The sequence below is a fragment of the Typha angustifolia genome, chromosome 14 (genome assembly GCF_048772165.1).
Source record: "Typha angustifolia cultivar Huaian chromosome 14, ASM4877216v1, whole genome shotgun sequence".
Lineage (NCBI taxonomy): Eukaryota > Viridiplantae > Streptophyta > Magnoliopsida > Poales > Typhaceae > Typha > Typha angustifolia.
In genome coordinates, this window is record NC_133252.1 from 11,716,263 (window position 1) to 11,836,702 (window position 120,440).

The 120,440-nt window shown below is 36.8% G+C and overlaps 20 protein-coding genes and 1 non-coding gene across 32 annotated transcripts; 14 read left to right on the forward strand and 7 right to left on the reverse strand.

Annotated features, from left to right (window-relative positions):
- The first annotated feature begins 1,998 nt into the window (after positions 1-1,998).
- On the forward strand, positions 1,999-6,190 carry LOC140775550 (histone-lysine N-methyltransferase, H3 lysine-9 specific SUVH1-like). Of its 2 annotated transcripts, none has more exons than XM_073118921.1 (3): positions 1,999-2,155; positions 2,804-5,018; positions 5,804-6,190. In XM_073118921.1, exon 2 carries the CDS (start codon positions 2,819-2,821, stop codon positions 4,943-4,945), a length of 2,127 nt encoding a protein of 708 aa, XP_072975022.1. In that variant the 5' UTR covers positions 1,999-2,155; positions 2,804-2,818; the 3' UTR covers positions 4,946-5,018; positions 5,804-6,190. The 2 variants fall into 2 exon arrangements, with proteins under 2 accessions (XP_072975022.1, XP_072975020.1); XM_073118919.1 differs by having other exon boundaries at positions 2,804-4,998.
- Positions 6,191-6,900: 710 nt separating this feature from the next.
- On the reverse strand, positions 6,901-8,694 carry LOC140775739 (pentatricopeptide repeat-containing protein At5g43790-like). The gene has a single exon (XM_073119147.1). The coding sequence runs from the start codon at positions 8,692-8,694 to the stop codon at positions 6,901-6,903; it is 1,794 nt and encodes a 597-aa protein (XP_072975248.1).
- Positions 8,695-11,768: 3,074 nt separating this feature from the next.
- LOC140776086 (UDP-rhamnose/UDP-galactose transporter 6-like) lies at positions 11,769-16,101 on the forward strand. Of its 2 annotated transcripts, none has more exons than XM_073119652.1 (6): positions 11,769-11,900; positions 12,853-13,061; positions 13,244-13,428; positions 13,526-13,726; positions 14,272-14,433; positions 15,420-16,101. In XM_073119652.1, the coding sequence occupies exons 2-6, from the start codon at positions 12,932-12,934 to the stop codon at positions 15,738-15,740; spliced, it is 999 nt and encodes a 332-aa protein (XP_072975753.1). In that variant the 5' UTR covers positions 11,769-11,900; positions 12,853-12,931; the 3' UTR covers positions 15,741-16,101. The 2 variants fall into 2 exon arrangements, with proteins under 2 accessions (XP_072975753.1, XP_072975754.1); XM_073119653.1 differs by lacking the exon at positions 11,769-11,900 and adding an exon at positions 11,910-12,101.
- Positions 16,102-20,038: 3,937 nt separating this feature from the next.
- LOC140776774 (transcription factor GAMYB-like) lies at positions 20,039-24,672 on the forward strand. Of its 3 annotated transcripts, none has more exons than XM_073120627.1 (4): positions 20,039-20,136; positions 20,613-20,985; positions 22,848-23,847; positions 23,916-24,672. In XM_073120627.1, exons 2-4 carry the CDS (start codon positions 20,623-20,625, stop codon positions 24,236-24,238), a joined length of 1,686 nt encoding a protein of 561 aa, XP_072976728.1. In that variant the 5' UTR covers positions 20,039-20,136; positions 20,613-20,622; the 3' UTR covers positions 24,239-24,672. The 3 variants fall into 3 exon arrangements, with proteins under 3 accessions (XP_072976728.1, XP_072976727.1, XP_072976729.1); XM_073120626.1 differs by lacking the exon at positions 20,039-20,136 and adding an exon at positions 20,143-20,365; XM_073120628.1 differs by lacking the exon at positions 20,039-20,136 and adding an exon at positions 20,143-20,365 and having other exon boundaries at positions 23,925-24,672.
- Positions 24,673-25,266: 594 nt separating this feature from the next.
- On the forward strand, positions 25,267-28,421 carry LOC140776701 (protein sym-1). Of its 2 annotated transcripts, none has more exons than XM_073120513.1 (8): positions 25,267-25,758; positions 26,550-26,637; positions 26,959-27,053; positions 27,200-27,272; positions 27,449-27,541; positions 27,610-27,696; positions 27,975-28,055; positions 28,220-28,421. In XM_073120513.1, exons 1-7 carry the CDS (start codon positions 25,406-25,408, stop codon positions 28,053-28,055), a joined length of 870 nt encoding a protein of 289 aa, XP_072976614.1. In that variant the 5' UTR covers positions 25,267-25,405; the 3' UTR covers positions 28,220-28,421. The 2 variants fall into 2 exon arrangements, with proteins under 2 accessions (XP_072976614.1, XP_072976613.1); XM_073120512.1 differs by having other exon boundaries at positions 25,268-25,758; positions 28,206-28,421.
- Positions 28,422-28,523: 102 nt separating this feature from the next.
- On the reverse strand, positions 28,524-29,567 carry LOC140776702 (calmodulin-binding protein 25-like). Its single transcript, XM_073120514.1, has one exon. It carries the CDS (start codon positions 29,446-29,448, stop codon positions 28,966-28,968), a length of 483 nt encoding a protein of 160 aa, XP_072976615.1. The 5' UTR covers positions 29,449-29,567; the 3' UTR covers positions 28,524-28,965.
- Positions 29,568-32,767: 3,200 nt separating this feature from the next.
- LOC140776529 (sphinganine C4-monooxygenase 1-like) lies at positions 32,768-34,855 on the reverse strand. The gene is made up of 2 exons (XM_073120261.1): positions 34,580-34,855; positions 32,768-33,456 (listed from the first exon to the last, which is right to left on the reverse strand). Exons 1-2 carry the CDS (start codon positions 34,805-34,807, stop codon positions 32,917-32,919), a joined length of 768 nt encoding a protein of 255 aa, XP_072976362.1. The 5' UTR covers positions 34,808-34,855; the 3' UTR covers positions 32,768-32,916.
- Positions 34,856-36,137: 1,282 nt separating this feature from the next.
- Positions 36,138-39,100, forward strand: LOC140776690 (SUN domain-containing protein 1-like). The gene is made up of 3 exons (XM_073120498.1): positions 36,138-36,298; positions 36,532-37,656; positions 38,487-39,100. Exons 2-3 carry the CDS (start codon positions 36,589-36,591, stop codon positions 38,766-38,768), a joined length of 1,350 nt encoding a protein of 449 aa, XP_072976599.1. The 5' UTR covers positions 36,138-36,298; positions 36,532-36,588; the 3' UTR covers positions 38,769-39,100.
- A 777-nt stretch (positions 39,101-39,877) lies between these two features.
- On the forward strand, positions 39,878-44,695 carry LOC140776085 (uncharacterized). Of its 4 annotated transcripts, XM_073119651.1 has the most exons (5): positions 39,878-40,228; positions 40,806-42,937; positions 43,024-43,220; positions 43,299-43,383; positions 43,576-44,695. In XM_073119651.1, exons 2-5 carry the CDS (start codon positions 40,840-40,842, stop codon positions 44,136-44,138), a joined length of 2,943 nt encoding a protein of 980 aa, XP_072975752.1. In that variant the 5' UTR covers positions 39,878-40,228; positions 40,806-40,839; the 3' UTR covers positions 44,139-44,695. The 4 variants fall into 4 exon arrangements, with proteins under 4 accessions (XP_072975752.1, XP_072975750.1, XP_072975751.1 ...); XM_073119649.1 differs by having other exon boundaries at positions 43,299-44,695; XM_073119650.1 differs by having other exon boundaries at positions 39,879-40,228; positions 43,024-43,383.
- Positions 44,696-46,753: 2,058 nt separating this feature from the next.
- On the forward strand, positions 46,754-47,820 carry LOC140776068 (NDR1/HIN1-like protein 13). The gene has a single exon (XM_073119627.1). It carries the CDS (start codon positions 46,865-46,867, stop codon positions 47,672-47,674), a length of 810 nt encoding a protein of 269 aa, XP_072975728.1. The 5' UTR covers positions 46,754-46,864; the 3' UTR covers positions 47,675-47,820.
- A 3,778-nt stretch (positions 47,821-51,598) lies between these two features.
- Positions 51,599-54,462, forward strand: LOC140776465 (F-box protein At4g18380-like). Its single transcript, XM_073120181.1, has 3 exons — positions 51,599-51,996; positions 52,438-53,885; positions 53,983-54,462. The coding sequence occupies exon 2, from the start codon at positions 52,591-52,593 to the stop codon at positions 53,653-53,655; it is 1,065 nt and encodes a 354-aa protein (XP_072976282.1). The 5' UTR covers positions 51,599-51,996; positions 52,438-52,590; the 3' UTR covers positions 53,656-53,885; positions 53,983-54,462.
- An 820-nt stretch (positions 54,463-55,282) lies between these two features.
- On the reverse strand, positions 55,283-60,271 carry LOC140775325 (uncharacterized). Its single transcript, XM_073118550.1, has 6 exons — positions 60,038-60,271; positions 59,247-59,417; positions 58,307-58,534; positions 57,178-57,267; positions 56,126-56,245; positions 55,283-55,611 (listed from the first exon to the last, which is right to left on the reverse strand). The coding sequence occupies exons 1-6, from the start codon at positions 60,215-60,217 to the stop codon at positions 55,567-55,569; spliced, it is 834 nt and encodes a 277-aa protein (XP_072974651.1). The 5' UTR covers positions 60,218-60,271; the 3' UTR covers positions 55,283-55,566.
- A 2,198-nt stretch (positions 60,272-62,469) lies between these two features.
- Positions 62,470-68,434, reverse strand: LOC140776213 (ABSCISIC ACID-INSENSITIVE 5-like protein 2). Of its 3 annotated transcripts, none has more exons than XM_073119840.1 (5): positions 68,279-68,434; positions 66,710-67,708; positions 66,382-66,453; positions 62,907-62,970; positions 62,470-62,779 (listed from the first exon to the last, which is right to left on the reverse strand). In XM_073119840.1, the coding sequence occupies exons 2-5, from the start codon at positions 67,565-67,567 to the stop codon at positions 62,730-62,732; spliced, it is 1,044 nt and encodes a 347-aa protein (XP_072975941.1). In that variant the 5' UTR covers positions 67,568-67,708; positions 68,279-68,434; the 3' UTR covers positions 62,470-62,729. The 3 variants fall into 3 exon arrangements, with proteins under 3 accessions (XP_072975941.1, XP_072975942.1, XP_072975943.1); XM_073119841.1 differs by lacking the exon at positions 68,279-68,434 and adding an exon at positions 68,049-68,063; XM_073119842.1 differs by having other exon boundaries at positions 62,470-62,970.
- Positions 68,435-70,434: 2,000 nt separating this feature from the next.
- TRNAA-UGC (transfer RNA alanine (anticodon UGC)) lies at positions 70,435-70,507 on the forward strand. The gene has a single exon. It is a non-coding gene; the product is annotated as a tRNA-Ala (tRNA).
- Positions 70,508-71,538: 1,031 nt separating this feature from the next.
- Positions 71,539-74,325, forward strand: LOC140776255 (uncharacterized). The gene is made up of 7 exons (XM_073119898.1): positions 71,539-72,278; positions 72,374-72,550; positions 72,847-72,948; positions 73,384-73,512; positions 73,600-73,737; positions 73,851-74,082; positions 74,186-74,325. Exons 1-6 carry the CDS (start codon positions 71,859-71,861, stop codon positions 74,070-74,072), a joined length of 1,188 nt encoding a protein of 395 aa, XP_072975999.1. The 5' UTR covers positions 71,539-71,858; the 3' UTR covers positions 74,073-74,082; positions 74,186-74,325.
- Positions 74,326-75,647: 1,322 nt separating this feature from the next.
- On the forward strand, positions 75,648-78,956 carry LOC140776256 (ethylene-responsive transcription factor WRI1-like). Its single transcript, XM_073119899.1, has 7 exons — positions 75,648-76,151; positions 76,242-76,324; positions 76,462-76,470; positions 76,570-76,658; positions 76,739-76,863; positions 76,962-77,038; positions 77,956-78,956. Exons 1-7 carry the CDS (start codon positions 75,985-75,987, stop codon positions 78,432-78,434), a joined length of 1,029 nt encoding a protein of 342 aa, XP_072976000.1. The 5' UTR covers positions 75,648-75,984; the 3' UTR covers positions 78,435-78,956.
- A 683-nt stretch (positions 78,957-79,639) lies between these two features.
- LOC140776040 (uncharacterized) lies at positions 79,640-84,717 on the reverse strand. 2 transcript variants are annotated; one of them, XM_073119586.1, is made up of 12 exons: positions 84,595-84,685; positions 84,145-84,284; positions 83,833-84,011; positions 83,645-83,753; positions 82,866-82,978; positions 81,764-81,832; positions 81,471-81,586; positions 81,316-81,370; positions 81,082-81,202; positions 80,859-81,001; positions 80,658-80,755; positions 79,640-80,458 (listed from the first exon to the last, which is right to left on the reverse strand). In XM_073119586.1, exons 3-12 carry the CDS (start codon positions 83,974-83,976, stop codon positions 80,443-80,445), a joined length of 984 nt encoding a protein of 327 aa, XP_072975687.1. In that variant the 5' UTR covers positions 83,977-84,011; positions 84,145-84,284; positions 84,595-84,685; the 3' UTR covers positions 79,640-80,442. The 2 variants fall into 2 exon arrangements, with proteins under 2 accessions (XP_072975687.1, XP_072975686.1); XM_073119585.1 differs by lacking the exon at positions 84,145-84,284 and having other exon boundaries at positions 79,641-80,458; positions 84,595-84,717.
- Positions 84,718-85,563: 846 nt separating this feature from the next.
- LOC140776373 (GDSL esterase/lipase At1g71250-like) lies at positions 85,564-87,761 on the forward strand. Its single transcript, XM_073120052.1, has 4 exons — positions 85,564-85,819; positions 85,924-86,318; positions 86,472-86,733; positions 86,901-87,761. Exons 1-4 carry the CDS (start codon positions 85,564-85,566, stop codon positions 87,146-87,148), a joined length of 1,161 nt encoding a protein of 386 aa, XP_072976153.1. The 3' UTR covers positions 87,149-87,761.
- A 5,833-nt stretch (positions 87,762-93,594) lies between these two features.
- On the forward strand, positions 93,595-96,723 carry LOC140776182 (protein DETOXIFICATION 21-like). Its single transcript, XM_073119800.1, has 8 exons — positions 93,595-93,896; positions 94,403-94,944; positions 95,039-95,125; positions 95,201-95,257; positions 95,365-95,603; positions 95,697-95,815; positions 95,938-96,024; positions 96,149-96,723. The coding sequence occupies exons 1-8, from the start codon at positions 93,615-93,617 to the stop codon at positions 96,227-96,229; spliced, it is 1,494 nt and encodes a 497-aa protein (XP_072975901.1). The 5' UTR covers positions 93,595-93,614; the 3' UTR covers positions 96,230-96,723.
- Positions 96,724-97,471: 748 nt separating this feature from the next.
- Positions 97,472-103,257, forward strand: LOC140776596 (ADP-ribosylation factor 1). The gene is made up of 7 exons (XM_073120341.1): positions 97,472-97,626; positions 97,983-98,137; positions 99,642-99,712; positions 100,083-100,202; positions 101,657-101,775; positions 102,590-102,671; positions 103,003-103,257. Exons 2-7 carry the CDS (start codon positions 97,990-97,992, stop codon positions 103,006-103,008), a joined length of 546 nt encoding a protein of 181 aa, XP_072976442.1. The 5' UTR covers positions 97,472-97,626; positions 97,983-97,989; the 3' UTR covers positions 103,009-103,257.
- Positions 103,258-103,625: 368 nt separating this feature from the next.
- LOC140776594 (DNA gyrase subunit A, chloroplastic/mitochondrial) lies at positions 103,626-119,121 on the reverse strand. Its single transcript, XM_073120340.1, has 27 exons — positions 118,546-119,121; positions 117,835-117,904; positions 116,893-116,958; positions 116,407-116,508; positions 114,540-114,584; positions 114,359-114,457; positions 114,138-114,224; positions 113,966-114,036; positions 113,768-113,876; positions 113,591-113,653; positions 113,011-113,076; positions 112,783-112,871; positions 112,611-112,659; positions 112,049-112,135; positions 111,883-111,976; positions 110,539-110,609; positions 110,346-110,435; positions 108,218-108,343; positions 107,927-108,084; positions 106,886-106,967; positions 106,606-106,770; positions 106,420-106,521; positions 105,804-105,940; positions 105,391-105,511; positions 104,512-104,566; positions 104,318-104,417; positions 103,626-104,059 (listed from the first exon to the last, which is right to left on the reverse strand). The coding sequence occupies exons 1-27, from the start codon at positions 118,956-118,958 to the stop codon at positions 103,966-103,968; spliced, it is 2,811 nt and encodes a 936-aa protein (XP_072976441.1). The 5' UTR covers positions 118,959-119,121; the 3' UTR covers positions 103,626-103,965.
- Positions 119,122-120,440: the final 1,319 nt, after the last annotated feature.

The following is a 120,440-nucleotide window of genomic DNA, read 5'->3' on the forward strand; positions in this document are numbered from 1 at the left end:
AACTGAGCAGACATAACATAGAATCTTTGATGTGGAATGAGTGCTTTAATTCGACACTTTAATGCATTTGTGTAGATGGAAGTCATGTCTCTGTAGCAACTTTAGTGTCTTCCTCAGTTGAGTGTGCTGATATCTTTGGAGAGCTCACTTACAGATAAAAAGCTTTGACAATTTGTACACATATTGCCCAGATTGGATTTCCATATTTCTGAACATCCAAGATTCTTCTTAGCCTAGAACATTATTTCCAGATTTCTGAAGTAAGTCATATAAAATAGAAGTTGAGACTCCTAAAGTGGGCGAGAAGCCGTACTACCATAGATACCATTAGTACAAGAAATTAGTATTATGGAGGTTCTTTTCTTTATTTTATAGTTCAGTGTTTTCTTTTAAATTCCTTTTCTTAAGCTTTCAATATTTTATGTGGTGGGATTTCTTAGGAGTTCTCACTTGGTTTCTGTGTCTTTCTTATGACACCTTAGTGCTATTTAAATTTCATTTTGATCATTTCTATTCCTGAACTTGTGCTACTGAAACCTAATCTTCAATTTCCAGGAGGAGAAAAGGAAGGCCATGGCAAATGAAATGGTTGCAAAGATAACTAATATATGCTGGGATAAGTGTATCACCGGAAGCATCGGAAACAGCTTTAGCAACAGCGAAACTGCATGCCTCTCTAACTGTGCAAAACGCTTTGTCGAATTGAGCATGCTAACTGTCCAACGCTTTCAAAGCAACCGGTGATTCTTATCTGTGCGGATAAATGTATCAATTGGAAGCTTCAGCCTCTTCTGAAGTCTGAACTTATTTCGGTCAGCAGTTTAATGCATTTCCTTTGCCATCCATAATACTTCTTTGCTGATACTTTGCTAATCTAAGATCCTCTTGCAATTGCAAGAAGAAAATTTTTCGAGAATAATATTCATGAAACTTAGATCTAGAAATCTTCTATGATGTGCTTATAACTAGCTAATCAACAGCAAAGCTAGCATCTGTGATCATCCTGAATGAATTGGGCATTTACCCTGTCTAGGGCTCCAAAGTTCACCTCTGTCATGGTTTTGAGCGGTAATTTTAATGCATATCTCTAAGTTTACAGTTAATGCAGTGGGGTCAAGATTTGTCCAAATTTTTCTCCGGACAAAAACAAAAACACGGAGACTTGTCCAAGTAAGTTAAAATTTATGTGTTAATGCACATCTAATCAATGAAATTTGCAACTAATTTTGTTCTCGTGGTTTGCAACTTTTACATAATTTGGTTTTTATGTTTTTATTTAGAGAAATGTCTAAATAACGTCCTGTCTTTTTGTTATTATTTATTTTAACATTTCGTCTTTAAACAGATCATTGATCCTAACTCTATTAATTACATTATTAGAATATTTTTTAAAATAAAATTATAAACCTCTTTTTTTATTTAACCACTTTATTCTATATAATTAAAAAGTAGTTTAGAAATTACTTTTCATATTCTAATAAATATATCTTAGTATTATAGAGAAAAAATAAATAAGAGTTAGGATTATAAAAATGCTAATCAGAAAATAATAAAAGTGTAGGATCTAATTTAAATTTTTTATCTTATTTATTTTATAAGATGGGGTAGTTATTAAACTAGTAAAATCTCAAAGCTTCTTTTCTCATACTAAACTATAATAAAATAAAATGTAGGAACTAATTTAATTTATAATTTAGTAATTTCTTTTTTTTTCAATTTTTTTCCTTTTTTTTTAATGAACAAGGAGGGACCACCAGGTTCAAAGATATTGGTCAATTCTCATTAATACCCCCACTCCAATTATCCAATTATCTTTACGTCATATATGAGTAATGAGGGTGTTTTCGTCACTTCGCCTTCCTTTCTGACGATCCACTAACCCGCACATAGACACTTCTGACACGAAGACGCGCATTTGTGGGTGGTGTCAATCTCGAGGTCCATCTAACGGTGCGTAATACATCAAGCCGCTTTAACTTCGTCCTAGAGAAAATATTAATTATAAATATGCGAAGAACGAAAGAAGTGAAAAAAAATAACAAAAGCGAGAGGTATGATCAGGGGAAAGCGAACCTAACGAGGAGTTTACTATGCTGCAGATTTTGCCGAGTTAGGGCAAACTATCTTACTCCCCGAAGCTTGCTGAGTTCTTCAGGTAGTCTCTTTGCTTATTTCTCCAATTCGTCATGTCTTTGCTCATTTGATGTATGAATCAATTAATTGAAGCTGTTTTCGAGATTTAATTGCTGAAATCTCTACGACCCACTTCAAAAAATCCTTTTTTTGTTTTTGTTACCACGTTGTGGAGATCTCGATCTGTATATTTGTGATATTTGGAACTCTCCGAGGGTTTTTGAGGTGTTCTTTTGTGGGTTTTGAGTGTACTTTTCAACTTCAGCTGCTCTCTAGGGCTTTTCACTTCAGTTCGTAACTCTTATTCATCTGTACAGCTAATATTTTCATGGCTTCACTTGACTATGTAAACTTTGTTCAATACTTCAATATAAGCTAGTTTAATTTTCATTCTTTTTTCTCATTTCTTTCTTCACCGGTTAGCTGTTAGATTAAGAAGTTCCTTCGTTTCCTTTTGATTTATATTTACTTATATGGTCCCTTTCATCTTTCCATTTCTGCAGTTAAAATGGATTTATCAGGTTCCTTTGATACTTTGTTCTTCAACGTTTTGTTATTTGTATGTTAACATTTTGCCACTTAAGTTTCTCCTATTGTAGTCAGCTTTTCCTATAATAGTCAATCTGATATATGAACTTAAGTAAGGTTATTTGGGCTTTTTCTTCTGCAGTTGCTCTGATTTGCAATGGAAAGGAATCTAAACTCCACAACGGGGTCAGGTCAGGAAGCTTTGGATGTGAAGCCATTGCGATCTTTGGCTCCAATGTTCCCTTCACCTTTGGGCTTAAACACATTTACTCAATCAACCACCCCGCCATTCATTTGTGTCACACCATTCGGTCCATTCCCAGCAGAGCCGGACTCAGGGAACTCTTCTGGCTTTTGTCCACCATTTCCTCCTTTTGCTTCTCCGGATGCACATGGACAGAGACCAGTAAATCCAGGTTCTCGGACCACTGACAATGGGGTTACCCATTTTGGGGCAGTACGATCTGCTAATGGCCCAATAAATGCCACCCCAATCTCATCATACCAGACGCCACCGTCGAGCATGGATGGAGATGAGGAGCCTCTATTCACTACGCAAATCTCAGCATCTGGCAGGAAAATTAAGAGGCCTGCTCACTTGAGCAGCTACCGCACGAGTGGTAGTGGTGGCATTGGTGGCTCTGATGGAAGTAAAGCCAAGCGTGTTAAGGCTGTTAGAAAGATTCTTGATAAGGATCTAGTCTTGCTGTCCCCTATATCAGATGACCCCAGGGAGTCGGTGGAGATGGTACTGATGACCTTTGATGCACTCCGGCGGAGGCTTCTGCAGTTGGATGAGGTACAGGATGTAAATAGGCGCCCAGATTTAAAAGCTGGGGCCATGATGTTGAGCAATAATATCAGGGCTAATGTGGGGAAGAGGATAGGAGTTGTTCCAGGTGTTGAAATTGGGGATCTTTTCTATTTTAGGATGGAGATGTGTATTGCTGGATTGCACGCTCCGAGCATGGCCGGTATTGATTACATGACTGCTAAGTTTGATAATCAAGATGAACCTGCTGCTATCTGTATCGTATCTGCTGGAGGTTATGAGAATGATGATGATGATGTGGATGTTTTGATTTACGTTGGCCAGGGAGGTAGCAACAAAAATGAGGAGAAGCACGACCAGAAACTTGAAAGGGGTAACCTTGCCTTGGAAAGAAGCACCTATAGAAAGAATGAGATTAGGGTTGTCCGTAGTGCAAAAGATCCTACCTGTCAAACTGGCAAGATTTATATCTATGATGGGCTCTATAAGATTCAGGATTCATGGAAGGAGAAAGCAAAGACTGGTTTTAATGTCTTCAAGTACAAGTTACTGCGAGAGCCAGAGCAACCTGATGGAATTGCAGTCTGGAAGATGACCCAGAAATGGAAAGAGAACCCGTCATCCAGGGGCAGAGTTATACTACCTGATTTATCCTCCGGTATTGAGAATATACCTGTTTGCCTTGTTAATGATGTTGATGATGAGAAGGGACCTAGTCATTTCACTTATGTCACTAGAGTCAAGTATTTGAGACCTCTTAGCATGATGAAATCATTGCAAGGTTGCAGGTGCCTTAGTGTGTGTCTTCCTGGTGACACTGGTTGCTCTTGTGCTCAACAAAATGGAGGTGATCTTCCTTATAGTTCAGCTGGGCTGCTTGTGAGCCGCAAGCCTATGATATATGAGTGTAGTGCTTCTTGTCAGTGTTCTCAAAATTGCCGAGACAGAGTAACGCAGAAAGGTATTAGACTTCACTTTGAGGTTTTTAGAACCAGAAACCGTGGTTGGGGCCTCCGTTCCTGGGACCCTATCAGGGCAGGTACATTTATTTGTGAATATACAGGTGAAGTTATTGATGAGGTTAGAGTAGATATGGATGATGACGAAGACGATTATATATTTCAGACAACATGTCCTGGTGAGAAGACTTTAAGGTGGAATTATGGACCTGAGTTACTAGGCGAACCAAGTAGAAATGTCTCACCCGAGAGTTATAAGTCATTGCCTGTTACCATAAGTGCAAAGAATATGGGAAATGTTGCCCGTTTTATGAACCATAGCTGCTCCCCTAATATCTTTTGGCAGCCAGTGCAACATGATCACAATGATGATGAGCACCCACATATCATGTTCTTTGCAATGAAACATATCCCTCCCATGACAGAATTGACATATGATTATGGTATAAGTGGAGCAGATGCTTGCAAAGAGGAAAAGAGAACAGTGGTGGGGTCCCGTAGAGCTAAGAGGTGCTTATGTGGCTCACCGAATTGTCGAGGTTCTTTCGGTTAATACTTATGTAAGATATGCATGGAGTGAAGTTAATATATTAACTCATCTTCAAGGTCAGAGTCACTTCTTATAGGTGCTTGTGCTCTCCTTTCTCTGATATTTATTATACATGCTGTGTAAATCATTTTTTGCGAAACTAAATATATAAAATGATGATTGTTCTTGCCTCTCATAAACTATCTAGATGTACATAATATTTTCCCCCCTCTCCAAGAGTTTTGGTTGTTCTCTTATGACAATTTCTTTCATTCCTAAAAAGTGAAAAGCCATCGATTTCAGTGGTATGGACTGTTACTTAACATTCATGGCTAAATGCATAATATAGAAGCTTTGTTTTCACAAGGTTTGGTTGGCTTTGTAATTCCATGTTATTTACTCATTTGTTAACACTTAACAGTTAATGCATTCTCACTGACATCTTTTCGGAGCAATTAATCAAAGCTCTGATTTATTTCATTAGGTCTTCTCCTGTTATTTGGCATTTTGATATAATACCTGAGTCTCAGTTGGCACTTTATTTCCTGGTTGCACTAACAACTTGCGACCAGTATTGTGACATTTTGACATCTATGCAACACTTCATGCTCTTCATGAGCAATCTACCCGAAAGTATTTATAACTAATCAATAACATTTTCTATTACAACAAATAATGGATGCCTTTCAACCCTCGTTTTTTTTCCCCCCTCGCTCACAAGTTACTACTTAAGCTAATGGAATATGATAATTCTTGACTCATCTTCTGAGTGTCTGTCACAAAAAGGGCCACATGTTTGGGTTCAATGCTTCAGAGTTCATACTCAACATGTTTCCTGGTGACATGATACTCGTCATAATCTTGTATGGTTTGCTTTTGCAGCGTCCCTTCTCTGTACCTGTAACTGAGGCTGTAACTTATGTTGGAAAGATAATTTTGGGATGGTGTTGCATTGTCACGTCTTTGGATATCAATGGCTTGTCTTGTAAACACAATGAACAAATCATCCTGGCAAGAACCATGCAGGTATGCCTTCTCTGTAGTCAAGTTTTGTGACATATGGGGCATGTTTTGTTCTTAAACACCTTTAGTCTGCCCCGTTGTTCTATATACTTGTACCACATGCAAGGTGTAAAATTCTCACCATTTAGCAAGGTGTGGTTTGAGGTTCCTAAACTATGTCTACTTGATTAGAATAATAACTGTTAGAAGATTGCTTTAAATTTCTACTGCAGCGGCGGGCTTGTTAGACCATCAATGAGCCTTTTTTATTTGGGGTGGGGGGTGGGGGGGGTGGTCTCTTTGTTTCTAGTCTTGTTCCTTATCGAGGGACAACATTGATTGGAGAATCTTTTTGATCTAAGGAAAAAGTATGTGCCCGAGCAGTTAAGAAAGTTCTAACAAACAGTTGATCGAGATCAGACTTATGAGATTCTTCAACAACGAAATCTTCTTGCCTTTTTGTCTGGATATATTTAATATTAGATATGGAGATGGCATTCAGAAAAGAGAAGAAATTGCTCTCTTGTGATTACTATTAATTGCTGAACACCTGTGAGCCCAATCGTCCCTCTATATCTGAGATATAAGTCCAAATGTACTAGGATGCAGAGTATTAACCAATTGTTTGAATGGATAAAATATGAACCAAAAAAAAAAAAAATTAAGAGAGTCGAAGAGAAAATTTAATTTCTCTAATTATAGATAGAAGCCCACTTTTGGTATTGAGTAGTAGTTCCTGGATGTGGAAGTAACAGCAGCATCTTTCTTTCATCTTCATGTTCATCGAAGAACAAAAATTTTAAAAATATATATATATTCAACGTCCACTCCACACAACTATCACTTCATCATTCTAAGTTTAATCCATAATATATAACAACAATATAGAGAGCAAAAGGTCATAACATCATCTAGTATAAAGAGGATTGTTTCAATCAAACTATGGAGAATTCGAAGAACATCCTGGCTATCAACTTTTACCAGTAATCTGAACAAGAGCACACCCCATCTCTAAAATGATGGAACCGGCTCCGATCTCTCATAATTATTTCCCTTCTGTAAATCCGAGAAATAAGCTTTGCGCTCGCATGACAATCACTGCACACCCTAAGGTTCTTTATGATTCTGATAGGCATACCCAAATCCGACACGAGAAGAGCAAAGGCGATCGCTAGCCTCTCGCTATGGTAAGTCAATGCATCTTCCTTGTCCTCCTCTTCGACGTCGAACAGCACATTTTTGGTGCTCGGCTTGTGCCCACATTCATGCAATCTCTTATCAATCTCTTGAAGCATAGCATAGATCTCATCTGAAACTGGGTGTGACTTGTCTCCTGTCAAGAACTCATGCATGATGCCATCCATCTCAACCAAGCTAGAACCAGGGGTTTTATCAATACCCCTCTCCTTCATCGCCTTCCTCGCCTTCCTTGCATCATCCCATCGGTTAATGTTGGAGTAAATGTTTGATAGCAGCACATAGTTTCCTCCATGCCATGGTTCTAATTGTATCAGTTCTTTGATAAGTCTCTCCCCAATGTCTACCTTATTGTGAACTCTGCAAGCCCCTATCAAGGACCTGTACATCACTGCATTTGGCTTGATGCTCATTCTGCAAATCACTTCCTCGGCCTCCTCAATCTGCCCTGCCCTGCCCAAAAGATCCACCAAACAACCAAAATGCTCAACCTTGGGCGTAATTCCGAAATCCTCTTCCATTTTGTCGAAAAAATGGCGGCCCTCCATGACCAATCCAGCATGAGCGCATGCAGACATTACGACCACCATCGTCACGCCGTCGACTCTGGCCCCCTCAATCCGCATCCTATCAAGCAATCCAAGAGCGCGGCGTCCATGTCCATGGATCGCGAGCCCGCGAATCATTGCATTGTAACAGAGAGTATCTCTCTGTGGCAAGCCATCAAAAACCTGCTCCGCAAGATCCAATCTCCCACATTTCGAGTACATCTCGATCAAAGCTGTGGCCACAAATAGATTCATCGCCAGACCACTCCTTCTGGCAAACGCGTGTGCCCACATCCCTTGCCCGAGAGCTTCCAAATCACCACAAGTGCTGATCACCGCCACAACCGAGATCTCATTCGGCTTAATCGAGCTAAGCTGGCATCTTTCAAACAAAACCAATGTCTCCACTCCAGAATCATAACAACCAACCTCGCCAGCACGCCGGGCGTAAGCAGACAAGATGGAATTCCAAGTTGGTATGTCCGGATTTGACACCTGATCAAATATTTTCCGGCAAGTTTCGATTTTTCCGCATCGGGAGTACAATCCGACCAGCGCAGCATGGACGAAGCGGTCGACGGCGTCGCCTGCGACGAACTTTACCAACTGGGCATGGAGTGCGAGGCCGTAGGCGATCCACGGCGGCGAGGCGCAGGCCTTGAGGAGGGAAGGGTAGGTGTGGGAGTTTGGTTTGGGCGAGAAGGGTTCAAGGAGGGAGGAGTAGAGATGGAGAGATAGGCGGGTTTCGCCATGGGAAGCGAGGGAGGAAGTGAGGGTGTTAAAGAGGAAGGTGGAGGGGTGAGGCGCAAGGCGGAGGAGGGTGGTCGAGTAGGAGAAACCGAGCAAGGAGGCGATGGGTGGAGACGAGGAGAAGAGGAGGAGGCGGCTTAAGGGGTAGGTGTGGTTTGCGAGGCCGGAGGTGACGAAGTGGGCGTGGAGTTGCTTGAAGGTTGAGGGGGTTTTGGGAGGGGTTTCTAGGAGGCGGAAGAGAGGTGTTTGATGAAATGCCGGACTTGGAGGTTTCATATGTCGATATGCATTAATGCGGGTATTAGAGTTTATATACAGGGAGTCGATATGTCTTAGTTGCTATCTGATACACAATGTGGAACAATGTTCGTCGATAGATAGATAGATACTGGCAAATTTTGAGGAGAGAACTCAAATTCTTTAAATAGATTTGAGTTTAGTATAATATGATTTGGTTCATAAACGGTTTAACTTGCTTAACTCGATTAATTTGTCTATGACTTAATAATCAGATTAATAATTTAAATAATTCGGTCTATAAATTAATTATAACTCAAATAAACTGGTCTATAAATCAATTTATAACTCTAAAAATCATATGAACCTGAACAATGTGTGTCAACAAATTATCTATGTAAACTTATTTAATAAATAAAATCGTATATATACATTACTATGTCTATTTACACTTTTGACTAAGTTATGATTATTAAATTCTTTGTCCAAAATTAATAACTTAAACAAATATATATATATATATTACCCCCCAATTTTTAATTATTATTTTTATACTATACTAAGTCATTTTGAATTCTTTCATAATATATCTATATTTAGAAAATTTTGCATATAACACTAATTTTTAACAAAGTTATAATTTGTTTTTTACTATTTATAAATTGAGCCATATAATTTAGTGAATATGTGCAGAAAATGAGTTAAATTTAAACTAATGGAATAAACCTAAAAAGACACGGTACTAAGTAGACTTGATGAGAATATTTTTTAAATAGAAATTAAAATGTAACTTGGTTGAATGTACTTTTATAAAAAAAATTACTATACTTAATTTAAACAACATGATAATTTTTTACATATATTTATTAAATTATAGGGTCGATTTATAAATATTAAAAATGTAAGATATAAAATATTATTTTGTTTAAAAAAATAGTATTATATAGATAAAATAATTTTAGTTTTAAAGTAGGGGGGTAAAATATACTTACCCCCAAAAATCACGTTATAATTTAGTCAACAACAAGAAGGAAGAGAGATTTAGTGATACAAAAGAAATATTAATAGGTAAAGTGTATTTTGTCTCAATGTACCTAAATTTTAGTGCACCTGTTGACTGCTGTGAGTCACATGAGAGAGTTTCCGTGTATGAGTGAAAAGTTAGTAGTAGTAGTAGTTATGAAGCATTATGGACGACTAGAAATATTAGCCCCATCTGATGTCCCTTAAGAACAAAACAGCTAATTGACGTGTTAATCAAGTAACATCACTTTTGGCTCCTTAGACTTTTTAGGTCAAAATGTTGGTAATAGAGAAGAATCAAGAATCGGTTGGCAAAATGATATAATTGTCATATCTACCTACCGTGTTTTTCAAAAAACTTTTCTATTAAAAGATACAATATATATATATATAAAGAGGTGAGCGTAAAACTGAGTCTTACTATTATCAAAATTTAAGAGTCAGCTGCGAAGCTTATTATTCATGAGTTGTCACCTTATCTCTCTATATTTGTTTTTGAAAACAAAAGCTTGATAACATCCATCCAAATAGATGAATACAAGCTTTATACATTGAAAAAAAAAAATAGAAAAGCCCTCGCAATTTGGCAAAAAATAATAGCACATTAGAAAATATACTATAACAAGCTCAAAAGGCACATAGAAATAATTTAAATATGTCGAAGACATTGCGTTAGCAAAATAGGTCTAGGCTTCCAGCAATTTCATTATTGCTACTATAGATCTGACTAGCTTAGAAGCATACTTACAGAGCCATCGGGGAAAAAAAAAGTGAAAAAAATCTAGCACCGATAGGTCGTGTCCATAGCAAATCCAATAATGATAGTGGCAAAGGAAAAATGTGCTATGACGATGAACTCAATAATAGAGTGTAAGAGCCGAGAGAACAATTACAAAGAAACTCAAAATGGAGGAAATACCTACCTCTACGAGAGTTATAGAGAAGGTTACAAACACATCAAACTTGAAGAGAGTGAATTATGGAGATTTGGGGGGATGAGAAGGGGGTTAAGAAAGGTCAGGGGAGGGGGGTAAGGAATAAATGGTGATTGTGGAGGAAAGGGAGAAGAGAAGAGAGAGGAAGACGGAAATAGAAAAGTAAAATCTCAAGGGAGAGGGTAGTAATTAGCAAAGAGTCGCCACCCATCAAATTTGTCTCAATTTTATTGAAATTTTGAGTTTGTTTGCCTATAAATTTTTATCTTAAAAAAAAAGTTAATTAAACTTAGCACTCATAAACTATCGTAGTTTTTCTTATATACATTTGAATTTTTTTCTATTATCCATATAGAACCCCTAAATAAATAAACACATCCACATCCACAAAATTCTATAATCTAGAAGTAATTATATGAACTCCCTCACTTAGAACAAAAAATTTCTTAGTCAGAGGATTTATGCGGTAAAAAATAACTTCTGGGTGTACGTGGAAAGCTACGGTAGTTCGAAAAGGCTAAATATAATTAACCACACACAAAAATTGATACAATTTGATAAAAAAAATATTTTTCTAATTATTTGATAGCAACTTTACCATACTACAATAATGTGTCCAACAGTAACAGCCTAGAAACATATATAAATATATCCTTGAACTCGATGCTAAATTAAAGTCATAATGGTTGAAAAAGATAAATAAGAAAAACAAGATGGAGAAGGAAGAGGTAAAAAACCTCGGTGTTGAAATAACAGAAAAGAGAATCATAAACACTAGCAAAGTAAAGCAGGTGATATCCGATATTAATATTGTGTTAATTTTTTTTAAAATTTTAAAGTTGTTTGCCAAGAACTTTTTTTCTTAAAATAATTACACATAGCGGTTTTAAACTATCATACTTTTTCATATTTATCCCTGAATTTTTTTGTATTATCCACGTATAACCCCTAAATTAAGAAACACATCCACATAAATTAGTAATTATAGAAACTCCCTCACTCAGTCACTCTGAACAACAATTTCTGAGAGCTAAATATAATTAATCACCCACAAAAAAAAATAGATTAAATTTGATTAAAAAATAATAATTTTCCAATAATTTGGTAGCAACTTTACCATAGTACAATAATGTGTCTAGCAGTAGCAGTAACGGCCTAGAAACATATATAAATATATCGCCAGATCCGATGCTAAACGAACGTCACCACCAGAAACTCTTCGGATCGCGGAATCGATGCAAAAAGATCTCCAAATCGGTGCTTCGTCTTCTTCGTTTCTTTCCCAATGTAATCCCTAAACCCAACTTTTTCTCCCTCTCTATCTCTTCTGTGCCTGTTGCCGTGTGGTCGATCTCGATGCGCTGTTTGTGATAGAATTTCGATCTTTTCTTGATGATGCTTTGACTTTGTGATTCTTAGTTTTGTTTCTCAGCTTTCCGGGATGGAGATCACGCGAGGATGACCCACATTTTGGATCGTCTATTATTGGTATCTAAATGGGTTCCTTGAGGAAGGTGTTTATTTGTGATGTTTGGTTGGTAGTTTTATTTGATTTCACCTCTTAGAAAATAGCCCACCTTGTTGCAAAATTCGGAGGATGAGATGTAAGTTGCTTTGGTACCAACAGTTGACATTTTTTGGGACGATTTTGATCTCATTGTAGTCGATCTTTGATGGAAAAGCCCTAAGATTTGACACTTTAGGGGAACCTAGTGGCATGGAGGTGTAGACAATGTGGGTTTGCTCTTTGCAGAGAGCAAGATGTATCTTACTGCATTCTTGTTAAATTTTTACAAATCTGACTCTTTCTCCATATTCCGCATTTGTCATTTTACAACGTTGGCCGAAGATGATAGAAAAAGCGAATTGGCCATAAATCATAATTAACATATGAATTCTTGAAATCACAGAGCTTCATAGTATAATTTCGCGGCGCTTAAAACACGATTTTGTTCCTGTTAAGATGTCAATGGAGAACTCGTAGCTCTGAATTTTACGATGACAGTTCTACTCAAAATTTGCTGAAGTAAATGATATGAGGATTGGTCAAATATTCAAATGGTCTTTGTTATGTCTTTTTGATTTAGTAATTCTGCAATAATTAGCGAACTAGAGGCATATCCTGACTTCATTCTCGTTCTCTATTATTCCTGCTAAGTTAGCTTTACATTTCGGCCACTCTGCATTTTTCAGTTCCGTTGGAATCTAATGAGATTTGATTTTGTGGATTTGACATCAGGAGCTTGAGCTTGGAATGGGAGCTGAATTATTGAGATCTTTAGATAAGAAAAAGTAGACCGAGACCAGTAAAGAAAGAGATGGCTTCACTAAGCAAAGCTGACAGGAAAGCTACACTAGATGTTGCAGCATGGGCATTCAATGTAGTGACTTCTGTTGGCATAATTATGGTCAATAAAGCTCTAATGGCTAAACATGGCTTCAGCTTTGGTAAATCTACTTGGTCTGTTGAGTTTTATCTAATTATTTAATTTGCAGTTGCCTTTTTACACATGGCTACCTTTCTTACTCCCTTTACTCGCACACCTTTTTAAGTTTGATACATCTAACTTGGACGCTCCATTCAGAATGTGAATACTTTTGATGTTATTGATATGATTGTCTTGTTACAGCTACAACGTTAACCGGTCTGCATTTTGGCACCACAACAATCATGACTATAGTTCTTAGGTGCTTAGGACTTGTTCAGTCCTCCCATTTACCTCTACCTGAACTACTAAAATTTGTGATATTTGCAAATCTGTCAATTGTTGGGATGAATGTCAGTTTGATGTGGAACTCAGTGGGGTTCTATCAGGTCAGTTATGGTTGATATCATCGTCTGCCTTTGGCCTTTTATTTATTTTTGTAAACAGTGAGTTTAATTAATTTTTGATGCTGTTGTTTGGTCTCAGATAGCGAAGCTCTGTATGATTCCAGTATCATGTCTTCTAGAAGTTTTGTTCGATAAGATTCATTACTCTCGGGACACAAAGCTCAGTATAGTGGTGGTTCTCATAGGTGTTGCCGTTTGTACAGTTACTGATGTGAGTGTCAATACTAGAGGTCTGATAGCAGCTAGCATAGCAGTTTGGTGCACTGCTTTGCAACAATATGTAAGTACTAAAAAAATTTAATAACTTTGTACCTTTATTTGCATCATAACATGGTCGGTCATTGCATGCTCTACTTTAAAACTTGGGTTTCTTTTTGGTACCACAGTTATATGACCTATAAAAGTGTTTTGAGCTTATCACAAGTTGTAGGAAGCAGAACTTATTCAAACAGTTAGCCTGTTTTTATCGGATATACTATTGTTGCTTCAACAATTCAGTTAGCTAACACTTCTCCCTGGTGAAATTAGCTCCTGGTGCTCTCTGCTTTCACTGAAGTCATTGTTCAAATTTGTGAATGATTTAGCCAATAAATTTGCATATAAAGAGATGGGATAATCAGCTTATAGTGTATTTTCTGTCGAAGAGTTCTTTGTTGCTTTACACTTTGCCACTCTCTATCTTTTGACTGATGCTAGTATTTGTACATCTTTGAAATAAATTTCTGTCTTCTGCTGAATCATGTAGGAATAATCAAGTGTTTTGCAAGAACTCTAATTTTATCGTCGCCCTATATGGTTCTAATCTAACATACCTTTTTCCTGTAGCATATTCATATTCTGCAACGGAAGTATTCGCTTACATCTTTCAACCTCTTGAGCCACACAGCTCCTGGCCAAGCAGCATCTCTCTTGCTATTGGGACCTTTTGTGGATTTCTGGTTGACTAACAAAAGGGTGGATGCATTTGACTATACTATAGCCCCTGTGGTAACTAACTACGGAACTTGTTTTTTATATTTTAGAAGTTTCTTGTTCTTTTCACAGTTGAGCAATAGAAGTAGTAGTACACTCATTCTACATTTCAAGCTTTATTTTATAATTTTTAACAAGCAAAAGCACATGTACTACAGCGTGGCATTCCTGCTCATATAACTTCGTATATCCTGCAATCAGCATCTATGAGATCAGCAAAGAAACTAAGTGCATTCTAGTATGGTATTCTGATCCAAGGATGGCCGTGCCATGGCACGGTCTATGCCAACCACCGAACAGTACATCACTACGCGGCACATGCCGCAAGCAAAGAAGAGAGAAAAAAAAGGAGGGAGACTAACAATGCTTCACTCTTTTGTCATCGCTGCCAACCTCGTCGTCGCCCGCCACGAGCCAGCCCAAGGTCACCGATGCAGATGCCCATCGCAACATCGTGGATGCCCTAGCCTCTGCTGGCTCGAGGAGAAAGATGACTTGAGTAGAACGGGTCGAGTTGATTTCAAATAAAAACTTAAGTTCCGGATCACGTTGCGATGGGTGCCTTCATCGGCAGCCTCGAGCTAGCTCGCGATGGGCAATGACGAGGTTGGCAGCGATGACAAAAAGTGAAGCATCGATAGGAGGGGTGCCGTGCGCCACCCCTCGTGCCATGTGCCAGTGTGCCACCGGCATGGCCATCATTGTTCTGATTAGTGCGGATGCGGTTGTTGCACTAGTAGGAACTAGGAAGTGCTCTCTCTTATCTGTCCATCTATCTAGCTCTATATTTATATAGCTGGACTAGAAACTTTATGTTAAAATTCCAGAAAAGATTTTAACATCTTTTCAGTCATTTACTGTGCCTTGGTTTGTAAAACTGTTCCAACAATTTTGCTACACATGCATTTCATTTCTATTCGATTGCTCTCTTCTCGCATTTCTTTTGCATTGTTCCTATTCTCTTTTTCGTATCTCAGACATTATCTGCTCTCGTTCTGCAGTTCTTCATTCTCCTGTCATGCCTGATAGCCGTCGGGACGAATTTGAGCCAATTCATCTGCATCGGCCGATTCTCTGCTGTATCTTTCCAAGTCTTAGGCCACATGAAGACCATTCTCGTCTTAATCCTGGGATTCCTCTTCTTCGGGAAGGAGGGTCTTAATGCTCATGTAATTCTTGGGATGATCCTAGCTGTTGTAGGAATGATCTGGTACGGAAATGCATCATCCAAGCCTGGGGGAAAGGAACGTCGAAGCTATTTAATTCCCGACAGATCTCAGCGTCACGCCGGATCTTTGGAAGGAACAGTTGGTCAGGTCTAGACATGATTTGCCCACCTCATTTTCTAATTCTCCTCCAAGTTCTCTTCTTGGGAATTTAACGGCAGATGTCGATGGAGCGAGGGATTGCTTATTAAAGTTACAGAATCACAGGTTATAAAGTCATCTCTTTTCTTAGTTTCTGACGTTTGAGGGAATGAGAGGAGTGCTTCTATTTTTCTGAATCATAGAATCCCTTCATGGAAGTTGATTCATCTTACACTATTGTTGATTTACTGTACTCCAGTTCTCCAAAGTCCAAACTTAGAAGGAATTATGATGCATTATTCTGGATTAATTATGAATTATGCATCAGAGTGATGCTTGAATCTATTATTTGACCATTGGATTGTTGGAAGGCCTTCATTTACCTCCTCGTGGTTTTGACCAACTTGGCATATTTTATTATTTTTGATCCACAAATGGAAAATATTTGATGCATGCACTTATAGTCTAACTGATTGCCACTGCATTCTCATGTATTCAGGGGTGAAAATAGATACGATATTGCTCAGTTTTCTGGATTCATATTAAACCTTTACCAAAATTTAAAATTATATTTAGACTAAATCAAATCTAAAACAGATTCGAATACAAATCATGCACCAACTGAATCTTAAACATATAGAAATACAAATAGAAAAAATATATATATATCAAATTTAGAAGATTCAAAAATTAGTTTAATCTTAACTTACACAAATTACAAACAAAAAGAAAGAGTTTACAAAATAAGCTTCTACATCTTTATTCGGATTTAGATCCATGGATATAGTAGATCCAAATATTTTTTTAGATATTAAAAATAAATGTGGGGTCCTGATAAATATCCATATATATATATGAGATATTTTTAATAAATCTTTCTATATTATTTTTTATATCTCTTACTATGGATCTTTACCTCATTATACTCAAAATATTGACAAAGATGGGCTTCCTTTTGTTCCTTTCTCATTACTTCTATCTTTCTTCCATTTGCTATGCATGAAAGCAATTTGTCTCTCCCTCTCTCTCTCTCTCTCTCTCTCTCTCTCTCTCTCTCCTACCACCTTTAATTACACCACCTATGAGACTTCAAGGATAAGAGATTGCTCACATCATGCCTTGCACAAGTTGGGGAAATTTTTAAAGTCTCATTACCTCCCCCCCATTTCTATATCTATCCACAAATGAAAGCAAAGTTATTTCACATCTGCAAGCCATGATCTCAAGGAAATATACCAACAAGACATTATTGTAGAGGAGAACATCAGCAGCAAGGTTCTTTGTCCCCATACTTCCACATGATTGATAGTGAGAGTTGAGGCCAAGAAAAAAGGTGGATCATTTGGGTGCCTAAAAGTTGGTATTGCCCAATGATAGAGTTCTATTCTCAATCTCTTAAATATTAAGATTGATATTTGATAAATTCTTTTATTATAATGTTACGTGCATTTGATAATTAGCTCTTTTGTGTAGTAATTTGATTGGCAAAATTTGTCATTACTATTAATAATTATAGGGTAATTTGTGATGTGAACAAGTTAAATTTCATCAACACCACCTTCTTGTTATGTGACAATGAAGAGATTTAACTCACTCCAAAAGAGGGGGAAGAAAGAAGAGGGTAATATTATTTTATTTTATTGGATGGAAATGGGAGTAGTAGCATGACTTGGTATCACCCAAATAGAGATGATTACATTGCAAGATAAGGACTTGGAAAGGGCACCCGAAAAGTGGACCAGGTGACGTGACCCATTTATGGCATGAGGGGGGGGGGGCCACATGATGACGCACGCAATCCTAATGCGATGGGCCCCACGCAGCCCATGAAGTTTGCAAGGATTTTCGGTGGGCCCCAACGAGGAGTAGCCTCTAAGACTTCCAAAGTGGGTTTCCTCTACAAACCAAGGACCACAAACCTGAGCGACTTCCTCCCTCTCTCTCTCTTACTCTTCTTTGGCTGTATAGGATTTCCTACATCAATCGCTGTAGAGGATCCGAAGGGGAAAAGAGAAAAGGCATGGTGGGCCCCCCTTGTTCTTTGGAATTGGGCCTCATTAAATAGTTGTGTTTGCTAAGAGTGGGCCCACCCACATGACAGGCTAGCTTTTCCTTCTGCAACACTTTCTATTTTTGACCATGGCCTTGCTTTTCCTGGTCTGGACAAATCGGCTGACGGTGGGGTGGGGTGGGATGGGGAGTGCTGCTGGTAGTGTGGAAAATTGAGCAGGGTTTTGTGTACAAAGGATTGTTAGAAGAAATTTTGACTTTTGAATTTGGTGGCCTCCTCAACCAATTTTAATGGAATATGGAATGATTAATTCATACTTCACTTAGACAATTCAAAAATTATCAAGCTAGGTGTAGACCCAGTAACTAGAATATCTTCAAATTCAAATTCTGGCTGAGCTGATATAATTGATATACTATTAAGTTTTTATTTCTCTTATACCCCCCCCACAAAAAAAGGATTGTAATTTAAGCTAATTATATTATTTTGTTGTCGGTGATAGCTCTCCTCTCCTCTCTCCTCTCTCCTCTCCTCAAATATAAGACCTAAATGGCGCTGTATCTTGTGCTTCTTGCAATTTAGGACTTCCTAATACTTATGTCAATCAGTTATCTAATTTTATTTTTTAATAAATCATGAGTATGTAAGTTAATTATAGGTTAGACAAAAAGTTAATCTTCCCTAATATGTAGATTAGACAATTGAGTCAATTCTTTTAGGAAACAAATTACGACGAGCTCAAATTATACTATAAAATCCTGACTAATAATCTCTAATTAGGCCCAATTGGACTATATGTGGTACATTACATCATACTTATGCCAATAATAGTCATGACATCATGCATTCCTCGTATGAGTTATAGTATTAAATTAGTATAAATTTGACTTGTTTATCCATAATCTTTGTCAAAGTGATGCTATAACCAATCCATATGGTCAACTACAAATGCTTCTGCCTTGGTGGCTACTAGATGAATAATGGTCATAAAATTTTATACCTAGGTAACGACTTCTCATATTTGCATGATCTATGAATGGTTAATATCAACTTCATTAATTAGAGACAATATCCCAATCTAAGAGCAACAACTCTACTAGTTCATAAAGTTTGATTAAGACATTGCTAATTAGAGTATGCATGACTTCCATGTGCATGGCCATATGGATTTAAGCACAAGAGAATGAGGTTTTACTCCTTTTAGGGAAGACAGGAGTAGATGGAGGCCTAAAACTTACTAGGAAACAAGTGGAACAAGAGATGGGCATAAGTCTTATCTATCACACATCAAGATGGTGATAGAATTCTAATCCTAATGTTGTATTCTTTTGGATTATTAATTGCACTTGGATTATTAATTGCACTAGCAATCAAATATACAAATATTTTAACAAATTTACAGAAAAAAATATTGGAAAAAAAATAATTCAAAACTATTGCTAATTAAACAAGGATATTACAGTAATTATATATTTAATTTTTTAATAATTGTATATTAAGTGAATTTTTGAGGTAGTAAAAGTTAAAAAAAAAAGCATAGATTGAATGATAAATTATCCAACATATGAGGTAGAATATAATTTAAATTTAATTATCTATCTCTATTTATTATCAAATTTTAGTTTATCAATTTTAAACATGAGAGATATACATAGGTAATTAAAAATAATCCAAGATATAGAAGTTAATTAAACTTTCATCATCAAGTTAATATAAAAAGATATAAATACTTTATTCTGATATATATATATATATATTAAGGGTATATATATGAAATTTACTAACTTAGTTGCCGACTTAGAATATATATATACACATGCAAGATAATGTTTTAGAAATAATATACATAGAAAATGACTAATTTTTTTAAACTACAATTATAATTTAGAAATAATAGTTATACTTATAATTATATCAACCATTAGATATCTCTGTACGTAATAAAATTAAAGTTTATTTAGGAAGTTTTAATAGGTTCCCATCTAATCTAAAAGATTTACACTTCTCGTCACCAATCAGTGGCTGCCAAGTCAAAGATCCAAACTTTGAACTTTGAAAAGATGCAGTGAAAAAAAAAGAAAAAATGGAATTTTTTTTAAAAAAATATGAAAAAAAAGAATATCGCCGCAATACTTTTTGCAATTTCAAACCCAACATAAGGTATTATCTCAGTTTACACCCTGTCGTTAGATCATAAACCGCATTAAATAGAAAATGTAGGGTGTGAAATGAGAAAATCCCTTTTAGTTTAAGATTATTTCGAATTTTGATAAATTATATATTTGAATTTATAAGTAAGATTTTAGAAGCAAAGCTAAAATATCGCGTTAATCCAATTCATTCCCTGAGGCCACGGCCAGGGCATTTGTTTCTCTCTCTATGATCTCCAGCCCGCGTGAGGTAAAATCTCCCCTCTCTCTCTCTCTCTCCCCCTTATTACGCGCAAGTTCCTCGGATCATCCACGAACTAGGGTTTCTAGATATTTTATTCGCTCCTGCCTCCGCAAAACCCCTTCCCCATATACTCTCCCGATTAGCGATTTCGTGATTTAGTTCAAAAAATTGGATCGATTTGGCAGTCTTCTTGGGTTAGTAATGTTTGAAAGCCAATCTGGAAGTTTGTAGAAAGGTGAGTTTTTTTTTTAATGCTTCCATGTTATTAAAGTCGGGATTTTGGAATGTGTTTTATGGGATTCTATTTGTTTTATCGTATAGAAAGACAATCTTTTTGAAATTTTTTAATTACATATTCACTCATTCATATCGAGCAAGCTTCTTATTTGATTTTTTTTTTTTTTTTTTTTGGTTGATCTACTCTGGAACGTATTGTTTAATGAATTTTTGTCGAAAATTTATCACCTTTACTTTTGAATTAGATTCCGAGAAATGAGTAACATCAAGAATGAGATTGAGAATGGTACAGAACCAATGGATCCAAGCAACTCGCCATCGAACGATGACATAAATAATGGAGGAGCTGTTGAAGGAGGTTCTGCTTTAAAGAAGGGGCCTTGGACATCCGCAGAAGACAAAATATTGGTGGAGTATGTTAGGAAGCATGGTGAAGGAAACTGGAATGCTGTCCAGAAGCATTCAGGGCTGTCCAGATGCGGCAAAAGTTGCAGGCTTCGATGGGCAAATCACCTGAGGCCAGACTTAAAGAAAGGGGCTTTCACAGTTGAAGAAGAGAAATTGATCATTGAACTTCATGCTAAATTTGGAAACAAATGGGCTAGGATGGCTACTTATGTAAGTGTAGTTTGCTACTTTACTCTCTGTTTTGGAGTTCTGTTTTTTATTATAATCTCTTAATTGATTGTTTTTCTTTTCCCCATTCAGTATGATTGGAGAAAGTTTTTTACCTTATATATGCTAGTAGTTTGAGTTTACAGAACTAATTGGCTGAAATAAGGCATCAAATATTACAAGCCTGGATATGGAAAAAAAAATTTCTTGTAAAAGTTTTGTTTTCCCTTTGTCTTTAAAGGGAACCACAATTAAAAGATTTGAGACTAGTTTTTGTTTATCATTCATTCTGATGCAAATGCTTGGTCCTTATTACTATATGCAAAAGTCTCAATGTCTAAAACGAATTTCTGCAAGAAAATACCCATTTTTCTTATTGTTTTTATATAACTGCAGCATCTAGAGGTTCCTTTCCTTTTGCTCTGTTTACTGTTTGTAGTCTAGCAAGTACTTTTGGATTATGTAGCTAGCATTTTTCGTCATTAAAGTGGTGTTAAAATGAAGAAGTAATCGTTTTTTTTTTCTTGTTTGGTACTCTTAGTAAATTCAGAATAAATCTAGGTTGATTCAATAGAACTACGAGTAATCCTCATATTTATATTATTGTATGTGATTCACACACTCAGTTGATGACTTGCACTCTACTTTGCTTCTTCCTCTCTCTCTCTTTCATTCATATCTTCTGGGTTCTATATTTTCTTTTGGACATAGTAGTTTTGTAAGCTTGCAACTTTTTTCTTTCACCATGAGCTACTAAAGGAGCATGTACAACCGTTCTTCTCAAATTAAGTAGTTTTAAAATTTGAAAGCACAAGTGCTGCTTTCATCATTTTGAAAGGAATCTGTTGAAACTAAACCCTCTCCCAAATTTGTGATATCCTGGTAGGAGCTAGACACATTCCCATTTTGTTCTTTTACTTGAAGTTTTAAGAAGAATGGTCCCTCATAGTGATGAGGATTTTGAGAGATTCATACAAGTCCAATATATAACAATTAAATTTGATTATTTTACTTGCAGTGTCTTATTAAGATGTGCCGTCATGTTGTACTTTTTGATATTCAATGTGACCACAGGAAGTGCTTGCCATCCTCATTTTTTTACAGAACTGCAGAAACCTATTGAAATATAAATTTACAAACTATATAGTATAATTTTGTAAGGCATCTTAAAGCAAAGTCAGGTGAGCTTTATTCTTATGTAAGATGTATGATATTTTTTTTTTTTACTCAAATTTGATTCTTATTAAGTTTGTTTTTACAAGACTTTTATCTATTCTCTTCCTGCTACATTTTCTTTTTAATTTAACAGAAGAGTTATCACGACTACTATCATCTAACGTGTGGATTACAATTTCTTAGTACTTGTAGTTTTTTTTAAATTTTGTGATCCAATTACAATTTTTAGTACCCATAGTTTTTTTTTTTTCATTTTGTGATGCAATCCGTAAAGCTATTTCTGCCAATACTGTTTCCTAAAATTATGCCTTTTACTTTTTGTGCATGACACAAATTTATCTTATGTGAATTCTTCTGTTGTTTGCTGAATATATTGTTCATCGTTATTGGTGAACAATAGAGAAGGTTTATTGTTGTGCATGTTTTGTATATTCAAGGTAAATAACATATTTATAAGAGACTAGGAACTATATTCTAAAATGTTGACTTGGTCTGGGATTGATTGATTGGATATCACAGCTTTTTGGCTAATTAAAAAGTTCAAAGAATCTTTTACTCTTATGCACAATTGATGTCCGCAATTCTAAATCAATCTTTTAGTTATCTATTCCTTATCTCTAGTAATTTCTATGTAGTTTCTTCTGTTTCTTTTGGCATTGGAAAATTGACCTCAAATATCTGTTTCCCAGTTACCAGGGCGCACAGATAATGAGATAAAGAACTTTTGGAATACTCGAATAAAGAGGCGTCAACGTGCTGGTTTACCCCTTTATCCTGATAATGTGTGCTTTCCAGTGTCAAATGAAAATCAGACAAGCCACAATACAAGTGTATTTACCTCCGGTGACAAACGACCCAATGAGCTCTTGCAGGGAAATGTTTTTGATATTCCTCCTTTTGTTATGGGCAATGATACTAACCAAGGGAGTTTATCGTATAGACCTCCTTTTCTAGATTTTTCTCCAAATAAATTGCTTTGTCAAGGCTTTGGAATTCAGAATTCTGTCTACATGAATCCAAGCACAAGGCATATCAGAGAATCTGAAGACTTAATTTCTGAATTTAATGGCTCCTTCCCTGATGAGCTTCCTTCATTTGAGCATTTCCCCATTAATGGGCCTGAGCAGCATCCCTTGGGTTTTAGTTATCCCTTTGATCCTAACCCCAACAGTAAGAACTTGGCACCTTTTGGTGGTGCCATCTCTGGTAGCCATACCCTTCCAGATGGCAACTTCTCTGCTTCCAGGCCTCTTCTTGGGTCTGTGAAGACGGAGCTCCCTTCACTCCAATATACCCAAACAGATCCTGGTGATAGCTGGTTGGAATGTAGCCCCATACCTCCACTAGGATCAGTTGATACTTATATTCAATCTCCTGCAGCAACTGCATCAGTGCAATCTGATTTGTTTTCAGTACGAGAGACTGGAATTTTGGACGAAATGTATGGTAAATCACACACATTGAGCAGTGCAAAAAGTCAATTTCTTGCCAATAACTCGTCTCCTTTAATCGCACTGAATGACATGGTGGAAACTTCAGGGGTTGATCTTTGTGCAGAAAGCCCGCAAGGATATGATGACCCAGTATCCCCCTTGGGCCGATCGGCTGCTTTTGTGTTCAGTGAGTGCACTCCTCCCATTAGTGGCAGTTCGCCACCAGATGAGCTCCAGCCAGCCAAGTCAACTTCTGGTAAGAATCCTAGTGCTTCATTTCTCACCGCTTTTTATAATGGGAGCATAAATAAATCATAAATATAGATTTGGCAGGTTTGAACACTATGACGGCTGCTGATGAAATTGATCCAAGCTCAAAATTGTACGAGGGATATTATTCACCTGGCCCATATGTCTCAAGTATGGATGCTTTATTAGGGCCAGATTTCTTCGGGAAAGGCAATCAAATACCAAAAGTTGAGTCCATGTTTGATGAGAATTTTCCAATGCTTTGGGCTGAAAATTTGTCCGATGAGGACAAACTAATGCCAATGGGAACATCACCCACGTTCAGTCACGGGCTGGGGCTCGAGTCTTTTCCATGGAAGAACATGCCTCAAGCCTGTCAGACGGCCGAGTTTCCTTAAAATCCTCAATGGCACTTCTATGAGATTTATTCAGCTCATGGTTGAGGAAATGTTGGTTTATCATGTTGTTCTGTTTGTTTTATAGACTAGTGGGGAAGTACTTGATACTTTGGATTGTGCATTGCTAGTTAGTTTGTCTTGTCAGCATTAGAGGAATCAGTAGCATTTGCAATCGTTCTTTAGGCGATTGTTGAATAATCTCTAGGAAAGAACTCTTATACTCCCAATATTGGTATTTCAAATTAGGAGTTATTTTTCTTTTACATTTGCTTCCATAGTTTGAAGATCTTTGTGCTTCTGAAAGAAAGTGCTCATGGAATTGTGACTTCTTTCACTTTTCCTGTGACTCTGTTTTCTTGCTACTTCAAAAATCTGTATGTGTGTATGACACTAGTTTATTATATTGATATTAACATTGTTGATCTTTGTGAAAAGTGTATGTTAGGTTCAAATCCTTCAACGTCGGATCCAAGGATCAGACTATGTCCAATTTGATCCAATTTGGTTCCATATGGAAGATATAGATTGTGAGATTTTTCTATCTATCTATCTATCTATCTATCTATCTATCTATCTAGATAAGATATATGAATTGAAAAATAGTATTCGAATAATTACTTGTATATCCACATAGTTTGAAATATTATGAAAATACTGATCTACTTTTTTGTACATATTTCCTTCAGTAATATCATAATTTGTTAGATTGATTCCAATCTGTACCTATAGTTAGCGGATAAGATAATTAAGTTCGCTATCCATATCTATATCTAAATTTAAAAATAAATATAAATATGAATATAATTTTATCAGTATCCAGTCTGTCATCTTATTAGTTTTCACCCCCATAATATACCCTAAAAAGGTACAAAAATGCACTTCCTTATGCAGCAACTAAACATGCCGTGCCTGCCAAGGGGTCGGATAAATAAAACCTCGAATAACTTCCCATTGATTGGGAACAATCGAGCTCGATAAGGGTTCTTATCCGTGGATAGGACCTCAGCGTCGCCTTTAAGCGGCGGGTGACTTTTTAAACCCTACTGCTTCGCGTTGAGCGTTTCTGCGACCCGTGAGCACTTCTATCCGAAAAATTATATATAAAATGTTTTTAGACAGCTTCTATCTTTGAACTCGTCGCAAAACCCTTCCAGTTTGCTAAAAAAAATGGCGGCAATCTTCCACAAATATCCCCTCGCCGCCACCAAAGCAATCTCGTTTCCTCCAAATCCCGTCTCTTCCCGTCCAAATGTGGGAAGTATCTCTCCAAATTTGGGGCAGAATCGTGTCCTGTGTCTTCCATGTCATTCTATCCGAGCTTTCTGGAATTCCACCTCTGGTTTTGGGTTTGGGATAAAAGGTCCTGAATTTGGCCCGTATCGAGCGATTCCGGGCGGTGGATCCGGCGGCGAGGGCGGGGGCGGGAGGTCAGGTGATGGGAGCTCCGGCGGTGGTGGAGGAGGAGGAGGTGATGGTGGTGGAAGTGAGAGTGGTGGGAACGATAATTTCTTGTTCTCGTGGTAAAAGTGCCATCTTTCTGTTTCCTTTTGCGTTGTTATGGGAAATTTTGTTATAACCGTCTTTCTATTGGGAAATTTCTTGACAGTTTTGTTCAGCTGGTGTCAATGCTCAGGAATCTGAGTGACAAATTTGTATACGTTGATGCTTTGTTTGCTTTTCTTTTTCCAAGTACGAATTCGTTAAATTGTTTCTGATATGGATTGTCTTGTTATCACGCAATACGTGGGTGTTCATCAGGACTTAAGAGTTTGCCCATTTCTTTTTTCTCTTCAGAAAGCTCAATTTGATACTTTATTTGAGGAATTGTAGAATACTGTTTAATTGATTATTTAAATTATCACTAGAGATCTTATGGCTGTTCAAGAACATTTCTACATGATCTTCTAATATATTTTTCTATCTTTCTGTACATAAAGCGGTATTAATGTTCAAAGCATCACTATTGAAGCATCGGCATGCAGTTTATTGAGTCTTGTAGCATGGGTTTGAGTAAACAACCTTCCAACTCCTCCTTAACAAGGATAAGGTGGCACATATATATTACTACTGTGGCATCCTAGTGCACTAGGAAGCCTCTTTTTGGGTACACTAAATCATTTAATATATGTATAATCACAAAATATTAATTTCAGCAGCACACACCCTTTTCTTTAACAGTACTTGACAAATGCAATAGAGCTTGGCTGTTCTGTTGCACTTTTATTTTTTGCTTATGCTGATGGTTCTATTTCCATCTTGTAACGTATAGAGAAACAGTAGGTCCATTAACAACCTTATTACATCTTACCAGGTACCTTATGGCTCTTGATAAGCATCCGGTGATAACTAAAGCTATAACATCATCTATACTAAACCTCATTGGAGATTTAATATGCCAGGTTGATTTCCACCTCTACTGATTCTTTTGACATGTTGTTATTTTGTCCGATTTCATAAATCTTCTCTTTATGAGACCAATGTACTATTTCTTACCTTTGATAACTGATATTTCACTTTGATAAAAAGGGCACAATTATTTATGCTGTTGGTACAATATTCTTTATCAGGTCATTGACCAAGAAATATTGTGATACTTCATATCATGACTGTTTGACAAGGGTCTATATGTCATGATGGGTTGTGATATCACTGAACCTCTTTTATCACTTTTTACTACATCTAATTTTCTTGGAGTTGCCCTCCATATTTGCATCTTGCAGCTTCTGATTAATAAGGTGTCAAAGCTGGATGTGAGGCGAACAATTGTGTCCGCTTTCTTGGGACTTGTCTTGGTTGGCCCCACATTGCATATTTGGTATGATAACATGACTATCTAAATGGTTGTATTTCTTGTGGTTTAATTTTATGTTCTGATCTCTTTTTGAACATCTACTCTTGTGCTTACAAAGACCAGTTGATTATCTTGAAAGCTTGCTTGTTAATGTGAAACTTGATTTGCAGGTATTTGTATTTGAGTAAATTAGTGACTATTAGTGGTGCATCAGGGGCATTCGTGCGCCTTTTGCTTGATCAGGTAGGCATTTATCTTTCATTCCCTTTAAGGTTTTAAATCTTGATTTATCATGTCTGGTGAACTGGATGTATATTTGTAGGTTTTGTTTCATCAGATTATATACGTCAAGCATTGCTACTTATGGTATCTCATTCACTATCTGACTTAAAATATGTAAACTATGTCTCCTTTTACAGTCCATCTTCTCTCCTATATTCATTGGAGTTTTCATGGCTTCACTTGTCACCTTAGAGGGAAGGCCTTCTCATGTTGTGCCAAAGCTTCGGCAGGTGAATTACACCTCATTTCTCTGCCTAAGCGATAGTACAATAACAACTCCGGCATATACTTTTTGCAGGAGTGGTTTTCAGCAGTGATAGCAAATTGGCAATTGTGGATCCCATTTCAATTTCTGAACTTCCGCTTTGTTCCACAGCAATTTCAGGTCTCAATATCATACTCTTCTCACCAATATAATCTTAAGATAATGGAAAAATGAGAGGTGAACCTGTGAACCTGTCATAAGATACACATAACTTAGCTTTCAAACTTAATCGCTGGATGCCCTTTTGTCATTATTGTATTCCAAAATTATGTATTGTGGAATAATATACACTACTTGAAATACTTACTCTTTCCCTCTAGAGGACTAGAACTGTGTTCTGCTTGGGAAATTTTGTGATTTTTCTCGCTGATGTTACTTTTTATTGATTTGAATATCAGGTTCTTGTGGCAAACATTGTAGCTCTGGCATGGAATGTGATTCTGTCATTTAAAGCTCATAAAGAAGTTGTTCTGAAATAGGTAGCTCCTTCTTCATTATGTATTTGGTGAACATAACGTTCTATGATGACTCTTTTTATCCTTAAGTAGGAGAGCAAGCTCTTGTCTTCATAACTTTGTATTCAATGCTTGAGCTTTTTTGCTTGTTGATGACATCTTTATGTCTTGCAGTTTCCTTTTCTCAGGTATAAATCTCCAGGAACAACTGGCCAACCATGAAGAATTGCTGGGCAGCAATTCATCCAACAATGTGGTAAATGTTTCATAGCAAAGAAGCATTTGAGGAAACCTTTTTTGATATCCTTCTTAGTCTGTTGAGCTTTATGCTAAATTATGAAATTTTCTATCAGCTTCTTCTCACTGGATGCATGCAGTTGATGTGCTTCTCTCTTTTTCTTTGGATGAAATCGAAATTTTCTTCTTCAGTATTTTGATATTTCTTTCTCTTTTTCTTTTTTTTTGAAAAAAAAAATTCATAGGTTAATTGACTGGAGAGGAAATCAAATCACTATCCCTTTCATTTAAACCATCGTTGACATATACAACCTAATTATTGACCTAAATATTATGCCATAATACCAAACTCTTTGCAAACGGTATCTATTCTCCTTATTCCCGACAGCATCAAGTTCAGCCACGTGGCCCACATACGAGTCTGTTAGTCAGCGAGCAGAACAATTGTGGGTCCCACCTCTGACCAGGATTCCTCGTCGATGACTCGTATGATTTGAGTGTGCTGGAAAACTATTTAGCGAAAGAGTTCCCTCAACGCACCTATATTAGCTTTAAGAAGACAGTAAGTAGCAATAATTATATTAATACTTTAATGCGTGGTAAAATAAGTATATAAAACTAATAAAACTACAATTATCATCACTTAATCTAAGAAAAGCTAAGAAAAAAGTAGTTATAGTAAACCACATAATTTCTCCTACATGGCCCCCCAAGTCTCCAGAGTAGGGTAGCTCAGGCTCACAAATGGATCGAGCTCGAACCGATCGGGTTCAACCGAAGCGGACCCAACTACCTCCGGTCCGGCCACCTCGTCCCGGTCGAGCAACAGAGCCGATGTGTCGAGCGTGGGCACGAAGCAGCTCTCCGCCGTCTCGACCCGCTTCGCCTCCGGTTCGACCGCCGGCTCCACAGGCGCCTCCGGGTCGTCGACCCGGACCCCGGTCACGTGCTGCACCATCTCCCGGAAGTTGGCCGGGTCGGCGACGATGTAGGTCGTGGGGAGCCTCTTCGACGGGCGGGGCTTCCGCTTCGAGACCCTCCCGGTCGCCCGCGGGGGGAAGAACGGCCGCCGAGGCGGCGGCGAAGCGCCGGCGAGGTGGAGGAGGAGGGCGGACGAGGAGAGCAGGTCGGGGTCGCGCGCGAAGGACTGGGAGATCCAGTAGGGGTCGAGGATCGACATGGATTCTCTCGATTAGGGTTTTCGAATTTAGCGCATTCCAATTCGTGGATTTAGGGGAGAAGAGTGAGTGCAACGGTGAGTGCGGGATGGAGGGAGAGAGAAGGGGTGGGGTGATTTGGTTATGTAGAGGGGTTTGGGTGCATTTAATGAGGCAGTTGGGTGGGGGTGGGGGTGGGGGTGGGGGTGGGGGTGGGGCGGGGGGGGGGGGGGGGGGGAAGGCAGCAACGCGGGCGGGGGAGCCACGTGTCTTTTAATATTCCCGCCCTGCTTTAATTACAGTGTGTATCGGAGATCGAGGCGTGAGGGTTGGATAAAAAAGAAATTATTATTCGCGGTGTATATCGGTTAATGGGGGAGAGCCGGAGGAGCTCAAATAATTGATGTCCACCTTGTTCGTCCTTGTTTGTTCTTCTAGAAAGATTACTTTATAATTATTATTTAAAATCCGATCAGTATTATTTGAGATTAGATAAGTTTATCTAATTTGTATCTAATAAATATCTTTAAATTTCACGTATAAAATTATAAGAGAATAAAGTAATAGAAATAAAATTGGAGAATAGTAAAAGTGAATTTAATAATTCCACGAGGAAGACGCGCCGTCTCAGGATGACGTCCTTCTACGTCACGGTGACCTCACTGTCGTACTATATATCTATTTTGGTCCTCGTAATCTTTCACTTTTCTCTTTTGGTCCCTCCCCATATGCTTGAGTGGTGGGTGATTGCTATATATCTTGCAACTAATCCACTCGCAAAAAAGTGGAAGCACTGGTGTTCATAAAAAGCCTTCGCTTTACCCATTTGCATACAAACTAATCCTCTTATGCAAACTCTAATGCATGGATATGCATGAAAATTTCTATTGTTGCTAACTTTGCAACCAAGAAAAGTTATTAGACCTAATCTTGCAACTTATTATAAGGAGATTTAAACCTAATGAGTAAGACTTCAAAATTTTCAATTATTTTTCACAATTTGATGTGATCCAAACCAGATTAGCAGCACGTTATTAGACCTAATCAATGATTAACATAGTTGGCTAACATATAATAACAAAGATGGTCTTTATTGCCATGCTTCTTTTAGACTTTTGCAAGTAAGCACACAAAACGATAACCACTTGTTGGTAGACTAATGGTTGCACCTCAAGCTTTTCTCTACCAAACCCAATAATCTAAGTGAGGTCTCTGAAAGAAATTTCCTCTTTTCTTACCCTATGTACTTATAATATAACTATCTTTAGCAGTTGCCTGTGTAAGCTGTTATCTTGTGGAATTAAATTAATCACCATCCCTGATGTTCTTAGTTACTTTAATCACTGCCAATCTTGGAGTTGGTGAGAAGTGAGGGGGCTTTGTCTCAAAACTTTTACAAAGTCAAACTAGGTCTTTTGCCTTCCAAGTCCACTCGATTTAATCTAATATTTATCTCATCTCTAATAGAGATTGCTCCATGTTGTGAAGCTGACTCTGTCAATAGAATTAGATCAACTTGTAAGTTTGGCATTATAAAAAATTGAAGCTCTGAAGTCTATTCAACTGTTGTTCTTGTCAGACAAATATTTCAATGTTAATTAAGCCCATTTTTAAAGCTAAGTTGCAGATTCTTGGCCTAAACTGCTTAATCCTATGATTTATTCTCATAACAAATCATATTTATTATTCATGATTTTAATGAGATCATTACATTGGTGTACTCAGAAGTTGTGCAAGATTTTTTCTTTTTTTGCTTAGATGTCTCCATCGACTGCTAATAACCATGTGTACCTACCTACTCATATTTTCTTGGCTTGGTTTATATAATTAGCATATGCATCTCGCCTTGTCAGAGACCTATTAGTCTCTTGGATTGTCTGCGCACCAACCGGCCAATCCATGAATCCCTCTTCAAGCTTTGTGAGACAATGGAAAGGTCTGAATAATACTTTTGCATTGAGTTCAGCCATTCATTTTAGTTTACTTGGTGATCTTTAGCCCTTAACATGTCAGTCTCTGAGGTAGATTCTATTTGATTTTGAACAATTTTATGTTTGACCGTATTCTGAAACTATGACTCGATTTTCGTCGGTCGTCGGAGAAGAGAGGCGGTCTCTGTTGCATATTTAAGCTTCAAGAAAGAATAATTCTGATTGAAGAGTTAAGGCTAGGAATAGTTTGGCAGCTGAATTGGGTTGCTTTAGTCAAGATTGTAGCTATCAGAGGATCTTTTCATGCTTTAATTGGCACAGCTTTGTGAAAGAGATGTTGCAACCAATTAAGGGCTCAGTGGGGCAAAATCAGGTGGAGTCTGGTGCTTGAGTTTGACTTGGGTCAGGAGAAGAGTTGAGGTGGTGACCTGGTAGGTAGTATGGAAAGTGATAGGGTTCTACTGCTTCAAAAGGGTACTGGAAGAGGTCAAGATTAAGCTACCTAATGTGCCGTCCATCTTCTCAGCGATAACTGATGAGATATGATAGCATCATCTGCATTTTATCTTGGCTCTCTGTTTGGCCCATCAAGTATCTCGTCCTAATTCAATCAATACAAACTTAATAATATATCTCTGATGTTTTATTTTTTGTTAAAAGGAAATTTTCATTAATCGCCAAAAAATTAGCGCAAAAATATATCAAGTATTTAAGACGAAACTTAGTGTATCACCATGCAAGATTTCGCAGTTTTAATAAGCTGGAGGAATACACCAAAAGAAACTGGACAATAAACATGAGACAGAGATTAAACTTCTTACTTTATATATGTAACTTATATCCATTTAAGAACAGAGCAGCTCTGCTGATCACTTGACACAGGTATTTTTGAACTAAATAAGATAGCAATTGTAGTAGGATTGAGACCCATTAAAGATGCAACGCAGATCGCCTTCTATTTTAAATTAACACAACATCAGAAACCAATATAGTGTCCAATAATCCTAGCACAGGCTTCCAGCAACTCGCTAATACATCAGTAGTTGAAGAACTTGAGAACTCTAATCGATTAACAAACAAAAACATAGACAGGCCAACAAAACTTTGCTATAGAGTGAGACCAGACACACTTCCAATCAGATAAATAAAGCAAAAAATTGGCACTTAAGTACTACTTCCATGTAATTTTGTGAAAATAACAGTCATATGGACAAATTCGTAAGCTCCACTATACTATGACACAAGTGAAGTACATACTAAGTCATACATGAAACCCTCAGTAGATGAAACCAAGAATGGAGCATTCCCTCGTGAATTTTGAAAAAAAAATAATTCTGATCAACTTTGGTTGCAATGCCATATTTGATTTAACTCTGGATTCAAAGTAGCAACAATACATCGTGGCAAAATAAGTACTGTTAGTAAAGCAACTGCCAGGTGTTTGTAATCTTTGCAGTGGGAAGTAGCTTCATTAATTGGAAATAAGATACATGGATGAGAAGATGCAAGAATCCTTAGTGCGTCCATCAGGCTTGGCTTACCAAATCTCTAAGGCAGCTCTCATATTGGTCTTGCTACAAGGCCTCCATCCACTCTTCTCTCAATGGAGTATGGCATGTAAGTACCAAGAATCCTGTCCCACATGACAAAGAAGGGCTGCGAGAAGTTGTACTTGCTGCCATAGAGCTGGTGATGGATATCATGGTAAGCAGTATTGTTCTGAAAGAGCAAATGAAATGGGTTTCCTGGTAGCCAGAGTCCACAATGGTCATCGACCGTCTTGATAGTTGCAAAGGAGAAGAAAAGAATAGCTGTCCTTGGAGACATGCCAGAGATAAGGAAGGACAAGGCCCCTCCTACTGTGTCAAGAAGGAGCCCCTCAATAGGATGGTTGTAGAGTGCTCCAAATGAGTATGGTACAACCAGCCGGTGGTGCTGTGAATGGATATGACGGTAGAGGAACTTGTTGTGGTGCATGTATCTATGCATGAAGTACTGCCATGTGTCCATTACCAGCATCGCGAACAAGAACTGCTTAGCATACAAAAAAAGGGAGCCTTGAGATTCTGGCAAGCTCACAGCAGTGTTGTCACCTGCAACCTACAGAGTGTTATCAGGTAAGAGTTCATCTAGAACCTAGCATCACTTTTAATCATATTATTGCTCAGCAGAAATGGACATTAAAGTGTATGCGTGCGGAACATTAATAAACATCAAGGTCCTAATTTTCTTCTATTCAAGTTACCCATCTACATGATATAAATGAGTAAGAGTAGAAGCAAAATCAAGTTTGCATATGCTTGTATGTATTTACTTGTCCATGTTTTTTCTGTAAGAAAATTTCAATAATCGCAATTATATAACAGTAATGCAGTAATGGATCAGCTAGCAGTGAAGTGCAGAGTAGAAATTTCAAGGATCATTCACACAATCAATGCCAGAATATGCTTTTCAAAATTAAGCAGCAGACTAAGTGTTGATGCACCAAATGACCAGTAGGTCACTGTTCTACTAATGAAGTGCAGTGGTATCAAATAAACCATGTTAGGAAGTATTCAGAGCATCTGAATATTGAAACATAAATGTTCAAAGTTAATTAAAACAACAAGAAGGAAAAATTATATATCATCTTAATATCCCACCATTCATTTTAAAAACAAAGTACAAATTGTCAACCATCATCTATGAAAAAGAAGAATATCCATGAAAAAGGGAGTGTTTTCTCTGGTATTTGTATTGGATAAGGATCAAAAAGATTGTTGTGTTTATGCATGCAAGCAAGTAGAAGATTCATTAAACAGATTAAGTGCAAGGAAAACTTACACAGCTAGGCAACAACATATGGATAAATTGAATGTTGGGTTATCGTCATATATATATATATATATATATATATATCCCATGACAAAAAGTAGAATGTCAGGATAAGATAAAAGTTTGCCTCTTATAAAGCATGGAGAAGGAACAAATCAAGAGATGAAAGGGGGGGAAGAAGAAGAAAAGAAACGGATTCAAAAGATAATTGCTCCATGTATTTCCTACTCCCATCTCTCATTCTCGCCATACTGGAAACTGGCGAGAATGAGAGCCATTCTAATCCTCCCGTGCACTTTCACATTACCAATATGAATTCAAATAAATCCCACTCATTGTAAATTACTCATAACTATTCGAACATAGAATGACAAGAAGAAAGGAAGACGCGAACACGAGAGCATCTCACGGTGAAGAGGAGAATGGAGACGGCGGCCTGGACCGATTGCTGGAGGAGGACGCCCTTGACGACGGTGGCCTTGGAAATCGCGTTCTTGGCGTCCTCCTCCTTACGCGAGTGCATCCGGAACCGGTCGAGGCCTTGGAGGAGGCAGTAGAGGCCGGAGTAGAGCCAGTACACAGCGATCGGGACGATGGTCCCGAGGAGCTCGTCGGAAACCCAAGGGACCCGTCCCATCGAGCCCCCCCCCAGTCCGAAACCCTAGGAGATAGAAGAAGGAGACGAGAGAGGTGGAGGAGGGAGGAGAACAAAAAAAAAGAGCGCTCAAAGGCGACGCCTTTTTGGGAGGTTTTCGTTTCCTTTGGTACGTACGAGTGGAGGGGATCCGAGTTGTATGCAGTTGGAATTCTTCGGTTAGGGAGGTCTCAGCCAATAGAAGGAAAGCTTCTCCTCAATTCTTGGACGTTATAGGCAAAAAAGAAACATAATTTAAAATTAAATTAAGCTCCTCCTTTTATTCGTTATTCATCTATGTACCTATAGTTTATTCGTTGTCATTAATATATAAAAAATCAATTAATTAACCAATACTTTTTGTTCTTTCTCTAAGAGACGTGGTAACTAATGGTGCCCTAATTAAACATCTCATTACAACTATGGTTTAATTATAATTAGATGTGAACTATTATCTAATTTTATATAGCCTTATTTTTATCCATTCAAATGAATACTTTTTTCTATTTCTTAAACTTGTTTTTCTCTAAAATAAAAATAAAATAGTTCATAAAGTGTCTAAAATTGATAATCTAATAGTTAGATGATATTCTTTAACAAGTAGATATAATGATTAAACACGTTACATATACTATTATCTTTTTTTTTTAACAGTAATATCGCTGTTCAGCCAAGTGAGAGGTTTGTTTTCAGGACTATCGTCCTACCTCGTCTGTCTTTTATTATATGCAATTATTTGTTATCGTTGTTATTTACTTAATTTTATATTTTATCATTGTTTAGTCTATTTTTAATTAAAAGTGATACTTGTGTCTAAAATTCAATTGCAACTTAATACACCGTGTATTAGCCTTCTAATTATATAAAATTTCTAAAATATTTTTTTAAATTAATTATTCATTACTAAGTGATTAATCTTAGACGAAGAAAATTGAAAGTAAAATTAGATTTGTAAGAGGGTCAAATAGTTTTTTAAGAAAATAGAGTTACATAAATGTGATATAGTTCACAAGTTGTAATGAATAATTACTATTTCTATATATATACTTTCTAAATTCTTTTTACCATATAGAACCTTGGATTTTAGAAAATTTATAGTTTAAAAAGTTGGTATACTTAAATTTTTTAGTTGAGAAGTCTATGAATAATTTTTGTAGTTCAAAATTTTATATAGATAATAAAAAAGTTGAGGATTTATATGAAAAATTGTGATAGTTTAGAGCAAATAATCTCTAAATGTAACTAATCCTTAAGTAATCCTTAATTAATTATTCTTAATAAACCCACTCACCTTTGTCCGGTTAGAAGCAGGATAATAACTACCCGAGAAACTCAATTACATGGCCAAAAAGGGGGACGAATAAATCTTTCGGCCTCTCTTTCTCTCTCGATCGATCGATATCGAGCGATCGTTCTGGCTTCCTCCTCCTTTCCCACCCTAAAAGATATTACAATTCTATATTTAAGTCGATACGGAGGGCTGAAGCAACAAAGGTAATAATATTAGCAAGTCTTTTTATGCATTTTGGTGATCTCTTGAGTTAGTTCTTCGATATTTGAGAAAAGCGAGAATTAGGTCAAAAAAAATGATCGCTTTTGGGGCGTTGTATTTGAACGAATGATCGCTTTTTTCTTATTTTTCTGTTTAATCTTTGATTTTTCTCTTCAATTCGGTCCCTTTGATAGTTGATAGTGTTAATTTAGCTATTAATTGTTGTTTTTTCTAGGTAATTCTTCTGTTGGAGAGTCGAATTGATTTCATTTAAAAGGTTTAGGGCATAATCATGTCGGCTTCGACGGCGGCGATTCCGAGTTCGGCTGCCAACGCCAACCCTTCTTTGAGCTTGGATTCGAATTCTAGACAAGATATAAGAAGGAGAACAATCCCTGTGGTAAAGAAGAAATCTGATGCAGAGATGCTCATGGAAAACCGGATAAATGGGGTCTGTGATGATAAAGTCGTTGTTAGTGGGAAGGATCTGAGCCTTGAGAGGCCGAAAGATTCTTCCGAAGTGAAGAAAGATTTGGTTGCTTCAGCTGTGGCATCACGGCGGAAGAAGGGCATGCTAAAACCAGAGAAACCCAAGTGGCAAATTGTTCTTAGTGTTCTTGCAAAGACTTGCGTTCTTGTTATGGTTGTTTGGTGGACGAGTCAGTTAATTTGGAGATGGAAGGATGGGAAGGGACCATTTGCCGTCTTGGACACTGAGGGCAGGCTGTCTGATGTGGAGGCATCTTTGAAGAAAACGGCAAAGATGTTGCAAGTTCAGCTGGAAATCGTGGATAAAAAGATTGGGAATGAGATTGCCAAGGTGAAGAACGATTTAGTGAAGCAAGTTGATGACAAAGATGCATTTTTGCAGGTAGAGATGAAGAAACTGGAAGATAGGACTCTCAATTTGGATAAATCATTGGCCGAGTTTGTCGAGATGGGTTTCATCTCAAAGAAAGAGTTCATGGATTTTTTGAATGATTTGAAGAAAAGTAAAGGTTTAGATAATAGTGTTAATGATTTAAGTTTGGATGACATAAAAAGTTTCGCTAAGGAGATAGTTGAGAGGGAGATTGAAAAGCATGCAGCCGATGGGTTAGGGATGGTTGATTATGCATTGGCATCTGGTGGGGCAAAAGTGGTTAGTCATTCGGAGCCATATACTTATGGGAAAGCGAGCAAGTGGTTTTCTAGTGCAAAAGGTCGAAGTGGTGTACATACAAATTCTCAGAAAATGCTGGAGCCAAGTTTTGGTGAGCCTGGACAGTGTTTTGCCATGAAGGGGAGTGAAGGTTTTGTTGAAATCAAGCTAAGAACAGCAATAATCCCTGAGGCGGTCACACTGGAGCATGTCTCGAAGGTGATATTTTGTGCTTCGAATTATTATATCACTTATTCATTTTTTTTCCTTAGATGGCATGGTTCTAGCATCAGAACTTTGAATATTGAGGTTGGCATAGACAGTCCTTTCATTTTCACCACACTGTTACTTATTATCTAGGAGCTGCAGAAGATTTTGATCTTTATAATTATGATTATATTAGTTTATCATCTTCGATGATTCCATAACCACACAGTACTATTATACTATCTCCATTACTAAAACAGTAGGAAAGCTATCATAGTTGCTATTCTAGCTTTTGAGATAAGTCCTTTTATCATTTGTCTGATTACATTAGTCTGTCTTGCTCATTGTTGTTTTTTGTTCCTTACTGAGTTCGCCAAGTGCTTTGTTTTATTTCTGTATGTATACCTGCACTATATCAGATTATTTCATAATAGTTGATACAAATCACAGTTTCAATCAAAAAGTTCCTATGTAATTATGTAGTTTAATAGATTGATTTAAACTTGGGCTAAATGTAGTGCTTCTTTGTTGATACTTGATACATCTTCTACCATCCTTATAAGTGTTTAAGGTGAAGAATCATGATCTAGTTGATTTGGTTGTCATACAGAGCAAAGAGGGCAAAAATATGGAGTTCTTTATTTACAACTCTAATACTGCAGAAGCAATACATTCATAAATCTTAAATACTACAATAACAGCGATACCCATGAAATTTATATATTTATATAATGTTATTGCTGCAGCTGCTGGCATTTTCCAGTTTCTTTTCACTTCACTTTTGTCTATTGTTTGAAGTTTGAACAATCACTGAAACAAATTGTAACATGGCGGTTGTGTAGAGTGTGGCTTATGACCGGTCAAGTGCTCCAAAACATTGCCGAGTCTCTGCATGGCATCAGGGACCTGATGATGCTCCATCCGGCCAACCAGAGAAGATGCACATTTTGACTGAGTTCTTTTACGACCTCGAGAAGAGCAATGCTCAGACCTTCAGTGTCGATGCAACTGATTCACGGATCATCAATATGATCCGCCTCGACTTCTTTTCCAACCATGGAAGCTCTTCGCATACATGCATTTATCGCTTCAGAGTTCACGGTTATGAGCCTAGCTCATTTTAATGCTGTCACAATGCAGGTTTGAGAAGAGTACACAGCTAGGGGTTCCCTGCTTGTAATTTGTTGTGATGCTTATATATACTTTCAGATATCTTCTTCTTTGTTCCTTTTTTATTTTTATTTTGGCTAATCATCTTATAGCCCAAGAAAGCGACCCCAGTTTTAATTTGGGCGCCTTTGCTCCAACTCTTAGCTCTTAAATTTTCTTCACTAGCCAAATTAATCTTAGACTTTGATACTGTGGTTTAATGTGTATCCAATTTTCTGGTTTGATATTTGTTCTCCATCTAGATTTGGAAGGATATATGAACCGAGCTCAATTTTTTTCTTGCCTTAGTATGAAGGGTTTTATGCTATAACCTTTACTATGTTTGCTTTATTCCTAAATGTTGTTCAGAGTCATAGATTCTCTTTAGACCATCATTGATGAATGAGCCAATGAGGTTCAATTACTTTTCTTATAATGCATGAATAAATTGTTCAATTATTCTCGACAGTGATTCTTTCGATAATGGTGGAGATGCTTGTGGGATAATAATAGATCGAGGTTGACCATCATGCACGACTAGATCTACCAAGAATATGCAAAACATGTTAGAATGGTTACTTTTGCAAAATAGCCCTTCCCTTTATTTTTATTTTTATTTTTCGGTTGAGGGAAAGCATCTTGGCTTAGAATTTCATTTAGCGTCGTTCTTATAGCATAATACTATAATATGAAATTAAGATATTTAAGCCATAGGATAACAATAAAATACAACATGAAGTATAGTCCTAGATGATTCCCAGCATCTTTGTCACTAGAAAGATTGGAGAAGAGAATCCTTAACCTTGTGTTTAAATTTTCCTCTTGCTAAGCTTAGGGAGATTTTTGTAAAAATCCATAATATTACCCTTTACCTAATCCACCATTATTATTAGAATAAAGAGAAATTTACAATTCACACCCGATAATTTAATTTAATGTTTTCATATTTATATATATTCTTTATGTAGTTTTGCAAATAACCCCCCACTTATTTTAGTCTGCCTCTTTACGTTTGCGTAAACCCCCTCGGAATTAGGACGAAAGGTTTAGAAACAGGGGTGGATCTAAAAAAGGACCTCACTCGCTTGCTTTTCCTCTTTCCTTTTATTAAGTCTTTCTTCTCCTTTACCTTCACCTTCGCCTTCGGCTAAGCTCCTTTTTCTTTGCCGTCCGAAGCACCGAGGCCACATCCCATTCACCGACAGTGGAATAAGAAATTCCAAAGCGAATTGCGAGAATGTACTCCTTTCTGTGATCTAATTGACTATCCTATCTCTCTCGTTGTATACTTACTTCTTCCACTCCCAGAACGCCTCATCTTTTGCATTCGTCTCGTGCCCATTTTTTTTGCTTTTGAGTTTGAGATCTTCCCGTCATTTGATCATCTGGTCTTCTTCGTTCATGTCGAAGGATCGGAATTTGATAGTTATATGAGGTGGGTGTGTTGCCTTGTCTATGCTTTTACTGCTTAAGTGGTTATTCCATGTTCTTTTTGCCATTTGCTCTCAAAAGTTTGGATTTTGATTGGTTATTTCGGCCATCATATAATTCTTTTTGTTGCATTTTGGAAATTTTTTTTTTTTTGGCAATTGATAATTACTTATGATCTGATGTTTTACTTTTTACTAAGGTTGCCGTTTGATTCATGTAGGTATTTAGACTTGTTTATGGTTTGAAAGATTTAGTTTAATTAGTTGCCTGGCGTGATCCTTTTGTGATTCATGTGGGGAGCTGTTCTGTAAGATCTTGGTCAGGAAGTGAATTAAATGAGTTCTTGTCTTTGTAATTCACTAATTTTCAGCGAGTATTTTGTAGATATAATTCTGCCTAAATTGTTCATTCAAGACACTAGATGGATTGGTTTACTGTCACTGATGAATCTTGCTATAATATCCCGACTGCTTTATTACTATAAATACGAGTTTAATCTGCTTTTACCTGCATTAACTACTGAATTTTATATAATTCAAATGGTGATAAATCAATCTTATCATGTTCTTTCCTACCGACAGATTTATATTGGAAGAGTAAAACCAAAAGTGCAGTATGGTTACTGAAGGAAAGAATGTTATGTTACATATCAGGAAAGTTTTAACTCTCTCTATCAGAACTAGCTATATATCTGCTCGTGATCATCCTGTTGTTTTCACTATGGGCCTTATGCTGATTACATTGTACATATTATTTCCTACAATATCTGCCTTTTTGTTTTCTTCCTGTCCCGTCATTGTTTGCACCACCCTTCTTCTTGGAGCCCTTCTGAGTTATGGGGAACCAAATATCCCAGAAATTGAAGAAAAGGATGCAAACAGTTGGAAAACTTCTTCTCTTAATGCTGGTATTTCTACCAATGGTCTCTGTGTCAAGCCAGATGAAAGTGGTGTGGTTCAAACTTCTATGGAAATCAGGCCGGAGATCCAGGAAATGGTAGCGGGAGAAAGAGTTTTTGGTGAAGGGACGAAGAGTGCTCATTGTAAAGAGGAGGATTATGAACGGGATAAGGATGATTATTCTTTAGCTGCAATCTCTTCTCTTCAGGATAAGATTGAAGAGACTGACATTGCAAACAAAGTAAATGAAGGACAAGCTCATCACCAGGACAAAGTAAATGAAGGACAAGCTGAGAACATTGAGATTTCTCTGAAAAAGGGCACCGACAGAGTACTAGGAGAGGGTAAATTTGATGATGGAGTTTTCACTACTACTAATATAAAAGAAGTTGAAGGCCTGAAGATTGAGAATAACAAGTCTTCTTGGGGCAATCAGTCTGACTTTTTTTCACCTTCTACTTGGCAACAGTCTGATAGTCATGGTACTTCTTCGGAGTCTGAATCTGATCTTGCAGAGTCTTCCTCTCCTGATGCCTCTATGGCTGACATCATGCCAATGCTTGATGAGCTCAACCAACCTGCTCTTATTTGCAATGGCAATTCAGATTTTTCTTCCAAATGTTCCTCTGATGAGCATGATTTAGATGATCATATTGAGCAAGAAGAAACTGAAACCCATAAGGCTAAAGAAGACCGAGGAGAAGAGAAAAAGGATGATGGTAATGAAGATGCAGTTGCATGGACAGCTGAGGATCAGAAGAATGTTATGGATCTTGGGCCTTCTGAACTGGAAAGGAATCGTAGGTTGGAAAGGTTAATCGCTAAGCGCAGAGCAAAGAAGAGTCTAAGTTTCCGATATGAAAAGAATTTAATAGATATGGATAGTGACGATTCTGTATCATGCATTCACATTCAAGTTCCACCAATTTCAGCACCAAGAAGGAATCCTTTCGATCTTCTGTATGATCCAGAGGAAGCAGTGGGTTTACCACCAATTCCTTGTTCGGCTCCTTCCATTATGCTTCCTAGAAGGGACCCTTTTGATCTTCCTTATGATCAACTAAATGAAAGTAGCAGCTTTGCACAAGAAACTTGGAGTCCTTGTGAGCTTATGCCAGTTGAACAACAGGATATGTTTTTCAGAAGGCAAGAGAAACATGCCTCAAAGTTGAAACCCGACTTCGTAACTGAAAAGATGGATTCAGAGGAAGTTAATTTTGCTACTTTCTGGAGACAGTTTAGTGGCAAGAGTGATCCCAAGATGACTTATGTTACAGAATCCGATACTGTTTCTTCAGTCACTAATGAGGACTACCACAAAGACCTTATAGAGGGACATCATCTGAAAGGTGACTTGCCATCTTCAAAAGATGGTGCTGAACTTGCCAAACATGAAAAGAACACCTTGCTTGTAGCTGAATCATTGAGTTCAGAAACAGAGAAGAGGGGTAAAATTGCTATTGACCATCATGAAAGTCTTATAAATGGTAGCATGGTTGTTCAGGAGGCTCAGCAGATTTTTCAACTGTTTGAATCATTGGAAGAAAGAAACAACAAAGAAATATCTGCAACTTCGACCATATCAGATGATGAGGAATTACACGTGATCGAAAAGGAATGTCATGATCAGGTAGCTAATGCGGAAATATTAGGGAATTGCACACCATTGGCTGATGCACATTATGACCTTCTTAGCTTGTCTGACAGATTTAATGATAATCAACTTGCTGAAGTTATTTATGACTCTCGCCCACCAGAAATTGATATATCTCTCTCTAACATATCAGCACTTGATGCACTTTCTTTTAATGCAGGTGAGAAATTTAATTTTTTTACTTCCAGCAGCATTCATATAATTCATGCTTTTAAGCTTTCTGCCAATAAAGTTTATATTATGCAGGTGCAGGAAGTCTTGATGCCAGCTCCACTTTGGATTCAAGTAATGAAGTGAGTTTCTCAGATGCATACATGTTTTCAGGACTTGTTCAGGAGAATACATCTTCAGGGATTCCTTTGAAGTTGCAACCACCATCTGAAGCCAGTATTGAAATATCTCAAGTCAGTATTATGGGCTTGCATTCACTACATGAGGAGAAGGTAGAAGATTTTAATCTTCGAGAGGATCATGAAAGCATGCCATATTCTGATTCAGTAGTTGGTTTGACTGGGCTGCAGATAATTGGAGAAGAGAATATTGCTACTTCTGATACTGAAGAAGACATAATTAATGTAGTCCAAGGCAAGCAGGATGGTGATTCTGGTAAGTACCTAAATGATTCAGATGAGGAATGTAACAATTTCCACCCTGCTCTCATAACGAAAGAAATTGATGAAAAATTTCTATTGGAATTAGATGCAGTAGGAGACTTTCATGTAGAAGAATTAAGATCAGGTCAAGAAAATTCTGATCTTAAGCTGCAAACTGATGTTCCATCTAATGGTTTTGTCTCAGATTTTTGTTATGCTGCAGTTCATGATATCCCTTCTGAATTGTATTTAAACAACTATGAGATGCTGAACTCCTCTTTCAACCAGCAAAAGACTTCAGGATCAGAAATCAGAACTTTATTTGGGCCACTTGCTAGAGACTCTGAGCAGACTCTGTATAATCCTAAGCTTCATGTGCTGGAAACAAGCTCTATTGGAGGGATAAACTTGTTTTTTGAACAACTCCATGAAGAAGAGCATGTGCCTTATGTTTCAAAGTCCATTTTTGGCAAGTCGTCAACAGCAAAGCCTGAAGGTAGCCCAAGTGAATTGGGCCCAGAGCTAAGAGAAACTGGTCTGGAGATGATAGTTCTTGAGGTGAAGTCCACCGAAGAGATAGATTCAGTTTTCAAGCAATTAAGTGAAGGTCTTGATACAAGCGACATTTCAGAAGTAGTGAGTTCCCAAGCTACACCAGGTGGAATGGATTTGGAGTCCTTGGAAAGTAGATCAAACATGCAGATATCTAGTGTTGAGGACCTCTCCAAAGATGGGTCAGGAAGAATTGAGGGAAATGAAGGCACCTAGAGCTTGATTTTCTGCACGTACAATCGAATAAAATGATTGACCCGGATTCTGAATAATCTGTTACTAGTGAAAATTTAGAACGAACTGATCAAGTATCTGATGGAGTTGCAATCGTGGGTAGTGTTTCTAGCACTATTGCATCAGCCTTGAATAAATTTCAGAACGTATCTGGTAAATCCAGATCAAGCTCAACTTCTAGCTCAAAGTGATTCCGACTGATTCAAAGATGACTATAATGAACAGACTTCCTGTTTACAGACGCAGTTTTCTTGAAGATTTTTGGTAGATTTGGGTACATGGTGTTCATCATTTTCCTCTTCTTTTTCTTTTTTTGCTCATCGGTTCTACCAGGATATAGATTCAACTCAGTTTTGTGTGATACAAACTTTTTTGCTTGTTTTTGTGCATCTAAAGTTTTCTACATCACCCAACAGATGGTTGAGGATTTGTTCCATCTTGTAATTTACATCATCTAATGTACCAGTCAAGATAGTTTCTGTCAATTGCTCTCTCAGACTCTTGACTGTTATTTGCTTTTATTCTATGCTTTCCTTACTCCTGCAGTCGGCTTTGTTGTCGTGTGAATGTGAATGCTCTCTACTTTGCTTATTCCCTACGGTTTGCAAATTGATTTCTTTTGTTTTGTGCTTATTCTCGTGTTGGATCTTCTGCATCTCTTTTTAACTCGGTCATCAACACGAGCTGCAAAATTTCTACTTCAACTTTTAGTGTTTTTGGTGGCACGTTAGTGTCATCGCCCCTTGCAGACGTCTAGTAAATCATTACGACCTTGTCCATATATGATGAAAGATCCATAGCATCATCTAAGAGTCGCATACTTAAGTATTTGTTTAGAAATTAGTCATTTGTTAATTATACTATCCTATTTAAAATAGGAAATCGATTTAAGGTCGAGCTTTCACATGTTTTCTACTAAGAGGTTGAGATTTCGAACAGCCTAAAAACTTTAATTTGAATCGAAAGTAGCGAATCAAAAGTCTAATACGATCTCATTCCATTGTATTGATAGCGACACTAGTGAAAGAGGAAGATTGAAGAAAGCTCAAGTTGGTGCAAATTTCTTTGGCCGTAACTCATCTTAAAGACCATCATCTACATCAGGGGAACAGGAATGGATCAACGGTTGACTTGGGCAACATTAATGTGTTCCTCTTAAGTTTTGGTGGTGGGTTTCAATCCATGAAGCCCAATTTGGCAAATGTGACAATTAGTCAAACCAACCAAAGACTTAAAACTAAGAAGTACCAAAATATTGGTCGCTATAAAGCATAATGCAGGCATTTTAAATTAGAATAATTCAACATTTAGCCTTCTTTTATTATAGTGAGGGATTGTGCCATTGATCAATTCATCAACTAACCTAATTGAGATTAAAAATAAAAAAAAGAAACAATGCTAATGATAACTTAAGCTAGAATTAAACCCAACCAACTATTACTCTGGCTTCCTCTTATGCCAGCTCAAAGCCTAAGAAGGAACTCTTAATTAAACAAAAATGAAAAAAAAAATTAAGAGGAACAAATACATACGACATTGACCTCACCAAACGTAGGAGACGAATGGACGGCGGTGATCCTTCGATCATGTGATCCAACCACGCATATGGAAGATTAGACTCGTCTGGTGAGATACAGCTAATCTTCGTAGCTGGGTTGCATTAAATTGCCCAATTTTTTTTAATTTAATTAAACGAGCTGACGTGGCGAGGATATTTTATCGTTTTTTTAATGCCATTTCACCTAAATATTGTTACTTACCTAACTAGGATTCTCTTTTATTATTTTTCTCATTATTTTTCGGAAATAAAAGGTGCAATTTGCAAAAAGAAAATTTAGGGTGTTATTTGAAATATGTATCATGTATGGTATCACTTACACAGTTACACGGTCAGCATAAAATGAAACGAAGGAAAGTATACCAAGTGGCCTCTAATTATCACCTCAAAAGACAAAAGGCTAATTGCCTAATTGGCACTCTACCACCAATGTTTTCGTAATATTGTAAGATACCTTCTATTTTTCATTTAACCCCTCCCTTACGGTAGAATACCCACAGAGAGCCCTGCCACATAGGCAGAGTTGGTTACGAAAATACACTGCAGACGCAGTTCCAGCCGGCGCCCAACTGGAAAGCGCTCCTTCAGCACGCAAGGCTGTGACACGCGTTGACACGTGGCGCGGTTGTGGAACTTAGTCGCAACAGGAAACAGCCATCTCAAAAAACTGATTCATTGGTTCCTTTTTGCCGTAGCGTGTGTTGGGCCTGAGACTTCACGCGGTTTCGTTGCGTTCTAATAGTATACGTCGACTTAGTTTCCAGTGTGCTTAAATCAACGGTCCTGAAATCGACGGCTATCGCGTAATCCGAGGGGTAATCCACCTAATTACCGCCGTAGATTTGCTAGAGCAGCCCATCTAAAGCAAAGGTTAGTCTATGGTTACTGTACGCCATTACCTACATAAAGTTAAACAGGAAAATTTAATCACCAAACTAATCGTGAAAACTCGATATTTCTCCTTTTCGAATCCTCCACAATTTTATTTATTTATTTATTTAATTCCAAGTTTCCAACCCCAAATATGACCGTTTCGCTACACTCCCTCACTCCGACGCGCTCCTTTATATTGCTTACAAATCCTCACCACTAATACCATTCTCCATCTCCATTTCCATTTCCGAATCGAAATCTTATTCTCAGCTCAAAGATGATTCCGGAACGAGTCCACCCCTCCGATCTCGGCACCTCTAGCTCGTCGTCTCCGCCACCGGCGACGGCGAAGGAGACCACCGCCACACATCCCTCCTTCCAAGAGAAGCCCAAACTCCCGCCCGGCACGTACGTCATCCAGGTCCCAAAAGACCAGATCTACCGCGTTCCCCCGCCGGAGAACGCCAAGAAGTTCAAATCCTACACCCGCCGCGCCACCCGCCGCCGCGGCCGCGGCTGCTGCTGCTGCCTCCTCTTCTCCCTCTCCGCCCTCCTCCTCTCCCTCGCCATCGTCGCCGGCGCGCTCTACTTCGCCTTCCGCCCCAAACCCATCTCCTTCTCCCTCGACTCCATCGCCATCCGCAACCTCAACCTCTCCTCCTCCGCCTCCTCTCCCCTAAACCCCGAGTTCAACGCCACGATCCGATCCGATAACCCCAACAAGCGGATCGGGTTCCGCTTCCGCGACGGCGGATCCGTCAACGTCTTCTACGGCGGCGTCGCGCTCGGCAACGGCGCGTGGCCGGCGTTCTACCAGGGGCCGAGGAACGTGACTGTGTTCGCGATGTCGCTGACGGGGTCGGGAATAAGACTGTCTGCGGCGGAGAGGGACGGGATGGTGGCGGCGGAGGGGCGCGGCGGCGTGCCATTGCAGGTGGCGGCGAGGGTTCCGGTTAGGGTTCGGTTTGGGGCTGTGACGACGTGGACGATCACCGTTAAGGTGGGATGCGACGTGACGGTGGATAAGTTGACGACCAACGCGAGGATCCTTTCAAAGAAGTGCAAGGTTAAAGTGCGAATCATCTGACGCAATTGGTTGGGTCTAAAGGGAGATAGAATATTTTTGAGAAGTTTATATATATGGAGTTAAATAGGTAGAATTATAGGGGTACGTTGTGTAACATATATAAATATACAATCAAAAACTTGATCATACGAATTTGAATTCGCAAACATGAATATTTTGAAATTTCCTGTGATTGAGCTCGGTTACCGATAAATATATTTAATAAAGATTGTCTATATGTTAATATGTATGTTCCTATCAGGGAAGGAATTGAAGATTAAACTTAGTTTGGTCACAGGGGGCGAGGTTTTAAGAGCTCATGAGTTTGAGCCCATTAATTAATTATTTTTTATAATATCTAATTTTTATATCTTGTATATTTTTGTTATGGGTAAATTTTAAATTGCCCTCATGTTACAAATTAAATTTGGACTTAAAAAATTTATTAAATCTTTTATCCCATACTTTTAATATGATTGAAAATTTCATTCCATGATAGTTAGATAATAACTAAAATTTGAGATTTGTAATTTTAGATAGGAGAATATACAAAAAAGTTGAACACTCATTTTGCTTTAAATTTGAAGAATAAGATTTAGATAGAAAAGTTAATAGCTTTATATTAATCGATGCAACAGCAAAGCAAAGTGATATAAATGAAAGTCTAAGAGAGTAGTTTAATTTTAAGCAAAAACACAAGCGACAATTCGTAATTTACCCTTTTGTTATGTGCCATCTATTTAGTATGATGTCTCGATTCTCTATGAATCCTAACAAACTAGTTCTTCTACTGTTTAGGATTTTTTTTTTTTTTCTTTCAATACCCCACTCTTGAGAGTTTCCTCTCTTTTAACTAAAGAGGCTAAGAGAAGGAATGGGCTCCTCCACTCACTTATTAATTTTTGTGAGTTTCTTTCTCCTTTGTCATTAATCAGCCTTAGGCGAATTCTCTTTCACCCCGATCCTCTATGACCACACCCTATTCTCCTCTACTTATCTTTTGGCCCTATCATCGTCTTTATCCTTTGCCTCACCCCCTCTGCCCTCTCCTTGCTTACTGCCATCTTCATCTTTGATCATATTGCCTTTTCTTTCTCTGCCTGCTTACTCCTGTCTATTCTCTTATGCCCCCTCGTTGGCCTAGTCGATGTTGGTTGGGATTGCTTTCAGTGGTTGACTTCAGCGATTGTGCTTTCCCTCACTAACTTTCAATGTTGATGATAGTGAAGGTGGCAGGCTAGTAGGGTTTCAAGGTGAGAACGAGAAGAAAGGTTAGGGTGTTGTGGTGGTAGGCATGGGTGTGTGGACTAGGTGGTAGTAATTGTGGTTAGATATAAGTCTTTGTAGGGACCTTATGGAATTGTGTGTATCTTTCCAGTTCCATCACCTCTCTTCTTTTCCATGTAGTTACAATTTGTGTCTTATTAGTATCATGATCTGGCAACCTCCCCCCCCCCCCACTTGTATCTTCCTATTTCTACCGCCGTTATCATTGCATATGCTCATCACTGGATCTACTTTTCCTATTTGCCTTAGCTTTCTTTATATCTTGTTCTCGTGTATTTTGTGAGAGTTTACCTTATTTTTCCTTCCTTGTGGATCATCCAAGGATCTATAGGATCAAGTCTTAGATAATTGGAATATGACAAAACTGCAAGTTGAATCGAGACTCCGTGCTCTTATAAATTTATTGGGTTGTCCTTCATTTGTGTTTATCTATGTGCCATCGGGCTTTATATTATGCTCTATTTGTAGTGTTGTCTAAGTTTAGGCTAAGTATGAAACTTGTGTTAAAAGAGCTTGTCACTTTAACCTAGTTTTTCTATATATCATACTAATTACAAGAATCAATGAAATGTTCCCAGGTACGGACTTTCACTAGTGGGTATATATGTATACATGGCCTAGCCTTTTACTTTCTCAATGGACTAGATTTGCATCAGCCGGCCCAATCAAACTTAATACTTAAGCAAAGCAAACTATTAATAAAAGTGAGGCCCAAATTCAAAGTTAGTGGGCCTTTATAATGGCTAAACTAGACATCATAAAATTCTTCAGTAATATCATAAATGACCATCCTGCCGATCACAGCCGGCCATTCTAAATAGCTAAACCGAATATCCAATATCCATCCGAGTGAGTATTATTTTGCTTATTCAAATAGTAAATATTAATCTTATTATTAATAATATATTTTATATTATTTATAGAGATTGATTTTACTAATTTTATAGATTTTTTTTAAAACTCTCAACGCTTTTATGTTAAACGTAAACGTCATAATTTATTTAAAATTTAATACTCTCCTGTTTAAGATCCAATCTACTATCATAAAATCATCCGTATTTATTTAGTTAGAATATGACTTTAAATTTATTATTATTTTCGATTAATCTATTTATTTGTGCAAAAACTAATATAGTACCGACTGCTGTAAGAAAACAACGCAATGAATTCCCCTCTTACCAAACCGCCAGTTCGCTCGTTTTTCTTTTCAATCCATTGACTGACTGCCTGACTGACTGACATACGCTTTAAAGCATGGCAAATTTGTTCACAAGTAAAATGCGTCCTCTCCCCAAGGTAGATCCATCTCTACTCTCACATTTTACTTGCAAATTATTACTGGGATGTTCATATTGTATGCATGTTTTTGACTTTTGAATTATTATACTTAGATTCTTTATTCGCCAAAACTTAAAGTATCCTTTTCTTTTTTTCTTCAACTATCTCCCAATTGTCATCTTCATTGGTTGTCAATTTAAGCTTCTTTTTTTTTAAAAGAAAGTGTCCCGTGATCAATTTAAGACACTGTATATTATTATTTTACCTTTATTTTAAAGAGAAAATAGTTTGAGTAAGATAGTCGTTTGACTTTGATATTAGATAATTAAAAATATGCTAAATATAAATAATCAAGAAAATCATATACTAGCTAATTTTCTTCTTTTCCTTTCCTTTTTTTTTCAATAAAAAAGACTTTATGTTGCTATCAATTGAGGGACCATAAAATTTGCTCATGTTAGCTAATTAAGTAGATTCTTCAGCTAAAAAAGAATAACATACCAATTATTATATTACACATAGACATATGGATTCAATTCACCATCAAGGTTGAAAATAAAAACTCTAAGTGTTACTTATACCAGCAATCCAACTCTAAATTGATTTCTCTTCCTCCTACTATATTATTATTATTTTTTTAAAAAGTATAGAATAATAAAGATCTAGATCCGAACCGATGCTGATTAGGCCGATGATCGGGAGAGTCGGCGGGGATAAAATATTAAAACCCTAGTGGTCCTATGTGATCTGGCATGTGGTTAAATCCATGTCGGCATTTGATAAAAGTATCCAGAGGAATACATTAAGGAGACCTCCTTGAGTGCAAGGTACGAGATCTACTTAATCCTAATAAATTGTAGCAGATGTAGTCCTCCAACGGATTCAAGAACTATCTACCCATTTCTACCAACCAAATTTCTGAATCTATAGGTTCGAGATCAGGTCCTCCCAAACAAACGTTATGCTTAATTAGTCTGTCCACTATTTTTATTTTTATTTTTATTGTATTAAAAAGAAATACTTTTAAGTTTAAGTTTAATTTAATTTTTCTAATATTTTAATAAAAACACCCTTGTTTTTCTTTCTAATAATTAAATTATAAGTGATATAAATTAGACAATTTATTGGGTGTGCGTGTGCAGCTGCGGAAATGTAATGAAAGTAGGGAGTGAAAATATCACGAGTCATCCTTCGTCTCTGTTTTACGACAGGTGAGAAAAATTAAAAACGGCTACTAACCCAGCAGCCTTTGCCCATCTCTAAACGACGTTAGTTGTTGACCCCGGTTCGGTTTCTCTTGAGCTGACGTGGACTAACGGCGTCATTTACTTCGCCGTTGTTATTTGGTGTAAGGCAATAATAAATTTCCTCCACGAGAAGAGGCACTCTATCCTGAGAAAGAGAGAGAGAGGGAGGAGAGAGAGAGAGAGTACCAAATACCAAATCTCAAATCGATTTACCCGACGAGTGCTCTAAATTAAGCATTAGTTCGCTCGATTTGAGCTAGTTGTGGTTTTAGATCTGTTGCTGGCTTCGGATTGGGAGGGATCGGATTCAAAGCCCGCGTCTTTTGGCCCACAAAAAGTCGCCGAATTTCCTCGGTTATTTAAGATTGCTTAGGGTTTTTGTCCATAAATTTGAGCTCAAGGTGGTCCGATCTGGTAAGGATCCGGAGAAAGGTTGGATATTGTTGCATTTGGTCGGATTCTGAGTGGGGAAGAGGTTTCCCGGCGAGGATTCGAGTGGCTCGGTTGCCAACGTGGAATTTTGATCACCAGGTATTAGTTTTTTCTCAGTTCATCTTCTAGCTACTTAGCTTTATTTAGATCCCAAATGGTGGGCTAAAATTTACTCATTTAATAGTTCTGCGGACTTTCTTCATTGAAAAAAAAAATTAAAATACTTCTGTGGAAAATTTTAGGTTTCCACTTATAGTTTTTTTTAGGCTTTTGATATTTATTTAGTTTTTTGAATAATGCTAGGTTTTCTTATTTGAGAGAATTGTGATGCATTTAGAGATCTCGTTCTCCAAGTTGATTGGAATATTTAGCTCGTAGATTTAAACTGTTCTAGCAAGAAGTCATCGACCTTGCTTGAAGGCTGATTTAATTGGTTGATAGTATTATTTTAGCTGGATTTGTGTAGAATTTGTTCTAATTTAAGTGTGACGTTTACGAGATTCGTTCTAACTATCACATTTCTTCTTCTTGGATGTTCAGATCATTGCATCAATTGAAGGATTCTCTGAGGTTGTAGTTTTCGCCTCACATATCCGGACCAAAAATCTAGTACCCAGCACTGGTTCTTTACTTTTAACTTCAACACTTTGCTACCTTAATTGGTGTGGACAAAGGGAAACTCAGTCCTGCGAAATGCATCCAAAAGCTCGAATCCATGCTGACCCGTCTCTGAATGCAGACCAATTTGACCGTTTACCTGATTCCGTGATCCTTTTCATCTTTAACAAGCTTGCTGATGTCCGATCTCTAGGCCGCTGCTCCACTGTATCAAAGCGGTTTAATTCGCTTGTTCCTCTTGTCCATGACATATATGTTAAGATTGACCGGGTTGTGACAGTTGATGGTGATGCCGAGGATGCACTAAACCCAACCAACCCCAGACCTCGTAACCTCTTTTCTCATTTCTTCAAAATGATGTTCTTCACTCTACTAAAGCCATTCCACAACCTACGCAACAGCAATGGAGGAAACAAACCCCTTTTCCCACAACTCGCTCACCATTCCCCTGCACAAGTGCTGAAAAACTTCACACACGTACGCCACCTCCGGATTGAGCTTCCTGCTGGAGATGTTGGAACAGAGGAGGGTGTTGTGTTGAAATGGAAGGCTGAATTCGGGAGCACTCTCCAGAATTGTGTGATTTTGGGTGGTACTCGCATGGACCGGAAGTACATCACAGAGCAAGAGCAATCTATAGAAGATAATGAGAGCATACCCGAATCATTCTACACAAATGGAGGGCTAAAACTTCGTGTTGTCTGGACAATCAGTTCTTTGATTGCTGCTTCCACAAGGCATTATCTTCTGCGAACAATTATTAAGGACCACCCAACACTTCGGAGCTTGGTCCTAACTGATGCCGACGGGCAGGGGACATTATTAATGGGGGTAGAGCAGCTGAAGGAGTTCAGGGAGAATCAAGTGGCAGCCTCAGAACCATCTTCCAATAGGACACTAATTCCAGCATCCAGCATGAAGCTGAGGTATTCTCCCTATCTGGAACTTCCCGACACCATGGGACTGCAAGGAGCCACCTTGGTAGCTATCAAGCCATCCCATGAGGGAGGTAGTGGTACTTATAGCAGTAAGAAAGAGATTGACACCTTTGTTTCAGGGGCATTTGATGGTCCATTTAAGATCGCAGTGAAGGCACTGATGAAGCGGCGAACTTATCTTCTGGAAATGAATGGTTTCTAAAACTTCTTTCTTGCTGCTCGCGGTGGTTCATTTTGCTAATTACTAGAACCAGCAGAACCACCAAATTCTATTACTTGATGCAATGTGCCATCTCTTTTGAATTGAGTTGTTCCTGTACAGTAATAGTATGTGGTCATCTGAATATTATGTTATATTAGTGAAGCCGTCATTTCCTCGTTATAATTATGGTTGAAGCAAGGTTTAGCAAACTCGTCAAATCATAAGTATTGGTAATTCCATTACCATTTGTTCCTGTTGCTTCTTAATTAACAGGAATCTAGAGTAAAGTTGAAAGAATGAATTTATGTTAATCTGCAAATTGTACAGGTGTTGTACCATTTGGATTAAACGGACTCTAAGTTGCCATGGAGTTGAAAAGAGGATTGACCTAAGCAGAAGCAGGCCTATTAAGTTTCAATGGAAACAGGGGCTAAGCAGGCCTAAAGATCTATATGCTGACACCATGAGCATGTTTCAGAACACTGAAATGTGGTTACTGAGATGAGGCTCTCTTTGAATGCACTACCTTGTTCTTGAGTTGGCTATTAATTAATGGTTATTAGCTAAGCATGCTTGTGTGGAAAAAGAAGTATTTTAATTCAAGGCCTCTTTACATGAAACTTAAGATGCATGCCTAAAGTAGTTCATGTGCTGTTGGTTCTCTTGGGTCATTATATCTTGCCAGCAAGAAACTTATGAATTCCTTGTGGCATTATGATTGATACCAGGATAAAAGAATTATTCATGGCATACATGCTGTCAATTTGCAATGTTTATAGAATTCCTCAATTTTCCCTGCATGCTTGTCTATATTTTAGTGGTTGTAGAGTTTAAATTAGTATTTCTTTTATAAAAAAATTCAAGAAATTTGAACTTCATTTTCCATTTAGATAAACCCCAGTATAGAAGATTTCTTAACAGTGGATGTTACTTGTCTTCAAAGTTTACCGCGTGATGCATTCTTAGTGTTGCTGCACCAGTTGTTCCTTATCCATCTCTAGCAAGTTTGTTATTTCTGGGAAGCTTTCATATTCTTGAAGTTTGTTGATGTACTCTAGAAATTAGAAAGCATTATAAATGGGTTGGTTGTGACTTGCAGAAGGGGAAGCTACCAAAATTAAGTTTGGATTAAATCTTTGTCTTGCTAATGTGTGAGAATTTAGTTATAGACTTCTACGTTATTCTTGGTCGTTAAAAGGTTTTGACATCTCTACACCGTCCTTAACCACTTTTAAGGTAGTTTAGATTAGTTGTACCAGTCCTCTGAACCAGAAAAAAGATTAAAAACATAGTTGGGAAATTTACCCATGAAGGAACTGGAAACTTCCTTGGCTATTATTCTAACTTCTTCTCTACTCCTATCTTTTCGTTGCTGGAATTAGCTTTAGAAATATGAGTAAAATAACCGAGTTAGTCAATTAACAATGGGGATGTGAAAAACTTAATTACCCTCATAGAAATACATTATGTATCTATAGGGGTAATATGGTTCTTTAACATGTTATGTATGATGGAAAATATTGGTGCGTAGATATATTTTGGTTATTTGTACCCTTAGTTTTGGTGAAAAATCTAACCTAGGGATTAAATGCTTTAGTTTAAAATATATAAAAATAAACAATGCTCGTAGAAAGGAAAATTTATATATAAATATTTCGTGAACAAAAGATAGTGGAAATTTTTCCACAACCAGAGTCAAAACAAAAAGGCATAAACAACTGTAGCTCAACATAACCACTGCCTCTAGTTCAGCAACCTTGCTTACCAAATAAAGCACTCTTAAGCTACAATTTTATCTATACAAAAACACTGCAGCTGGAGATCTATGCATGCCAATGTGGTGTGATGGATGTTCTTCAATCTAGCATAGAGATCCAGAGTTGACACGGAGCAGCAGCAGCCTGGACACCATCACTGTTTCTGCTTCTTTGCCGGTTGTTCCACAGATGGTGCAGCCTATCAAGATTCCAAAGTCATAAAGAATTTCTAAATCCTATAATACACGGGGAAAATAAGTTGCTTCTTGCAAATTTTATAATATTTTGTCTCTCGTTATCTGATAATAGAAAATTTGCCCATGCATTATAAGCATCTTCTAATTGATGTGAGCTGATTACCGAAGAAGGGGAAACTGTATTTAACAGCATATATTTTTAGTTTGTTATGTTCCATTTGCTACAATTTCCACCTGTCTACTTTGAGGCCCATATTTTTATTCCATCTACCGAAAGACACCACGCCATTAGTTGATCTCACGGAGTCTAACAATAGCCTCAGATTATTGTAACCATGGAAAAATTGCAATCTATGAAACTTTAAGTTCTCCTTAGTAGGTGATGTACAGAAGTGGAAACATAAGATGGAATTTTGCTACTGTTTACCTAGTACCCATAAACTAACTTATAGCAACAAAATATTTCCTGATAGACCTGAAAAGACATTAGAAGTAAGATTGAGGTAAAGGTCTTACAGAATCTGAAAGATGTTCACTGAGGTGGACCATCGAACTCAGCATAGCATCTAGTGTGTCTTTTGAAACCTGAAACTTCACTTCAATCTCCCCAGAAGCAGACTTTGCATAATCTTGGAGCTGCAAGCATGAAGAGAGGGGGAAATTGTGTGTCAGATACTGCCCTGGATAGCATTCCTTATTCAACAAAGGCGGAAGCAATTGGAGATAATTGCTTGTAAATTATTAAACTTAATGAAAATGTAAAGAAGTTTTTGACATACAAAGCCAGACACAAAATCAAAAGAATAAGTCATAGAATTTTAAGTATCATGTAGTATAGCCAGATGAATCGATACTGTGAGGAAAACTGGTCTAAATTTCAATTAGTGCCGGGTTATGTTAACTAAAATCAACATTCTTATCACAACCTTGACAAGCTTGGTACAACTACTGTAAAGGTCAACGTCTTGTAAGCACTACAACTCACTTTTGGATGATAAAATAATATGTCCATTTCAAGCTCTGAATGTAAGATTTCAGATGCCAAATATAAAGAGATACAAAAACATTGCCGTGATGCAGAAAAAAAGAAGATGAAATAAATTGACCTATTATGCATAAAGCTTCTCATCAATAGCACTAGCTTTTGTTAGCTAACATCATTCCCCTACCAAAAGTTTCCAAGAATCTTTAGTTGCATCCAAGAACTATCTGAACTTTTTCATACTTCCCAGAAACAGTCTCATTTAAAAAGAAGTATAGACATATTTATGTGAGTGTCATACCAGTAAGAGTCTAAAACCAAATGTAGATTCAGATAATTCTTCAAAGGATAGGTAGCGCCCAACCTAGAGTCTATAGTACCTTCCAGTCCCACAACAACTACATTACTAAGAATAAGTGAATAACAGTTAAAACTTTAATCATTAAATAGTAACTATAGCCTAAACATAATATGCAGATTTGTTTGGGCTGCCACTTCCTCACATGAAAATGCCACCAGCTCCGCCTATGAATACAAGGATATAAATGCTTATTACAGCATAGTTCAAGGTAACAGAAAATAGAACCTTTAATGTAATGATAGCCAGGCGATTTGCTGGTGTTGAGCCTTTTTTCTCCATAGTCCATGTCATTGACTTGAGTCGTGGAAGATTTGCCTACATTATACACATAAACTCTATATAAATGTTTGCATCCTTAGGCTCATTTTCTTAAGGCATAGCATCAACATCCATCAAGACAACTAATCAAAGTTTAAGAGATGCATATTGAAAGAAACCAAGAGAAGAAAGACTTGTGTTAAAACTGGAACAACTAGAACAAGTTCTTAATATAGCTCTACAAAATTATGAATATACAGACGCTCAAGCATGTACAATGTTGGAGTTCAAAGAATGGACATTGGACCGGCAAGATTATCCTTAATACTAATGTGGAGCATCCTGCTTACATCATAAATAGTTTTTGTACTTGGAATTGTTTTATTGAACTACCTTACCAAAGAATACTTTTCAGGGTTTTCAGCATATCTTCCCCTCAAAATTTCCTAACCATTTACACCCTTAAAAAGTTAAAAGCTGCATATACAAATACCCCAAACCCAACACAAGAAATGGAAAAGAGAACTCAGACCAATACACTAAAAATCCAAACTATATATACCTCTAAAATATCAAATTTTGTATGAAGCATTATACTATTGATATACATGACACTTATCAAGGTACATAGGACACAATTATATAAAATAATAACACTTAATTATTTACTATATGATAGCTCCACAGTACTAAACTGCTTCTTTTCCTCTACTTCACAAATAAGAATGGGTATGATCTTATATAGCAAGAAAGGAAATCATTCAACAATTGATCTAATATTGTAGTCATTAACTATTTATACATTTTCTACTTCTATTTTAGTTTTAAGAACTCCTTCTGTAAAAAAGTATTCCCCCAGATCTAGATTTCCGTAAGATGAAGCCAAGAAATTAGTGGCACCCACAATGCAACAGCAATATCAAGAGTCAAGATAATGATGCAAATCAAAATTAACTCTGCTAACATCAAAGCTAAGCACATCATTCCTAGCAACAACATATAATATAGGAGCCACCATGATCTTTCTCATGAATAACAGAATCCCATGAGCTATCATCAAGTATTTATGTGATCAAAAAGATAACTGCCAACATACCAGATTATCAAGAGAACCATGATCCTGATGAAGTGGCATCACAACCATGCTTGGAAGATTTGAATCAACACTGCCCTGAATATGAGCATTCTGATTGTTTCTATAGCCATTTGCACAATCTTGCCGCGGCCAGGGTGATGATGATAGTTCTGATGTTTGGAAGGATGCAAGAGCAGCTGGGGTGTTGATTTTGACCTGATATGACACCCTTGTCCGTCGCCAAAAAGGCTAAGAAGACAATAATCCACAAGCAGCATCAAAGACTCAAAAATCAAAATGAACAAGTGCTAATTAATAGAAAACAAACATATACATGAGAAATTTATTGTGTAAGTTTACTGTAAACACTTCATAATGACATTATATATTCATGGTTTGGAAACCAATAAGCAAATACATAAATGAATATCAGATTATGAACCATACACTAGCCATTTGAAAAATCCACAGATCACAGGTAATGCAATCCTTTTGATAATGGTGTAAAAATTCCAAGGGGAGAGTTGACTTTAAATGTATGCTTTTCTGAAAAAGGATATTCCACAAATCTAGATACAAGTTAGCCTGATACTACAGAACAATCCACTGTAAATATGCAGGAAATGATTTAACCTTTGGCATTATGACCATCCACACAGATTGATAGGGCTCCTATCTTAGTTCAATGATGGAACTTTTTCACACTCATTTCGTTAGTTTTTCTGTGCTTTGCAAACTGCAAGCATATGCTTTCACCAGAGAGCACATCATAAATGTAAAAACTAATGGATATACTACAGTACATAGAAAAACTATTATAGTAGAAACCCCATCAGGTGATGTGTACACGCACAATAAACCTAGTAGTTGCCAGATTAATATTAACTTGGTGCATCAGGGACCATATGCTTTCACCGCCTAAGGTTGTCTGACAAAAATGTACAATGTTTGAATATAGTACCTGGTCGCTTGATGCCTCCTCCATCCATTGGCTCTGAAACTTTTTAATTGCCTCCACAAGAGCATTTCTAAGTTCTACAGAAATAGCACTAGAAAATAAATTTTGGATATCCTCTCCTGCAAGCTTTTCATTTACACACTTTCTGATGACACGTCGAAGGCATACTAAAACCTAGAATCAGAATTCATTTGTCAGTCTATAGGAAAGAACAATGAGTTTCTTAAGAGAGCACATTATATACATTACAAATATTCTTAACATGAGAATCACCATACACCTGGGGAAAAAAACAGAGTACTCTACTAAAGACTAATGGAAACAATCTAAAAGCAAACTCTCCACAATAGAACATACAAGTTAAAAACATGTAATGACCTTATTTTTCTACTTGTGTACAAAGAATATTATGGAAATTGTGGTTAATGAAATCCTACAAGGATTTCAGGCAAAATTACAACTTTTTATCACATTCATCGTCACTGATTGAGAAACGTCCTCAAGTTTGATACTTGATTGACTTATACTTTATGATTCAAAATACATCTTGCAGCTACTTACTCTTATTGCCGTTAAATCAAAAAATTAGTTCTCCAACGAACAATTAGTCAGAGAATAAACAACAAAAAGTACACAAATTTATTAACAACTGACACTATGAGCATTTTCTTGAAAGGAAGAAAGCGCGAGACAACCATTCAACACAAATACAACAGCACCCCAAAAGAATTAGTGAAAATAGTGCATTGGCGAACCAAAGAAACAATCCAACCAAGGGTTGGTGAGGGGCTTACGGGGTTTAAGTCTTGGAGAGTAGGGAGGTTGAGGAGGGATTGGAGATGGGGCTTCTCGGAGGGAGCGACCCCAGTCCTCCTGGTCTTCCACAGAGACTCGAGGACTTGGTCGATGGATTCCTCCGAGGGCGTTGGAGAAATCTTTCGGAGGTGGTGGAGGAAGAGAGGGTCCTCCTCCATGCTTCTCTTTCTCTCTCTCTCTCTCTCTCTCTCTCACTCACTTTTCCTTGTATATTTATTCAATCTTCCGAGTTCTCTGCCGATAAAGGGAGTTTATCGGGCATAAACCCCCCCGATAGGAGCTAACCCTGTCCTTTTACGAATTGGCAATTCACACCCTACATTATATTATTTACATTTCAGAGCCCTGTCATCTTCCTTTCTGAGCCAATAATAATTAGTTTACCCTTCTGCTTAAAATGAATGGTGCCATTTTCCAACATATAATTATCTATTTATTATTTCTATTACTACTTTTATAATTCATGAGCTCATAGGTTATAAATACGTCAGTTACTAATAATTTTTTTTAGTACATAATGACTCTCTAAATTATTAAATAGATATAGATATAATAATTCAAAGGCATTAAAAATAATGCATTATAAATATAGGGGACTGTGTGATATTCTATGTCAACACATAAGCCTCACAAATAAGGGAAAAAGGTCTCTATCCCACTCTCTCCCTTGAGTCGGACCCAACCGAATGACTCCAATACTTCTCTCATTTCGTGCATAACACATTGAACTCGTGGAAGTAGAAAGGACACCTAACACCACACCCTCTTCAACTTATAAAACTCGTACTAACAACAATATCTGATATACATACTCATCAATGGCTTCACCTCTTCTCTCTCACTTCCTCCACTGTCTCACCATCTCCCTCCTCCCTCTCAGGTCCATCTCTCGAAGCTTCATGCACATCTTTCTTGCTTCCTCTTTTGATCATCTAGTGGAGTGCTCCATTTGCCTGTGCCAGATTAGAGGACATGAAAGGAGTAAAGAGCTCAGATGCAAGCATATCTTCCACAGTTACTGCTTAGAGAGATGGTTAAAGCATCAGGGGAGGAGGAGTGCTACTTGCCCATTGTGCAGGGATTGCTTGGGATCAAGTAAGAAGAAGACTACAGCTGAGAGCTCATTGGGGCTTAGTAATGGCGGAGAGGAGCAGACTACAATTTTCTTCTCACCCTTTAAACTTGATGGTAAGGATCGATCAACATGGTGGTTAAGGTAAAGAATTGTTCTAGAATGGTCATGGAGCAATGGATGCAAGCCTTGTAACCTTTAAGATTAGAGTGATGGAATAAGCTTCCGGTAGTTTATAGTAATCGTATCTTTTACTCTATCTAAACTTCAGAGTAGAGATATTTACATTCTGTTTTGGTTACCATTAGATCCCTACCATATAATCAGCCATTACTATATAGATGAATTAAATGAAGTATGTAAACGTAATGACCATAATACTCCTGTCTATTGTTGTTCCTCTGGTAGACAACTTTACTTTGATTTTTTTTTAAAATTATTTTTAGAAATAATAGAAAATTTTGCATTTTGTCAGTAGCTATTAAGATGATAAAAGAAGAACAGGAAAGAACAATAAGTAGCTATATATGATTGGATGTCAATGAAAATAAAAACAAAGCATGGAGTGGTTTTATAAATTTCCTTAGTTTTTTTTTTTTCTTTTCCTGTACAAAATATCTTGAAGGAAAGAATATTGCAACTATGAACTATCCAAGAAAGTTACACTTCACCATAAGGTCTTTGTAGTACTGCAGCCTGTTCTGTAGTAAATGCTAATTTGATCAATGAGAAATGCCAATGCTGCCTTAGATTCCAGGAAGTTTCTTTGTCTGTAAATACACAATCCATGACTCTTCTTGCAAGCAATAGTCACGAATTAATATCAACTCAAGCTGTTAATCTGAAAGATAAAAGAAGGCTAAGGCTCACCAAGAAATGCAGGATGATGGGAGGGCAAGATGTATTAATATTTATCCCTATTATTGAAAGGTTAATTCCATGAACAATCTGAGAATAGTAACTCAAAGATATATTTCTGAAAAGAGAATAAAGCAGACCTTTATTTTACGCAGAACACAACGACGTGAAGAAAATCTTCGGTAATCAGAAGCAACAACTTCATAACAATATTCAGCAAATCATCAGTTCTACCCCAAAAGAGGCATGAAATTTACAAATGCTATTAAAGAAAGGATACTTTCTTCCATCACAAGCTCAAAGTAAATGACCAGATGAATTCATCCTATGTCAACCCAAATACTCCTGATGGAATAGATGTTCGCATTGCAGAAGGGAGTAGTTTAACATAAAAAATAAATGTCAGAAGTGATGATCAACATGCCTTACATTGAAAACAAGAAAAGCAATCGACAGGAAAAGGATACAAAACCATAAAGATGTTGATAACTCCAAAAGATATGCATCTGAAATGCTTTCACTGTTATTATGGTAAAATAATGATTACAGTATAGGAACAGCACATAAACTACAAGTCAGTAAACCTTGCAGACACAACTGAGCCTCCTCTTGGCATCGAATTCTCAATAGTATAAAGTGACTCCAAGACCAGGGAGAGAGAATTTACTGTGAGAATGAAACTCTAGAGAGTGCTGAAAGTTTCAAGTATCTGGATAGTAGATTTACATCGGCACAGCAACTCAGTGAAAGCAAGCGACAGCAACAGCAGATTGTTGGGCTCCTCCTACATCTTTGAAACCCCAAAGTAGGACAGAAAAGAAACTGATAACTACCAATGTTCTAAACCAAGAAGCAAAAGATAATACCCCATGTAATCTACAAAAAAATTTATGAACACAGTTAAAAGGGAGCTGAACTTGTTCTCCGAAGTTGATATTTCGGTTCTGGAGGAGGTGTAGCATGAAGTATCTTGTCCAACTCCTGCAACCGGAACAAAACAGTAGATCATTTAATTACTTTAGTCACAAAGACAGGTGCCAGGGATTCAATGCAAAAGAGACTTTATCAAGAACTAATAAAGTTTCAATGTGCTATCAAGACTTTGTCCCATCAAAGACTAGGATAAGACAAATTAGAAAAATTATAGGTCAGTTTTATAGGCCTCCCTAGGAAGTAAGCCCACATCCCAAAAGGAACTGCATATGGCATCTTTAATCTGTGTTTCGGTATTGCATTACTATTATGATCTTCCATTTCTATACATGTGTGCAGTTTCCTGCAGTGTGACATAATTAACATCATAATTTCTTATTATGAAAGAGAATGTAAGATTTACCATGTATTGTTGAAAATTATAGATATTGTACAATAAGCTATAAGGTTCGAAAAATCGGGATTGAGATTGGTGTTCCTAAAAAATGATACATATCGGCCGTATCGATCGCCTGGATTGGATCGGCATTTTTTAATTACACAAATTCTATTATTAAAAAAACAAAAAAAATTCTAAAAATTTAGAAAAAATGATAAAAATAAATAAAAAATAAAAAAAGAGAGAAAAACTATAGTGCAGTGAAAACTAAAAAGAAGAAGAGATTAGAGAGAAAGCAAGAGGAAGAATATCAGATTAAAAAAAAAACTATGGTGTATTGAAGAAGAAAAAGAAAAGAGAAAAAAAGAAGATAGAAAGCAGAAGAAATGAAAAAACTGAGAGAGAATTAAAATTAAATTAAATTAAAAAAATTACATACCGGAGTTTGCCGAAGTTAGATCTGCGTCGTCGGAGCTAGATCTCTTCGTAATAAAAACAATGGCTATATGATAAGGAGAGAAAAAGAAAAATAAAGAATAAGAAAAGGAGGAAGAAAGTTTGGATCGGGCCTAGATTGGAATCGGGTTTGGTCGATCCCAATCCGGATCGGAATTGACTGATCCTGCAACCATGACTACAAGATTGTAGTGAATATATGGATATAAAAGTATCTGCCCCATGATTAAACTTCATAGGAATAATATGCAAAATCTTGGCATACTTCAATGTAAGATACCATTTACAAGTTAAAGCAATTTCACAACTTGGCAGGTACTTCAATTGCTCTACTAAAATATAACAGTATATAAGAATCGTTCTATTAGATTCACACTTCTTGGAACACATTATTGTAAGTATGAACTGGGTTTGGTGAAGTCCATCATTTACTTGGATACCTCCTCTAAATTAGTCATCTGTGTATACACCCCTCAAACCCTTGCACATTTTTTTTGTTACCAGAGTTATTTCTTGGTTACCAGAGATGATCATTAAATTATCAAAAGTCATTATTCTTCTTTTTGCACATATACATCTCAACAATTGAATTTCTGCCTTTCTATAGTTAAATGAGTCAGCTTTTAACTATTGGCCATCAAAATATAACCAGACGTGTATGCAAGCAAGTAGTAAACCATTTATCATACCAAAAAAAAAAAAAGAACCTTGATCCCTCTTTTTGCATGTATACATCTCAACTTTAGCATTTTAAAAACTTAACCTAATGTGTATCAAAGCAAAAACAAGTTTTGAGGGTACGAGTGCAAGTATTAGATTTAAATATGTATACACAAATAAGAGACTTTAGAGAGGTAGACATGCACCCTAAAAAAAAAAAACTCCTAAAATTCTACTGCAGCTACATGAATTTCATACAGTTATAACTTGCGGGAGTGTCTCTTACTCATGTCAAAATTACTTCTCCTACTCATACAGACCACCTTTATTTTCTTTTCCTTTTTAATAAGATAGACAACTTATCTTTTCAAAGGAGCCAGATAGAAATAATTTGATTAAAAACAAAAACAAAAACAAAAAAAAACATACGAACCAAACTACCATATAACAAGAACTTCTAGGAAAGTGCTATTTTACAAAAGCAGAGCATCCTTCTTTTTCTTAACAGGAAACCTGGATTTAACAGAACTTACAAACACAGACATAGTCGCAAGCAGAGCATCCTTAAAGCATGGGTAAAACTAAATTAACCAAAACAGACATACTTACAGACAAAGAAAAACAATAATTTAAAATATTTGACATCAGACATTCCGACAAGGCTTTTCTGCTATCTGATAGTAGCCAAATCCACATAGGATCTGTTCTCCTCAGAGGGCATTCAATAAATGTTGTGAAATTGATAATTAATATCCATTAGTTATGACCCTTAACAACTTTGCTACAACATGGTATCTCCAAGCAATAATCAAAAGGCCTAATATTTTCTTTTAAGTACTGCAAGTGTGCAACTTAATAAACATCAATCTTGCCATCATTCTGGCTAGCGTATCTCTTTATAGGCTAGTTGCAGGCTGCTATCCAGCTTCCTGATTTTGTGGAAGGTGAGAGCTCTCCACCATGCTATTAATACCCGTTTACATATGGGTAGGGGAATAGTTTTATTTTATTTTTCTACCATGATGTTCTTTTGGGACAATTATGAACTGATTTTGCTAACATCAATGCAACATATTGGAGAATATCTTGCAGTTAGTAGCGCCATGGCTCGACATACTGTTAAATACTTTCATTAATAGGACTGCATTATGGATGAATCCTAGTTCTCCCTTAATCTTCTCATGAGCTTATTGTAGTACCTGCATTGAAGCTTCCAACACTTACGAAGATTCCCCAGGAGATTTAATCAGAAATAGCAGTTCTGCATCATATCTGATGACTCCATATTTTAACCTAAAGCAAAGTTTGGTTTGATATGGGCAAGAAGTGACACAATATATCTGAGCATAAAGTTGATCTAACAGGGCACAACTCTAGCATAGGAAAAGTCATGGTGTTCCTCTGAACCAAAAGAGAAGAAAAGGAGCCTTATACGGATTTATACAGTCAGAAAAAAGGATATATGACATGAGGTAGCCTTTTGGTGGCATCAAGATAGAAGAATCTCTAGGATAATATAATGTTGGGATTGTTAAAACTTAAAAGAAACCATGTAGCACAGGCATATGTAGATGAACTTCTACCTCTAGTGAATGTCTGAATTATTTTAAATGCCATTTCTGCATTGATAGGACTGTAATAATGATAAAGCAAAGCCAGAAAGCTAATAATGTTAGGTATTAGGTCGCATTAGTAATCTAACAACATGTAATTTTAAATTTTGTTGAAATTATGTTTGAGGATTGGTCTGTTGTATACTTAGAGGCTTGGACAGATAATAGTACTTTCTCAGACTAACCATCATAATGAACAATTGATGATTATACTACCACAGAATTATGATACTAAACAACCTGAAATAAAGAATCGTATAACTATCCTGGTTGATAATCTCAAACCACCAAACAATCAGAAAGAACTGCTGATTTTGACAAACTCCTAAAAGAGAAATATGAAAAATCTACCTTTTGTTTCTTCAGCCTCTCATTCTCTTCTTCCAAACGAGAAACCTTATTTTCGAGCTCATTTGTGTAGGCCTGTCGTAACAATATACATCTTGTTGGATCAAGAAATTTAAAGGGAAGAATATTAATTATATAGAAGTTGGATTGAATTATTTAATGATGTATCCCAAAACACACTGAACTGAGTGAAAGTGAACTGAAATGAGCCCTACAAACGCACACGGAGAGGAAAAAAGATAAAGAAAGAAAAATAGATAGTGAGAGAGAGAGAGAGAGAGAGAGAGAGAGAGAGAGAGAGAGAGAGAAGAGAGAAAAGAGAGATCTTCACCTGCTTCCTAGCTCTTGAACGCGCAGCAGACTCCCGGTTCTTAATCATCCTTTTCTGCCTCTTCTCAACTACCTTGTCTGGCATGTCCCCTGATGGTGCTCGCTTACGACCAGGAGTCTGAGGATCAGACAGCGCCCCCATCATTGGGGATGAAATATTCATCTGTCCCTCAGGGTAAACCACATCCAGAATAGGCCCCCCACCGACACCCAGTGACTGTGGGCCTGGCCGGTTCGGCATGTAAGCACCCATCAAATTCTGCTGCCCCTGCTGCTGCGGATCCATAGCTGAGATCTGCTGATACTGCTGGAACCACTGTGCCCCTTGTACAAAATCCTGTGCCCCTGCCATTGCATCAGCACTGACCACAGGATCCACTTCGCCAATCAGGTCATTGGTATCCTTTGCATAGCTCTCAGTGACCACCCCAGCCTTGACTAGGAAATCCTCAAGTGTCATCTCCCCTAGCGTCAACTGCCTCCCCTGGCCCATTCTTTGCTCCTCATCACCCTTTCTCTTCCCCTGCTGGATGTCTCTCCAGACTTCATCCACCGTCTTCTTGCTCAGGGCCCGCGGCATGGTTATGCTCCCCTGGAGCTGGAGGCCGAAGCCAGATGTATATTGATTGGAGGCATGGTCCAGGTCAGCAGCAGCCAGGGACGTGTTCATGTCCGCTGGAAACACACTCTTTAGGAGTTCATCAAAGTTCATGCTGTGCAAAGGTTCACCCAAGTGATTCTGGACCTCACTGAGGGTAAGATTATAGAGAGACCCCTGCCTTGCCAAGTTCTGAATCTGAGATCGCTGCCCTCTGCCGCCACCGCCACCGCCCTGCGACGCCATCGTCTGGCTCCCCATTAACCAAGTCCACACAACTTCAGTAATTAGGTCTTCAAACTCCACGTGCAGAACTCATGAAAAAATGCAAATCCTCCTTCCCCAAAGTAGCTTTTTGTGATCACACCAACCACAGAAGTCTTCTAGCTCTAAAACCCCAATCTGCAGGTTAAAAGATCATAACTAAGAAATGACACAATAACAGAACAAACCTAATACCAAGAAAGAAAGAAGGAAAAATATTCAAATTTTTTTCTGCTACAATAAGGACACAACTTGTTCATTAAAGAGATGCCCAGGAACAAAAACATGGAGGTGCTGAAAGTTTCACCAGGTACAACACCCCAAGAAAGCCAATTACCAAAGGCCCCAATTTGAGCACCCAATCCCAAAAACTAATAAGTTAACAACTTCGATCATATATTCTCAATAGCAGGATTATTAAAAAAAAAACAACAACAACAAATTCCAAGCAATTGAAACAATGGGTTTTTAGGAGAACCAAGGTAAAAGAGAGTCAAGAGCATCTCAGATAACACCGAATACAAGCATATCCGCGAGACCCATCAACCAAAATGTGAGTTTTGCCCCTCCCACAGAGAACTCTGAGGAATAAGAACCTTTCCCTGTCCTCTTAGATCCTTTTGCACAACTCGTTCAAACAAAGTAATCTCAAATACTCCAATTCCAAGTACCCATATATAACAAAACCCAATTGCCATTTCTACTTACAATGAACTGGATTGGATCAGGTCTGCTCCAATCGTAATTCGTATTGCTCCACCACTGCCCCGATCAAAAGAGGAAGCCCCGAATTCGCAGTGGGGCGAGTGAGGCCGAGTGCCCCAAGGACCAAATGGCCATTAAAAGAGAACCCACGGTTGTAATGTGTGCCTATTGGGAAATTATGTCTTCTTGTGATGGACCCCACCAAATTGCACTCGCCGTAGAGTACCAAATAAAGAACGCGAAGATAGTTATAATTAGAACACAAAAAAACAAAACAAAACAAAAGGTAAACAGTTCTAAGATGGATTCACATGTTAGATACGCCAATTGCCATATAGTTATGTTTTAGGACTTATATACAAATGGTGAACTCCGGGTTGGATTCGTGTCTCACATAAATTTAATCTACCTGGATTAGTTTGAACCTCAAATTGAATATATAGTTAACCAAATAATTCTACTTTATATTCCCGTTAATAAGTATGGGCCACCACCAGCCATGGTACTTGAAAATAAGAGTTATTTTATCCTTACTGTATACTTCTTTATGTATAATATGTATATATTTATATGCAATGCACACAATCTATGTGTAATATACTAATACATACATTTACATTATTATATTATAGTGTGCCCTTGATTTTATAAATTAAAATTAATGCATAATTATACCTAAATTCTCTGAATTATTGGGTAATACATTGAACTCTTAAGTATGTAAAATTTCTATCATACGATTATCCAATCCATTATTATTAAAACTAAAGTAATTTAGCTTCACTCAGCCAACCATAATCTAAATTCATAATTAAATAACCGTATAATTATTTTATACTCTTGTGAAAAATTTATTAAATATCAATCTCAACATCTGACACAGTGATTATCTTAGAATTATTACTATATTAAATTTATACTTGTTATTATTTTTGCAATAAGTTTATTGTAAATGCTATCATCCTAAGTGGTTTGAGACTTCTTTATCTTTAAAATAAAATTTCCATCTGCTATTAATAAACAGGGGGTGACACTTGATGGAATGAACAAGGTGGATGATCTCTACTCATGTTACATATTATAAATACTGAAATTTAATTAAACAAAGTGATCACTAAGGAGAGGCCGGCAAAAACCCAACAAGGGTGCAAATATTTAAATGGAGGGCCTGCATGAAGATCATCATGGCACAGACACATCCAAGTTCCCAAGATTTTGATCAATTCAAAGCAAATTAAAGAGATTAGCTGCATGCATCCTCATCCCATCTTGGCTTTGTTCAATGTCTCCTCCTGCTTGTTTGAGAGAAGCAACCAAGCATGGCTGCAGTGATTGCTGCCTACTTCCCAAGGGACCATTTACAGAGCTTCATCATTATTAGAAAGAAGAAATATAATGAGTGTGTGTGTGTGTGTGTGTTATATAATACTTCTTTATCTTGATTAGATGTAAAGGTAGACCCTGTTTGAATAGAAGAAAAAGGAGAGAAGACAAAATTTATCCTCTGTTTGGATATAATCTGTAAGAAATAATGTTGGAGGTGCTAAAAAATATTAAAAAAATTACTGTTCTTTAACAGTTTAAAAAATAAAAGATAAAAAATATTTCCTATTTTAATAATTTAAACTTTTAGGCCAAGAAATGATATAAGAATGTTTATCGCTCACTTTCTACTTAAAGTTTAAAAGAAAGCTATAGTTTTTTTAATTTAGTTGCGGTACTAGAATATAAGTTCATCTCTTAAGATAACATCGATAAAGTGTGTAAACACTTAGCATTAATTATACTAGATTTAATGGTGTTTAGCTATAAGATATGAATAAGTGATACATAACTTATGGATAAGGGTTATTTATTCTTCAACCAAGGAGGTTTTAGAGTAGTTAGTGAAAGGTACTTAATTTAAGTTCACATGTTAGGACTCATCAAAATATCTCAATCTGAAAGTAAAAATGAAAAGGAATATTAGAACATAAAATAAATAAAAAATCACAGTTTTCTAGCAAGAAACTTATTCTTGGATAGCCAGGTCAAACCACTTTTCTCCCAATTGGGTCAAATGTCTTGATCTAGTGGGCCACATTGGCCTACAAAGTTTAAGCCCAATCAAACCTCGAGTCAAACTTGGCATTGATAATATTTTCCTACCAAACCGAGATGGGGATGTAGCTCAAATGGTAGAGCGCTCGCTTTGCATGCGAGAGGTACAGGGTTCGATCCCCTGCATCTCCATTGTTAATGTAGTAATATTATATTTTTGTTTTTGTTGTTGTTTTAAGAATTCTCAAATAAAAAATGAAAATTAAATGTTGAGTTTTTTACTGCTTTAAATTCATCAAATTCACTTTGAAATCATATTTTAAATATGAGGCTAGATAAGTTATAAAACCGTTTTAACTTAAAAAGTGACTTCCTAAGTTTAAATTTAAAATTGAAGACCCATTCATGTCTTGTACCACTATCTCAAACTATTCAATACTCAATCCAACTCCTTCAGTCATACCATATATAATAGTTGATCTCCAGCAATAATAATAATAATAATAATAATAAAACCTCAGTTCTTAATAATTCCACGTTGGTTGGCGATGAACTAACTCGTGACACCAACCCAGTGGTCCATCTTGGTTGGTGAACAGCATCAAAATAGTAGTTTTACTCATTTGTACTCCTTCACAAAGAACATAGCACCTGTTTAAAATCACTTAATTACAATAACTATGAGAGAGGTAAACAAACTTTCCTATGTTATTATTTGTCTCTCCTTGTTCCAGAAAAAATAGGGAGATAAATTATCTCATATTAAGAAATAAGAATTATTTGGATTAATTTCTATTGTATCAAATCTGCTCACAAATTATTTTGTCATAAACTAGCTATCAAAAACTTGCTTTTTATTAATGAGAAGAAATAAAAGTTTAGTTTATTAAATCAGTTAAAATATTACTAATAGGATGCTAATAATTAAGAAGATTTATGTTGTAGGAGTGCTTTCATATTTAAATCCAGCGATATTAATTGAGACACTGCTAAATGTTTACTTTACTTAATAAAAATTAATTAATTAAAATATTGTTAAAAACTCTAGATTCAATCAAGAAGTACCTTCGGTTACTTTTTGATAAATGAAAACTATATAAATAAATGCCGAACTTGTAGTCCGAATTTTATTAACACAGGATTAATTGGCATTTGTTGTTGAAGGCTATCTTGGTAAAATGAGTACTCTGTTTGTCAACGTTCAACACAAAAGCTTCTAGTAATTGTAACCCTCTCCCCTGGCCTGTTCCTCGTTCAGCTGCTACTAATTTCCTTCCGGATTCTCCTCCAGCAACTCCCAATCCACATCAATCCTTGCCTCAAATCTCTTGACAACTCAATTGGGTTCCTCGGATTCTACTCCGACCTCAAGAATATTTGCTCGAATCGGCTCGAGTCCTTCTCGGGAGCCCGCTCGTCGGCCTCCCCGACCCCTCAAAACCTACACTTTTACGCTTTCTTCTGTTCCATCGATTCCTCCGCCATGAACTCGGATGCCAAATCCCTGTTGGGTCCTCTTCGTCTTGCTTGATTTCGGCGGAAAATGGCGGTTTCGGCCTTCAAATCGACATCCAAGAGAGGTTCTCACGCATCTCCTTCTTCTAGGACGTATTCTTCTTCTTCAAAGCAGCCACCTTTAGATGATTCCGGGAAGAAGATTCCGAGTAGGAGGTCTAGAAGCGTTAGCGCCGCACCGAGGAGTTATGCCGATCGTTTGCCTGCGGAGCCCAATGTTTCGGAGTACTCGACTACGATGGATAATCCTTTGTTTGGACGATCGAGTTCGTCGTCGCCTGAATCCGAGAAAAGGGAAGGAATTATTAGAACGGCTGCTGATACTTCTAGCTGCAGAACAGGGCGGTCGATGTCGAGGAGCTCGGGTTCCGGGAAGGAGAGCTCGGGCAACGGCGCTCGGAGAGTATCCGGCCGGAGTTTATCGCGCGGGCCTCATGGGTGTTCGGAGGTTTCGATTTACTATTGTGTTTCATGATTTTGATTCTCTAGTATGAATTATTTGTGGTTGTTTATTCGTGCTAGTTTAATTGTTGAATTTAACAGAGTGAGGTAGAACGTGGATACATATCAGCTTCAAGTTTAAGAAGTAAAGAAGTTGGTATCTTTGGATCCAATGGTAGGAAAGCTACTGATGAGTTTGATAAATCAGAGCTAACCAGGAACTTGCAGACATGGACAAGTAGGCACCCAGCGTCCGAATTATGGGATACATCTAGTAGTGTAAGTTGATTTTAGATTAGTTGACTCATATTGAATTGTTGGTGGGAGTTTAGATAGTTGACATCGACTTACTCAATTTACTTGCTTTGAACTTGTTATGTCCAAAGCAATGGGAGGACAGGATTTATAAAAGTTTGGAAGACAGGCAAATTTATAGTTCTATATTTCTCAGTTGGTACAATAATGGCCACATCTGGAGCAATATTTGATATGTTACTGTACTGATATTTTCGGGTCCGAATGCTTTCTCACTCTGAGGTTATGATTAAACTTATAATTGATCTTTGGTCTTTCAGATCGACCATCAGTCTACCGATGCTAGAGCAGGAGGAACATATGAAACTGTCCAATCAGAAGTATGCATTGCTACTTCTGAGATTAGAGATGATCTTGAGAATGTAAGGCAAATTTGTTCTCGATAAATTGACTTTTTTTTCTCTTATTATTTTAATCTAGTTTAACTCTAAGATAAATCTAAGTTGTAGTAATTTCAGATTTATATAGCAACCACATTATTTATTTCAGGAACCTACCAAATATAATAGAGAAGGCCTTGGCCTGAGCAATGCAAAATAATAAATATTTGCCCATTAACAGAAAGAAAGTGAAATCTTTAAATATTAAAGGGAGCAGAGATATCATTTCCAGTTTTTACTATGAATCCTTTAGTTTCTCCTTTTAGCATCTCGGTACCTTTCATCAGTAAATTCAAGCTTAATGTCTCATGTTCAACCATGAACTTATCCAAATAATAGATACGGTTTTGTTGATTAATAAACTTTTATCTTTTCTTTTCACCTAGTCTTAAAACTATCTTATATTGTGCCAAGTAGGCCTTCCGGAGAAAGAACCACAAAAACATTGCGGTGGAAAATGTAACTGATGTGCCAATTTATTTGAATCCTGGTGCTATTGAGCTAGTCTCTGATATCAGAAGGGAGTATGCAGAAAAGCTCGAACAGGTTTTACATTTGATAATCCAAAGACAATTTCTTTGAATTGTGACTTCATTTAGCATTCTGATGAACTTGGAAATACTCAATATTCAGTCTCAGGAACGTGCACGAAAACTACGGGCAGATCTGGCTGTTGAGGAGCAGCGGGAGAAAGAACTCAGTAGAATACTGAAGGATATTGTACCAGTTCCAAAAAGTTCAGAGACACGTAAAGGTCGGCCAAGAAGAAAGGTGAAGTGGATCTACTTGCCATTTTTATTGTTTCACATTTACTTGCTCTTCTACTTTTTGCATGTCATCTTGATACTGATTCTTCTTTGATTTTCTTTGAAATATTGTTGCAGACAAGTATAGAACGAGTTAAGATGTCTAGGCGTTTGGAAGAGGAAGCCATTAATTATTTTGAGGAATGTGTGTCAATTTCAACTTTTGATAGTTCTGATCTCTCATCGCTGGAGGAACCACAACTGAGTTCAGTTGTTGGTATCCAACCAATAGGCAGAAATAAAATTTTCCCTAATGAAGGTCCAACATTTTCAGCATCTCACTTCCCCATGATCACTTAACCATCATGAGGTTAGTACCTTTATAAGCTAATTAACTCAAATTCCTGTTCTAACTTTGTTCTAAATTCTCCGACATTTATGCTGTTCAATTTTATACCGCTTTTCATCACTAGGGGTCAGACAATCAAACTCAATGCTCAATTAGCATAGCTGGATCTGATCTACCCGGTGGCAGCATCTGCAGTAGTAGTAATGCTTCAGATCTGATAAATGAGAGCATTTACATTGATAATCTTTCTGCGCTTGAAATACCAAAGGGTGGAAGACCACATTTCTCTTTCACACATCAACCAGCGGAGGATGTTCAAGTTCATGACATTAGACAATATATAAAGAAATTTGAAAAGAACAGAAGCAAAGAACACATGGACGATGTGAAAGTAGGATCAAGCTACAGTGCTGATGACTATATTTTGAGCTCAGCTGAAAGCTTGCTTCTCAATAAGGTGATTTTTAAGAACAGAACAGAGTCAGGAGGTCTGCTTGTTTGCGAAGTTCGAATTTTCTGATATGTTGGTCAGACTATGTATATTGTTCAAGGTAGATCTCACCTCATAATGTTAATATTTGATACCACAAAGTTCTGTTCTTTCGCCAAATCTTTATGAAAGTAAAGTTTTCTTTTCTTCGGCCTATTGTTCCTTTGTACTTCCTTTTTTTAAAAGACTTTTTCAATTTTAATTCAGCACTCAATATTGTTATGCACTACAGAATAAATATCAAAAAGCTAATGTACCTACAACAGTGCCAAATTACACAGAGCAGGACAAAGGTTGAAGGTAAAATTTTCAGATGTTGGAACGTTATGGATTTTGTTATTGCAAATATAAACTTAGTTCTATGGATTAAAACCCGAGAAAAAGACTACAATCTTCTCTTTTTATGCAATCTTCTCTTTTTATGCATCTCTGTGAACTGTTAACAGAAACAGCTGTATGTATGGTTTACAACTTCAAACATGTCTGCAGAATGTTTGTGGGTGGATGTGCATGTGGAGACTTGCAAGAAACTCTTTGGATGCATTTGTGAGAGGTTGGATAGAAGGGTTTGGAAAGCCATCATTTTGCTATCTCTAATTCAGTACTCCAGTGACCTAAACAGAGAATTATATGCAAATGTAGGCCAAAGTAGATGAGAAAGGAGGTTGATTGACAAACCACTTCATCATACTCTGTGAAACTGTTTTGAAGAAGTATATGCTCAAAGGTTATTGGAGTGGAGATAGCCTTCTTCTAAGGTTAGTAGGAAAACACCCACCACTGAGAGGTTGATAGCAATTTGGTACAAAATACTTGATAAAAATGGAGGTTTTTTTTGGTGTGTGTAGAAATTACCACCTTGAATTCAGCCTTATAATTATTTGTAAATTGATTCCTCTTTTATGTGTATTTATATGTATACTCAGAAATTTTCTTCTTTTTTCTTTGACAAAAATTTTCCTTCAGAAGATTTATTTGCAAAGTGGGAAGAAAAAAGAAATCAGATGGCATGCTTAGAATATGGCGGTTTTTTCCATATACATATATATATATATATATATATATGCAAATAAGGAGGAGATGATTGATAGATTTAAAAATTGGAGGTCGGTCTTTACAATAAACTCAAAAATGTAGGCGGCTATTTGCAAACTTCCCAAAATTAAATTCAGAGAGACTCACGTAACGATGGGTTAACAATCCCCCCCTACAAAAGAGTTTTAATCCTAACAACCCCCCATTCTTCTCCTCTTAACTCTCTCTCTCTCTCTCTCTCGCTCTCTAACTAGAATATTTCTCCATACGTTTGGCAAACCCACTTTAAGTTGTTAGGCGACCCAATGGAAGAAGAATAGAGTAATAAATCCCACTTCCTCCCTTGAATCCAAGCTCACAACCCCCCTTCTCCCTCTCTTCTATCACAGCAGACCCGGATGAAGAAATCCCCTCCTCCTCCTTCTTCTCCCTCTTCCTCATCCTCTTCCAACTCCTCCTCTTGTCATCTCCTCCACAAGGTCAATCCTAAGCCCAAGCGCTCCAAGAGGGCCACCGATGGCAATGGCAATGCAAAGAGGAGCTCCATCTACAGAGGAGTAACAAGGTAAGCTCCAAACAAAGAGGAAGTGGGATTTCACTCCGAGCTTCTCTTCTTAAATTTGAAGTGGGTTTCTTGTGCATGTCATGTCACTAGGCATAGATGGACAGGGAGATATGAAGCTCATTTGTGGGACAAACACTGCTGGAACCAAATCCACAACAAGAAAGGAAGACAAGGTTGATACCAAGCTCTAACTTGTACTAAATATTGTTTCTTTCTTGAAGTGGGCTTCTTTTTTTATTGCTGACATTACCTTGGGATTTGTCTGCTGATCTGCATGTGGGTGTCTTTTGATGCTTGTTGTCTCTGCTAGTTTACTTGGGTAACTCACTAATCCCTCATTTAATCCTCTTTTCTTATACTTTATCTTCTTAATTAATCTTTTACCAATATGATTGTTATCATGAATGGGCTTCTATAGGAGCTTATGATAGTGAAGAGGCAGCAGCACATACCTATGATCTTGCAGCACTCAAATACTGGGGTCCTGAAACCATCCTTAATTTCCCAGTAAGTTTAGTAGTAATTGTTTTATATCATGTTGATACTTTACAAGATATGTGTAATTAAAATTTGGTTAATTAATGCAGTTGGAGAGTTATGCAAAAGAGTATGAGGAGATGCAGAGCATGACAAAGGAGGAGTACTTGGCTTCTCTTAGGCGTAGGAGCAGTGGCTTCTCCAGAGGTGTCTCTAAGTACAGGGGAGTGGCAAGGTTGTAATTAATTACTTCACTAATTAACTTTTTTTAATCTAATTATAGTTGTGGATTAGGAGAATAAATCATAGAAAATATTTTATTTTATTTTGCAGGCATCACCATAATGGCAGATGGGAGGCAAGGATTGGTCGAGTATTTGGCAACAAATATTTATACTTGGGAACTTTCAGTATGATTCCTTCTTGCCCTTATTATTAACAATGATCATTATAATTTAACTATTAAGCACTTTGATGAAAAAGAAAAGAAATTTTTTTTAATTATTATTATTGAGTGAAAATTAAATTATTTGCAAAAAAATTGTTCATGTACACGTGAGGTACACGTGGGATATGTTGGCCTCACGTGACTTCCACCACCCTTTGCGCCGCCCAGTGTGCTCCTTTCACGTGCTTTGCTTGGCATAGTTGATAGTTATCTTCTTTCTTTCTTTCTTTCTTTCTTTCTTGTTTTATTTTACAAATTAATCATTTTATTTTTGTTTTTAATTCCCGCATGAGAAAATAATAATAGTAATCATGTCATTGGCAACAAATCATGAGAACAAAAATTAAATTTTTTTCTTTCATTTTTAACATTTAAGTTAGAATTTAACTTTTTCTGATTTAGAGAAAATTTATCGACACCCTACTACTATACTATGTAGATATTTATCATTTGACACCTACGATTTACTTTTAGTGCGTTAAAAATATCCGGTCATGTACATATGAGTTAATTAACTATAGATGCAATTGATCTTAAAACTATTGAGTAATTTTTGAAAGTTAATATAAAAATTAAAAATAAAAGGGAAATCATATTTTAAAATCAAATGAGAAGTATTTTAGGCTTTTTTTTTAATTCTCGAAAGTAATCAAAGATATTGTTAGATTAAAGCTATCCCAAGATATTTTTGAGGCATTAAAAGCAAAATGTACTAATTAAACGATAAATATCCATACGATAGAGTGTGAATGATAACAATAATAAAATTATAGTATTTTTGATAAATTTCTCTACTATTTAATAATTCAACTTTTGCATTAAAATTTCAAATTATTGGCATATTTTATGCAGAACTGGCATCTTCTTTTAACTCTGTAGGTACTCAAGAGGAGGCAGCTCAAGCCTATGACCTTGCAGCTATAGAACACAGAGGTCCTAATGCAGTGACTAACTTTGATATCAGCTGTTACATGAACTACTTACAACCTCTCTCTCAAGCCCAGCAAGAGCCAGAGCTACTCCCAAACTCTAATGAACAGCCACAAATAGAGCAACAAACTCCATTTAAAGATCCTACTGATGCTATGGATTACAACAACAATGACTATGGCATTGGAGAAATCCAGTGGAGCCTTTGCATGGATCACGGATTTGATGTCTATCCAATTACTGATATCGAAGTCGGTATCGGTCATTCGAGCGAGCTGCCTGATTTATTCTTCAGCATAGGCTTTGAGAATGACATCGAGGACCTCTTCGAAGGATGTGAACGCAATGAAGGCGAGAAAGGAGGAGGAGGTGGTGGTGGTGGTTGTGATGGTGTATGTGGGGATAGGGAGGACCATGGTAGCATTTAAGTTGATTTGGTTGGACAGGTGGGAAATTTTGAGGATACAGTAGAAGGGGTTGGAGATAGCTTCACAATTCAAGACAGTTTCCTATCCTCTTCATATCAGTACTTGATTATAAGTTTGATTAATATTTCATCAACCGACCGGCCTGGCGTCGAATGGTTCTGATTGAACTGCATTTGTTTCCTGATGTGGGCTTTGAGAATGACATGGATGAGCTTTGTAGAAGATTAGATTAAATGAATTCAGGAAGATGATTGAGATGTTAGAAGTGAAGCTAAGAACACATTGAAGTTAGTTTGGTGAATACGTTGGAGAAAAAAAAAACCCAAGGGAGGATTGTTTTGGAAGGGGATAGAAAGTTTTCTCAATTGTAGACAGCTTTCTAACCTCTCATATCCCACCATACCTATTGGATGTCAGATTTCTTGAGCATTTTTTTTTCCCTCAGATGAGTTATACAATTTATTAGCAGATTTGTTTCCATCTCGTTTTGTTGCAATTGAAGTATTTTAGTGTGTTAAATAATTTTTCACGTCTTTATAATCCATGAGCTTTCACTTATTAAACAAAAATAATACTGGTTTTCTAAATTTTAAGAGGAGCACTGGGTATTAAAATTTGTATCTTTCTGTTAACATTTCTCTTTATATCTTTTTCTCTTTTAATTTGTTCATTCATACCAAGGAAAGTTGATTTTGTAACAGTAAGGTTTTCATGCTGCAAAAAAAAAAAATATATATATATATATATATATATATATATAGAAAAGTGATAACTTAATGGTATATCAAATATCAATATTGCAAGGATTTAAACTCACCAACTGAACTCTATCCCAGTAGCATTTTCATGCAACAAAAATTAAGTGGGAGATGTGGTACTGAAGTAGCTATTAGCATCTAAGCTTCATTCCGTCCGCTCAATTTCTTTTCCTTTTCAAATTGAAAAGTTAAAAATGAAGAGAAGTTCTTATATATTCAAAATAGGCTCACAGTTTCAAATTCTATAACATACAACACTAGTAATAATTAATTACACCTAAATCAGCACATTTCCATATAAACCCTCTTTTTTTTAATTATTTGTGACACTTTCACCACCAAAGAATTATCTAGTATGTGAATATCTAGTATCTTTCACATCTCAATGAAGTTAACGAGGAATATCAAATAACCATCTGAGCCTCAATTTTTCTCTTTCCATTTCTTCTAAAATAAATGTAAAATGATTCCTAAAGACCTTTAAATTGATCCCATTATAGTTTTCAAAATAAAATTCTAACAAATAACTAATAAAAGAAGTAGTTCAAAGGTCTTACATCGTTAAAGATGCTCAATGTGTTAGAAAAATAAAGGAAAATATCCATGTAAAAATGAGCAATAGTCATGGGATCTAAGTACAATTATCACTGCTTATAATTGACATTATTTACCCTAAGCAAAACATCTTTCTTGATCATTGAAGAGCCTTCACGCTAGATAAGTGCAAAACATCATCCCTATCCAGTTTTTTTTTTTTTTTTTTTTTTTTTTTTTTTTTTTTTTTTTTTTGACTGCAGCATCCCTATCCAGTTTTGAATTGGATTAATAAAAGATGAGGCCACCAATGCCCGGATCTGATACAACCGAATTTGCATGAACTATGGACAAAGAAATCGAGTGTAGAGTGAGCTTGATGTGAAAGCTGTCTGCTTATGTAGCCCTCCTCTATGGGCAGTCTGTTGATGAATAAAAGTAAATTTCCAGAATTTGTCATGCAAAAGTTCTTCACAGCAAAAGTACTCCTCTACTTGAAAATTTTTGGGGCCTATTGCAAGAGGCACAAACAAAAGAAGGGTTGCCTTGAGAAGGCAAGTTATACATATCCACATTACTGAAGAATTTTGCTTTTATGTCTCGAGCCCATAACCACCCGGATGCAGGAGGCAAGTCTTGAACAAAACTAACAACCTCATGTTCTTCTATTCATACAAGGAGAACTTTTACAGGGCTTCCACTTTCTTCGTCCGTGTTCACAAATTGGCAGTTCTAAAAGTAGCAAGTATAAAGCGAGAAAGGAATTAAACTATGCACTCTCTTGATGTATAGTCTAATAAAAGCAGAAAATTAATTGATTCATTAAAGGAAGGACAGGCAGACAGATATGAATCAAAGAACAAAAAAATCAATGACAATTGGACAAACATTTTTGAGTAAACTAGCTTTTAAACAAAGTTGGAAGAGCTACCTGTTTAGCATTCTATATGCTGGCATGTCTTGTATGCAGGAAGTACCTTCCGATACAAGTTCTTGTTCTAACTGTGTTCGTGTGGATTTCATAACCTCCTACAAGAAGAGCAGTCCAACAATTGATTAGGAAAGATAAATTCAGAAGATCCAAAAAGAACCATAGGCAAAGACAACTGGACATGAGATTGAAGCTATTAACATTGAATTCCATGTAAGTCGCTCGTTTCGCAAGCCAATGCGCATCCAGCATCTGAAAGGCCACGCAGTAGAGGTTATCAAATGCCATTTCATCACTTCCAAGAAGTTCAACAAAGCGAGCTCCAGTTCTAGAAGTTATTTTTCCTGTGATCAAGGTCACATTAATTAGCTCTGATCTAGCAAGGCACATCTACAAATTCCTGTTGTACAATATATTGGTGTACCTGTCTGCAGATCCAACATTTGTGTCAACATATACGATATGTTAACCCCAGCTGCAGCAAATGGGTACTCCCATTCAGCCCTCTTTCCATCCTTTTTGTTTAACAGTCTGTGGAAAGAATTCTGCAAGGAAAGATCATAAAGCTCGAAGAATGACCTATGATATCTCCAGTTGTAAGGAAATTCAAGAGGTCAAAAACAAATTAATAAATTATCAACAATGAAAAGGAAGTTACTGGATAATTTTTGGCAAAGAAGATTAAGTTCTCCAAAGATATGAATCCACCGCCTCTGAAAGAAAATAGTTGACAAAAAAGCAGAGTCAACATGCTGGTTGACATGGTATTCACAAAATATTGCCATGACCAAGACTACAGCCAAAGGAGCACACCTAAAATCAGTCGATGGGTCAGATCCTTGCCAACCCATTTCCTTCCATAAATCTGATTTAAGAGGAGGGATTTCTCGATCAGGATAAGCCAACCTCCAAAGTTTTTTCAGAGCATCCTGCGATACCATAATCTCAGTGCCAAGTTAACTTTTATAATCACCTTGGTTTCAGTGAAGACCATAAATATGAAGAAATATGCAAAAGTTGTACTTTGCATGAGTACATCTTATTTCTATATGAGAACAAACACTCATGAACCTTAAATCGTTATTTGGTCTAGAACGAGAGAGGACCTGGTGATCAACAGAAGAGCCATCAAACGTGACCTCCACTCTCCTTCTTAAGTGTTTCAATCTTTCTTCCTAGGAGATAAAGAATAGAAAACTATCAGTCAACAATAGTAATATGTATATGTGATGTGATCAACATACTTCTATCAGCTAACAATAGTAATGTCTAATATGTATTGTGATAAAAACACTTCACATGTTGAATCTTTGTAAAAATATTCAATTTGGAGGACACAAAATGAGAGGCATTTACTATTTAACACAGCATGGTTTTAATAGTCAGAGAAACCAAAAGGACAACGGAGTTGACACAGAATGACTATTCTCCACCTTCTAGGAAACAACATAGAGGGGAAAGAAAAAAGATGAACAGAATAATAATTTATGTTCTTTCATATGCTACACAATGTATACTCCGAGATGAATGGTTTTACCCGTCTCTTGGTTGTGGAGTAAAGGATAGAATAACCACAATAGAGAGAGACATGAAAAGAACAGAGACAGAGTACCATAGCTAAGTCAAATTGATGGAAGTCATAGCACAATTAAAATGCTCCAAAACATCATGTTATGTTAGGCATGCATACTAATGGGCATTTAAATGGTTGTTGATCATCCATTATCAATTACAACAGCCATTTTACAACAGAAATAATACTCATCATATTTAAGGAGAAAGAAGGTTCGCATTTGGTTCATTACAGCTGTATATATAGGTATCCCTAAAAATTTACTTCCAAATATCTCTAAAACATTAAAAATATGTTGTAAAGGATGTAGTAGGTGCAAATAGGAAAGCAAAAAGCTTGAGTAGCATAGCAATGAGAATAGAACAGAGAAAATCTAACTGTAGCTTGTATTGGGCAAAAAATATCGTATTAGCAATACATAATGAACTTACCAAGACCTAGACATTTGACTGAAAGTATCAAATAAGTATTTTCACTTCTATTAATATCAAATAAAGGAGACCAACAAACTCAGCAAAGACACACACAAAAATAAACTTAAAAAACCTATTTAGATTTTAGAGAAACTAGCTGTGACTGGTCAATGAAATTAAAACAGAACTTTGGTTAAAACTGCATCTTCTAGTAATTATTACCTGTATGGGACTAAGATAAATCGGCAATCTCTTTACATCTTGGGCACTACAATTGACATAAGAACTTGAGAAAAACTTTCTTATGAACGACCCAAAGCCAATGAAGATATTAGCTGCAATGATGAAAATGTTATCAATAACATCAAGTTTACAAATACTAAAGGATGATACATACCATTCCTATTTCTAGCCTTTGTTAATAGCAAAAAAAAAAAATTCTTTAATTTACAAGATCGATAATTTTCAAGCGGAAATCCTTTTCCTTATACTGTACAGATAGTTGGCAACTTGATGTAATCTAAGATATAAAATCCTAACACAAAGGAAATTGAATGGAGGAACAAGCCATTAAATATTTTCCTAGTTTAAGCAACGATAGGAAGTTCTTGTTATGTAAATCTAGAGCTTGCAGACAGAAGAACAAAGCATTTCATACTTCAGAATAGGTCACTCCTAGTAAGTCCTGGTGCAGTCAATATTCGCAAATAAAATTATTTTACACTCATCTCTTACCACTCAAAAAGGAAAAGTAAAACATCATACTTTACACTAACAACATCTCGTAAATTATGTGTTTAATGGAACTCAGTGGAGACTGAATGACAACTTGGTTAGTCACTTAACCCTACTAAATACACAACACACATATGACATAGTTTTGCCTAACATAATAGCATTCACAAATAGACATGCCCATGTGCCTTGGAGACAATGCAGTTATCTTAACACAAGATAGTCTTATAAACAGCTTAAGAGTGACGGAAATTCATGATCATTACCTATCTTTCTTGCTGATTGGGCAACATAACTCCATAAAAGATGTGCCCATTGGATGCACTCCCGCTTTTTGCCATCCCATAAATCCGGACGTCTTATAGGATCATATCTCTGTGAACAAAATGACCAATGACATATAACAATGCTGGGATTCCAAGAAAAAGTATACTTTTAAGGATGCTATGCTAACCTTAGAGTGGTTTTCATCAGAATCACTTCTTAGAAGAGGCTCTCTGAGAGCATCAGCTTCTGAAGTAGATGTCCTCATAATCTCTTCTTTTCTTTTGTCAGTGTCAGCATTGTTGGGCCGCTTCTTGATACCTCTAATGGACATGGTTGAAGTCTACTTGACTTCATCAATCATACTCTCTGAGGAAGTAAATAAAAACCCAAAAGCATCGGTAAGATTAAAATCATTGTTATTTTGATAACTAGATAATCAAAACAGTGTAATGGTAGAATATTCAGAACAACCGACTATCTATGTAATTTCTTAGCTTACATCTAAGAGTATAGTTATCTGCAACAGCTACTATATATCCAAAGAAAGAGTGATCTCGAAAGAGGGCGTTCTATTCCATTCCAAAAACACTGAAATTTGCGATCCAACTTCAACAGCATTGTAGTTGCATACAAATTTGTCTACAAACATCATAAAATTTCCTCTTTAGCGATTATTTTAACATTTAAATTCTCTGAAGAGTTTTGAAAACAGATATACAAAAACTACTTCGGATTCGGAATTAACACTAACCAAACTTTATCCCTCCAAACTTTCCCCCACCAATGTTCAGGTAATTCTTAACAATTTAATAAAATACGCTACTAATGTTCTAAATCTGCTCCTAAATCCGTGGATCCAACGCAAGTAGAATAAAAACGGAAAGGAAAAAAAAAATGTAAAATAATAGGCTGCAGAGAGATCGTAGGATTCGGATGTAGCTCCACTTACGCGAGAGCGATCGTTTGGAAATGACAGGCCTTCAGATCCATTGCCGACCTTCGACTCTTCGAGCCATCGCCTCGGTGGTTTCACTTTATAGTCGGTCCGTGCCCGGGTAGAATTAGAGAAAAGATGGGTAGCAATAATAGAGAAAAGGTGGCCTGACTAATAATAGAGAGATAGGTTTCTTTTTCGAAAAGAACAAATTTCTATACAACTTTTATATCGAATAAATTCACCATTTCTTAATTATATAAACTGGTTAATAATTCAGACGTTTGTTTGATAATTATATTGCTATAATTGTTACTATGCAGAAATGATATGTATAGTTTTTGAAACGACTATTCTTTTTAAAAGAAATAATAGGGAGAAAAAATTGGTGAGAATACTTTAATCCTCTCCTTTTCTCCTATCAATAGATTTCTTCTTTCCTTATAATTATAAAGAAATGGGAGCTCTGAGTAATTTGGGCTCTAACTAACCAAACTAAATTGAGCTAAAATTCTAGCCCGTGCTCGGATCGAACTCGATGCGAGCCGAGCACAAGTTCGATCTGAGCACGAAGTGAGCTTATTTTGAGTTCACTCCACGGCCCATGGGCTTGCTAGAGCTTTATTGTCCCAACTCAACTAGCTCAATTTATAATATGTAAAGGAATTAAATTCAAATTAATAGATGTCTATAAACTGTTAAACACTTTTAGCTGGTAGATTTATTCTAAGATGTGACAGAATATATATATATATATATATATATATAATTAACTGAGCTATATGACTGTATCAAGTAGAACAGAAAATGGTGTCTAAAGTTTTTGGCTTATGCCACTATTCTTATAAGTTAATAATTGAGATTATACAAGATCGTGCTAGTAATTATCTATTTCCCTCCACGGCCCAAAATATAGCTCAGCTTATAAATTCAAACAAGTGAATTTCCCTCCAGAACTCGATCGATTGATCGAGAGATATAAAGATGGGGCGAGTACTTCTCCGCCTCCTTCTCCTCTTCCTTCCTCCTCTGGTCCCCGTGGCGGTTTATGTCGGAGAAGCGCCGGCGCCAGCGCCGGATCCAGTGGATTCCCGAATTCCGTCGACTGCCCTCTTCGTTCTCGGTGACTCCTCCGTCAACTGCGGCGACAACACCCTCTTCTATCCCCTCCTCCCCCTCAACTTCTCCTCATCCTTCCTCTGTGACGCTTCCCGTCACCGCCTCCTCCCCGATCTGATCGGTAACCACACCCCCTTTCTCGTTATCTCTCTCTACTTCCCCCAATACTTGGTAACAATCCTATCCCTCTCCACCCCCTGATTCTTGAAATTGGCGCCATCGCAGCGGATCTGATGCGCCTCTCCCGGCCCCCTCCCTTCTACGGCTTGAACGGTTCGGCAGCGGGGGCGTACGGCGGCGTCAACTACGGCTCGGCGCAGGGCACGATCGTCTCCTCCGCCGCAGCCGGATTCAGTTTCGGCGGCGGCGGCTACTTCTTGGTGCAGAGCCTAAACCAGCAGGTGCGCCAGGTGTCGGAGGCGATCCAGCTCATCCAGATCGAGGCGGGCCCCGCCGCCGCTCGACACGTGGCCTCCTCGGCGCTCTTCCTCCTCTCCTTCGGCGCCGACGACTACTTCCGCCTCCTAGCCCGCGGTTCCGAGTCCGACGCCTCCGCCCCCAAGTACGGACGGCGGGGATTCGCTCGATTCCTCGTCGCCCGGATGATCTACGCCATCCGCGTACTGATTTGCCTCATGATCTCTTTTGCATTCATACCCCTCTTAGATCTTTTATTCTCATAGACTCCAAACCTATACCCCTTAAACCTCTTAAACCCATTTTTCATGCATTTATAACCCCGTTAATTCTCTGACTCGTTCTTCCTCGTGCAGCATCTGTACGAGGCGGACGTGAGGAGGGTGGCGGTGATGGGGGTGGGCCCGCTGGGATGCTCGCCACGTGTCCTATGGGAGGGACGTCGCAGGTTGGATGGACTGGATTGCGACGAGGAGGTGAACGAGGTGATCCAAGGGTACAACGCCAAGCTGGCGGCCAGGCTGGCGAAGCTGCGGTCGGAGTTACCGGATTCCGAGTTCGTCTTCTGCGATGTTTATAAAGGGGTGATGAATATCATTTCCAACCCTGGGATCTACGGTGAGATTTTACTCCGGATATCTAAAACCTCGATAACTCTGGCTTGAGCTTGATCTTGATCGGATGTTGTCAACTTGTTATGCACGGATAAGTCCCTACTTATCTAAACAATTGAGCAACTTTACGTTCATTGACTGTGAATTCTTGAATAAAAATTTATACTGCAGGATTCGAGAACGTGAGGAAAGCATGCTGTGGATTAGGCCAGTTTGGGGGGATGATAGGATGCCTCGCCAAGGAAATGGAATGTGATGTGCCCCAGAAGCATGTATGGTGGGATTTTTACAGCACCACAGAGGCCGTCAACGCTCTGCTCGCCAATTGGACGTGGTGGCCACCATCACCGGAGCGCCAGCTCAGCATCTGCGAGCCTATGTTCCTGAAGCAATTGGCTCGCCATGGGATTGCAGGATAGCTCTCAGTGGCCAGAAGGAAACGGTACGTAACGTTTTCCTTCTTTGTTGCTACTTTCCAGATGAATAGGATCACTGGCTTTACATGTGTGCCTCTTCTTCTAGATTTATATTAGAGCTTTTGGATTAGCTACAATACAAGAATCGTCATCGAAAAGTTCAGGAGCGAAAAAAGTACTTCTTTATGAGAATTCTACTTTGATATTGGGTCTAATAAGCCTGCAGTCAAAAGCCCACCATGGAAAATGTTGTTAGTTCCAACTTGAGCGACATGCCTTGTGATGTCTATATAACTCTTTTGACCATGAGAGAGGAGAAAAGACAGTTGTCATTTTGGTCACTAGGCCTTTAGAAATATTGTCAGTGTCATGCGTAGGAAATTATTTCATATGGATAAATCTCAAGTAAGATGAGAGTTGTGGACAATTTATAAGGGTGAGTTAGAAACTTATCTTGATAATCTTGCATCAGTAACAAATCAAAATCAACAATCTATCTCTTATGGTTTACGAGCTAAATAATAATTAATATAACTTTTGTTACGGAAAGATTACTGTGACTTGGAGATAACTAATATGGTCCTTGATGGTGTTAATAAAAGTTATAAAATAATTATTATTCTCCTAAAATATCGACACCCATGATAAATATAATCACTGTGACTGATCATTGCGATTGTAAGGATGAGTTAAAAGGATTATTGAAAGGTTGTTAGCAATAGAATTTGATATTGATGGTGTGATTTATATTTAAGATTAGTGTCTGGGAGAAATAGAAAGAGAATTGTAGGGGTTTGCGATGGTGATGAAATTATATCTAGGTTTAGGATTTGAGAGAGTGAAAAGTTAGAGGAATTAGTGATAATGACTGTAGTTGTGACTTGTGAGATTATATGTGTAGTTAGACTATAGAAGAAACATAAAAAAGAGAAGGAAGAAGATAATGATAAGTTAAAGAGGAGGACATTTTGGCTAATAATAAGATTATGTAACAAGTTTCTGTTAGAAATCATAACAATAAACCAAAAAAAAGTGGCAATTTGATGATTTTAAATAGTTAATGATCAAATTGTAGATAAAAAAGTAACAGATGAAAATGAAAATTAGGGGGATAGAGTGTTGTTAACCTGATATATCTAATAAAAGAGCAATCATTGGAGACTAACTAACTAGTTATTAAAATATAATTAAAAATAATTTTAATCTGTTAGTAAATTAAAAGGTATATAAAATATTTTATATATGTGACTAGATTAATCAATAAAATAATTAGAATTTAAGTATTTTTTATTGTTTATTTTTATAACTATTTTCTTAATAATAGAAGCATTAATTTTTACAAATTTATTATTACTTTTAATTTTTTTTAAAATAGATAACTAAGAGAGAGAAATAAAATATGACTAATTTTATTTTTATAAATAAAAAAACTAATAATTTCGATTGATATGACTAATACTTTCGATTAATTTTATTTAGTATTATTTAATTTTAATAGTAAGATTTGAAGAAAAATATATATTTCTTATTCAATCATTTGTCCTAATAAAATTATATCACGTTGTAGAGATGTCGTACAGGAATGCTTTAACTCTTTAAATTTTTTTCTGTAAATAAGAGAAGTACGGGTGAGGGAAAACTCAATCATGTAAGATGTTTCGTGATAAGTCCCAGAACTTGGTTGAGAGAAAAGACAGCACTAGGCTTCTTTTTTCAGCTCTAGGCTTCTTTGTTTCAACTCTAGGGGTACCTCTGCGTGCCTCGAAAGCTTTCCAAGTTTTTCCACATTTGACTTCAATAAGGAGAGACAAAAATACCAATATAATTAATATACATAAGGGATTTGTTGAGCATTTGGTACGATGAACTGTATGAAGTTTCCGGGAAAAATAGTCTATTTATCGTATATTTGCATTCATTGATTTTTCTCATGTTAATTTTTTTAATATAGAAAAAATGAATTAATTAACTTCTGTTGGGGCAAAATAAATTATTTGATATTAATGATCGTAAAAAATTGTAAAAATTTATGTGAAAGTAACCTCATGAGGTAAGGTTTTAATGGCTCTAATTTTACCTAAATCGAAGGTTGAGATAGGTCAAAGAGGATAGAATGGTAATTTTCGACGTTATGGCGGTGGAGGTAGGAGATGGCTAGGGTTTGGATGCTTAAAAGAGATTTATGATTATAATCTACTCCTATGAAGATAAAAATAATTTAACGGTTAAGATAAAAAGATAATGACGAAAATAATAATCGACTAAATTTAGATTCATTCAATTCAATTATTATTATTATGTTCACTTCTATTTATAAGAGTAAAAATTCTTAGTTGATCGGATCCATATGGAATTATTCGATTTATTCAAAATTTAAAATAATAAGAATAAAGTTAACTAATTAACTAACTAAATCAGTCTTCTTTATCTTTCTCGATTATTCCTTCGTTTTACCGTAGATAGATTTCGAATCCGGAGAAATTATAAATATCAAAGTTATAAATCTAGAGATTAGCTTTTGATATTATTTAAATATTTTATAAATAATTTTTTGAAACTATACATAACTAAATTTAATTAATTAAATAAAATTATAACTTTTTAAAATTAAATAAGTAAATAAGATAACAAGACTTAATTTATTAATATGATTTGATCTGATTCGTACCAAATTTGTAAGTAATTTGCAAAGCGATTGACTTATGTGAAGATATAAAAAATTAGTTTAAAGAAACTAAAATAATATTCTCAATAAGAGCTACTATAGAGAGACGGCATGCACTCACTTTAAAATATTTACCAGTAGCAATGGGTCAGTCTCACCATCCTATCGCAAACAGCACGTACTACCACCGAGGACTTTTCCGTTTATCTTTTATTTGCGTCAAATCACTCGATTATTCCAACAGTAATCAATAATGAATTTAAGCCATCCAGTCTCTTTAATGGCAGGGATTTTATCCTTTTGTTTGTGTGGATCAAATGATAGGATAAATTTGTGTATATCTACCAAAAGCAAAAGCCTCATGCATTGCACTCTTAAATTTATCTTTTGCTGGAAATTAGTTGGTGTTTGGACTAAATGATTATACTTATTCTAGATTTGTGTGTTTGCCTCCTTTCTATGTATGTCATGTTGGGTGTTAGGGTGGCAAACGGGCTGGATTTGATCTAAATCGCTTATACATGTTATTCGATCGTGTATAGATTATTTAAGTTATAGACAGATTTGTTTAGCTTATAAATAAACTAATCAAAATCTAAACCACTTCTTGGCCACAAAATTGTTTCATTTATTTATTTGTTAGAGTTAATTACATCTTCACTCTTAAATTATATTTGATTTTTATGGTCGCTCTAAATTTTTTTTCTTTTTTACAGTGTTTTCTTTAAACTCTGAATACACCTAATAACTATTATACACTTAAGAGCAAAGAATAATAAAAGAAAAGAAAAGGCCTTTCCACCAAGCTCTACTCTTCCTCCCTCAAGATCTTTTTATCTTTCTCGATCGCAAGTCATCTAAAGAAAACCAATGCCTATGATGAGAGATTTAAAGAGATCTACACAACATTGCTAGAGAAGATGGGATGGGATGGGATGGAAAGGGATGGAGATTGAGAGGGGAGTGGAGATGAGGACGGAGAGGTCTCTGGCCAAGATCTAGCGCAAACACTTCTTCGATGAGCCAATCGTTTATTTTAACACCCCTTACTCGTTGGAAGTAGATTGCACATCACATCGTTTATCATATCGTCTCTAGACTAAAGAGCCACTCATACCTTATGATCATACTTTGCTTTTATATGTTTGAAATAAATTTTATTTTAGGTCTTCCAAACCATCCAAATGTTGGTAGAGCTAGACACAGTAGCCATAAATTTGTCTTAGCTCCTAGCAAAGTAGATCCAATTGTAGCTAATCCAATTTTTTTTAACAGAAGACATACATGCCCTGTTCGTTGAGACAAAATAAAGCCCATCACAATCTTTTTTTGGAAAAAAAAAACTGGCTTAGGTATGCCAATACACTAATAACAAAAAATTTCATAATCCCTGTAGAAACAAGACAAAACTAACGTACCACATAATTGAGGGTACTTACTACGTACCAAACCGACTATTTTAATAGTACATCACAAACACAAACCGCAGCTAATCCAATCGCTATCTTAATTAAAGTGGTGCCTAAGTTTTTAGCAATGACATCACTATCTCAATTCACATATGCGATTATAGAAGCGTTGATGCAAACCCTTCCTCTCATCCCACCAAACACAACGAGGTCGTACAGTGGGACCAACTTTTCGTCTTCCAAATCACTTGAATTGGTCAGAAGATGTGGGCCTCCACCACGAGAACCTGCTGTGTTGACTGTGTTAGTACATTTCCCACGTTCCGGGATGAAAGTTCAAAGTCGAGTTTTTAACCGAACCAGCCACATTTTTTATTATTTATTATTAAAATAGATTACCCTTTAAACTTTATTATAAAATAGAATCTGATTCACCATAGTCTTAATAAAAAATATTAAATTTATTAGCATTTTTAAAAAAGCTAATCAGTTCTATAATTTCTTTTCTTAATTACTAAAAAATTAAGTTAAAGATATTTACATATATATATTTATATATTAACGTAGTTCAGTATTTGGATCAATAAAAAAAAATTGCTCTAAAATTTTTGTAAAGCATAGAAATATATCCTTTGTAACAAGAAACCCTCACTACTGGCATGTATTATTCTTACATTTCTACCCGACGAACTTCAAGAAGTGTGAGGTCATACTATTTGTTACTATGATCCTTTGATGAGCATGGCCAATGACTGAGTGGGTGTCTTAGATAGTTCTGTCCGATTCCAAGTAACTTGCAGAGCACCAGCATTCATCTTATTATAATAAATAGAGCCATATGATGGCATTACGTGCTTTAGTTTACACCTATTCTTGTCTGTAACTTATGCTACGTGGCCTTCAGTGAGCCATAAAATTGTGGATCTAGGGTTGGGGTTTCCTAAGTCTCCTTGGGACTAGATAAATCTTTGACTTACTCCATATTAATTTACTTCTCGATCATGATTATTTTGTGTAACTTGATGGATCGTGACATTAATTTTGTACTATTGTATGCAACAAACTCCACTTGCTGCTGAAGTAAAGTACTGTTGTACCACTATAGGAATGATCTCTAATTAATTCTAGTGAAAGACAACTATTTCCAGGATAAATTACCAAAATATATCACTGTAATTTTTTTTTAAACTCATGTTAACAAATTACTATCTCTTATAGAACGATGTACATTATCAATAAATTGTTATCTAAAAGGGTGATTTAAGTTTAAATTATAATGATGGCTTTTACAAGTTTAAATTATAATTACCTCTATTATTACAAGTTTTAATGATGGTTTTTATTTAAACAAGCTCGATTAGGTCGCCGTACTATAAATAATTACACACCCTATTTATTATTTCGTGGATTCCCAGAGTTTTTTTTTATTGAATCATACTCTATATTTATTATTAATATTTTAATCTAATATTATATATATATATATATATATATATATATATAATTCTCATTTAAATACCCAACCACTTACGATTGTCCTGTACAACGGACCTCTCATTCTACGCCTTCTCACGTTCCTCCACGTAGCTCCACTCTTCGTATCTCGCCGTTTTACACTTTACACCCCGACAAAAACTACGCACGTAACTACAAGCCCCACCTCGCACTTTCTATTTCCGATTCTGCCCTTCCTCATGGATATTAGGGGTGTAAATCGAAGACCAGCTTATTATTATTATTATTATTATTATTATTATTATTATTATTATGCTAAATTGGTGGAACATTACCTTTTTATGGCTAGGTTAAATCTCATGACTTACTATTTTTTTTTTTCTATAGGAATGTTATATGATTATAGTAAATGAAAATAGATAGGTTCATTTTAATACTTGGGTTTAAGTTTAAATCTGAATCGAACTTAAATTGAATGTTAGGTAGTTTATAATTTGCAGAAGCAAGTTAAAATTTTATTTGGTATGTATTATATATATATGTGTGTGTGTGTGTGTGTGTATAAATTGAGATGAGTCTGATGATAGCCGCACGAGCCTGATCTTATTAGTCAGGCTTAACTCGTTTAAATAGGCTTGAGTATTTTAATTGCCTTGTTACTTGTTTGGTGGTAGGTATGAAAGGGCATTTTGGTCATTTGGCACTATCCTCCGCAGTAATGCAAACCCGTGCCGCCTTATTAACTCCCCCCCCCCCCCCACTCTCGGCTCTCACAGACCACTAAGAAGAAGAAGACGAAGAAGAAGAAGAAGAAGAAGAAGACGAAGAAGAAGAAGAAGAAGAAGAAGACGAAGAAGAAGAAGAAGAAGAAGAAGAAGAGAGGCATTAGAGCTTAGGGAGGGAGAGAGAGAGAGAGAGGAGAGAGAGAGAGAGAGAGAGAATGGAAGGGGAGTTGAACTCTAAGCTTCTCTCAGAGGAGAGAGTGGATGATTTGGTGGGGAGAGAGGGAGAGGAGGATCCGGAGGAGGAGAAGTTGGAGAGGAGGTTGTGGGAGGAGAACAAGAAGCTGTGGGTGGTCGCCGGTCCGTCGATCTTCACGCGATTTTCCACGTTCGGGGTGACGGTGATCAGCCAGGCGTTCGTGGGCCACATCGGCCCCACCGAGCTCGCCGCCTACGCCATCGTCTCCACCGTTCTCGTCCGCTTCGCCAATGGCATTTTGGTATAACCAATATATACATCTTTCTTCTTTCTTTCGTTTGTAAGCGAGCATCATAGCAAGTAGCTAAGTGGGATTAGTCCAGAAATAATGTGTTTTATGTCCATATCCTCTCCTGCTATTTGTTTATTATATTTATTTATGAATCAAGTCGTAGCTGGTGAATTTTGGTCAACGTGCCTAACGAGTCCTTTTTTTCCTCACTACAAACAAACCATGTGGATCCGAGTTAAAAAGTTGATTTTACCTATTGACTTTTTTACTTTTTATTATACCTTATAGGCTTTTCAGTATCCACCTGAAAAGTGAGAAATAATTAGAGTTCAAAGTTGAATGAGATGTTTTCAGTGGCATACTGGGCTGATGCACGTTTTTCAAAAGTATTTAGCGTGAGTATATCATTTACTATATAATTAACTGCCGTCTCTTGTTTGTAATCGTACAAATTCAGCACTTTGAGGTACATATATATATATAATATACTAAGCTGTATGTATCCTTCTTCTCAGCTGGGGATGGCAAGTGCATTAGAAACACTCTGTGGTCAATCTTATGGAGCAAAGCAATACCACATGCTTGGCATCTACCTCCAAAGATCTTGGATCATCTTGTTCACATGCAGCCTAGTAATCCTCCCCATCTTCATCTTCACAACTCCAATCCTAAGACTACTCGGCCAGGAAGAGTCAATCTCATCAATGGCTGGTGTGATCTCTCTATGGTTCATCCCTGTCATGTTCTCTTACGTGTGGGCATTCACACTCCAAATGTACCTCCAAGCACAGAGCAAGAACGTGATCATCACTTACTTGGCTGTCTTAACTCTCGCCCTCCACCTCTTCCTCTCTTGGTTCATGACCATCAAGCTCGGTTTGGGCCTCGCCGGCGTGATGGGCTCTATGATCTTGGCAATGTGGATCCCGGTGTTAGGCCAGCTCGCTTTCGTGTTCTTCGGCGGATGTCCTGAGACTTGGACAGGCTTCTCATGGACTGCTTTTAAGGATCTTGGTGCTATTATCAAGCTCTCTCTATCTTCTGGTGTCATGCTCTGGTACATATATGTATATATATTTATGCCTCCTCTTTGTTAAGCAATTGGAGAATGGCACAAGAGTTTAGAATGAATTCTAATTCCTTTGTTTCAGTTTGGAGCTCTGGTACAACACCATCTTGGTTCTTCTCACTGGTCACATGAAGAATGCTGAGGTTGCTATAGATGCTCTTTCCATCTGGTATAATTCCATTTCTCTTCTCTTCTTGTCTGTTAAAAGGGTTAAATCGATTACTAACTTTCTTCTGTTCTCTAGCCTTAACATTAACGGATGGGAGATGATGATCTCGGTTGGCTTCTTGGCAGCGGCAGGGTAAATTCTACTACTCCATACTAGTCTTACTTGTAATTAGTGACACATGATTGTTTCTCCTAAAGTTTTTTCTTTTCTTTTCTAATCTTTTTGTCTTCTGATGATAGAGTGCGCGTGGCGAATGAACTTGGAGCAGGGAGTGCAAGAAAGGCGAAGTTCTCCATCATCAATGTCGTGATCACATCCTTTACCATCGGAGCAGTCCTTTTCATGTTGTTTCTGGTGTTCCGCGACAAACTTGCTTACATATTTACGGAGAGTTCTGCAGTGGCCATGGCCGTCAGCGACCTTTCTCCTTTGTTAGCCTTCTCTCTGCTGCTCAACAGTATCCAACCAGTGCTTTCAGGTTTAGTTACTCTTACAATTCTTAGGAAACAAATACAAGTACTTGTGGTGTAGTAATGAAATCAATCTCATTAAATCTTACGACGATGTGCAGGCGTTGCGGTTGGTGCAGGATGGCAGAGTGTGGTAGCTTATGTAAACATAACGTGCTACTATGTAATTGGGATTCCTCTTGGAGCTGCGTTGGGTTATTGGCTGGGCTTCCATGTCAAGGTGAGAAGCAAATTAATTTTCAGTCAACTTATTGCTGACATCTTAAAGGTGCCAGTTAAATAGCAGGAGTTCTTAAATCCCAAATCAGAAAGTCAATTGGTTTTCTTTTATCTTGCTTGCAGGGGATTTGGATTGGAATGCTGATTGGTACACTAGTCCAGACAGTTGTGCTTATATTTATTACAATGAGGACTGACTGGGAGAAGCAGGTACATCAAGCAAAGCATTCCTAGAAACCTCAAAGAAATAGAAGAGTGCATCTCCTATGGAAGTAGTATCTTTTCAGAATTTATCAGGTACTAATTATCCTTCTTTCATGTGAATGCTTTGCAGGTAATTATCTCACAAGAGCGGCTAAAAAAGTGGTATATGGACCAAGCAAGGAGATCAAATGGTGGCAGAGGAAATCCCTAGTTAACACTCTAAGTGAGGCAAAATATGGATATGGGCTTGCAAGTCTGAAGCAAGTATAGAATTCTTTGCTCTCGGCTTCAACGGCAGCTTCCTCTCATCCTACCACACTGCTTACTGCCTAGAGGAAATTTCTGGCCTTTTCTACTATGGCCCCCTTTTCCTGATCTATGAGATAAAAAATTTATGGTTTTTATTTTTATTTTTTTGGGGGTGGTGTGCTCAAATCAAGCTCAAGCAACTGCTGATTCAGGTGGGGGGCTGCAATGTTGTAATTTTTCAGAATTGTTTCAATATTGAGGAGACAAGTATGAAGCATGCCATCTCTCTCCCTTTGTCACTTGGTAAAATTGGATCCATGATCAAGTCTCAGTACCAAGAAAAATATCAGATCACTCACTACAAATGGTATTTCTATCACTCCAAGAATACTATACTGTGTTCATGGATAAAAGATAAAATATACATCTTAACTATGCTGTTGGAGTTGAATGTCGTCTACTGATCATTAAGTATTAAGCACCTTTTAAATACATTAACAAAAAATTTCATCACCTTGGTGTTCTCTTGGCTGACATATATATATTACCCTTTTCCTTTTAGGTTCCTTGGGTTTATGAAGCATAAACTCTTTGTAAGCTGTATTAGAATAAGATAATGATTAAATCCTTAGGGCCTAAGCAAATTTATACATCTGCTTAGATATCTTATAGCAAAATTTCTAGTCAAGAAACAACTACTTCCTTGAGTAAACAAGCTAAAGCTTCTTGCTAGAGAGTAATATATTTTCCTTCCACTTCTTATATTATTATTTTTAATAAAGAAAAATAAAAATTTAACAGTGTCCCAATCCAATTAACATATAAATATAAATTAAGAACCCTAATAAGAATAAAAATACTAGTGAGGTTAGCATTTTATGTTTAAAGAAGTATATTGGTAAAACTCTTCAATGCTGCGTTAAATGCTAAATTTATTAGCGTTCGTCTGAAGCTATGGGGCGAGAGAGAGAGAGAGAGAGAGGACGTCGGTAGATACGAGAGTTTGGAAGGTTCCATTTTCCTGGTCCAGTTCGTTGAACCGGACCGGATTCCCTCCTATCGTTTTGACTCGTTCCATTTCACAGCCACAAAGTCCACAAACACCAACGCGGACCGTTACTCCCCCCTCGAGATTCGTGCTTGGCATGATCTCTCACGTGCCGCGTTGGCTCTCGCATGTGCGTGAGGTTGACGCGGAGCACCCTATTCGATCCCCGTTGCTCTCCTTCCATTCCCTCCCCCACCTTATAAATTCGGGGCACACCCTAAGCCACTCATCTTCTTCTCCGTTTCTTTTCCTCTAATTTCCAAAAAGAGAAGGAAGCGAGAGGCAGAGGAGGAGGAGAAGGTTTATATACGGTAATGAATTCTTCGATCTCTCATTTAGAGATCGGAGATCCATCTCTTTGTTCTCGGGAGGTTGCCGGATCTTTCATCGATCGATCGCTCGCTTCCTTCCCCTGATTTGATCTAATTCGATCCATTTCTTTGTAGATCATAGGGTTTCTTTATCGAGTTCTCGGATCTTTGATAGATCGATAATTTGATCCATTTCTTCTTAGATCTTAGATTATTTTTTCTCTTGAAATCGTAAATATTGGATCGGTCGTCTAGGGTTTCGAGGTTTGGATTGTGGATTGTTTGATTTTTGACTTTGGGTTTGTATGGATCTGTGTAGATCTGAGTTTGATTTGTGCTTTATTTTTTGAGATCAGAGGAAAGATGGGGCTCACGTTTACGAAGCTGTTTAGCCGGCTCTTCGCAAAGAAGGAGATGAGGATCTTGATGGTGGGTCTTGATGCAGCTGGTAAGACGACGATCCTGTACAAACTCAAGCTTGGTGAGATCGTTACCACCATTCCGACGATAGGTGAACCCTTGATTCCTCTTTCGTCTTTTTTGTTCTTGCTCGATGATGTATTGTCATACATTTCTCAGCTTAAGTATAGTTTATCTTCCATTTTTGTGAATTTTTGGTTATATGTATCGATGATCTCTCCTCGGATATTGCTGTTTGATTTGCGATTATTGGTTTTTTGAAACTTTAGAGGCATTAATTTCTTGGGGTCCATTATTAGTATGTCACGAGGTTTAATTATTTACTTTAATTAATGTAAGTCGGTTCAGTTGAATCATTTAATTGCGCATAGAAAATATTTTGTACGGAACGTGGAGGTATCTGTTCCAATACATTGAGATCATTTAGGTGGACTTTTCGTATGGCTTGAGCAAGTATTTTCCTACTGTTTCTGTTTGGGCTGATTCAGCAATCAGTCTCAAGTGGAAGCATCGTTTTGCATGACCTGCTGTGTAGTGCTATTCATTTAGCGGCATCTCTTTTGATATTATAAGTATGGCGGCATACTATCTGGGTTCTAGTGGAATGAAAATTTTTGGTCAGTGGATGATGTCTTTGCTAGGAAAGAAGGATCTATTTTGATGGTAATTATACAAAACTTTTCTTGATAGGCTTTTCTCCTTGCTTATGAACATTTTATAAATTGATAGTTGTTGTTCAATGTTCAGAGATCATATGAAAATTAATAGCACTTTTAAACTGTTTACTCCCTTTTTTGCTATGTCACCATCTTCTTCATCTTTTATCTCTTTCCTCCCTTCCTCCTCCATCCCGCCCAACCAAAACTGTCTCTTCTCTCCCACCTCACCCACCTCTCTCTCTCTCTCTCTCCAAAATGACGCCTGGGTGTCTCCCTCTCTAATCTCATGACAATCATTGTAATAGTAGAGGGTGCAACAATGTGTGACAGTAGAGGAGGAATGGCAGTGGCTGGTAGGTCAAGTGCAATGGAGGATGCAGAGCAGGTGTAGGGTGGGGGTGATGGTGGAATGGGAAGGAGAGGAGGAAAGGAGAGAGATAGGTGTGGAGTAAGGAAAGGACGGGAGAAGAGGATGAAAGGAGAACAAGAGAGGTTGGTGGATTGAGAGAGGGTGGTTTTAGACCTTTTGGTTGGGTGGTTTTGGTTTGGTGAGAAAGAGGGGGAGAAAAGAAAGAGAGATGGAAAGGGGTGGGGAAAGATGATGATGTGGCAGAGATTAATGAGGTAACAAATGATAAGGAAAGACAACTTATTTCTGTGAATAGTTTGAAGGTGCTATTATTTTTCATAAAAAATATTAAACAATATTACATCTAAAAATCAGTTATATTTTGAAGATATGTTGCAGGCTCTTTTGTATTCTGTTAGGATTAAGCTGTCCTTGATATTATCTGGATATTTGAGATAAACTTCCTTGAGATGTCTGTCGGTTGATTTTCTTTACATATTTCTGGACTCGCACATAATCGGAACATACACTAACTTGAATGTCTTGCAAATGTTTTGCTAACGTTTATCTTTTGGGTCCAAATGCAGGGTTCAATGTGGAAACTGTGGAGTACAAGAACATTAGCTTTACCGTTTGGGATGTTGGTGGCCAGGACAAGGTATGTACATCTTATCTTCCTAGATAGTAAGCTTTAGATTGATAAGGTGGATGTTACTGCATGTTCACCAGAAATTTTTTAAATGTTGTCAATTGTTTCAAGTTATCTACCTCCTATTTATTCCCTGTGCTTAAGAAGTTGTATATTGATATTTTTTTGGGCAGAAATTATTGGTTTCTAATTATTGCTTTGCTTCTAAAAATATCAGTTTTTACAACTATATTAAGGAGAAATTGCAGCATCTTTCTTTATGTAGTGATGAGTTTTGTTGTCCATGACTACTACTGAAAATCTTTGTCTCTTCCATGTCATTTAACTGATTATGTCATCCAGCAGTTGATTTTTTGTTGTGTCCTGTTTGGTGAAACAGATCAGACCTCTATGGAGGCACTATTTCCAGAACACTCAGGGCCTTATCTTTGTTGTTGACAGCAATGACAGAGACCGTGTCGTTGAGGCCAGAGATGAACTCCACAGGATGCTAAATGAGGTAATTCATTATCATTGCTGACAAGCTACATATTTTTAAATTGCCTTTTCATCTATACAATATGGTAGACCCTAATAACTTGGGCAGAATCTTTATGACTTTGGCATGTAGAACACAAAGTTATATAAGTATCATGTATAGGGTTAGACTAGAAACTTTACCCTGTTCACTTTTGGAACTTTTTTCTTATTATAGAATACAATTTATTATTCCAGAATAACAACTAAACATCATAATAAATCATATTCTATAATACAAGCATTGTTCATAAAATTACATCTTATACCCACCACGAACCTAATTACTTATTTAATGTTAATATCCATCCCATCATATTTTATATCAAATCAAAGAATATTTATGGTAATTTTATAAAAAAAATAAAATACATTTTTTCTACCTATTTTCTTCACTCTATGTCACATCAAAAGTAATTTTTACTCTTATTCTACAATACAAGTAAACATAATAATAATTATTCCTAGAATAAAGACCTTATTTTGGAAATAATAAAAAGGAATATTTATATTACAATTAAAGTAAACGAGGCCTTAGGTTATGTCTTTGTAAAAGTATTTAACACTTTTGTAGCATTGAATTTTTGTCAAGATGCAAAATCATCTGTCCTGATATTAGAAAATTGCCGCCTTTTCTGTCTCTACCTTGTGATGCATATTCTAGGTGCAGCTAATTGTTAAAACGTTGCTAAATCTTTTAGGAAATATGAAACATAAAATGTTTAGTCCAACTCATGATAATATACAATGTTTATTTCCCTGCACGACAATCATCTAAAAGGAAAATGAACATATTATCAAGTTAGCGACTTAGCGGCATATTTAGCTTTTCTTGGAAGACTAGTTTGTGTATGCAGATCTTGAGTCAACATATATTAGCAAAGATTAATTTTGTGATGGTATCAACTATCAAGTATGGTTTAATGTCTATTTAGCAAAAGGAAAAAAACAAAAGTTATAGATTTTGTGCACACCAATTGCTATATATGGGACCACTTGGTTAGATTCAATTACGATTCACTAATGCATACTAATTGTTGCTGATAATTGGGTAATGATGACTGCAACGGCATGTTAGTGACTACCGACTTGGTAAGTCTGCTACAACACAGCTGTTTTCTTCATAGATCCTAACATGACACTTGCTATGGTATGCGCATTTCTGATGTGGATGACAGTGGGAACAGCATAACATGATTGTGGCATGGGAACACTGCCTTGATGCCCATTCGCATAGCTATCCATACTCTATATCTTGAACAATAGTAACAACAACAACTACTACTACAATAATAATAATGATAATAAAGATTGCTTTTCTTAATTATAACGTTAGTTGGGTAATTATGAAATACTTGTTCTCATCTGCATCACCATTTTGTAATTTTTGTGATGTATCCTGGATATCACTTTTCTATTCCATTCAAATTGTGCCAGGATGAACTACGTGATGCTGTTTTGCTTGTGTTTGCAAACAAGCAAGATCTTCCCAATGCCATGAATGCTGCTGAAATTACTGACAAGCTTGGCCTGCATTCCCTTCGTCAGCGACACTGGTATGCCACAAGCTTTCCATCATTTAAGAATCTCTTTGTATTGTAGCTTTTTGAACACATTCTTTCATTTAATGTTTCAATGTGTTGAAGCTCCTTTATTTTGTAAAATCTTCCTAACGTAATGCATTATGTCCTTGGACTAGTGATGTTAGACATTCATGTTGATCTACGCAAGTTTTTTTTGAAGATTCTTTGATCTTTGAACAAGATCATTATATATAGTCTACACAGGAAATGAATCTTTATGAATGAGGAAATTTATGTATCTTTATTTAGTAAGCTTCAAGTCCAACCTTTTTCTTGTAGCTGCCTCTTGTGATTTTGCATGCAAACTTAAGCACATACATGAGTTGAGAATCAAGAGACACCTGGAAAAGAATTACTAAAAGTATGCATAGCTGAAGTACTTAGACTTTTCCTGTTTGAAGGTGTCCTTCGTAGTGATCCTGCTGCTGCTAATGTTATCCCTATTCTTACTGCACTTTTTGGTTTTTCTTATTTTGAGGTTAAATAAACGTTCTCCAGAAGAGTAAGAAAAGAACTTGCAAGTTGATGCCAGATTAGCCCTAATATTTTTTTTAGAAGTTTTTTATTTGGATCCTTTTGTTGTAGAATGCTACTTTATTGTCTCTCATTTAGCATTCAAATATTCAGCTTTGTTAAATTCAAGAGAAGTGTTAAAAGATCTGGATTCAATGTTCTTTCAAATTTCTGTGGATAATGGGGCTTGTCCTCATGCCCTATACTGAATTAAGATCACTTGCAACACAACTGATCCACGCATCCTGAATATCTTGATTTGGGGGTTCTGCAGGTACATACAGAGCACCTGTGCTACATCTGGTGAGGGGTTGTATGAGGGTCTGGACTGGCTCTCCAACAACATTGCCAGCAAGGTCTGTATCTTGTCTATACGCTTATTTTTCTGATGATAATTCACTTCCTACTCAAGTGAAAGTACATTAGCATGCAATAACCCGACAGCTACATAAGCTTATTTTTATGTTATTTTCAAAACTTTGTTGAACAGTATATATCAGTTTTTAAGCCAAATTGTCTTTGGTCTCGTTTGAAAAGTGAGAACATTATGAGTGCATTTGTAGAACAGCTCTTGCTAAGAATCTTTGCCTGAGAATTTGACGAGATTCTCTCGCACCTTAGTTGTTGGGTTTTCTGTTTTCAAGTGGACCACATGAAATCTGACTAATTCTCTATTTTGTGAATCAGTCTTGAAGGCTCTAGGAGGGGACTCAAAGGACGTACAAGAAAAGCTTTGGATATATCACTTGGTTATAAATATTATATATATATATATATATATATACTAGGTGCAAACTTTTTTGTTGTTTTGTGGAAGCTCAATCTTTGAGCTGTCAGATTGTTGCTCATGGATCATTTTCAGCTTTGTTTCTAAACTTCCTTTTGCACGACTGTACTTTGGAAACCTCTTATCTTTGTAGCAATTTGACTTGTTCTCTCTGAGTTTAGTCCCTTGTGTTATATTTCCCCCCACTTTTTTTTGTGGGATAGATCTTGGATGGTGGTGCTTAGTTGGTAGCTGTTTCTGTTGCTCGTGGATCTGCACAGTTCGTAGTAAGGCCAGTTGAGGCATAAGCTGCGGGTATTCTCCATCTATCGTATCTGATTAGTTAAGGAAGCTAACGAGGTCACACTATCTATCACGACTCGCTCGGCGCTATTTAAAAGCTCTTTCGGTCGTGCAGTTTGGAGCTAGAGGCAAATTTCCATTTACAAGATTGCTTATCGTAGTCATCATAAATATACGCTAATGTAATTACTTATGTGGATATATGCGGGCATCACAAAGCTACTTTTAATACAGATGCATGTGCTTGAAAAATGATTCTTTGAAAATGCTAATATCTCAGAAGATAGTGTTATGTTGAAAGAGCATATCTAAGCAGAATCCCATCACCAATGTAAGCAATGGCATGAACTGATGGTACTGCAAAACGGAAGCTGCTGTATGACGTAACATTGTTGTGGAAGCTGTATGTGGGACAGACGAAAATTCCCAAAGCCTTCTAGTGTTCCTCAGAACAAGAGAGTATGGTTCCACTGCTCTGCCAGCTTGCCCTAAAAGTCGATGATCCAAAAACGGCTACCCCCACCCCGAGAGTGCCAACTAAAAGCTGCGACTTTCACTCAACTGCACAGGAAGGTTTGTCTTCAATCATCTGTGATAATATCATCTACTGCCGCAGAAATTAAAGACGCAGACTGAATCTTTCCAGCATGCTCCAATCGCATCAAAATGACTCCCCTAAGGACAGCAATAACAGGCAAAGTCAACAGCAAACATAGAATTAGTAATACACAAAATCTTGCACAACTAATATGACATATAATCTTCTTTCTAAGGTAAACAGGGCAATGCCACAGAGATGTTTCCAAATTCTCAGACGGAAGGGGTCATTGTGGTAAGATGTTAAGACTCGCATATAATCTTTCTAAAAGTTTGTAAGGCATCATGGAAAATCATCATCTGTGTGTGTGTGAGAGAGAGAGAGAGAGAGATTACCTTGCAGCACGTGACTGGATTGATATATCCCTAACTTTGATTCTGTTGATCGTACCACTTTGGCTAACTAGAACGACTTGTTCATCACTTTCCCCATCTTCTGTATATTTAAATAAGTGTGATGTAAGTAGGAAAAAGTATCTGTCACAATCTATATCTTGTACAATCAAGAACGTAATGAGGCTTCAAAGTACCTGCCAATGAAAACCCAACGACAAATACTGCAGCAAGATGATAATCTGGCGGAAGCTGCAGAAAGATTATTAATCATTAAGACTGGTAAATATCATTATGGTTGCAGTCCCATGATGACTGACTATGAAGCTCTTTGCACATCTTTTCTGAACAAAACCTTAAAAAGAGCGAATATTTGGAGAGCACAAATTTAGAAGTGTACCACAATTTATAGTATTGGCTGGAAGATCAATGTAATGCTATTGATTCAATGATGTACATATCACAAAAGGAAGTAAATTTTTTAATATCATTTTACTGTGGAAAGGCAAGAGGAGATGATGCAAAAATGTTTCTTATGAATCTATGCACTGTGTCTGGGAAATAAACACCAGTTGAACATCATTTGCCAATGATTTAGAGTGGGAAGCTTTAATGAAAATAGAAGCATAGTTTGATCATAGTGATGCTTATTATACTGGATGTCAACTTCATTAAGTATGCAGAATAGCAGATTATCCCACTTTAGAGAGTTGGAAATATAACTGCACATAGGATATAAAAGATGAAAGAATTGAACTGTAACAGTAACAGAGTGTATCTTGGCATGATTGAGAATCACTTTGAATGGTTGTGACATGTATCAATAATTTTACAAATAACTTTATTAGGAAGAAAGTCTTTATTTAGATTAGAGAGTCATAAAATAGTGGACAAAAAAAGAGGGAAGTTGGAAATGTTAAATTTTCAGAATTGTAGAATTCTCATATGTGCAGCCAAATCAAATTTACAGCATTTCTTATTTAATACAAACAATTATAATCTCCTGAACTGGATAAGCATTGAAATGAAAGCAGCTTGGTCAGTATGAATAAAAAAGTAAACAAAGAAGGATGTACCTTGTAACCTGACAAACCCACTCTATTAAAACTTGATAATCTGAATGCATTTACAGGTACACGCTTCCCATGACCACTTTCAGACAGAAAAAGAAGCCATGGTGGTCCAAGATTTCTACCCCTGGAGGCAGGATATATTTATCAAAGATATCAATAGATGATGCTTCAATAATATTTACATATACATGCATATACACAGGCAAAACCTAAGAAAGATAAAAATAAGTATATGCATCTATGTACATCATATACGTAAATAGATACATATATGGCTGAGCGATCCTATTCACACACTTGTGCCTAGGTGCACATTTATGTGATCTTGTGGGGAGAGATGCACGACTATTCAGAATAGACACATTGACCTCAATAAGGGGAAGCTGAACCCCCCTTAGGTTAGGCACAGATCTTACCTGCTGCCATAGCTTTCACTCAATTTCTGCAAGTCTTTCTGCATTGGTGCAGGTATTATATCCATTGATGCCATTTTGTCCCCTTCCTTTAGTTTCATGGATATCACACCCCTTGTTTTCCTTCCAAGTGAGCGAAGCTGAACCAACAAAGTGGACTCATGCATAAGAACAGCTCAACAGAGGTAATTTTCATTATGTGGCAAAAATACAACGATGAATCAGTTTCTTTAAAGATCACTACTGCATGAGCAGAACAGTTCATCGTGTAAAATTAGCAATAACAAAGGCATATAATTGACCAAAAATTTGCTTTAAGATAATAACAGCTAATGTAGATAATATAGGCAGACAACGAAATTTTTTTGAAAATGGGCTGAGATATTCCAAATTTCATCGCTAGACCACATATTGCTTGCATTTGAATCTTCTAGCATATGCACGGGACAGCAGGTTTTACCAATCCATATACCCTCAGGAGCTTTTTTAAGGTTTCTGGGTCCTGAATTTACCATTCCATTTTAGGATTCTTTTGCTTTTGTGAACACATACATTTTCAATCAATAGATAGTCTAGAAATCATGGCCTCAACTGCAAAACATGCAACCACTTGACTCACCTTATTACAAAAGTTTACAATGACCATCCCTTTCTGAGAAGCTATTGCAACAAGGTCATCATTCGAACAGAGACGTACCCACTTCAGTTCATCTCCAGGTACCTGTGATCAAAAGAAATTGTAGTGTGTCAATCCTAACAGAAATTAAAATGCACAAAAGAAATTGATTTATGCAACAGAGTAGACCAGCTGTATGGAAATGATCCCTGTAACTCTGATTGTTGAGAAAGCATTCAAAGGAACTTTCTTGATATAGCCTTTAATTGTCAACATTAGCAGATATTGATCTTCAGCAAATTCACTAACAGGAATGATAGAGGTTATTCTCTCTCCATCAGACAGCGACAATAGCTATCCATAAACCAAAAAGGAAGAAATTTAGAAACCAAAAGGAATGTTAAGAGAGCTGATTAGCTGTAATTATCAGCACAAAAACATAGGGGCTAGGTAGAAGTCACTAAAGTACCTGCACTAATGGAGTGCCAGCAGCGTTTCTAGTGCACTCTGGTATCCGGTAAGCACGAGCAGAGTAAACTATTCCCTGATCACTATAGCAAGTATCATACTGATTAGGTACTTGTATACAAAATATAGTATAATAAAGTGAAATTTAAAAACTTCAAGAAGATATTAATTGATTTAAAATGATAATTGCTAACACTTTAACAAGCCAAAATTATCCAGGTTAGAAGAGTTGGCTCTAAAATCAGTGTATGAACAGTTATGAAAAATTGCAGAATTAACACTTGGAACAGCAACAAGTTATTTAACAGTTCACACCAATTTTAAGTATATTGTTATGTGTAGCAGTTGAAACAGACCTTTTCTGTTCCACATATCTGGACCAATTGGGGTGTACTAGATAAATGGAATTGCTCAACAGATGACAGAGATTATTTACAAGGAATTGTTTTGACAGTTCTGGCTGAAAAGGCTTAGCATTTGTCCTAACTCCCCAAGAATGAAAATGCACAGATTTTCTTTACTTGAGTGTCGATGAAATTGTGATTGGCACCATGGTAGGAAAGGTATCAGCCCCTGTCTTGGGGGGTCTGGATAGGAAATGTGAAAGGCCCAAGAAATATAAATTAAATGCTATAAGAAAAGAAAAACTATGCATGCAAAAGCACTTGTTGGACACAGCTAGGAGAAGATAACTCAGTCCTTAATACTCTGACTAAAAAAAAGGGGCCCGACAGGCATAGGCCATAATTCATACTGGGAGTATAAAGCACAATCAATTGAGATGATAAAAGATTTTAAGCACAACTGGATAAAAAGAGTGTCATTGCTGGGTCTGGGAAAAGCCAAGATTTATGCAACCTTTAACCTCATTACTTGAGAGGTTATTTCAGTGACTCAATACACCAACAGGGCACATTGGGCAAGCCTTATAGTCACACCAAGTAGTTTTCTCACACTTGAGCATTAGTGTGAATACTAAGTATCTTAATTCTAAGATTTCAATCTATAGTCACAAGTAGATACCAGTGAAACATATAAGTACCTGAAATAAAGGATGTGATCATGTGTATGGCAGACAATAAAGTCAGACATCAAATCATTAACTCGCATCTTTCCAACAGACTTTCCAATTGTCCCTCGATTTTGTAGGTTAAATGTGTTAGGCTTCATCCGCTTAACATAACCTTTCTCACTAAGTGTCTACCAAAAGTAACAGTATTTTGTTAGCCTTGGAAAGGAAGAAAAGACAATTAGAAAGAAGAGAACAGCAAGTCCCTTTGGAAGAACTTATATGAAAAGATAGACATCATAAAGAAAAAGTTATATTTGATACCAAAAGCATTTCTTCGTTAGGGATGACATCTATTTCCTCTAGTTGGCTATTTGCTGCATCTTCCAAAACAGAGCGTCGTGGTGTCCCAAACCTATTCTTCAAGTCAAGAGCCTCTTGTTCAATAAGCTGAAATAGGAAAAATGTAGGGTAAGCATATAAGACTATATTAATGATGACTTTGTTCAGGAGACATTAATTACTTTTGGATTTTCAACACATAAATAACCTACCTATATGGTTTTTAACATTAAGTATAAAAAATAGAAGATATTTAAAGTGAAGAATGGTCAGGATCTCAAATAAGCATGCCTAGAATCATCTTGAGCATATACGGTGCAAAAGAAAAAAACAGAAAAAATGTTATAACAGTAGACATTCTGTGAAAATAATGGTGCATAAGCAATCATTCTGCCACGGAAACACATTGGCAATGACATGCCCAACTCCCTCCATACCTGAGCAGCCAAACCCAACTGCCCTCCTGGGCACACAAACTGACTACTTTGAACGACTTTCGGCAAAAAGCCACATAACAAGGCATCAAGGATTGGGTAAAAGACAAACTGATATCCTCAATCTGTCTTGTTATTTAGTTGCATAAATCAGAACCGCATTTTATTTTTCTTTATCTGTGATTCTATTAGGTTTGTTTTACAATATCCTTCTTTCGCTTTTCGATGACATTTAATCCATGATGAAATTAATTGTTCTCATAATGGTGCTGTGTCAGCACTAGCTTCCTCAATTTTTCACATCCTATGCAGACATGGTTACAGATTTCTTCAAGCTTTGTCACTTAATTTTTCATCACATCCAGCAGATATTCAAACTAGAACTGAAATTCATATATACTATCACTTGACAACATGCGAATGTGCCATATTGCATGAATTGCCTGAACTCATATCACCCATCTTAACTTTTGATGTCAAAAAAATTCAAATAGTTATTTTCACTAAACCTTTTTCAACTTTCCAAATGGCACACATAATATTCATTCTATAAAGATAGAAACAACTTCTTTGAATCCCTTAAACAAAAGTAATACTAGTATAAAGGGAGTAGTAGTACAGTGAAAGGTTTATACTTTTAAGATGCATTCAGATTGTAAATGAGTCAAACCTAAGTGAGCCAACTCCAACTCAAGCTTGGCTCGAACTTTATCTCGAACCTAGTTTCGAATTCACACCCAACTCTGCTCAAGCCAAGTCAAGCTCAAGCCAAACTAAACTGAGCCCAAGCCTATTTTTGAGCAGAACTCAAGCCAAGCCAGACCGAGCCTAAGCGGATTCCAAACTTAAAACTAGACTATTTTCAAACTAGAGTGAACCAAGCCTATTATTCAAGCCAAGATAGACCGAGCCTAAGCTGCCAAGCCTTCAAAGAGCCAAAAACTATTCAAGCTGAGCCAAAAACTATTTAATATATATATATGATATTAATAAATACTATATTTGATCCTAGCCTAAGTCAGCTCAGGCTCAACTCAACCCAAGCTGCGCCCAAGCCACCCATTTATTTTGACACCCCTACTAGCTACTGGACACTTTTGTAAACTCAAGCTCAGCCTAAAATCCATTTGTTTTCCAAGCCTGACAAAACCCTAGGGCCAACAGAAATTGACCTGACCCAACAAAATTCAGGCTGTATTGACAGAGTCATCTGGACTAGGTCTCCTGTGCACAAGTTCAGTTATTCAGATTAAATGAAGTAGATTCTACTTTTAAATTGAAGTCTCAAGAAATAGTCTAAGAGTGAAATGAAATAATCTTGGTTAAAGTCTTAACTTTAAAGATGGCTACAGATATTAACTAAATTGTTCTTGTGCCCCTCACTTGCACTTGCACTTTCACTTCTCACCTGTTAAATCTATGGTTCTTCAATCTACCACCATCCATAAGTCAACATGCCTCGACATGATAAAGTATGGCATTCCAACAGTCAATCTAATTCGCAGGTTCAAACCCCAGCAAAATGTAGTAGTTTAATTGGGACACCATAATGCTCTACTCCTCACCCAAGAAAAACAAAAAAACAAAAACAATCTAATTAAAAGGTACATCCAGAAAAGAAACACTTATATGCACATAATAAAGCAGTTTGATATGTTTTCAAGTCAATTAATTACCTGGAACATGAGCTTCTTGCTTGACAAAAGTTCGTTTAGCTTAGAAACTTGCTCTGACAGTGATCTAGCTTCGTCTACAAACTTTTTTCTCTATAAAACGCAGGAAATGTTGTAACTATGATAGGGATTAGAAAAGAACAAAATAATGTCCCAACTTTCGAAGCAAAATATAAGATTCAAATACAGACAATACCTCAAGAGAAGTAAGTTTTCTCAAGGTTATATCTAGTAGAGCTTCAGCTTGCTTCTGAGATAAATCATATTCTACAAGTGAAAATTGTAAAACATTAGAGGTACATAAACAAACAATAAAATTTGCCAAATAAACCTGAGGGACTCAACCTTAAGGTACCAGATGAACAAGCCATTTAAGAGTGTGTTACTTATTATACCCTCAAATTTCCACCAATAATTGCGTACTCAATATAACGCCAGTTAACCATGTCGTCTCATGTCATGTCATGTTAATGCTGGTATTTCAGGGTAAATGAAGGATCCAATTAGCACAGAAAGAAGCACACTAGAAAAAAAAAGTAAAAGTGTTATATCATTTCAGCAAGGAAATCTGCCACATCCTTAACCCAATTGCTTTTTCCATCCTCTATTGTGTGGTTAACATTGTTTTAGAAAACAGCCGCATAGGCTGGATATGCCGCCACATAGGTGATGGATTCTACTCATGGAACAACCTCTCTACAACATGGGTAAAGCTGCATAAATCTTACCTCCTCAAAACCAGTACTAGCAGGACCAATATGCAAAGATGATACAAAATGTCACCATAGTTTAACATGTAGAAGTGAACACCTCTCTTAGAGGATCCCCCAACCACTATCACAGAGTTGGCGAAGGAGAAAAGGGCAGTGAAGAGGACAGATGATCCAATCATGAATGTAGAGTTGTGCCATTTCCCTTTTCCTCCTTTCTTCCGAGCTTACTAAGCCAAACATGAAATGTTGAGGTTTGGCATCAACTTCTCTCCTATGAGGTTACATATCAACAGGATATCCACTGTTGTAAGTTGAAACAGTGTGCTCAAAGCTTCAAACCCGCATCAATATCTGGATATGTCAAACTTCTCATAGGAGTATTCAGATAAAAATTCCTATGATAATTTAACTTTGAAACACATAGACACACCCATATTCGGGCAAGCTTAGATAGAACTGGTTTAGATGGTGATATCCTGGACTCCAAACTTATCTCCATAGCTATCAACAGGCGAATATTCCCAAAGAATAGTCCGACAGTTAGAAAGTCACTTGTTCTTAACATTTAAATGAGTCCATGTTCACACTGTATGTTTTCAAGATCAAAGAGTGTGACAATGACGGAAGAATAGGACAACCTAGATTGTCAGAATTTTCTTTTTCTCACTTTGCGAGATATGAAGTCATCTGAGAACTACAAGCACTAGGATAAAACAAAGCATTTAAACAATTAAACTGTACTTGGATCAAGAAATGAAGAAAAGAAACTCTCAAGTAATATAGAAAAGTATTCATAGCGTAATAGCATATTAAATACAAGTTCTTACCCTTCACCAAAGCAGCTATTGCCATTGCATTATTTGAGGTTTCTCTAATAATACGTATCATAGCATCCAAATTGTCAAGACCCACCATGATACCCTGAAAAAAGAAATTAGAAAACATGAATCATCAACATATTAAGGACAATAGATTAATGTAATCCTAACATACCTCTACAATATGTTTCCTTTCTTGTGCTTGAGAAAGCTTAAACCTTGCACGCCTTTCAATAACAGAGCATCTGAAATCAAGGAAAGCCTGAAATGAGAGATAAAATTGTCATCAGAGGTAATGCGACAGATACTCATGAAGATACATAAATGCGGGGTGAGTTTCTTATGTAAGTCAACAATGTCACCGGTTTCTGCTGCAAAATGAATGTTGCACTTATTCCAATTTGTTTTATCATTTTATGAGGATGACCTTTTTCATCAGCCACATGACATTTGACTGTAAGAGCTTAGTTAATGCGTGCTTGCAGCAATTACTAAGATATAGGTAAGGAAAGGCTATAGAGATCCCATTACTACATTGTGCTTACATTAAGAAAACTGATGTGGGTGATCAACAAGTAATTTCATATTCAGTAGCCATTTGTGCAACAAATTTCTTTGTCTTACAAATAATACTTTCCATTAATAGTTTGTCACAGATGACTGTTCAATGTAGTGTTATCACGGGAATAACTTGAAATGTTAGGTTCAAATGTCAGCACAAAAGGAAATGTGTATACCTGAAGCAATTCTTTCAATCCCATTAGCTTGGGCTGCCCATCAAGAATACTGAGAAAAATTGGATAAAAAGCCATTATCAGAAGATTAATATGCAACTACATTTATTCACAACATTTTAAGTTATATAACACAGTGTTTAATCTTGCATTTAGTTTAGTTTCATATACATACCCTACCATATTGCAGCTAAAGCTAGATTGCAGAGCAGTGTGACGAAATAGGTTGTTGAGAACCAAGGAAGGATCAGAACCCCTTTTTAGCTGACATGGAAAGTAATATAGGGAAGTGAAATGGCAGCATCAGACAAAAATTACTTTCACAATCAGCTGAGTGTGATACTTTAGAAAGCAAATAATATATACTAAAAAAATGCAAAAAGGGGGATGTACTAGTACAAACCTCTATGACAATACGCATGCCAGATCGATCGCTTTCGTCACGAATATCACTTATGCCTTCTAATATCTGAACAAACAATGGCAAACAAGGAGCAAAGTAGTTAATGAAAAACAAAAAACCATGTCAAATTTCCATCTAGAAATCATCAGGAAAAAAAAGCACCAGGATGCTCGGTTAGTTCTATAAAGGGCATCAAGTATGGTTATGAGCTAAGTGGCAAATTTTACACCAAGGATAGTTTCCTAAGACTAGTGCAGGAATGGGCTTCCTGGGAGGTTTCAAAGACTGTAATATACAAAACTGAATTTCCTGGTACTATAATGTCACTGCAGTTGGGTAAAGTAATCAATATTTTTTAATTAGCTCCTAGTGGATCTATGAGTAAATGCCCAAAATTATCCTACTAGATGCCCAAAATTATCATATGACCAGTAAGTCAAACCACAGATTTGACTCTTAACAAAGGTGAAATCACATAGTTTGATGATGTAAAACCTTGCAACAACATCTGCTTCTATTCTCTTAATAGAACAACTTATTGAAATATCCTAAAATTACAAATTTATCGCCATCAAAATACCTTATCTTCCACGAGATTAGCAATTTTCTCCACAAGTGCAGATTTATTTGTCTGGTAAGGGATCTGCATCAAACATAAACTATATAAATGAGAAGACTGTCATTTTATTGAGTAATCTATAGAATAATAATTATTGGCAGCAGAATTCTAAATTCTAGAAGTACGATGAGATGCAACCTCTTTGATTATAATGGCATTGCGTTTGGTTCTTTCATCAATCAATTCAACATCGGTCTTTCCTCTCACAATTATGCGGCCTCTTCCAGTTCTATAAGCTTCCAAGATTCTTAAGAGGAAGAAAATTATGTGACACATAGTTAGATACAGCATAGTTAAACTTCAAACAACAGAAAATAATTAAGAAGAAAAAAGTACCCAACATTGCCCATGATTAATCCGCCAGTTGGGAAGTCAGGTCCAGGCATATATTCCAGCAGTTCTTGTAGCTTTTGCATAAAAGGATGACAACATGGAAATATCTCAAAAACTTAAAATCATCACAAATACTCCACCAAGTTTAAAGGAAAAGGGTGCACAGCAGACTTACAGTTGCTTCAGGATTGTGAATCAAAGCAGACAGTGCATCAACAAGCTCGCCAAGATTGTGTGGAGGAATATTTGTTGCCATTCCAACCTTGTAGAACAATGAAAGGAACAATGAACATCAAATCTAGTTCATATATCTTCTCTAGTATATGTTGTGAGACTTTAGTTATGCGAAAGGGAGATGATAAGAAATCACATGTAAAAACATATAAGAATTGATACCGCAATTCCAGAAGAACCATTCAACAATAATGTTGGGATACGAGCAGGCAAAAGAGATGGTTCTTTTTGTGAATTGTCAAAGTTGGGGACAAAGTCAACCTGCAGATAGATCAGCAAATCAAGTAAAGGAAAGAGGTGCACTGGTAGGACGGTCAAAAATATGAAGAATAGAGAGACCTACAGTATTTAGTTCTAAATCAGTCAAGAGCATGGCTTCTGTAAGTGCCTGCAAAAATGGCAAGAAAATTATGGAAATCATTATAGCTGTAATTGCTAATTTGCTTCAATAAAGAAACAAATATTGTAAATGCTTCAATGTCCGTGAAATAGGAAAAAGTCATAGAACTTCATGTAATGCAGGTAGGCAAATACAGTATGCCAATGATAAATTTCAGATCCTGCTTTGCAGTCTGTTATCATCAAGTTAATGAAACATGAGGTTAAATTTGTTTGCATTGCAATTATATTATTATACTTAATATGCAATGTATTCATGTCGTATCAGCTAACCAAATAAGCAGTATCAGCTATCAAAAGTGACCATGTCCTTTTGGAAGCTCAAAATTTATAATTCAATAACATTCAAGGAGAATGTCAATAGAATGTGGATAATTATATCTTTAGAAAGTGACAGAAAACTGATAACTAAATTTATGAATCAAACTACCTTTTAATCGATAATTGAAAACATCCTGAACATTATAGAAGCCCGTAATGTATTTGTGTAGTAACAGCTAAGAAAATAAGCAGTATCAACTCATTATAAGTAATTAATTGAAAGCTCAAAACTTCATAATTCAATAAAATTGAAATAGTATGGCAATATAATGTGGATAATTATATATCTAGAAAGTAACAAAATTTATGAATCAAAGTATCTTGTTGTCAAATTGGAAACATCTTGAACATTATAGAAGTCCCCTGAGAGGAGGAAGGCGTTGAATCAAGACCAAACTAGAAATATATATATATATATATATATATATATATATATATATATATGTTAACTAAGGTTCCAAGTATTGTTATCAAGATCAGGCATCCGAAAAAACAATACATATCAGTCGGATCGACATGCCGGTATCAAACTAATTTTAATCACGTAAAATTCTAAATTTTATTTTGAAATATAAAAAAACCTAAACTTAAAAAAAATAAGGAATAAAAAGATATAAGACATAAATTACTCACATCTGAAGTTCAAAAATTTTAAAAATAATAATACTTTTTCACTTTCTCTTACACTCTCTATCTCTCTCCCCTCTTGCACACAAATTTAAAAAAATCTCCTTTCTCCCACTCTCCCACTCTCTTCCATATATCTACCATTTCTCTTACTTCCTTTTTCTCTCACATGCGGTCCTTCACCACGCATCGCCTTCACCAATTCAATCTCTATCAAACCTGATGTTCAGCTCCTCATTGGCACTACCCCAATAACTACGTGTGCCACAAGCTCTTCTGCCTTGTCTAAGCCAACCAGCCCAACCACATTGGCCACGTTGACGTCTACTTCATCTTCTGCAACCTCACTAGGGAGGAGCAGCAAGTCCTTATTGCCCTCGAGGTTATGGGATATCAGCCAATCTGGACAAAACGGGTCCGATATGGACCAAGATCAGTCAATGCCCATCGAAACCAGTCAAGAGACTAGTTTCAAGATGGGATTGGGATCGGCTACGGCCGATCTCGATCCACTTCGGCTGATATGGATCGGGGATCAGTCGAAACTTGAAACTTTGTTACTAACCCTTTTCTAATACTTGTGCACCAAGAACTACAGCTAGATAACAGTATAATACTATAATCAATCAGCCACATTATGCATATTAAGAAGTTTCTTTGAGAGAACACAAACATCAGCCAAGTTATGTACATACATATATAAACTATTTTACAACATTAAATCATATTGATAAGTTCCTCCAAAAAATGACATAAATATCTGACCATCAAAGGGAAAAAATAAAAAAATTGAAAGGAAATCATATATTCTACAGCTGAGATTAGATAAACAAGAAGCAAATGCAACAACAAGGTAAACCTACTTCCAATCTGCACTCAGTGTACCGCATTGCAGCAGGAGGATCAGCATCAATTGATCCAAAGTTTCCATGTCCACGGATGAGAGGACATCGCAAGGAGAAGTCCTTCAACAATAGAGAACATGATAAAAGAATGAGACAAATATGCAATCTTTTAACAATCTGACAAGTATTGTTTGCTAAATCAGCTAGCATGGCTAGTGTATGTAAGACAAACAACATGCCAATACATGCGATTCATTGAAGAGTCTCCATATAGCGGGCATGCATAATGTCACATTCCATGGTACATGCCATGCCAGCAACTAGGAGCATACCCCCTTATTGTAGCCAGTAAATTCTTGTACGTCAATTTGTTGAGAAAAATTGAATCAATTGATTAATATGGACTAGCCCTTGAAGTCATGAAAATCACATGATGCCAAAATGAGAAATGTGTGAGACATTCACAAATGGAAATAAACAGAAAGAGGTGGAAGAATTAGTGACCTGTGCCATCCGGACCAGCGAATCATAAACAGCCGAATCCCCATGAGGATGAAATTTACCTAAAACCTGCAATCACATTCAATTGCATATAAACCAAAGTAAATAAATACTCCAAGACCATTGCTACAGACAAATAAATAAGTACTCATAATTGTAGACTTATCAAAGATGTCAAAATAGGATAATGCAAGCATGCAACTAGCAAGGCCTTGTCGAAAGAGGGCCACCCCCATCACCAGTCAGGTTTGATCAAATCCAGTTTGTCCAAAAATAATTGAACTTGAAGGGCCATCAATCAAAATCGGGGTGAACCAGCCTGCTTCTATTGAAGATTAGATTCAGCATTGAGCTCCAATTCATGCTATTTCTTGATGAGACATTGAGACAATGATGATTTTAATATTCTATCAACTCACTTGGCTCTCCCAAAAAGATTTTCAACCAATTAAACTCCATGAACCATCCTAGTTGGAACTTACAATAGAGGGCTAAACCATTTTCAAGTCTAAATCGACTCTACAAATCACAATCCACATTCCTTGGAACCTAGAGAATTCTGTTTCTCATTTTCATGATAAGAGAAGAAACAGAAAATGACTGCTAAACCTAGAGAAAATAAGAGGATTAGGAGGAGGAAAAACAAAGAAAACAAAAAGAAATGAAGAGAGAAAAAAGGCAGTCAAAATTACTTTTCCATTTAGCCTTTTCATTTGCTGGTTTATGCTGACAGAAGTCCCCAGCTTTTCAGGTTAAGAATGCCATAAAAGAAAGTGCCTTTCCAGTATTCTGCCATTAAAGGACCTTATTGTATGATCATTTCCTCAAAATATGAGGGAATTTAGTTGTTTACAGTTTTGATACTTGGACCAAGTGTAGGTCAATAGAGAAAAATCAGTTGTTCTTAAAATATACATTGCCTACAAAAAGACTTTCTTTAATTACCTCACCAACGACTCTAGCGCACTTCTTGAAAGGCTTACGAGATGAAAGACCAAGTTCATGCATTGCGAACCTATAATCAAAGTTAGATACATATCAAAAGGGTTTAAGATCAGTTCAAGAAATAGAAAAAAGAAAAAAATTTCCAGAATACAAACTAACAGTTCATGACTAAAGAATGACAATAAGACAATCAAAAACACAAATCCTCAACTGAGCAGTTTAACATAAAAAGCAAGAATCATCTAACATCAGCTAAAAAACCTAGTGTAACGAGCAACAATTCTGTCATAAATTTCAGCAAAAGCCGAGAGACTTTCGGTTGGAAATGGTTATTTTATTCTGCAAAAGTCAAGAATTAGGATAGGTGAGATGGTTGGAAAGTACATTAACTTAATTTTCCATATCCACTATCCTCCAGAAAATTAAGATCGTATAGTACTAAAAATTCCCACTTTTAGTAACAAAACCCTCCTTACTATGAAATGGGTTTTCAACTACCCCACATCAGGTTTTGTAACTTCTCCTACCTGGCTATATTTATACGTGTTTATTACGCTAACAAGAGACTACATAGAGCGGTTATTAAATGGATTTATCAAAGTAAATTTCAGAAGAATGGAAGGACTCTCAAGAAACCTCAAGATAACTAAAATTTAAATGAAAAGAATCCGAGATACCAAGAACCGAGTGGAAAAAAGTTCAATTCCTCACAGTATCCTCCTGTGCACTGGCTTTAACCCATCGCGGACATCCGGCAATGCACGGCCGAGCAGCACTGACATGGCGTAGGCCATGTAAGCATCCGTGGCCTCCTTGTGGAGCTCCGTGGGAACAATCCTCCCATCGCCATGGCTACTCCTCTCCTTCACCGCGATACCCCCATTTCCCCCCTCTCCACCGTCCTCTCCCTTCCCTTCCTTCGCTGCGACGACGGTTTCCTCCTCTCTATCCCTCCGTCTCGACCTAATGGGTCTTACGGACCTCCGAGGAGCAGCGGAGAGGAAGCGGAGCTCGCCAGCGAAGCGGCGACGTGAGGTGGGAAGGGAGAAGGAGAGGAGAGGGATTCGGGGGCGGAAGAGATAGAGGGAAGAGGAGGTTAGGCGGAGTACGTTGGAGAGAGCCATTGGAGAATGGAGGGCAAAACCCTCAGTTTTTTTTTTCTCTCTTACTTTTTTTTCCTTCTTTTCTCTCAGAGGGGCTCTGCCATTAAAGAGAGGAGGGTTTTGCGAGGGTTTGTGAGGGTTCGGAGCGGGAGAGGAAGAGAAAACGTAGATAGACTTTCTTGGAGCGCTGTCATAAAACAATAAGGATAATTTCACTAAAGCTACTGAAATATCAACTTCTTTATACACCTCAGCAAAAAATAAATAAAACTGCTAAGTTTAATAATACTTACCACTTAGTTGGCACAATCTTAAAAGAAAAAGAAAAAATATGTTGATGTACTTTGAGAAAAAAAAATTTATATAAGAGGCAAAGATTATTTTTATCTATTAAAAAATAAAAATAGAAGAATTTAGCCGGACATTCGAATTTAAATATTTTTAGTCCGGATATAATTTGAGTGCGGGCATAAATATATGAGATAAAATATATTTAACGTTTATTAAAAAAATATCAATATCTTTTTCTAAACTAACATTAAAAAAGATAAAAAGACTAAATACCCCTAGTTATAATGGCAAAGGTTAGGTGGGTTGTGGCCTAGAAATGATCAAACAGTCTAGACTGTTCGTGCCCAGCTTGATTTAGATTAGGCTAAACTCGACTCGACTCGAGCTTGCACTACCCATGGGTGGATAGGCCAACCATTTGCTCATCCGGCCTTGCCCCAAAGCCCATCCATTCAACCTACCTATTTGGCCTACTCGTTTAGCCCACTTATTCGGCCTGCCTGATGATCATATCTATTGTAATCTCGCGAGTGAGTTGACAAAGTAAGTTTTCTATTTTTGATAATTTCTTAATTTACACTTGAGCCCTAAATATTATTTCTCATTTTTTCCTTTTTTTTTGCGATAGCTCTCCTTCTCCCCTCCATGGTGCACCTTTTTTAAGAACTCTTTGTACATTGAGTATTGTTGCCCTTCCCTCTTCATCAACATCCTCTACTCTCTCTCTCTCTCTCTCTCTCTCTCTCTTTATGTGTGTCCGGTGAGTCCTTCAAATCCCACCTTATCAACATTTTCATCTAGCAAACTGAGGTGAGAACCTAAGATCTTGAAGTGAGGTAGCTATAGCCTACAAGAGATGAATAAGGAAGACGGAGAAGGCTTTGGAGACCTATGAGGAGAGGTCGAAGGAGTTGCTTGAAAAGGTGGATAGGCACAAGTGCTTATTTTTGATACTTTACTTTATTATCGTATGATGTATTTTTCAGTCAAGTGTGGGTTTGTGTTCATGATCATTGTTCTATTTTTTATTTTTCTTATATATCAAGTTGTGACCAATCGATTGAAGCTAATAAAATGATTTATCTATGGACTTTCTTTTAACAAAAATTAATGACTATAATCCAGTTTTGATGAAGAAATTTATGGGCTTTGTCTGCTTCGAGTTTAGAAACTCATTTTAACTGATCAAATATTTTTTTTATTTTTTTATGT

Excerpts from the sequence above, each read along its gene's own strand:
- LOC140776596 (XM_073120341.1), top strand. The coding sequence starts at position 97,990 with ATGGGGCTCACGTTTACGAAGCTGTTTAGCCGGCTCTTCGCAAAGAAG. Across the intron at positions 98,138-99,641 it reads TACCACCATTCCGACGATAG|GGTTCAATGTGGAAACTGTG; the intron begins GTGAACCCTTGA and ends GTCCAAATGCAG. Across the intron at positions 99,713-100,082 it reads ATGTTGGTGGCCAGGACAAG|ATCAGACCTCTATGGAGGCA; the intron begins GTATGTACATCT and ends TTGGTGAAACAG.
- LOC140776085 (XM_073119648.1), top strand. The coding sequence starts at position 40,840 with ATGGTTACTGAAGGAAAGAATGTTATGTTACATATCAGGAAAGTTTTA. Across the intron at positions 42,938-43,023 it reads TGCACTTTCTTTTAATGCAG|GTGCAGGAAGTCTTGATGCC; the intron begins GTGAGAAATTTA and ends TATATTATGCAG.
- LOC140776040 (XM_073119586.1), bottom strand. The coding sequence starts at position 83,976 with ATGTCCATTAGAGGTATCAAGAAGCGGCCCAACAATGCTGACACTGAC. Across the intron at positions 82,979-83,644 it reads CCAATCAGCAAGAAAGATAG|CTAATATCTTCATTGGCTTT; the intron begins GTAATGATCATG and ends TCATCATTGCAG. Across the intron at positions 81,002-81,081 it reads AATGTTGGATCTGCAGACAG|GAAAAATAACTTCTAGAACT; the intron begins GTACACCAATAT and ends CCTTGATCACAG.
- LOC140775550 (XM_073118921.1), top strand. The coding sequence starts at position 2,819 with ATGGAAAGGAATCTAAACTCCACAACGGGGTCAGGTCAGGAAGCTTTG.
- LOC140776594 (XM_073120340.1), bottom strand. The coding sequence starts at position 118,958 with ATGGCTCTCTCCAACGTACTCCGCCTAACCTCCTCTTCCCTCTATCTC. Across the intron at positions 116,509-116,892 it reads CGCTGGTCCGGATGGCACAG|GACTTCTCCTTGCGATGTCC; the intron begins GTCACTAATTCT and ends CTATTGTTGAAG. Across the intron at positions 113,654-113,767 it reads ATGCCATTATAATCAAAGAG|ATCCCTTACCAGACAAATAA; the intron begins GTTGCATCTCAT and ends TGTTTGATGCAG.
- LOC140776690 (XM_073120498.1), top strand. The coding sequence starts at position 36,589 with ATGTCGGCTTCGACGGCGGCGATTCCGAGTTCGGCTGCCAACGCCAAC. Across the intron at positions 37,657-38,486 it reads CACTGGAGCATGTCTCGAAG|AGTGTGGCTTATGACCGGTC; the intron begins GTGATATTTTGT and ends GCGGTTGTGTAG.
- LOC140776068 (XM_073119627.1), top strand. The coding sequence starts at position 46,865 with ATGATTCCGGAACGAGTCCACCCCTCCGATCTCGGCACCTCTAGCTCG.
- LOC140776702 (XM_073120514.1), bottom strand. The coding sequence starts at position 29,448 with ATGTCGATCCTCGACCCCTACTGGATCTCCCAGTCCTTCGCGCGCGAC.
- LOC140776701 (XM_073120513.1), top strand. The coding sequence starts at position 25,406 with ATGGCGGCAATCTTCCACAAATATCCCCTCGCCGCCACCAAAGCAATC. Across the intron at positions 26,638-26,958 it reads TTGGAGATTTAATATGCCAG|CTTCTGATTAATAAGGTGTC; the intron begins GTTGATTTCCAC and ends TGCATCTTGCAG. Across the intron at positions 27,273-27,448 it reads TGCGCCTTTTGCTTGATCAG|TCCATCTTCTCTCCTATATT; the intron begins GTAGGCATTTAT and ends CTCCTTTTACAG.
- LOC140776373 (XM_073120052.1), top strand. The coding sequence starts at position 85,564 with ATGGGGCGAGTACTTCTCCGCCTCCTTCTCCTCTTCCTTCCTCCTCTG. Across the intron at positions 85,820-85,923 it reads CCTCCTCCCCGATCTGATCG|CGGATCTGATGCGCCTCTCC; the intron begins GTAACCACACCC and ends GCGCCATCGCAG. Across the intron at positions 86,319-86,471 it reads GGATGATCTACGCCATCCGC|CATCTGTACGAGGCGGACGT; the intron begins GTACTGATTTGC and ends TTCCTCGTGCAG.
- LOC140776256 (XM_073119899.1), top strand. The coding sequence starts at position 75,985 with ATGAAGAAATCCCCTCCTCCTCCTTCTTCTCCCTCTTCCTCATCCTCT. Across the intron at positions 76,864-76,961 it reads AAGTACAGGGGAGTGGCAAG|GCATCACCATAATGGCAGAT; the intron begins GTTGTAATTAAT and ends TTTATTTTGCAG. Across the intron at positions 77,039-77,955 it reads TTTATACTTGGGAACTTTCA|GTACTCAAGAGGAGGCAGCT; the intron begins GTATGATTCCTT and ends TTAACTCTGTAG.
- LOC140776182 (XM_073119800.1), top strand. The coding sequence starts at position 93,615 with ATGGAAGGGGAGTTGAACTCTAAGCTTCTCTCAGAGGAGAGAGTGGAT. Across the intron at positions 94,945-95,038 it reads TCTTCTGGTGTCATGCTCTG|TTTGGAGCTCTGGTACAACA; the intron begins GTACATATATGT and ends CCTTTGTTTCAG. Across the intron at positions 95,126-95,200 it reads ATAGATGCTCTTTCCATCTG|CCTTAACATTAACGGATGGG; the intron begins GTATAATTCCAT and ends TCTGTTCTCTAG.
- LOC140776465 (XM_073120181.1), top strand. The coding sequence starts at position 52,591 with ATGCATCCAAAAGCTCGAATCCATGCTGACCCGTCTCTGAATGCAGAC.
- LOC140776529 (XM_073120261.1), bottom strand. The coding sequence starts at position 34,807 with ATGGGACGGGTCCCTTGGGTTTCCGACGAGCTCCTCGGGACCATCGTC. Across the intron at positions 33,457-34,579 it reads TCTCCATTCTCCTCTTCACC|GTTGCAGGTGACAACACTGC; the intron begins GTGAGATGCTCT and ends AACACTCTGTAG.
- LOC140775325 (XM_073118550.1), bottom strand. The coding sequence starts at position 60,217 with ATGGAGGAGGACCCTCTCTTCCTCCACCACCTCCGAAAGATTTCTCCA. Across the intron at positions 59,418-60,037 it reads CTCTCCAAGACTTAAACCCC|GTTTTAGTATGCCTTCGACG; the intron begins GTAAGCCCCTCA and ends TTCTGATTCTAG. Across the intron at positions 57,268-58,306 it reads ATGGTTCTCTTGATAATCTG|GCAAATCTTCCACGACTCAA; the intron begins GTATGTTGGCAG and ends TGTATAATGTAG.
- LOC140776086 (XM_073119652.1), top strand. The coding sequence starts at position 12,932 with ATGGCTTCACTAAGCAAAGCTGACAGGAAAGCTACACTAGATGTTGCA. Across the intron at positions 13,429-13,525 it reads ACTCAGTGGGGTTCTATCAG|ATAGCGAAGCTCTGTATGAT; the intron begins GTCAGTTATGGT and ends GTTTGGTCTCAG. Across the intron at positions 13,727-14,271 it reads GCACTGCTTTGCAACAATAT|CATATTCATATTCTGCAACG; the intron begins GTAAGTACTAAA and ends TTTTTCCTGTAG.
- LOC140776255 (XM_073119898.1), top strand. The coding sequence starts at position 71,859 with ATGGCGGTTTCGGCCTTCAAATCGACATCCAAGAGAGGTTCTCACGCA. Across the intron at positions 72,949-73,383 it reads TTAGAGATGATCTTGAGAAT|GCCTTCCGGAGAAAGAACCA; the intron begins GTAAGGCAAATT and ends TGTGCCAAGTAG. Across the intron at positions 73,738-73,850 it reads AAGGTCGGCCAAGAAGAAAG|ACAAGTATAGAACGAGTTAA; the intron begins GTGAAGTGGATC and ends ATATTGTTGCAG.
- LOC140775739 (XM_073119147.1), bottom strand. The coding sequence starts at position 8,694 with ATGAAACCTCCAAGTCCGGCATTTCATCAAACACCTCTCTTCCGCCTC.
- LOC140776774 (XM_073120627.1), top strand. The coding sequence starts at position 20,623 with ATGAGTAACATCAAGAATGAGATTGAGAATGGTACAGAACCAATGGAT. Across the intron at positions 20,986-22,847 it reads GGGCTAGGATGGCTACTTAT|TTACCAGGGCGCACAGATAA; the intron begins GTAAGTGTAGTT and ends TCTGTTTCCCAG. Across the intron at positions 23,848-23,915 it reads GCCAGCCAAGTCAACTTCTG|ATTTGGCAGGTTTGAACACT; the intron begins GTAAGAATCCTA and ends TCATAAATATAG.
- LOC140776213 (XM_073119840.1), bottom strand. The coding sequence starts at position 67,567 with ATGGGGAGCCAGACGATGGCGTCGCAGGGCGGTGGCGGTGGCGGCAGA. Across the intron at positions 66,454-66,709 it reads GTTCAAGAGCTAGGAAGCAG|GCCTACACAAATGAGCTCGA; the intron begins GTGAAGATCTCT and ends TTGTTACGACAG. Across the intron at positions 62,971-66,381 it reads AGAGGCTGAAGAAACAAAAG|GAGTTGGACAAGATACTTCA; the intron begins GTAGATTTTTCA and ends TTCCGGTTGCAG.